General features: G+C 42.6%; 1 protein-coding gene across 3 annotated transcripts; it reads left to right on the top strand.

The window, feature by feature from the left end:
- The first annotated feature begins 39537 nt into the window (after positions 1 to 39537).
- Positions 39538 to 96865, top strand: LOC147432185 (potassium channel KOR1-like). Of its 3 annotated transcripts, XM_086492171.1 has the most exons (14): positions 39540 to 39715; positions 40049 to 40316; positions 40728 to 40952; positions 42507 to 42570; positions 42703 to 43042; positions 88755 to 89050; positions 89741 to 89821; positions 89895 to 89993; positions 90251 to 90472; positions 90879 to 91067; positions 91152 to 91227; positions 91332 to 91626; positions 95128 to 95264; positions 95511 to 96865. In XM_086492171.1, the coding sequence occupies exons 2-14, from the start codon at positions 40129 to 40131 to the stop codon at positions 95843 to 95845; spliced, it is 2547 nt and encodes an 848-aa protein (XP_086348297.1). In that variant the 5' UTR covers positions 39540 to 39715; positions 40049 to 40128; the 3' UTR covers positions 95846 to 96865. The 3 variants fall into 3 exon arrangements, with proteins under 3 accessions (XP_086348298.1, XP_086348297.1, XP_086348296.1); XM_086492170.1 differs by having other exon boundaries at positions 39540 to 40316; XM_086492172.1 differs by lacking the exons at positions 95128 to 95264; positions 95511 to 96865 and adding an exon at positions 94985 to 95114 and having other exon boundaries at positions 39538 to 40316.
- The last annotated feature ends 47314 nt before the right edge of the window (positions 96866 to 144179 follow it).

The following is a 144179-nucleotide window of genomic DNA, read 5'->3' as shown; positions in this document are numbered from 1 at the left end:
AAGCAAATGGTAAGAGTTTAGGCCAATCACCAATATGTCCCTGACATGACTTTGCTAGATCTTTAACAATAGGTGGATGCCCTCTTTCACCCTCTGGATTGTATGCTGTAGTGAGAGCCAATTTATTGCCCAAGCGAGGACAGAAATCTCGAGCTTCATCTGAATCCAGCTCTCCTCTATCACCAATAATTCTACCAATACATCTATACCTGGAAATAACATCCTCAAACAACAACTTGCATACAGAGCTGGTAGCTTTGGTACGCAAAGCTCTACCTTCTACCTGATTAGTAAGATCTTCTTTGGCAAGAATAATATACCGCATCTGCCAAACACATACTAGCATAGTAATCAGGTCCACCACCCACTTGTAGTGCATAGCCAGTGGATAGGTGGGGATGCAATCCATCTTGATGTCGCACATTAGATACTGTTGGCATATTAAGCATGTCTCCACAAACTGAGCCACATCTTTATACATACCTTTCCACCAATAACGATCCTTAATCTTGACAAAAGTTGCCTTGACTCCTCTATGTCCAACCTATAAACTTTCATGAAATTATTTGATAACTTAATGTTGGGTCTCTTTATCACAAACAACCCATTGTGGTACCCCTCTAGAGCGCTTTGGTTGCTTCCATGAATGTCCATCCTTCAGAAAATATCCATAAGCCTTCTTTCCGATCCTTTTATACTCTTGATCCGTCCACCCTTCATGCTTAGTAAGAGTGCTAAGGTAGCAACCGATCAAAAGCCACTCTCCATGATAGAAATCCTCAGAAAACACCTCAAAAATATGAGTAATATTACCACAATTTGCATGTAGATAAGAAGACGTGTAGAACTTCAAGCCAAACATCATCACTTGTGGTCAGCATCTCTTCTTCATCTTCACACCTAGCTCTTGATAATATATCTGCAACAGGATTATCTCTACCTGCAATATGACAAAATTCAGGGTTAAGAGACTTAATATAGGCTATCCATCGTAGCATAGCTATATCCAGAGTAGAGAAATTTGCAATCATCCCTATCAATGGCAAGCAATCTATGTCTACCATGATTGAAGCTCCAATCAAGTATTCTTTATTAGACCTTAGAGCAGTAGCACCACCCCAAAGTTCTCTCTTAACTTGTGGGTAGCCTCGTTAACAAGAAATGAGCACATTTGCTCCAAATTGAACCGCATTTCTGTGTCCTTCTTCATCATCATGACCTATAGCCCATCCAATACTTGTCGGGCTAGTGTCAACTGTTAAAATTACTGGCCTTTCGTATTTGTAGTCGACTTTCCTCAAGGTCGAAGCCTCAAGAAGCATCTTCTTCCTGATAGCATGTGTGTGAACTTCTTCCCAAACAAATCTTTTACCTTTTCTCAATAGTTGATAAAGCACTTATGCAACATGAGCAAAATGTGGCAGCCAAATAAGATACAATACACATGCACCCAGAAACCAATGAACTTCAATAACCAAAGAGCACATTTCCTTCATCTTTTGAATAGCTTCAACTTTAGTGGGACTTGGCCTTCTACCTTCTAGACTGCACATATGTCCCACAATTAGAACCTCTTTAGTACCAGAAGTTGATTTTTGCCCTGAAAGTGTTAAGTTAACTTCTTCAAGCCTGCAAAAAATAGCATCACAATCAACAATATGTTGAGTAACAAGCACCCCCTGTGATCTTTTACCTCATCTTTTGAGCCTTCCTCACATCATTTAATTGTTTGGTAGATCATCAATGAAAGGCATAGTAACATGAGGGATAAAGTCCCTTAATACCTTATTCATGTCGTTCAACATATGAGCTACATAATTAGCAGCACTCTGTGGCAGAGTGCACATCCTTACCAACCCGAGAGGTGTACGCATTGTAGTAAGATCCTTTCTCTCCAAAGCTAATTGAAATTGATCATATCCCGATTAAAGATCACCCAGAAAATAAATTGATCTACCTGCAAATGCCGAGGAGCAAATTCATCCATGATTGGGCCAGTACCCACATTGCAGATTGTTAGTTTATTAACCTGCTGCATATCCTGTATGAACCTTAAAGTATCATTTTTCTTTGGACTATGAACCATCGATTGGAGTATGGTGCACACGGTGGCTCCAAAATTCCCATTTGTATCTTCTCATTAAGCAAATTGATGAGCTTTGGTAAGTGATCTTTAGGAGCTAGAATGGGACGTAAGCTCCATGGCATATGAGGAACAGTGAATATAACCATAGGTGAAACAACACTTGGATCCACACACCCAATCTCACTTGACTCAAAAGAAAAAGATTTACCGTGTTTTTTGAGCATCCCTTGAAAGCACTTGATTTCCTCTTTGTTGAGAAAACCATCTTCTCCAACCTTCAGCTGCTGCAATGTCTCCATAGTGAATCTATGCCCAATGTTCTTAGGATTCCTGAGCATAGGCTATCAAGAAGCTTGTTTAACTACCCCATCACTTCCTTCTGGTAGAGGTGTAGCCACTGGTCTCAGTTTCTTTGCAGCAGCTGTCTTGTACTTTGTCTCTACCTATGCTTCAACTGCTTTACCCAAGTCATCCTCAATATGCATAAGTGCCTCGTATATGTCCAGATCTTCATACATGTCCATTGAGTACACTTTAACAACTTCAATTCCACTTTCTAACCTGTTTTGCATGATATCCTCAAGCTTTGACATAGTGTCAACATAAGAAATCTCTTCGAAGATTCTTGAAATCACATCATCTGGTTCTAGCTCACATCCTTGCAATTCACTTTGAATACTTGAAACATATTGTTTCTCCCACTTAGGTAAATCATTAAATTTTCTGTAAGATACTGAACCCTCAGATGTCAATCCCAAAAATCTTGAAGAGAAGGTTTCTCTTTGTGAGAACTTCTCCTCACTTGTACCACCATAGTCCCGTTTGCACCCCAAGAAAATCCTGAGCAAATCTTTGTTCTTTGAACTCTTTGCGTATCTTTGGCATTGGACAATCACGTAAATTGTCTTTGTTCCTGGCATGGTCAACACATACATTTAAAAATTGAGCCAATTTCTTACCATCTCGGCTCCAAACCCTCGCATAGGCCGAGCCACCATCTAGCACCTTAGTTTCCATCCGCATAGCCGTAATGTAGGGCTGTCCCATAATCAATGTGTAGGAAGAATGCTCCTGTATACACAAGTTTTGCTCATTACAGACATCCCCAATAGTTACCTTGATGTTTGCACATGCACCGTAAAGATCACCTGGAAGCATGTCGGTAGCTTGAATCCAACACCCGTGGTTCACATCAATAGGCCACTTCCCCTTCTAGTGCAAATTCTTCACCATCAGAGTGATTTTTGAACCATGGTCTATAAGGGCTAAGACCGGCTCCTCAATGTCAGCAAGATTTTCACAGTCTCAGTCGTTGCTCTTGCCCAATGAGTCCTTGAAAAGTGACCTTGGGTATAGTTTCTTCATCTTTCCCATCATTAAAATGCATGTTTCTTACCTCGGGTACAATCAGGTTTGAAACCACCATAGGCTTTGACTCTTCTTCTTCAAGATCTGCTAAATATTCTTCATAATCATCCAAAATTGCTTCGATGTGACGAACCACTTGGCTTTTAGTTGATTCTGGATCTTGCTCACTCGGTATCTGTCGCTTCCTTTTTATAATGTGATGATCTCCTCATGGAACTCGCGTTTGGCAATTCCAAGCATATCCCCCAATGTGAGCTCCACTTTACTATTCACGATACGCTCTTCAAAAACCTTCTTCAGATCTGTAGCTAATTCAATATCATATTTAAGTATAATTATACGAGGTTCCCTTAGGCTTACCTTGCTTTTTGTCTTTCGGAGCCTCCTCCATAACCACTTTAGGAGCAGTCCCTTGTTATTTCTTGCTCCTGGATCTCGTTGGCCTTTTCGATGTCTAGAAACCTCTTCATCCCTTTTTCGTTTCTCTTCCACCATAGCTTCATTCGCTTGAGCTTTAGCAGTATATGCATATACTAAAAGAGTATATATTGGATCGGTCCACCCAATAGTTTCCCTAATTGAATTTCCTGCCCGTCGGAACTTCCCATACATTACCTTACCTGCTTCTGTTGTCTTTAAAGCATACGACCACAACTGCCCTTTGCACATGTACCTTCATCATCTTCCTTACCACAAACCTGCAGCCCATATGTAGTTTCTTCCACAAGAGCAACATTATGTTGTATTTCTTCCACTAGCTTCTTCATGCCACCCCTTCCAAAGTTTAAGCAGAGCATCTCTGCTGTTGCCCTGAGATGAATGTTCATGTCTTTCCAAAAACCACATTCTTCTTGTACGCATCATCAAACTCATCACACTCTTTCACATACCTATGGTCTTCACTATCACACCACAAGCATTGATTATCCCAGTTTTTACGTGGTGGTTGCTGCTGGTTAGGTTTGAAAGTAGACGCTTTTGTAGCTAGCCCTTCAAATTTAATAATTTTGAAATTTCAATTTAGCTCTTGAATACCCTTTACTAGATCATCGAGAACAGGCCCCTCTACCTTGGGTACTGTCGAGGGTGATTTCTCTGTAATCTCTTCTTCAGCTTCATTTACCTCGACCACGATCTGGTTGTCAACTTGCTTCTGTCGTTTTACAATCATATTCACCTCTTCACAAACTATTTTCCAATCTGATTCAACCCTAGTTCTCCTGCCGAGTCCTCTAACAATTGCACCAAATTCTTTTGAAGTCGTGGATTAGCACCTTGAATAAACAATTTCACCTTCTGATCCTTCAAAGAACGTTGTTCTGCTGATGACAACTGATCAAACATCTTTTCAAATTCTCGTAACAGTTCTCGTGCAAATAAATTTTTTCTCTTCTTCTGTACCCACTTCATAAAACTCTGTCATCCTCTGAGAATCTTCCATAAAATATTCCTCTTGCAGTGCCTTCTTGAAGTCCTTCCAATTTGGTCCTTGAACCGCCTAAATTTCTTTAATTGGGGCCTAAGTTCCGGTACTATAATAAGATGAAATCCTTCCACCGAGTCCTGGTCTTCAATTCCATTATCTTCCATAGACTGCTCATAAAGATTGCAAAATTTTGAAATATCTCAGCTTTCAAACCGCTGCAACTTCTCTGTAACAGTTTTTCAAGCTTTACAAATCCGCTCTTGCAAATTATGTTGTTGTTGGGCAGCCTGTTATTGCTGTTGCATGTACGCTGCAAACTACTGCATCATTTGTGCATGGTTGCCTCTTGCGGTGTAGACATGGGCTTCAACTATTTTTGCACCCCGGCTCGGTTTTGCGTCGGGTTCACCAAGTTGTCGGGGGATATGCGTTCGAAACATGAGCTAGGTCAACGCCGGGCTAGTGGTTGTGGAAAAAGTTAGAGCCAAGAGTTGTCATGTTCCAGGAAACAATAGTTATTAGTTACTTGCAAATGCTATCGACGCACAAAAATTGCTTGGAAACTGGTAACACCGAAGAAATTGATGCACAATTATGAAGCAATGCCGTTAACAACACCGTTAATTAATTCAAGTGATGATCTAGGAGTTTAAGCTCCCTTTACAGTTTTCCTCGGATCGTTAACGGCTCCATGATTCATTAAAAAGATTAACTAAATCTAAGTTGTCACCGATGAGCAAAAATCCTTATGTGTTGGTTTTCTAGAATCGATTGTCTTTTGCTTTATGTCACCGGTTATCATCGTCGACTCCCTTCTTTTGTTGCTTACTGAGTTTGACTCCCTTCCTACCTGAGAGCTCCCTTGTATCTTTTATGCAACTTCTCCTCCTTGCTTACTCGAGAGCGAGTCTCCTTCAAGTTACTCAAGGGCCGCGAGAAAGAGTGCAAGAGAGAGTATGGCTTGACTCTTTGAGAGCATGCGAGAGAACGAGAGAGCCTTGAAAGCTTGAGAGCAAGAGAGTCACCTCCTTCTTCTTCCCTCCTCTCTCCCTTGCTTTGTAACACCACAAAACTCTCCTTGAATACCCCTTTATGCAACTTCTCCTCCTTGCTTACTCAAGAGCGAGTCTCCTTCAAGTTACCCAAGGGCCGCGAGAAAGAGAGCAAGAGAAGTATGGCTTGATTCTTTGAGAGCATGCAAGAGAATGAGAGAGCCTCGAGAGCTTGAGAGCAAGAGAGTCACCTCCTTCTTCTTCCCTCCTCTCTCCCTTGCTTCATAACACCACAAAACTCTCCTCGAATACCCCTCTTCCTTCGTTTTTATGCCCTAAATAACCCCCCCTCAATAGCACCGATGTCACTGATGTGGCATGAACCGGGTCTATGATGTGGCAGCCCGAATTATGGACAACACCTAACGAGGCGGGAGTAGTGCCAAAAAGAAACGCTAAGGTATGCTGGTCAATTATCTCTTCTTGCTCGACATCATCCAACTCTTCTCCTGCCCAGCATGAGTCAGTTCTCCTTTCCCCTGCGCTTGTCCTCCACTGCTAAACACCATGGCCATGCTTTTTTTTTCTTGTCTTCACACACAATGTGTGTCCTCTTTAAAATGGGTGGTGAAACTTCTTATTTATTTTGGGTGGCCATTAGTGGGCGGTCGGTTCCCCTCAAGGACACCCCATTTGGCATGCATAAAGGAACCTCATTTGGTACACATGTCAACCAAAGCATTGCCAAGCACAACAACTTTGTCCAGTAGCCATCAACTGACAATATCATTGTTAGCTTTGTTGCCCACGGCAATTCTTTTGATAATGTCACTTGCCTTCAAGATGCAAGCATAGGTGGTCGCCTCAACAAATAGCCTTCCTTTCGCATTCAACTAAATTTAAAATTATCCACAAAAACCTTTCCACAGCCGTAATGAGCATATCCTGTAGTCAACAGTGCTCCAAGAGACGACAATTTTGATCTGAAAACTCATCAGCTTACGTACACGCATTACATTTGACATACATAACTTCCAAAGCATACGTCTCGATTAGCCGTCTGGCATGCAACTCAACTCAAGCATTGCCAAATGCGGCATATTTTCCCAAAATTCTCTAGTTGAAGCCCAAAATTCCCAGATGGCACACCGACTGAGCCAGCAAGACTGGTACGAAACCAACCCCCGGTTAATGTTTAATGGTCAATATCTTGGCAATCGAAGCTCGGATCGCTGATCTGAAAAGACTGACGTGATCCATATAACAAGCACTTCAGGCCCAAGCATTCACTACATTTTTGTTACCTCAGCTACAATTGCCCAATCCGGTCCGGATCTACATCAAATCAAACTCCAAACTGCCATCACTTCTTTGCCGTAGCCTAAGAGCTTCTTTGTCGTACCATTCTTTGGAGAGAATGGTTAAACCCAAGTTTTTGTCTGCCGGTTTGATGATGATGGAGGTGTCCATCATGAGTGATTTAAGGGCTTGTTCAATGAATTTGGGAGTTTTGGAGTGGGAGGCATTATACAATTTTAGAGAGTTCTCAAGAATGTGACGATTTAGAAGGGTGAGAGATTGTAAGGATGGATTCAAGGAGGGGGGCATCCAAAGAGGGTTGGATGCTTTGTAAGGAGAGCGTGTGGCCCTATCTTGATCCTTGAAAAACAATTTAAGTTGGAGGCTTCTTGCCAAGGAGTCATGGCCTACTAAGAGGGTTTTGGGCGGGGATTGGGAGGTGGGGGAATGTATTTAAGACCCATTGCTAGACATTTATTTTTGTTAAATGAGAGGACTTGCGAAGTGAGATTGTGCACAGGTACATGCGATAAAGCATTATCAAAGGATTAGGCTGATTGCTTACCAAACATCAAAAGTTTGCATGCTTGAGGATTAGTGAGAGGGAGCCAAAATTTGTGTCTTCTTCTTTTTTTGTGATTCTTGTCAAAGTGGGTGGTAGTTGCATCCAATGTCCAAGTAGGGGAGGTAGAAATTGAAGAGGCCAAGGCATTAGACCAAACAAGTGGGAGGAGGGGGTTTTAAAAAAAAAATAGGTGCACCCAACAAGTGGGGTGTGTGTGCCCTAGTCCCTCCTCCCTTGGTCTTTTCCCAAATTTCTCTCATTAGGATCTTTGGGGTTGTTGTGTTCCAATTGAGAGTTGGCTTTAGTGTGCCTTGGTTTCTTGAATTTAGTGCTAATTATGTGAGGGATAGGTTAAGAGGTTGGAGTAAGAGGGTATTTGGGTGAGAAGAGGGTTGAGATGCGGTTCAGAGGATACTTCGGCATTATGGTTGGTTTTATGGAAGGGGTGGGAGACATTCTAGGTTTTTTAGAAGGGTGGGAGAAGGTTGGTGAAGAGGGTGGTTTGAGTAGAGGGAAGCTAGCATAGGTAGGGTTGGTAGGGGGATCAACGAAAGGGTGGCGAGAATTTGACGCATGATTTATTGAAGGACCCAGGTTGGGTTTATGTAGGACAAGGGAGGCTCTAGGAGGAAGGAAGGGAGCTTTTGAGGGTGGGGGAAGTAAGCCCCCTTTGGTAGGGTGTGGGTGTGAGCGTGAGTTGGGATGGGCTTTGGGGAGTTGGTTATTCTAGGCAAGGGGAGAGAGTTCAACTTCTTGTTAACTTCAAGCTCTACAAGTTCCTTAATTGTTCTCTCTTTAGGGAGATGGGTGAGTTCTTCCTTGAATAGGTGAATGGATCTCTTGCGGGCTTTCTTAGCTTCATCTATTTTAGTGGTAGGAATGACAAACTCCCATGGCATAACTGCTGCTTGGCCATATACCATCTTGAATGATGTACTATTAATAGAAGCAATACGATAAGCCCATAGAGTTGATGCCAAGTTCAAACCCCAATCTTTGCGATGAGACTCTACCTTCTTTGTCAAGATAGAAATTAAAGTCTTGTTAGTACTCTCAGCTTGGCCATTTTCTTGTGGATAATAAGGTGTCGAATTATGGTGGGATATCATTGTTATAGAATTGATATTTTATTATTTATTACAGCTGACACGTGGAAAATACTAGACCCATCTTGGCCTATGCGAATGGATATGTTTATCATGTACATTTTATTATTCAAGTGCTCTTTTATGAGCTTTGGCCATTTATGACCGGCCGGCCAATTTGTACTCATTTTTGGGCATTCAAGAAATCTATAAATAAATATGTGCAAGAGGGAAATGCTCACTCTTGCACGGGGGGAGATTGCACCCAGTGTCTGTGTATTCTTCTCTCCTCTCTTCTCTTCTGTTCTCTTCTCTCTCACCATGCCGGCGTAGCACTACGCTCTAGGAGGTGCACCTGCACGTGCTCGCTTACTCTGTCTCGCTCTCTGCCTCTCTCATGTGAGATTTGCTATGGCGTTTACGCGTACACAATGGTGCAGGTATGGAGATCTATTGATTTATGATCTGTAGCATGTTATTCTATGTATTTTGTAGGGAGCCACGACTTCCGACTGTAGCAGTGGTATCAAAGCCTACAAAATGCTCCTGGTGGTATGATCATCACGCCCACGAAGAGGATCATCACAATTATACCATAGAGCTAAGTTTATTTATTTCACAAGTTTCATTGAACAAGATGTCGTTGTTTAAATTGAATGTAATTTATTATTTATATGTTTATATATATATATTAGTTTAATTAAAATCCAATTATAGTTAATAAGAGCATCGTGTCTAATTTAAAAATATAATAAAATAGATTGGTTCATTAGATCGAGTATGTAGGAAGAAAATGTAGAGAAATTTTAATGCCCTCGAAACAAATCTTAAGCTTTGGGCAAGAACTCTAAACCTACTATCAAGAGGAAATTAAGATAATCAATGCCAACACAAGATTGATAGGGAACTTTGCCGTCCAAACTGTAGGTTACACATCCTACCCAACACCTGGAGGGGCTCGATGAGTCGCGGATCCGATTAGTGGTCACCCATTGGTGGTAATTGAATGACAAGGAACCATCGTCAAAATTACAAGAGTGAAAGAGCAGAGGATAGGGCTAACAATAGGGAGGAAGTAATGCGATTAATATCATAGAAAACAAGAGCACTGTAAGGCCGACATGCGGCTCTGACCAACAACAGTGGTGGCGGCCCGTCGACCAACTAGCTCCACACACGCAGGCTGTCTGTCGTGGGTACCACCTCATAGGAGGAGTAACTTTAATTGTCTGTGTTATTGCATGGCCATCATTTTCATCGTAGGAGCTCATCATCCCTGGGCTACTAAATATTAGCAAGCTACAGTGACTCCGTTCCCGTCCTCAGACTCCCACGAACTCCTCTCCATGCAGCGGCTGGAAACGACTACACTTGCTTGACCACAAATTTAAAATAAGTAAATAATCATTTTTCTCTATTTTTACCAGCATGCACAACATTTCTCGGTTGCGTCGTTTTTTTGTGTGTGGATGTATCATCCTCCATCTGCAGATTTAGAATCACTACCGACTTCAAATTTAGCGCTACATGTAGAGGAGCAATTGCTTCTCTCTCTCTCTCTCTCTCTCTCTCTCTCTCTCCCTCTCTCTCTCTCTCTCTCTCTCTCTCTCTCTCTCTCTCTCTCTCTCTCTCTCTCTCTCTCTCTCTCTCGGCATGCAAGGCGGCCCTCGTGCAGTACACATGCACATTACAGCCATTGACTTGCAATATGCAAGGCAGCCACCCACTACATCGAGTCGTCATCTGACTTCCTCTCACTCTCTCTCCTAGCCTCCCTCCATGCTTTCTCGCTTTTCCACCCCATCCACTGACCCACCTTTGCATGGTAGTGCACCCCAGTGCAGACATTCAACTACCCATCCCTCCATACAGATTTGGAATTGTGCCAACCTTGCGGCTCTCATACTTTTTTGGTGGCATGCATGCCTGCGCAATATCCACCACATACAGACTAACTCCATCTACCTTCTGCCCCTCCTTTTGGGCTAGTGCTACACTTAGCGCCCCCACCTACGGACCACCCTTGCCACCCTCAGTTTACTGGTCGATCTCTCTCTCTTTTGCGCATTTCTCTGCCCGTTTTTTTTTTGTTCCCCACGTGAGGTGCATGGAAATCAGTTCGACTTTCTCTCAAATCTTTCAGTGACTCTTGACCTCATTTATCTCTCTATCTCTCTCTCTCTCTCTCTCTCTCTCTCTCTCTCTCTCTCTCTCTCTCTCTCTCTCTCTCTCTCTCTCTCTCTCTCCCCCCCCCTCGTTTCTCATGGTATCCGGATTTCCTGGGACGTAGAAGCAAGCCATGGCCACGATTCCTCTTTCTACGTGCTATTTCGCTAGACCCAGCTTGTTCTTCACTTTCTGCTCTCTGGCCCTGGATCTCACCCTCGGTGGATACTTCTTTCTCGGCCTCTACATCAAGTTTGGCCAATGGTGCAACAGCTGCTATGGTCAAAGCTTCCGCTTCAGGATTACTATCGTAACCAGCTAGTTTCAGTGTTTTCTTGGACCGGTCCGCCATACTACCAAAGCTGAGCAAAGATAGAAATATTCATTAATGTTAACCACGACGTTGGACCTGAATCGAATCGTTAGAGATTGGTTAACAAGAATTAATGCTGCTGTTAAGGTTATGATTTTTAGGACTTATCTCCCAATTAGAGTGCCTTTCTTTTTTGACAAAAGCTGGGCAAATGCATATGCAGTATTTCCTAATGCCAAGCTGATGCTTATCCTTTCTGGCTTGGAAGATGAACTTGGCATGCCACTTCTCGGATCCAACCGACTTCTCAATACTTTGATCATATACGTATGTGAGTATGTACAACATTCGACACTGCAAAAGAAACGAGATGTTTCTGAATATCGCTCCTTATCAAATGCCCCAAAGCACATCAGTGTACCCTTGTCATCACCACTACACTTGGGAGATAGACGTAGCTGGACTTGGAGATTTTTTTTCTAGCCGTTGGTGGCTCTTTATGATTGTATAAATGTATGATTGGTTCTAGTCGTCGTATGCATCATCTACTTTTGTGATCTAGTCTCTTAAGTTTAGTATCTTGCATCTAGCACCACACAAGCGTAACTGCATAGGTGTTCCTCTTTAACGTGTATATTACAATCCTCTATTCCAACTGATGATGCAAACTTTTGATCACCCTCATGGCCATTTGCAGAGGTCCACCTTTGACATATTGATGCCGATTGACACGATGATGGGAAATAGTAGACATGATCGGCATTTACGCTCATCTAATAAAGAGAGAGGAATTTCCTCGTCTAATTCGTCTTACAATTTCCTATGAGCTCTTGATCTGTCTAATAAAGAGGATGGTGATTGTGAACATGTGGCATTATAGAACAATAATTTTGCTTCTCATGGGACCTGTTGTTTTTTAGTTTTATTTTGATACTTTCATGTCCTACATTGTCAACACCGTGAATAATCATAACGTGCTAGGGTCAAATTTTCATTCTCAAGATACATCCTGCGTTAATATTCTAGCAATGATACCCTAGGCGCACTCTAACTAGGTACACTTTTTAGCTACCAACACCCGGATTATTAAGCAATTATCAACCATAAACAAGAAAATCCCTCTCTCATCATTATTTGCAAGAGCCATTATCCCCATAATGTAAGTTTATACCCATTAGCAATGATGTTGTGTAATTAGATTTTCACTTTGATTGCTCTACAAATTGTTTTAAATGTTACATTTTATGGCAGTCAAATTGTTTTTGCATATTACTCAATATTATTCCATTTATTTGCTTTTGTATCACATCCCTGCCAATGTTTCTAATATTCCTTCGCAGAGGACTATGTTTATTGCCCTCTATCACAGAATTTGAATCCAACTACTTTAGGAGACCTGCTTTTGACCTATCCTAACATTCATACATTGAGCGTGGCCTCACTTTCTCTGCAAATCGATATCCACTGGTAACCCAGTCTTGCAAACCACCCTGTAAATTTAGATAACACCTCTCTTATCCGCTCATTTGTATTTCAAATTGTCTACTTTCATTCTCTTTTCTTGGCAAACAGACATTGCATCAAATTTTTCCTTCATGGTGTTTCAAAAGTTTATGCATTTGCTATGCAATTATTAAAGTCTTCTTAAATTTAACAAGCAATTGCTTTTAGTGCTTTGTTTTATTTTGAAAAGTTTTGCAGATAAATCTAAATACAATGTTCTCATATCAAACTCCAGGTATGACACTCCTTAGTGTATTCTGATAATACCCCTCTTGAAACATCATTTCAATTATCCCTGATAAGTAAGATCTATCTATGTATCTTTAGACCTAAAAGTAACATTAATAAATTCTAGATAGGATCAATATTATTTTATTTCATGGCCAAATTATTAACACAACATTCACACATTTTTTATTTGTTAACTATCCTTTGGTGAAAGTTTGATAGTCACAGTTTTCTCTTATTTGTACCTCTCTCTACATGCACACACTGGTGTATACATTTTTTAATACGGTCTATTATCCAGGTAGGTACCTCCAATACCTCCTTTCTCTTTTCAAGTTATCTTTTGAGCTATCAACCCAGTCATCTCTCATATAATGGCTTAAATTTTGCACTGAATGGAATTTTTATTAAGGTATTTGATATTATATAGCTCCTCACATGAGCTACGGTGTTTTCCATCATAAACAAGAGTTTGTAATTACTTTGCTATTTCCACTATACTCCAAAGTGGTGTCAAACAAATAGTAAATATTTTCCTATTTTATGCCCTCTCTAGTCCATTGGTAACATGCACACAGATCCGCCGATTTAGGCAGTGTGTAAATGCTCATCCTAGTGCAGATTCGTTGATTTAGGCAGCACATTGATAAATTGCAAATTCATGATTTTTTAAACTTACACCGAATGTAGATTTGCCATTTTAGGCAGCATTAGTGCAGATTCGCCGATTTAGGTAGCATGTCTTATTGGTGTAGATTCGCCGATTTAGGCAACATCGATCACAAAATCATGCTGCAGTGGTGGCTGGCCACCACTGCAACTGGTATGATTTTGTTACCCGGGTACATATTGAAAGTGATTTGGATTTGGACTTACATTGTGGAATTGGAATTGGAATTGGATTGGGATTTGGTATTTGGTGATTATTACGGCAGTATTTATGTGATGAGACTTGCCATTATGAGAATTGATTCTAATGAGTGTGACCAATGATATCTTGATTCATCAGGATATGACATATACTGCTTATTCTAGTGGTATGGGACACTAGAATAGGTAGTATGTGGATGACGGCGGCAGGCATAAGCAATGTTGACTAATTTTATGAATTTCTTACTATTTGATACAGATTTCAAATCATTGTTTTTGACAAGTATTGTTTGTAGATTTTTATCTTCGCAACTGAGAACAGTTGCTTTCCAACGGAGAGGTATGTTATAGAATTGATATTTTATTATTTATTGCAGCTGACAAGTGGAAAGGACTAGACCCAGCTTGGCCTATGCGAATGGATATGTTTATCATGTACATTTTATTATTCAAGTGCTCTTTTATGACCTTTGGCCATTTATGACCAGCCGGCCAATTTGTACTCATTTTTGGGCATTCAAGAAATCTATAAATAAATACGTGCAAGAGGGAAATGCTCACCCTTGCACGGGGGGGAGATTGCACCTTCTGTCTGTGTATTCTTCTCTCCTCTTTTCTCTTCTCTTCTCTTCTCTCTCATCGTGCCGGCGTAGCACTCCACTCTAGGAGGTGCGCCTACACGTGCTTGCTTACTCTGTCTCGCTCTCTGCCTCTCTCATGTGAGATTTGCTATGGATGTGAGATTTGCTATGGCGTTTATGCGTACACGATGGTGCAAGTATGGAGATCTATTGATTTATGGTTTGTAGCATGTTATTCTATGTATTTTGCAGGGAGCCACGACTTCCGACTGTAGCAATCATGAAGCTTCTTGTGAGTTCCTTTATCACTTTATTTATAAAGTGAGTACCATTGTCACTTACAATTTCAAAGGGACAACTAAATTGTGTAGTAATTTTCTCAAAGAGAAACTTAGTGGTTGACCTTGCATCAGCCTTGCGTGTCACCTTAGCTTCTTGAACCCACTTTTTTACATAGTCAGTTGCAACAATAAAATATCGAGATTGGGTGTTACGGGTTGCCGGAACAATTGGGCCTACAAAGTCTAAACCCCATTTTTCAAATGGTTGGGTCACTTTAATAGGATGTAAGGGCATCCTATCCTTTTGTTGTGTGTTCTTGTAATTTTGGCATTCATCACATACTTTTGCAAAAAATTGATGCATGCTTGAATAAAGTGGCCACCAATAGCCTGATTGCAACACCATCCTGTTAGTTCTCCTGAAAAATGTCCTCTGGTTATGCCAATGAGTGCTTCTTGCAGTATGTAGGAATACTCATCCTCATGAGCACATCATCTAAGAATATTGTCCTTCCTTGGCTTCTAGAGAGCCTTTGAAATTAGAGAATAAGGTTCACATTCCTTTAGTAGCTTTTGAGATATATCCTTACAAAGCTCCTTGGGTGGAAAACCATTAACCAAAAAACTTTACAATCTTCTCACTCCATTTACGCATGGTCTCCACTAGAAATGGAAAAGTATTGGGAAATTCATCATCAATTCTAGTAGGGGCTTCACCATTGGGTATGCGAGACAAATGGTCAGCCATGACATGCCTTTTTCTGGGTCTCACCACAATGGTAAAATCAAACTCAAGAAGAATTAATAACAATCGTGTAATTCTTTCCATGGAACATGGTTTGTTTACTAGATACAATAGAGCTTGATGATCCACCCAAAAACAAGCTTGTTGGCAAGAAGGTAATAGCAAAAATTTTGTACTACATAAATCATAGCTAAACCTTCCCGCTTTGTAGTGAGTGTATTTTCTCTCAGCATCATTCAGTTGGCAACTTGTAAAGCTAATGGGGAAGTCCAATTTATGTTCTCCAAGTTGAGCTAAAACACACACAATAGCAAAGTTTGATGCATTGATATGCACATGAAAAATTAGATTCCAATCGAGCACTCGTAGGATTGGGGCACTTGTTAAGGATCTGTTTAATAACTCATAAGCATGGTCATAGTATGTTGTCTAGTGAAACTCAATAAGAAGCTTGTACAATGGGCGGGTATCTCAGCAAAGTTTAAAATAAACCATCGATAATAACCAACATGGCCCATCAACTTTGAACTCCTTTATAGTTTGCAGGTGGTAGAAAATTGGAAATGGTTTTGATTTTGATCTCATCTGTGGAGATCCCATTCTTGGACACTATATGTCCTAAATGACTCCATGTTTAATCCAAAATTGGCATTTGAAAGGGTTTAATGAGATGCGATACAATCTGCACCTTTCAAAGACTTTTCGTAAACATGATAAATGTTCCTTCCATGAAGAATAAACACAAAGGTCATCTAAGAAAGCTTCACAAAACTCCCTTAAATATTTCCTAAAGGTAGTGTTTATTAATCTTTGGAATGTAGCAGGGACATTAGCTAGGTCAAAATCCATAACACAAAATGCAAACACTCCAATAAAAGTGGTTTTAGCTTGGTCCTCTAGTGCAACCATGGTTTGATTGTAACCAAAGTACCCATCTAAAAGGCTATAAACTTCCTTTCCTGCAACTCGTTCAAGCACCTGTTCTGAATATGGCAATGGATAGTGATCTCTCCTAGTGGATGTATGAACTTCTTAAGATCTACGCACACTCTGAGTTTCCCATTATTTTCTGGCACAATAACTGTTGGAGACACCCATTTTAAGTGCTCAATAGGGTATATGAACTCACATTTGATAAGTTTTTTTGAGTTCTTCCTAGATAATACTTGCATACTTAGGATTCATTGTGTAGGGTCTTTGTTGGATTGGTTTAGTAGTGCTAATCATTGGAATTATATGTTGCACTATGGAAGGTGGAACGCCCTTCATGTCATGATATGTCCAAGCAAATATATCCTTGAATTCCTTAGGAGCCCTTTAAGTACATATTCCTCAGTCTCTGTCAGGTCTTGGGCAATGAAAATAGGTTTGGACTCCTCACCTGGGTCCGCTAACTCTAATTCTTTAACTATCATGGGACCATCATAGACTCCATTACTTCTAGTAGTAGGTGTTCTTTGGGCCTTTGTATACACAAACTTACACTCCTTTGTGGTGTACGATTTGAAATGATCGGGTGCAGGGTGCAAGTCCGTGGGATTTTTTTGTGTTGTGGACTATGATTTTGCTTCCGCTTCCCTTAGTTGTCGAGCTAACTCTTGATTTTTGCATCTCCTTAGAGTACATCTCAACTTTGCTTCTCAAAGACCTCTAACTGTGCAATGTCAATGGGTTGTGGGTTGCACCACATGACGCTTTGAAGGTATTCACCCTGATTATCTACTAACTTTTGATGAGCATCACATGCCCCCATATAATTGAGCCATTCTGTGGTAGATTTCTTTTCATTTATCCTAGCATGTACATTTTCTCAATATTGTTGCCTCTTATATCGCTTCTTCTTATATAGAACTTTTTATGGCCGGTCTCTAGTGCACAGTTGCTAGATGAATTGCTACTTGTGTCTTCTCCTCTCCAGGATAGATCGTCATCTAGGTTATCACTGGACCTTGAATGGTTTGTCCCCACATTTTCATCAATATTCAACTCAGATTCTTCATCCTTAGAGTCAATTTCACTTGATTATTTTGACTCTAAATTGTGTGGGCTATAGTCTTCTGAGACGCTATTGGTTTCACTATTAGTCAAACATTCATATTGTAGGTCATCAAAAGCTATATGCATTGATCCTATTATATTTAAAGGTACGAGTTGTGGCATTTCCTCCCCCACAGGTGTTACCCAAGTCATCCCTCTATTTTCCCAAGTGTCTATGGTTGCTACTAGGTGGACCCATTCTACGTTGTCAGACTCAGTCATTCGAGGTACAACATTCATATAAGGGGAATCTTTCCCAATAGTAGTGTCCTTTTTACACGTGTGACAATACTGCAATGGGGCCTGAATTGTGGTGTCAGATCGATAATTATAATATTTTCCCTAGAGGATGTGCTTGACCAATCACAAGATCATTTGGAACTATAAGTAGACATGGTTTTTAGAGCAGTCATGCACCACCTTTGCTTCTCTCATGAAAGGACGTCCTAAGATCATCTCAAATGATATAGTGTGCTTGGAAAAATCAATAACAATGAAGGTGTGCCTTACCTTGTGTCCAAGAACCTTGATCTTGAGATCTTTTAGCATCCCAATAGGTTTAATGATGGTCCCATTGGCCATCTTTACCGCTATGTTTGTAGACCCAAGGTGGGGTCTTCCCATAGATTCCCAATAATTTTTAGTTACAATGCTAACCCCAATGCGACCATCAAGGATTCCCTTCATAGTTAATACTTTGGTAGTGATTGGTAGGGTTGCATTGGAATCATTTCCTTCAAAGTACTGCCCCAACTTGTTGACAGGTATTCCAACAATAGAGTTCTCATCCAAGTTGGGTTGTGGATCTAAGGGCTCCTCCTCTATTGTCACTTCATAAGACCTATCCATCGGTGCAAATTGTAATAACCTGACTTTTAGTTCTCCATTGAAGAAATCTTGAAGAGCTAGGAATAGCTCGGAGTCTCCCTATAGCTTAGACATGATGGTGGTTCTAACTTCTGAAGCCATGAGATCCATCAACTTGGCAATATTTAATGGAAATTTTTGAGTCGTAGTTCCTTGACATGGGGAAGATGGAATATCCATTTCCTCAATAGGGTAAACATCCCTCTCGAGTAAGAAGGGAGTACGCCCACAAGTCCTAATGACTTAAAGTCACTTTCTTCTTCGATGAAACTAGGTATTCCTAGTGGTCTATGGTCCTTGTGAGGTTGATTTTGTGTAGGAAACATTGTGTCTATAATTTGGATCTTCCTAGGTGTGGCTCTAGCTCCCTTTGGGTATTGTACCAAACCCCTTAATTGCTTGACTCGCTCGATCTCCTCTATAGGGTTTGGGTAAGTTCCAATCTTCTTCCTATGTTCCATGGGCTGTGTCCATTGTGGCTCATCATGTTCCTCCTTGTTTTTTTCTTTTGTAATGGTCCTTTTAGTCTCTATGGTCTCCTCCGAATCAGAATCATTTTCAACATCGTTCATATACATGGGGTCATCACCAATCCCTATGTTAGTCTTTGAACTGGGGTTTACCTTTTGTAATTTCTTCCTTTGTGTTTTCTTCTTCTTCTTGGATTGGGTGATTGATGCCACGTCTCTTTCTTCAAGAATATAATTTTGGTTTTGAAGAATCGATCATGCAAGTATATTTACTAGTACCAATGGTGTACTTTGTGGTGGCGCCTCAATAATCTTAATTAAGTTCAATGGCATGATCCTTGGAGCATTTGGATTATTAGAATATTGGGCAATCAAATGATCTATGCCACATCAATTACACATGAGTATCAGCATTGTAGATGTTATCCCTTGATTGGTATGCACTAGTGTGGCATCCTTTTATAGTCTAATAAGGCACTCAGCTACACGATGTGGACCCCAACACTCGTAGCATTGAAGAGGTGGTCTCTTTGCAGTGAAATTGATATTTTGGCCTCGTGTTGCAAGAGCAGCTACTTGATAGACAGGTTTGACTTGTCCCCAACAATCTTCTATGTAGTATATAGGACATTCTTCAAGATTACCCTCCCCATACGCAATACTAGTGTCTATTTCTTCCACACAGCCATCCAACCAAGCATTAGATAGCTCGCAATCCATATGATTCACCGAGGTGACTCTTGGATGCGAGGGTTGCAGTCCTAGCACTAGAGGTGGTAGCAGTGTAGCTTGAACAACCTTTTGGGCTCTAGGAACCATATCTTGTGACACAGGTGGGGTAGGCATCAATCCAGGGACTCAAGGTGAATCCATCCATGCCAAATGTGGTCTATTTTCCATCATACATTTGAACATTATGCAATCCTTGGCTTGGTGACCGTACCTACCACGTGCATTAAAATTCTCGTTGAATTTTACCCTAAATGTAGGACATTCACTAGTGCTATGTGGACCAAAGCAAACTGAGCACCATTGTTGTTCCCTTCTTGGATACATATGATTGTTTTGTGGAGCACGATTATCTCTAAGACTTTCTTGAGTGGCCTTGGTGAGATTTGCCAAAGTCATCTCAAATATATTTTTCTCTTTAACAATAGGTTTTATGATCATTGGCTCATGCCCCAATGCTTGTGAGCTACTAGAATTTTGGCTCAGAAGACACTCTTTCACATGCAATCATTAAATTGTCTTTTAATTGGACTGCATTGGTAGTGATTGCCTCCCAGGTCGTAATACCTCTAATGACTAGGCCATTATAGATATTTTCATGTCGCAATCCTCGGAGGAATGTATCGAGCAATTGGTTATTGTTGAAACGCTCATTTACAAGACAACAAGAGTTTAAGTGCTTTAGATGATTGATAAATCCTCTCACTAACTCGTCTTCCTCAGGTTCAGTCTTTGTAGCTGAGACGCTACTCCCCAAACCACACCTTCTTGTATATACTCCTTTAGGAACAATCTCCAAAGAGTAGGGTAAATCATTTTGTCCTCTATCCTTAAGGTTCTATACCAATCCCCAACCTTCCCACTCAAATTCAGGCTTAAATTATTACACTTATGTAGCTCATTGTGCTCTCCCAAGGAATCACATACTTGTTCAAATACTTCAATGTGCTATCGAGCATCTTCATCCCCATTGAATTTTAATGTAAGCTTTGCAATTTGTACCGCTTACTCCTAGGTTCTCTTTCAGGCATGTGAGGCATATTCTTCGCAATAGATTGACCGATCGTTTGAGCAAATGTTGCCAAGTCACCTATGTGACGAGGTATGGTCGGTGGAGGCACTCCTGCTAGAATCATAGGTGGGACAGGGGTGGTTAAAGGCTCTGGCATATATGTAGCCGACCTAGGATATGGAATATGCCTTGGCATAGGTCCACTCGGATAAGGTCCCTTAGAATGGCACTCGTGGAGCATATGTTGTCGGTTCAATCGGAGGTGTAGGAGCCATGTGTGCATAAGTGGCTACAAGTACATACAATCAAGGCCTAGTACGATAGGTACCATGCCACTAGGTAGCAGTATTGCACTAGCCCTATACGCCATACGTGCATTCTCTGTTAGGTTCATCACTGGAGTAGGCACCCCGTTTCCTTTGAGAGAAGGTTGAGCCAAACTAGGAAAACTAAAGTTGTTGTTTGTGGGCTGAGACTGCACTCCTGGCAAAACAACGTATGAGGGGTCCATGGGAATCTCCATAGGAGTCTCCATTTGTGATAGAGTAGGCTGTTTGGCCTTGCTCGTATCCAAAAATATCATGGGTCCAGTTGAGGGTACATTTATGCCTTGATTTTGACTTTCCGAGTGAATGATGCCATGGAAGACATCACAGATCATTCTTTGTTGCTCATCAATATTAATAGTGCTAGATGTGGATTGTACAGTCTCTGTCCAACCTACATGGTGTTAGTCAAGGGTCAAACTAAGGACTAGGGCAGTCATGGACTTCGGCCAGGGGCCGGATTACACCGTGTGGACAGGGGATCCGTCTAGGGAAAGGGGCTAGGAGCCCGCCTATATAATGGGGGGTTGGGAGGAGGATCCTGAGTCTAGTTCCCCTAGTTATTACACTAGTATCAGAGCTAAGTTTAGAAGAAAGGGCGTGGTCTTTTTTGCATGTTGTATGTGCATGAGGCGAGAAGGTGAGGCGTGAAGCCGCTCTACATAGGAAAATCTACTGCGACCACTACTTGGGCAACCCCGCTTGTGAGGAGGGAGGTGGCATCATCACCTGCACGAAACCGGCTGATGGCGGGCTTGAACTGAGTGCGAGACCGAGCTGCACCTAATTCGTCACTGGGTCGGGCAGTTTCGAGCAAAGCAGGTGATAGCGCTTCTTCTTCTCTCTCTCGGCGGCTTTGCAGCAACACACCATCGCCCACTTCAGTCTCCTTTTCACATGAAGTGCCCTAAGACCAACAGCCTTGGGCAAAGTATCTAAAGAAGGGTGCATGCCCACCCCGGCATACACCCCTATACAAGAGACATCTCGGCATACACGGTTACCTTCAGGCATACACGGTTTGGCATGTCTACAAATTTTAGCCATTTTTCAGATCTCCATAGATTCTAAAAACCAGATTTTGCAGTTTCGAAAACTCGCAAATTTCAACCAATTTGGCGATTGCATAAGATGCAAACCCAGTTGTCAGCCACTATGAATTGATCGGTGCTTTCAAGTGCATCCTCGGCTGCAAGCTAATTGCTGATTTCACGGTTTCTTGGAATTTACAATCCGGCTTCGAATTCGACATTCGGTTCCATTGAAGGCATAATTATTCAGTTAATTATCACAAACTGCTATGACCTCATTCCGAATCAGGGTTTAAAAACCAAAAATTTCGGATCACAAGTTGCAGACGAACTTTTGCAAGATCGTTCATCAAGTCTACATTCGACGACTTGCAACTTGCTGGACTGCACACAATGCGAGCAAGTTCTTTGGGACGCTCCAATTTTTCAACACCTTCAATTTCATCGGCAATTTGGAGTTCACCTTCTATACAAACGCAAGTATAATTAGCACAGCTAATCACTGACCTCTGCTACAAGCTTCTGCATTCGGTACAGCTACACACATTTCTGTACTCCAAGGTATTGCTTTCTCTTTTGTTCGCACACCATGTTTTCGCCATGAGTGCGGAAATTGATGATCAACACATGCTTGACTTCGAATACTTGGAGTCACCTCCACCTGTGGATGTCATGTGGCTGGATACTCTCACGGAGGGTACCACAGGGACAGATAATGCATACCCCGGCAGTCTATCTCCTCTTCCACAGAGTGTGTTTGATATTCTAGAGGATGACAGTAACTTGCCCGATGCCCGGGAGTTTGTCACTCGACAGGACTGGCAAACTTTTGATGCCCGATTTCGCAAGCTAGCTGTAAGGGTCCAAATATTGGCTACGCAAGTGGAAAATCTCATACAATTAATTTACAAAATGCTACCAGAATCAGCTTCCCACTTGCCACCAACCCAAGGGGTTGTCAATCCACCAGTTTTGACCAAAGAGGTCCAACATGTCCAAAATAATTTGGTTGTAGGAACAAATCTGGTCATGACCAACGTGGTCAGGAAGCAACTATCACAATCCGACTTTCAAAGTGCAAAAAGTCAAAAATTATGCTTTATTTGCTTAGGAACGCATCAAAAAAAGTAGTGTCCACATGTCCGACAACCTCAGCATGATGCATTAGTTGGCGATTCGACATAAACTCCAGTTTTGGTGCAAGGCACAATAGTTATAGACATAAACTCCAGTTTTGGTGCAGGGCACAGTAGTTATATGTCTTCATACGTGCATGTGGCTTGTCAGAGTATTGTCCATTTTTTGGCATTGGGTAGTGTTATGCACCAATTTCTTTTCTGCAATAATCATTTTTGGGACGACTAGTTTCATAATATCGGCGTATACAATCCGCCGACAACATTACAAGATGCATACAAGATATGTGCATTAGGGTATAAGTGTCACAATATGATTTGTTGTGAACCACCAAATGCTTAACCAATTTCACGTGAAACACAGCTTCTAAATCGTGTTACCATTGACTTGGAGTCAAGAGCGGTGGAAACCAAGTTTACCAGTCCAATCGGTGCAAGGCACTTCTGGTGTTAATGGTTACGTTTACAATTGTCACCACAGCCACGGGCTTCCACCTTTGTATGCAAGGCATGCTACCTAGGTGGTATCAAGTACGTTCTCACACAATCACTCTGTCAAGGACAATATTCATTATGAATGGTTTTTGATTGCTGTCCAAACACAACACCACTAAAAGAACCTAAAAACTCGGACATAATTCAAAGGCAACGTGCTATCATTAAGTCACACTGGTGTCGTCACAACCACATACAAGATAGGTGGGTCAGTCTGTGACTTTTTTCTAATTCCTCTCTCGTTAAGAGTCCTACCAAAAAACTGTTCCATGTTTATAGGATAAGCTACACGTTAGGCATAAGATGCATAGGGGCATGGCAATCAACTATACATGTCATAGTCGTATAAGGACAATTCCTCATCCCAGCATGCTCTTCTCTCTCTCAAAGAATAAGGAAATTTTTTTTACGAATATTTTGATACATGTTTTTCTTGTGAGTCAGCCTGAGCCACGGTGCTCTCACTCTTAGCTAGTAAGTGGTCAAGACGCCACTCCAATTCGTCTTCATCAATTTCTCCATTGAACACTAATTTGTTATTCACATAAGGGCTATGAGCCACACAGGCTAAGAGCCATTGTCAAGACCTGGGGTAAGACCCAAGGCTGGTATTTCTTGGGTCATTGTTCTCCAGCTTGAAAGATCTATCCCTTGCAGTTCCCATTGATATTACTAGCCAAGCAAGAGTCTTGCCATTACAGATCTTTTGGATATTTCGTATGCACTACATGTTTTGGTATGACGATGGAGTTGAGTTTTGAATGAACTCCACTCGTATAGGCAGATCTATAACACAGCATATAGATGCAGCAATCAGTTGAGACATCATCGTTGTCCGTATGAGCTAGGTATTTCACTTGTGTGGATCTCCTGCTCTCTCTATAGCACTACGAGTGTCGGCCCTTATGAGATTCTTGGATACGGGCAAGGCCAAACAACCGACACTATCACAAATGGAAACTCCTTCGGTGAGTCCAATGGACTCTTCATATATTGTGTCGCCTGGAGTTTCCGTACACTCTGAACTCACAAGTAGTAGTTTTACTTTTCCAAATCTAGCTCATCTATCTCTCGGAGACACTACGACTATGATACCTACTCCGCTGATGCGTACAAAAAGTACACCTTGGATCTCATTTGTTAGCACTACATCGCTACGTAGTAGTAGAGTGCCCCCAACAATACCTACAGGTGTGCATCAAGCCTATGTACCTGTCGCACCTCATGTCCACGTAGCTCCCACACCCCCAATTATGCCAAGGTCTTACACTCCACAATGGCATTATCCGAGCTCTTATTCAAGTGGGGCCATACCATTTAGCAATAACATGTCGTATCCGGCACCGGCTATGCCTAGGGCCACACTCATGAACTTTGAACCACCACGTGGTACACCAACATACGAGGTATGGGACCTGAGGGCCGCACGTATGCCAAGGCCAAGGCCAACTCCCATCCCACATGTAGTTCCAGGAGCGCCTGCACCTACGGCCATTATACCTGCTTATTTAGGAGATTTTGACAGCATTTGCTCAAACCATCAGTCGATCTATTGTTGAGAATTTGCGTAACATGCCTGATAGAGAGCCTAAAAGTAAGGCAGTACAAATGGCCAAGCTCATACAAAAATTTAGGGGAGACGGGGATGTGAGAAAGCATATCAAAGTGTTTGAACAAATATGCGATTCTCTAGGAGAACACAATGACCTGCATAAGAGTAATGCTTTAAGCCTAACCTTAAGTGGGAAGGCTAGGGATTGGTATAGAACCCCAAGGGTGGAAGACAAAACAATTTACCCTACTCTTAGGAGACTGTTCTTGAAAGAATAACGAGAGGGAGTGCTTTGGGGTGTAGCCTCTCAGCTCCAGAAAGCCCAACAAGAGGAAGGAGAGTTGGTGAGAGACTTTATTAGTCGCTTGAAGCATTTGAATTCTCGTTGTAATCCAAATGAGTGCTTCAATAATAACCAATTTCTTGATAGATTCATTAGGGGATTACAACATGAGGATACCTACAATGGCCTAGTCATTAGAGGTATCACCACTTGGGAAGAACTCACCACCAATGTGATCCAATTGGAGGATAATTTTATGATTCAAGGAGAAAGAGTGTCTGTTTGAGCCTAAATCTAATAGCTCGCAAGCATCGAGGCATCATCCGATGACCCTAAAGCCGATTGCTAAGGAGCCAAAGATATTTGAGATGACTTTAGCAGATCTCACCAAGGCCATTCAAGAGATTCTTAGAGACAATCGTGCTCCACAAAACAATCATATGTATCCAAGAAGGGAGCAACAATTGTGCTCAGTATGCTATGGTCCGCATAGTACCAGTGAATGCGCTACTTTTAGAGTAAAATTTTGAGTGTGCCATGGACAAACCACCACTCAAAGGTTTGAAGTTTGCAAAAGAAACCTCTCACAGGAACTAGAGTCTCACAATGGGACGAATGCTCAAGAGGATGCATTATTGTCAAGCATTGGCGGAGCCGAGAAACATCTCCTTTTCCCAAGTTTCTTCCCATGGGGCTCCACTCTTAAATTATTAGTTAATATATAATATCTAAAATAATAGTGTGGTTGATAGTGTAGCTGCCATCATAGAAGTTAACAAAGGAGGAGTGAGGGGGCTCCTCACCATCTCCCCTCTCACCCTCTCTCTCCCTCATGGAATTCTCTCTCTCTCTCACTCTCTTCTTTTTCTTCTCTCTCTCTCTCTCTCTCTCTCTCTCTCTCTCTCTCTCTCTCTCTCTCTCTCTCTCTCTCTCTCTCTCTCACACACACACACACACACACACACACACACACACACACACACACTCACACACACACACACACACTCCTTTGTCACTCTCATGCCCTCCCTCAAGCTCTCCATGGTAGTAAGTCTCTCTCTCTCTCTCTCTCTCTCTCTCTCTCTCTCTCTCTCTCTCTCTCTCTCTCTCTCTCTCTCTCTCTCTCTCTCTCTCTCTCTAAAATAAAAATCTCACTTCTTCTCTCACACACATTCACTTACACACACTCACTTGTGCACACACACATGCACGTGCACGCGTGCACACACACACATGCACACCTCTCTCTCTCTCTCTCTCTCTCTCTCTCTCTCTCTCTCTCTCTCTCTCTCTCTCTCTCTCTCTCTCTCTCTCTCTCTCTCTCTCTCTCTCTCTCTCTCTCCCGTTCTCTCATTTTCCCTCCATCTCGGATCAATCCACAAGTTGAAAATGACAATTTTTCAGTCATGCACACTTGCATACACATGCACACATTGCCTACACACACACACACACACACACACACACATTTCCACTCTCATATTTGCCTTTGAACACCTCCCAAAGCAGCCCATGAGCTGGACAAAATCAACTTTTAGCCACCATCACTCATATATTTGCACACGCTTGCATGAATACGCACTCCTCAGAAAGGGCCTCAACAAGAATGATGGCAACCCTGACAACGGTAGCCAAGGCACTCGACTATGATTGCAGAAAAAACAACTAGAGGGCATCTAGCCACCATCATCATCCCTAAATAATGTCAAAGAAATATCTTGCTGGCGGGGTCGGGCCATGTGCCAGGGCCTCTTTGTGTGGCAATTAAAAATTGTGAAAGATTCCTCCTCTCCACAAATATAAGGAGGGTTAGAGGTCACTCTCAAGGGGGGCATATCACCGCAAGCACAACCACACACTAGGATGCATGACCACTCACCACATGCACTCGCACAAAAACCATGCACTTAGGTGGTAAGGAAAGCACTTGAAGGAACCATGAGCACTCTAGGGCAACAAGCATCGTTTCCATTATACTCTTGGGCACTCTTAGCACTTGTCATCGCTCATGATGTTGCCGCCATCCCCATCGTCATGATTTTTTGTGTACTAATCTTGTTGCTAATCCACTAACCTACTAACTCTCAAGATTGCCATGCATTATATGGCAGTCCGCACTTCATCGTGCACGCCTCGCATCACAAGCTTTCTCACATTTGGAAGTTGGTGTTGTCTCATGGTCACAGCTTGTAAGTATCAATAAGAAATAAAGTTGAACTTCTCTTGTCTTCATGCCAATTTTCTCTCTCCTTAGCTCTCTCACTGAGGTATGTTTTGTGGATATCTTCATATATCACTCTGTTTGGGTTGTGTCAAGTGTCTCACGCCACAATGCCTCCACTACTCAGCTATTCCTAGCAACTATCTGTGACATAGACCACTCACATGTGTCACCCATATCACCGCTTTGAGTGTGCTCCTTCTACTTTATCATAAATTTTTTTCACATTGGCTTAGCTAGACGGTGTGTCATTTCTATTGTCTTGGTAGGTATCTGCATCCTAGCCGCGTCGTGAGCTAGGTGGTGCCCCTATTGTATATCTTTTGTGATGAGGCCATCATGCATAGTCTTGGTGTAGAGGCCATCAGGTATTATCTTGCACACCCGCCCTCATTGTGTATTATAGGTACTCTCATAGTACCCATCAAGGTACTCCAGAGTAGCTTATGTAGACAATAGAAAGTAATTTAAAGTACTTGTTTCTATACTTTAAGAACTTAGATTGTATCTCATGATAGTTCTTTGATTAATAAATATTTTCATTACATTATATCATTGTCTCTCTTATATTTGACTTTTGTTTATCTCCTCCCTCTCACATATACCTTGGCACAAGTATCCATGTCTTTTCACATGATATCAGAGGACATATTTTGGGCAAGCCTAGGGCGTCTAGTATTGGTTACTATTTCCAAAGTGATAGTGGGATAGAGAAAAGATGCCACTACACACTATGTGATGAGATTATTAAGGTTGTGAAGTGATGTCACTCACACTTTAGCATTGGTAGGGAGATTGTAGAGAGCACATAGAGAGAGGGATGAAAGACATTGTGAGGCATTAGATCATCTTGTATATTATGTTGTAAACTGGAAAAACACACTTATTATACTTGGGACTTTAAGATCTAGCTTGAGTTTGGGGATCAGCTATTAAGTCTCTTAGAAGTACCTATACTATGTATCATGGGTAGTTACTTAGTACTTGGAACTTTAAGCTCCAGCTTGGGTTTGGGGATCAACTATCAAGTCTTTTATAAGTAGCTATACTATGTATCATGGGTAGTTACACAATACTTGTCAAGGTACTTCAGAGTACCTTTTGCAGATAGTAAAAAGTGCTTTAAAGTACTTGTTTGTGTACTTCAGGTAAACAAATTGTACTTTAAACAAATTGTTTGTGTACTTGAGGTAAACAAATTGTACTTTAAAGTACTTGTTTGTGTACTTGAACTAAACAAATTGTACTTTAAAGTACTTGTTTGTGTACTTGAAGTAATCAAATTGTTTCTCATGATAGTTCTCTAATTAATAAACATCTCCATTACATTATATCATTGTTTCTTTTATATTTGAGTTTTGTCAATCTCCTCCCTCTCTCACATATATCTGACACAAAGATCCATCTCTTCCGTCAAGTTTTTTGGCATGGTATTAGAGCACGTATTTTTGACATGGTATCAAAGTGTATCTTTTGAAACATGGTATCAAAGCGCGTATTTATGTAAAGGCTAAGTAGTTCTATGTAGGAGAGTGTATCCATGCACATAGAGGTGCATGCATGTATGCTTGTCTTTAGGGATCAATCACATTAGAGAGTAAGCTAAAACTTTACCCCAACAACCATCCACATATGCTAAAGCTTACAGGTGAAGCATGGATTCTAATCATAAAGCCTAATATGGGCTACATTGGATAACTACATATGGCTCATAAAGATGAATTGAATGCAAGAGGGTAGATCTTACCACCAAACTTTGGGTTTGGGAAAATATTAAAACCCACTATAAAACATCTTCATAGTAGATGGTGTTGACATCCCCTTCTTCTTCTTCTTTTGATTTATGGTTTCATTTTCCAAAATTTGAGCAATCTTTACCTTTGACAACCGTTGCACTTTTTGAGACCTTGTGTAAGTGCCAAGTATTCTTTCTTCCTCTAGAAGTGAATTGATTACATCTTCAATTGTAGGGATTGGGGGGGGGGGGGGGGGGGGGGTGGTGCAATCTGTAGGTGTGGCTAGAGCTCAATCAGGGCAGTCGATGATGCATTGATGTTGATAGTGTGAGCACAAGTAGAGAAGCATTTAGATAGACAATGTTAGGGAAAACAAACAAAATAAAATTCTCCTTGGCTTGTTTTGTTTAGAATGTGGTTCCCACCATGTATGTGCGTGTGCGCACTCTCTCTCTCTCTCTCTCTCTCTCTCTCTCTCTCTCTCTTTCACACACACACACACATAGACAAGTACACAAGGAGCTCTATTGATATCAAAAAAATAATTGAGGACTCTATTAAGAAAAAAAATATTCTTGCACACAAATTATCTCAAATTACACAATTTATTTGAGTGGGAAAAGAAATCCCAAATGGAGTGCTTAAGAGATCATCTGAAGACTCTTGCAATGGGCTATGGTTGATGTAATGAAAGTGGCCTAAGACTTTGAGGATAGCAGAATTAAGAAAATTAGAGCGAGAATTTTCATGAGACTACTTTGAGAACATAGAGTGTGAATTTAATTAGCACTAACAACATAACCATATATTTAATTAGCTAAATGATCATTGGACCCCTTGAGAGGCCAACCAATAGGCTTTAGGCACACCATGAGGGCAACATGGAGAGGAATTCGACAAGTGTCCTTGTTGTTTCTTCAGACCAAGATTTCCTTGTGTGAGGGTGTGTGTGATCTCTCTCATGCCCCTACAATGAGAGGGCTCGCCCCCCCTTCCATAGGGATCTAGTTTGACTTTTAAAACTCCTCAAGCCCCTCAAGCAGCTTAGTCGTGGAGCACCTTAGCACCTTAGTCATTAAGAACATCAAGCACCTTAAGCACCTTAGTCAGCAAGCATGACAAGCACCTCAAGAACCTTAGTCAGCAAGCACGACAAGCACCCCATGTTTGGGCCGGGTTCCCACCTCAAGCACAACCCTAGCTTGCCTAAGGTCAAAGGACTTTTAACACTAACCTTTGGAGGTCTTTAATGAAGCTAACCCTAATGTCTTTAAGCTCCATTAGCTAGCTTTGCTCTTTGATAGACCATCTCTCGTTTGGACCCTTTAACCTTGGCCCCGTGTTGAGATAGATCCATAAGGACATATCTATATTCTAACCCTTGTTCTTGTTTATTCTCCCACATTAGATGATCAATTTAATATGAGAAAATAATTTAGACTCGTTAGATATTAGATTTTATGACATTACCTCTCTCTTGAAATCATAGTCTTCCTTGACTATGAGGTAGAAGAGAAAAAGGCTTAGTCTTTAGTCAATGTTTCTATTTACCCTACGACATCATTCCAAGATGGATGACTAATCCATTTGGCGCTTGCGAGACTTAGCTGTCACAAGCATGTTTGCTCTTTAGTCCATTTCATTCTTCCAAAGTAGAGTGACAAATTCTACTTGGTGTTTAAGAGACATCGTCATGACAAACATAATTCTAAGCATGCATACTATTTAAATTTGTGCACAATAAAAAGAGACTTAGTCTTATAAGACAAAAACATTGATCATTTAAAAGAAACATGTACTTTTGCTTATTTTAATGTAGCATTGTAAGCATTGACAAGGTTCATACGATCCTTAAGTTGTATTCCTTGCATCCATCTAGCATCTTAAAAAGGATACTTTTTGAACTTAATAAGATACTGTCAGATAATCTTACCATGTCGTAGTATCTTGTCCTCATGCCAAAGGATAGCTTCGGGTTGTAGCACCTCTTCTTGGTCTTCGATTTCTGGAGGGTCTTCAATAATTGGTTCTCTTGGTGGCTCTCCTTTGTAGGGCTTAAGTAGGCTCACATGAAAAGCATTGTGTATGAGCTAATGGTTGGGAAACTTGAGTTGATAAGCCATCTCATTGGTTAACTTCAAGAATTTAAAAGGGCCATACTAGTATCTTTTTGCTAGTTTAGCATAATACTTTTGATGGCCCGTAGGATTTTCGCCCGTTGTTTCCCTCAATGCAACCTTGGGAAACTTGAGTAAGACCCAATCTATTTCTTTGAATGTTAAGTCTCTTTTGTGCTTATCAGCAATATCCTTTTGCCTTTGTTGAGAGATGGATATAGCCTCCTTAATCTTTTGGAAAGATTCTTGTAGGTCATGGCTATACTCATCAACAACGAAGATCTTCCCATGTACTTTAAGTAGCAATGGACTTCTACGTCTTCCCTCTATGATCTCAAAAGGTGCCTTTCCCATAGTAGTATGGACATTATTATTGTACGCATACTCTACAAGGGGTAAAGTACTTTTCTCATTTTTGTGAGCGTTGATCTACTTTGGTAACATAAGTCTTCAGTAGGTTGAGTGTTGTAAGATTGGCTATCTCACTTTGGCCATCTGTTTATGGGTGATAGGCCGAAGAGAAATTCAATCTTATACCTTTATTTTCAAAGATACCTTTATAGAAATTACTGATCATTCTAGGATCGCTATCTGACACGATAGATGTTGGCAATCCGTGGTGTTTGAAAATATGAGATATGAAGAGGGTTTCCATTTGATGTACCTTAATAGTCTTTTTGACAGGAATAAAGTGTGCTTGGTTGCTAAATCTGTCAACTATTGTCCATATTTTCGTCTTCCCATGGATAGAATTGGATAATCCAAAGATAAAATCCATGGATATACTCTCCCCTCGTGAATTAGGGATTAGCAATGGCTGGAGTAATCGAGGTTGCTTCCCTCTATCATACTTGGTCTTTTGGCATACCACACATTTTGAAACATACTCTTGTATGTCTAATTTCATGGTAGGCCGTTGTCATTATCCAAATATATTATCATCCAATCATGATGCTAAAATTGAATCTTTGCTATTGAATCATCAACAAAATTATCTCAGGGGTTCCACTATTGAGAAACCCCATCTAACGTGCGTTCGTGGGGTATTTAAATGGCCCCCTTTTTAACATGTTTGAATAAATATAATGAGCTCTTATTTTAGGAATGTTTTCCAAAATGGAAAGTAAAACCCCTTTTTTTCTTCTCCTATGACAATATTTTCTACTCGTTTTCTTTAATCGAACATTTGGATGCTTTGGAGTGCTCATTTGAAGGTGAAATTTTGAATTTTTGTCCCTTTCTTTGTACATTCTGCAGTACAATTTTTTTTTTCAATCCATGTTCTTGCTATGCGAAAATAGTGTAGTCAGGCGCACTATTTTCGCTTAGCGAGGACACAAAAGCTTATCTGATTTCTTTTGTGTTTGTATCCTCTCTATGCAAAAACAACGTATTCGGACGTACATCCGCGTGCATCCGCAACCCTAAAGGAAGGACACAAAAGCTTATTTGAGATTTTTTTGTCATTTTTTAGTGGATGTGTATTCCTTAAGATAAAATAGTGTAGCCGGCGGATGCATATCCGACTACACTATTTTTGCGTAGGGATGACACAAAGGCTCTTGTAAAAAGAAAAATTGATGGTGTCCTCAAGCGAAAATAGATTAGCCAGTTACACTATTCGTGCACAGAGGACACAACATTGATTTTTTATGTAACTTTTTGAGAGTGTCTCCTTTTCAGGTGAATGAAGAGGAGGTTTAAGATAGTGTGTTAATTTCAAAAGAGAAACTAAAGTGACTCTATGGCTATATATATGTATTCTTTAGGTATCTTTAGATATGGCAAGGGCCAAACAAATTGCAAGAAGTGTTCCTAGAGAAGATGTCAAGGGAACACTAGAAGATTTCAAACCAAGAAACAAAGGTGAGAGCTCTAAAGGAGATAAAGGAGAGTGCTCAAAGGGAGACAAAGGTGAGAGCTCTAAAGGAGAGATAAAGGTGAGATCTCAAAGGGAGATAAAGGAGCTCCATCTTCCAAGCAACCAACCAAAAAGGGAGTTGGTATGAAACTCCCACCTAAAAGAAAAGGAGATTCTGTCACAGAAGATGAGATGCTTGAGGGAGATAAGGAGAGCACAAAAAGCTATGGCAGTGAAATTCCAAGGCTTTTGTCTCAAAGGCTCTGTAGGAAAAAAAGGAGAGATGAGGATAGCACAAAAAGCTCTGGCAGTTGCAATTTCAAGGCGTCCTTTTCAAAGGCTCTGTAGGCAGATAGCAAAGTAGTTTAAGATTTATATACGATGGACAAGTTCTATAGCACATTGGTTAGTATTCAAATTCCTAGTATTAGGTGTAAAACATGTTTCATATCACTGATAAAACATGTTTCATATTGAACCCTCTTGAGGGCCACCATGGAATGGTCAGGCTTTAAGTGTAATTGTCCAATACTTTAGCAAGTGCTCCCACTTTTAGTTATTTTGTAACAAGGCTGATAGAGGAAATTGAGAAATGTCCTCCTATCACAAAGCTCATGGATGACATGCAAATTTTAAATGTGAAGGTATAGTGCTGTTAGGTTGTAAATAAATACATTTTAAAATAGTGTATTTATTTTGCCCCTTCTGTTTGTGTAGCCACCCTTGCAGGAGAAGGAGTCTTTCTCATGTGGATGGAGAGTGATAACCAATGCCAAGCTAGTGGTTGACTACACCTATTTCAACCGAAAAAAGACTATTAGGGTAAGCATTTGACCATATAAATAGGGTAAACTATTATTATTCGGGCAAGCTAAGACACCAATTTTTCTTGCTAGATCAATAGGAATTTCTACACCGACAACCATGTTTGGTGGGTAAGGGCAAAGTTGATTAGGTATATGGTCAGTGTCCACATACCACTAGCCATTTCAGCACACAAGACCCCAAAGGGCCAAAGAAGCCAAAGGGAGAGGCCAAACACTACAAAGGAGGATCCACATAAAAGAGTAAAGGAAGATGAAGAGAAGCCCAAGGAGGTTCCAAAGAAGGAATTGAAGCTTGCTGCCCCTAGAAAGAGCCCCAAAAACCACCAAACACATGCCAAAGAGGAGCATAAAAAGAAAACATATAAAGAACCAAAGCCCAAGGAGGAAGAGAAACAAAAAGAGACAGTAAAAGAGATAGAGCCTAAGTAGTAAGGAGGGCAAGAACAAAGAAGAAGATCCAAAAACACCAAGGAAGAGCTCAAGAAGAACAAAGGAGGCTAGCAAACAAAAGAGTCCTAGGACTCCCGGAACCCCAAAAAGTATTTTGTGAACCAAAATTTTGTATAGCAAAGGAGTACATATTCTACTTGATTTACTCTCTACTTGAGAACATTATATACTATCTACTTGAGAACCTTACATACTGATCTCTACTTGAAAACATTTTATAAAGAGAAAACATTACATACTAACATTTTTTTGTAAAGAGAAAGCATTACAAATTCTCTCCTTGAGTGCATGATGTAAATTTTACAACTTGCCCGCTCTCGTGTAGGCTCCCAATATAGTATTTTAGTTTCTAATGCAATTGTGGAAGCCCTTGCATTTGTCTCTACATGTTTTTCTTTGTCCAACTGTGTTGACAACAACATATATCAAGGACCAATCCATAATCCATGACATCCTCCAAACCTACCCCAAATGGGCCCAAGAAATCTGCCAACCATGCCAGGGAAGCTCTTTCAAGTAAGTGGGGATAATGAAAACTAGCTCAGGGTCTACCTCTTCCTTCTCTTCCTCCTCTCCTTCTCCCGTTCATGGGATTTTCTCCCTTTTTTCTTCTTGCCAACAGGAGGTGAGAAAGAGGAGACAGATTCCTTACCCATATCCCTTGACCTATTGCTCATAGGAAGAGGAAGAGTGACAAACCTAAACTGGGTTTGCCTATTTATAGTGTTGTGAAGGAATACAATATTGATGACGTTGACATCAAACAAGATAAGACATTTGAGCAATAAAAAATAAATAAAATATCAAACAAGATAAGACATTTGAACTATAAAACAAATAAAAATGTATACAAGATGAGACATCTGAACCAAAACGTCATTTGTCATTGATATGGAAATATTGTACAAAATGTTTGTCTGCTACAAGAAGAGACAACCAGCATTTGTACAAAACACCACTTTGATACAATTTTCATAGGGAGCAGGCTTTTACTTGGAAGAAGATGTACTATCCTCTCTGGTACTTCTTGGTAGAAAAAATTATTTTCACTCCTCCTCGGGGCCTACAATCCATATTAAAAAATACAAAAGGTAAGAATATGTCACATAAATTTCTCCACTGAAAAAGAAACCATTATCTACATACCTTCTTTCCAGCTATTTGAAAAGTAAAAGTTGTAGGTAAATCTATCTTCTCATTGTGTAAGTCCTACCTCACTTGGTACAATGAGCACTTGGTTCTTATCTTCATGTTGCCAAGTGTTCATTGTTCATCCATACATCAATGTCTTGAATGGAATTCTCATTGAAATAATCCATGTTTTGATCTAAAGGGACCAAGTCCCCCCTCCACATGATGCCATCGACTACAAAAAAATGAAACAATGAATTTTTGGGTATGGATCATGTATTTACAGGTAATGGAGCCAGATTGCACTTTGTAAAGGACCCCATTCACAGTATTTTGAGTCCAATCTTCAGTTTTGACTCCAATTTCATCCACAAATTCTAACACATCTTCACTGTCCAAGCACTTAATCGATATCATTGTTCTAGAGACTTTCATATCAATCTTTGCAAAGAAATTCACAAAGACAATGATGGGCATAAAAATTGAAACTCTGATATGCTAGCTTGCAATGTTGGCCTTTAAATATTTTTGGATCTCATAAAGTTCTTGCATCTATAATTTTCACTTGTTACTGAGCTTGTCAACGACCACTCTCCACTTCTAAAACTAGGCAGTGCAACCTTGCTGACAATGCCCCAATCCTTCATAGATTTTGGTGTGACATAGAAATGATCATAAAAGAATATCCCTTTTCTTGCACAATAACCATGAGTTCTCCCTTTGTAAATCTCTTCACCAATGGATCCATGCCACACATCTAAAATATCTATAACACACTCTACTGGTTGTCATTCCTCTATGCTTGAGGAATACAGGTCTGCAATGAGCATAGTAGAAAACCACAAAAAAACCAAAGCAAAGTGAAAATAATCGACTGTGTACATCTAAACCACTTATAGTTTCCTATGTGGCATAGTACAACAAACAAGAGGTGAACCACAAACAAGAAGATAAGTGTGAACCACTTAAAGTTAGCTCTATGCAAAGGAAGATTTGAGCTTTCAAATTGTGGACGAAGCTCCTTGTGCATGTAAACATGCTACACTAAAGCCTCTTTCACTGTCTTCTTGGCTCCAACAAGTTGAAAGTATTTCACTCTTCCTTTTTAGCATGACAAGAATGGGTTTTTGGATGAGACTTTTTTACTATGCCTTATTGCATTCTAATCCAACTACCTTTGGTTATAGATATTGGGATCCATTGGTTGTGCTCATCTAATGTGGCATAAGTGGTGATGGATTCAATGGGTGTGCTAGGGCGTTTAGATCGGGTGGACTCCATTGCTGAAGGAGAATAGGATGCAGAGTAAATGAAGGTGAAGAGAGGACAACACGAAGAGGAGGGAAGATGAGACGAAGAGGGATGGGAAAAGGAGGGAAAAGAAGGTTGTGACAAGATTCAAAAAATCTTTTGGGCCGGTGAAATAGATCTTCTTGAGGTAAAAGGACCTTCAAAGTTACCTCAGATTGTGGCCCAAAGAAAATTCATTTTAGAAAATCAAAAGAAATTTCCAAGAAGAATATTTTGAAACGGATTCCCTCCCCTCGTTGGCTTGGAGCACGCTCTCTCGAAACGTTAAAAGGAAAAAAAGACCTCAAACTTTCCCTAATGGCTGGCGTGTAGGGAGCATATCGGGAGGGAAGGGTTACTGGAGAGATTTAGTGTGTGCACAATGCCTTTGGGTGTAGGGCATCCCTAGTGGCTTCCCTAGGGTGGGCGACGGGCAAAGAGCAGATCAACTTGCTAGCTTTTCTAGATCATCATATTGTTCTTCAGCCCTATCATTTTCCTCTCCCAATAGTAGGGTAGCACCACATTCAAGCGATGGGCAACGTGGATACCTTCCTTGTGTTTTCTCCTCAGAGCAGCCTATAGGTGGGCAATCACATGCAGAGGTAGGTCATTTTTTGATGAGGATTTACCAAGATTTCATTCAGCTATGTGCATCCCCCTTGACACCCCTCCCCCTGTGGGGAGAGGATGTGAAAAAATGTTTATTGAGTGCCCTTGTGCCTTGTAGCATGAAGGAGGGGGGCCACCCATGCGTGGGAATGAGAGGGAACCCTCCCCCACACCTCGTGGTGCAGTCAATGGAAGGCCTTGACTCAATGCTTTGCCCGCTATCGTCTAGCTTTGGCTCGGGGTGAGGCGAGCACAACTGCATTTCTAGGCACTACCCCATGCGATAGGACACAATTCACATTGTTGTGTTGGATGGATGTGTGTCAATGATCCTTCCATAGGTTCACCTATGGAAACCTTGTTATGACTCCACTATGACCCCCCTCCCTTTAAATGATAGGCTTGACGTAGGTGGACATAGTGCCTCTAAGACTCAGTTGGCCACGAAGAGGATCCTTCATGTAAATAGTTAGTTAGCAGGCTGAGGTATGAGTTAATGAGACAAAACACTTCACCAATAAAAAATGGTCGTGTATTCAATTGAGTCTTCCATAAGTTTGAGCCTAAAACTTTTAGTCTTCCATTTATCTAAGTTGTTATCTAAGCTAAGCAACATGTTGTAGCAGAGAGCTATTATCCTTATTTGTGAGTAGCGATTCCTCATGTTCAATTTATTGGGTTTTAATTATAATTGCCTATTAGTAGTCTCCTTTGCTTACTCTTCTAATTGATTGCTCATGTTGTGTGATTTATGCTGGTTGTTGTTGCCACCATCTAAAATCTTCTACTGGAGTGATTAATTTGAAGTAGTTTTCTTTAATTTTAATCGAGAAAGGGTTAGAGAGGTATTGCTAAGCTATTAAAGATCGTATGTGCTGATTTTGAGTATGTTGGAAACTGTGCATCACAAATTTTTGTGCACTTAGATTGACGTTCTATTAGGTCCATCAGGTGGTTAAGGCTAACTAGCAATTAGAACATTGGCATATTCTACTTGCATGCCCAACAAAGCTAGAAGATACTATTGTTTTCTTTCAGTAAAACAACCTCCTTGAAATATAGACACACACTCAGTTTTGCAAGGTTGAACATGGTACGCACACTTATGCATGCAAGGTTGAACATAGTACAACCTGTGGAGTGGGCATGGGGATACAAATGCATATTGTAATGCTTCCAAAGAAACAAATCTATAAATGCCTTGATAAACAACAAATTTGTGCACAGATTGACGCAGTTGTTGTTCACATATACAAGCAAGTTGAAGAGGATACAATGTCAAACTTTGTCGCTAGTTGGCACGGGGGCGGAAATTTTTGTGTCGTAAATTTGTGTGTGTGTATGTGTGAATGCTCCCCCAAACCCCCAATACCAAGATTAGTTGGGGTTGACTAGAATGTTGTCATGGGTCATGTGAGTGCAACTGTCACATGACCCTTGCTAAATAAGGAAGGAGTCAATGTGTGATGCTTGCGTTGAGGAGGCCCAAGAGGGGAGCCTGGAGGCTGGGAGAGGGGGGGGGGGGGGGGGGGGGGGGGGGGGGGGGAGAAGTCATCATAATGTGTGCAAACAATTGGCTGGGGCCTGGGGCTTCGGATGGGGCGGGAACAGGCTCGGCGCAAGGGCCGGTGGAGAGGGCATTTGACTAGGGACTAGTAGGGAGGTTGGCAAGACACGTGTGTGAAAACGCTTCCATTGCTCCAGAAATTTCGTTTAATATTTAGATTATATTATTATAAGAATTATAAGATAAGATAAGAAGAAAAGCCTCAAAACGGCAAAAATACAAAAAATTAATTAATCTAAACTTTGTATAAAAGGTGCAGCTCACTGGCTGCCACCCCGTGCGCAATTAGCAGCTTTTCCCCCCGAAAATTTCTTCCTTTTTCCTGCATTTCTTGATGAGCGGATTGCTATTTGAGCTGTTGTTTCCCCAAATCAAGAAAACGTACAAAATTTAAACAGCCAGGAAATCTGCGTAGTCCTTTTGACGAGATTACATGAGCTTTTTGGGCTTTTTTAAGGTTTATTTTCCCTTACAAATGTTAATTTTGGTTTTGAGCCATTTAATGGGATGCCATATGCCCGTATTAATTGAAGAATTCCAAGGGCCATTGATTAGAGTGGGTGATTACTTACTGGTGTTCCCACTAACTAAGGAGCTGAGACAGAAGTCAATGATTTTGGTGGATTTAATTAGGACTTGCGGGTTGATGATAACGAAATTGGATTAACGTTATCAATAGTAGTAGAGTGAATGTTTAATTAGTGGCTTAATCATTGGATTAGCCGCACTCTGGTATTGTTTAGGAGCAGTAGTAATTGATTATAACCTCAATTGGAGTAATGGGTTGCAGGAGCATTAGTGGCTAGCATCATTATTAGTCAATAGTTTAATTCTAATTATCGCCAGCCACCAATTACCGAAGTATATTAAATGGGGAGGGAGAAGGTCGATACTTCGGAGTATGAGCTGCAGGAGTACGAAGAAGACGACTCCAACCATGCAAGCATGCAAAACCGGCTCTCACACATTTTGCAGAACTTTCGAAGCCAAGAGACTGGTCTTACCTTCCCCTCTATCAGCTGTTGGAGTAAATCAATCATTATTCCTAAAGAAAGCAGGTAGTCCTTTAATCCATCTCCCAGCTAGATTTACACAAACAAGCTGTAGAGTGCCATTTATGCACTTTGCGTGCGCACACTCAGTATGTCTTATAAATAGAGCACAAGAAACAAATTTATAGTGTGCTGTATATATGCACTTGTGAGCCATGATATGTCCTTGTTTTGTGTGCATGTGCGTGTGAGTACATGCGCATCTACGCCTGCGTGCACTAGTGACATTTAATTTATAGATGTGTGCAAGTGTATGTGTATACATATATAAGCCCTGAATAATATGCTCTTGCTTGCTAGAGTGTTGATTGTGAGTTGGATGAGCTGATCATGCCTGTTTGCACACTCACACACGTGCGCGCACATGAGGCAGCTGAGTAGGTAAGGGCCTGACAAAGCTTTGTGTAATGATGGCAGGAAATACAGGTTATGGATGCATGTAATTCTTGTATGGGCAGTTTATTCATCCTTCTTCACACCTATTGAATTCGGATTCTTTAGAGGATTACCGACGCATTTGTGGTGGATTGATCAGATTGGTCAGATCATGTTCATGGTAGACATTGCAGTGAATTTCTTTGTTGCCTACAAGGACTTTCATACTTACAAGTGGGTTGTGAACCATCGAAGCATCTCGCTCAGGTTTGTGCCTAGACATCTCACAAAGTTCTGCCAATGTAAGTAGAACTTGTTCTAAAGAGTGAATGCGCATTTTTGGCCGTCCTTCCCTGCAGCGCTTTATGTGGTTTTTTGTCATCAGACTCCTTTAATGATTGCTGATTAATCCATTTTCTTGTTATTTTGGGCTATTGACGAATGCAATTCCCTTAAGTTTAAGTTCCCTTTAATTAATTCTTTAAATATTTTGTATTAAATACTTCTTTTAATGCTAGGCTTCATTATGGCCGAGTGTTTTGATGATTTTTTTGTCTAGCTTTTTATGCTTTTGGGGATTTTTCATGCACCCGTCTTTTCCCTGGAATTTCCTAGTCATTGCACTTGCTGTTCCAAGCATAGTTACCCTGAACGTGAAATTGGAACGGGGAACGAGCACGGCAACAAGCATGAAATGCCATTCCCTGTTACAGATACTCACGTCCGAAACATGGAACAGGGATTCGGAACGGGAACTTGGAATGGGAACGGGGAACAGAGACCTCAAAATGGCCATTCCCTGTTACTATGGTTCCAAGGTCTGATTTACAAGTTGCCGTTTACTACATTAAAGCTGCAAAGTGGTGTTCAATACATCCTTGTATGCACGAATCTCTTAAAATATGCACTGGGGGACTGTTTACCATATAGCATTTAATGAATGACTAGTCTAAGTTTCAATATGCAGTCTTTCCCTTCAAGGTGTGCTCTCTGAAGAGGCATGGGATGCTAATTGAGGTGGAGTGCACCATAGGAGTTTCCTACGCAACCTTGTGCGCATCCGTTAAGGCATCTGAGTCATTTTTGCATCCATTCACATAGCTGTTAGATGTGGATCGTGATAATTATCGGAGTGGCTACTGCTCACATGGAACTGGGAAATGCCCTTAAACTTTTGAGATTCTTCAAATCAAGGGCATTCGCTAGTGCCACGAGTCCATCTCGAAATAACCTTGTGGATTGTTTTGGCATCCATATATCTGTGAAATGCTTTGGCTGGGGCTGCTTTCACCTTGAGTGTACTGGTTCCTCCTCCTCGGGTCGTAAGCTTCAAAGAAGGTTTGTTTGGTTGTAAAAACCAATTTTTTGAATGAAGTTATATCCCATGAATCAGCCTATTGTGGGACTTTGTCTTATTGGATCTTTTGGCTCTTTGCATATTCAAATTTGTGGATTTTTTTAATCTAATGCTTCTGTTTAGTGGCACTGATGATTTTAGTTCTACACCCACCTCGGGCAACGATGATTTATGATTTAAATTAGCAAGGCGGTTGTTGTATTTAGTAAATAGTTTGCATGATGGGCTTTATGGTTATTTTGTCTTGTGGATGACCACTATGCATCTATAACATGGACTTTCTTTATAGGTGAATTTCCCCTGGATTCATCTAGGCAGATATGCATATGCTATAGCTGTTTGTCCAAGTTAAATAGGCCTCTTCTTAGTTGATGCTTCCACTGTCATGTCGAGATGTCCGTACGGTTATTGCCTTTAACTTCATTCAAACAACGGCCCTGATTTTGCCAAACTGCCTCTGGCAGGTATGCGAAATCAAGCCTCATTCCTGACATTCTTGGATGCCTTCCATGGGATGCTATTTATAAGGTGAGGTTTGAATCCGATTCCTAACTTTGTACTTGCATTCATATATGCGTGCAGAGTAGTTGCAATCTATAATATTTGAATGCGTGTTTTAATTCATTTATATACATTGACCATCTGCATTTGATATGTCAGAGAACAGGTGAAAAAGAGATAGTCAGATACCTTCTTTGGATAAGATTGTGCAGAGTACGAAAGGTTGATGCATTCTTTCACCGAATGGAACAGAATATACGAATAAATTACTTGATGACACGGATTGTAAAGTTATTAACTGTTGAGCTCTATTGCACACATACAGCAGCTTGTATATTCTATTATCTGGCAACCACTTTGTCCCCTTCAAAAGAAGAATTCACATGGATTGGGAGCTTAACAATTGGTGGCTATGATTTTCAAAACTTTCGAGATATTGACCTTGGCAGGAGATATATTGTGTCCCTCTATTTTGCAATCATCACAATGGCAACCGTCGGTATGTCATTAATTCTCATAGAATTTTGTTGTGCATGCGCAAGTGCATTTGTCTTTGAAGTTTTTGCTTCTGCAAATTGACAATATACTCATAGATTCTCTAATAAAGAATGGAGATGATCCAGGAGTTTCTCTTATTCTTCAAACCTTTATACCTGTTTTAACTTTTGTTGTCTAGCGGGAGAACTAGTAGAAAATTAGTGAGGGTATCTTACCAAATTTCTGGTTGAAGAGACCATTAATATCAGAGAGTATATCGCCAACTCTGTCAGCCTCATTTTTGGCCAACAACAAGTCACATTCTTTGAGCTCATAGGGGTGGTCCTTTATGTAGCTTGGGTACATACCCTTGTGTGCGTGTGGGGTCAGAGATCCACCATCCAAAGTAAACTTGATCTTCATCTTGCTCTTTCACAAGTGAGGGCAGCCCTCATCTTACAAACAGAAAACCTCTCACATCCCAGGGATATGGACATTCACCTATCTCATGGCATTGGATGTGTTATTGGTCAGCTACACACCTCATCTCACCAGTTGGAGAGTAGAGACTGGCCAATACAGAGGTATACCCCTAGAGGAGAGATTATGTTGGGTTTGGCAAAGGGAGCCAGAGATAGAGGAGCATTATACCTTCCAGTGCACAGCGAGAGCGTACTACGAGATCCGCGGGTGTTTTCATTTCTTATTCAAAGAGGTCTTTGACCCCTTATCCTGCATCATGGACTACTATGATCAGAGGTGCCTAGGTCTCTTCAGGAGCATAAGACGTACACATAGAGGACCCATACAGATGCATATCACTACTTTTAACAAAGGGACTACTTGGGATGGCCACCACAGCTACTAGTCACGCTCTCATTTGGGCATCCTTCTTCATCGAGCCATCCAGCTTGGCCGCTCAATATGAGGCCCGAGGATGCAAGGATCCTCATAGATGAGGTCTACATCACAGGCTATGGACCATTATCAAACGAGATCGAGCCCCCTGCCGCCCCCCCCCCCCCCCCCCCCCCCCCGCCAAAAGAGCTGACTATTGAGGACATTGAGGCAATGTTGCAAGTCTGCAAAGACCCATGAGAGAGCTCATGTGATGAGCACCATTGTATTCTATCTCCATATTACACCTCATTAGCATTGTACCCCTCCCCATATGTTTTGAGATGATGTATTATGTGATGTTGAGGATGTAGGGTAGGCTTACATACCTACCCACTCTAGGTACCCTCATTTATTTTCATTAGTTTTATGTTCCCAAGACTGTGTATTAGAGTCGCACATCGATATAACCTTTTGGTCTCATAGGTCATTTTGGCCTTTAGAAGACGTTAAAATAACGTTTCATTTCATCTCTCTCTCTCTCTCTCTCTCTCTCTCTCTCTCTCTCTCTCTCTCTCTCTCTCTCTCTCTCTCTCTCTCTCTATGAGGATCAGAGATGTCTTGGACTGTAACTACTTGAGTTACACAGGCACAAAGACACTTTACTGAGGAGAGTTGGAGAAAGACGGTCCCAGAGACAGATTACAGATTTCTTTATACTAGATATTGGAACCCCAGAGGAGCAGCCAGAAGAGCAGATGCAGAGCTCTGCCCGCACTCATACTACCGCTACTTGCATTCTCATAGACCGAGCATTGAAGCTAGGGAGATCTAGACGCCCACGATTGAGGAGAGGAGCTACACAACATCGACGAAGACTATAGCAGAGGATTCGAGCCATACTCTCTCGACGTCCAGAGTGCAGATGAGGATGGATCTCCACCATATCTTCCCCCCTTCTTTCATTGTACTACACATTGTATTTTGTTTCAGTTCTTTTTTATTTCGGACATGGTATCAGATTCACTATGTTGTAACGGCTTGGTCTCATAGGTCATTTTGGCCTTTTGAAGACGTTAATATATCATTTCATTTCATTTCTCTATGCTACGGGTGCCAAGGACACCAACAATGTGGATGAGGAAGTGAAAAGTCTCTATTCGCGTATGGGAATCATGGAGCCGAAACACACCGGAGTATGGAGAGTAGGCAAGAAAGGAGGAGGTGTTGCGGGAACCTCCAAGTAACGTGCTCTAATCATTCGTTTCGCTACCATTGAAGAGAGGAAGAAACTTCCTCAAAAAAGAGTCCGACACTAAAGAAAACAAGGATTTTCTTCGAGATAATCTTACGTTGTCTCAACTAGCACAAATGAAAGAATGCATGCCGAGATCCTTGCTGCCAAAGAGAAGGAAAAACTTGCCTTCTATAGAGGAGGAAAGTAGTAGTACTTGACAAACGCACCGCATGATGGTGGGCGACCTACATAGACATGGTGCTAGCACTGTGGATTATGTTTTGGCTCCCACATTAATTATACCATGCATTGAGGACTTATCAGTCTCGCCCAGACCTGTTTGGTCATGCTCATATATCTTTTGTGATAGATTTTGCTTACACTATTGGTGGCTTTCATTATGTAGCAAATCGCCATCCGAGATACCACTTGTGTAGAGAGACAGATGGAGTGCATATAGAACAATTGTATAATCTTCTAGCATGGGAGAATACACATAGACCCTTGTTAGAGCTCACCGAGATATTGACACAAACGATACACACAAAAGCAGTCATAGCTTTTTCCCATCATCAACCAAGTGGGAGATCACTGTCTGGGAGGAGCACGCCTCATAATAGTTGGGTATGATGACAAGTGTCAAGAGATGAGAGACCGACTACAAAGAGAGGTGGCTTTGGGAGAGTTCACACATGGGCAATCATGTATACTCTTTCGCCGCCTTATATGGCGAAAGAAGAGAGCTTTCTTAGCTCATCTTGAGAGAGATATTTATCAGATACTCTTGACCTAGGACTCAGGCAGGCTTGGCAACTCGTTAGAGAGTACTCACCCTCTCCAGTCATTACTTCTATAGAGACATGGACACAATATGCATCCTCTCTATAGACAGTAGCAGAGCAATCACCATTGCTAGACCCGCCGGAGCAGTGTCGTTCCAACTTCCTTTACAGTAGAGATGGTGAGGCCAATTGAAGTGTTAGCCATCGAAATCTATGGCTAATTGAAATGAACAACTCGTTTAGGCCCTGGTCACTTGATTCCAAAGATCGATCGTGCCAAAGATACGTGCGAAACAATAGCGGAACTAAAAAATTATCATATCTATTTAAACAGCTTTTGTTTTGTTTTTTAACCTATTAAATGTGAAAATAGATGAAATGGAGGGAGATGAAAACTACTTGATTCATTGATAGATTGCACATAGGGAGAGCACATAATCATGATGGTATAGTGGCAGAGCATTTTATACATGCTAGGGATCATAGTGATGGTTTGTTGGCATTCATGTTCAACAAGGCCATGTGTGAGGGGTTTTCTTAGACGTGGAGTACATCTACGATTGTACCACTACTCAAGTCAAGAGATCCAACCTTGCTTGGCAAAGCTATATGCATCTATACTTGAGCCTAGAAGTATCTCATTCAATAAGGAATATCCAGTGGGTTGTTGACTTCCTAGAAGTATCTCATCCAATAAGGAATATTCAGTGGGTGCACATCACAATGCAACACAAATGCTCACATATGCATGTTACAAGACATAGAAACATAGAGTCACCGATGAACACTCCCCCCTCAAATAACCATCGAGGTCTGGGCCATGAGCTGTTCAACGACTCCCTCATCACTCCTCCCTCAAATAACCTAAAAAGGTCCAGTCCATGATATATAGAGGCCTTTTACAACCAAACGCCCCCCAAATTGTAGCCTGCGTCGTTTGGAGGTGCTAAGAGTAACCACTGCTCAGACTTCTTAATACTTCCCCCGTAAATAACCATCTAGGTCTAGGCCATGAGAAAAAACAGAACTTTTCAATCATTCAATACTCCCCCCGCAAATAACCACAAGGGTCTGGGCCATGAGTAAAAACAACACTTTTCAATCATTCAATACTCCCCCTGCAAATAACCACAAGGGTCCACGCCATGAGTATGAACAAGCATTCTCAAACATCATTTCTCACTACACTTGGGAGTAAAAATTACCAATCATTGAAACCAATATTAAATCCAGAGTCAGACAATTCAAATTGGCACCAAGACAGGTTTAAAACAGATATCATTCATTTCAAACAATGCTTTCTCAAATAGAGTTCAAAAGCATCCAACTATAAAACAACTAGAGAGTTCATTCCAGGTTTTGTTCGGACAACTAAACTTTCGAGGACAACTGGCTTGCGCTTCTGCATCACGGTGACGGTTCGGTTCCGAACCTGGAGAGTGCCATCATTGTTGTCGTGCTAGGGCATGCCCAAGAGAACGTCGCAATTGCCCAACTTCATAATGTGGAAATTCTCTTTTCCGCGATAATCTTGGATAGTCACTGGAAGAGCACGAATGAGCGGTACCACATTCTGAGTTTTCCCCATGGCTAGCTTAGCTTCAATTTCTCCACCCTCTACATCATAATCAAAGTGCATTTGCTTCAAGAAATCTGGATGGATGAATTTTTTGGTAGCTCCTGGGTCAAAGAAAATTAGGGCATTCAAGCCGTTGACTTTGCCATATGCTCAACACAATTCACTTGTACTTTCAAGACGTATGCCATAGATGTCAGTTACTAATCCAATGGCCGGTTTAGCTTATTTGGTTAGGGATGGTCCTGGGTTTCAGTCGACCGTCGGCGTGGGCATCTGCTCTACTGGTTTGTCAGTGCGTTGGCGACAACCAAAATAGTTGTCTTGTTTGAAAGAATCCAAAACATCGGCCTTCGTGTAATAAGGTGTCTCATTGTTGAGGTGTCAAAGGAGGCCTTTGAGGTTAGGTTTAACGAGGCTCCCGAGAAATTGTTTGTTGTTGCCGAGAGTTGTGGTTAGTGGCCGGAGGTTCTTCTGTGGTAAACTCTAGCTTTCCCTTCATCAGTTTGTAGCCGACCACGGCATGGTCCATAAGCTCTTGCATGGTGGAGACTTGCTTGGAGAGACAATATTCTTGCAATGGTGATGGTAGTCCAATGGTGTATCGCTTCCATTGGGCCTCCAAGGGAACGAACCTAAAGAAGGATACTGGAAGGTATACGTCAAGAAACCTTTGGTTATAGTCGTCCATGGTCTCTGTGGCAAGCATTTTGTACGCTTTGCCGTACGTGTCGAAGGCTACAAAAGTTTGCCTCTGCACTATGTGCAAGCCTCAAAAGGTTGCAAACACACATCTAGAGAATCCTAACAAGCTCAAAGAACAATGGTGTGTCACTCACCTCTCAATGTTGCCGTCGTGAAGGATCATGTGTTGCCAAGAAGAAGAAGCTACCGCCGATGCCGCGCTCTACTGCCTCGCCGCTGTCGATCTCGCCGCAATGCTCGATCACTCACTCTCTCTCTCTCTCTCTCTCTCTCTCTCTCTCTCTCTCTCTCTCTCTCTAGCATACACACACATAGAGAAGGAGAAGGAGACAGAGATGGAGCAAGAGCACTTCTTAGCTTACACCTCAGAGAATGAGGATTTTTAGGTCAAATGGACCTTTTATAAGAGTTTGGCCCGTTCACACATGGGCGTCCACAGTGGCCGATCGTTGCACAACTGGTGTAAAAATAAGGTAAGTGGTGCGCCTCTTATCGGCGATCACCTACACCTCTATTCGACCAACAATCCCGGTCCGTGACTTTACCAAATAAATAATATGGCATACATTGTAGGTGATAGGGTGTCCGTGAGGGTTAAAATGTCCTCTTCCTGATGTAGATTCTGTCCTCGGAAGCTATTGAGTTGAAGCTCGTTCGTCGAGGTGGAAGAGCATTTGAGGTGAATGTCCTTAGCCTTCTTCGGTCACTGCAAACACAAACAAAATTGGGTCCATAACTGCATTCTCATATACAAATAAAAAGCATATGCAGTTGTAGGCACAGTAATTGCATTCTCGTATACAATTAAAAAGCATATACACTTGTAAACAGTTGTAAAGATCAAAAACTAAAGAAGTCTGGGGTCGCTAATTTAACGGTCGAAAGGCACTAGAGGTAAACTATTAATACCATGGGCAAGCTTCTCAATTTTCTCTGATTAATTTAGTTGTTTAATCGCGAGAGCCAAGTATTTCATGTCCGAGGGCTGACTAGAGGCTATGTTTAGAAGACCTTGTAGTTAAGCTACGATAAAAGGAATTGCTCATGAAATCATCGCCAGCCCATTTCCTTTTCTTTGACCCCCCAAAGTCTTTTCACAGTGATTCCATTTTGATGTGTGTGCTTACTTTGTATGCCTTGGGTTTTTTGCTTTTCAAGGAAAAGCGCCCACACTGGGAACCTCTAGGGCTCTACTACCACAGGCGATACATGTGAGTGAAGTACCAAATCAAGCTGAGATTTCTCTTCCAGCTTAAGATTTTACATTGTAGCACTTTGATTTTTTTATTTGCTCGTTTTCAGCATTTTAATTTTGTAACTTTCGGGGGTCATATAACACTGTTACTCCTCCCAGGCTCATCACACTAGTAAACTCTCTTTACAATACTTAAGCTAAAGGTCAATAGGGACTAAGCCCACTAGGAAGCCCTAGTACATTGCACACAATGCTGCCTAGATCGGATTAAGAACCTAAAGTAACCATTGATTATAGGAAGGCATTCCCCATGGTATTAAGAGAAAATCTCTAACTCCTAACTTGGTCAAACTAGCTTAGTCAGACTGCTTGATTCTGAAACCTAGACAAGGGATTATGACAAAAAATTATATAGAATCTAATGTTTAATCTAAGAAAATGTGTGGAATATTTTGCTACCAATCACAATTAAAGCAGACAAACATGGATTGCAAAAAAGACAAGGGGCAATGCTAATGGACAAGAAACACCTTTTTGTGTTGATGATCGCGCTTTGATTTGAAGAGTGAACGAGAGAAAGTGATTCAAAGTCCTAACATCCTGTACACACTAGAAAACACAAAGAATATCTCTAGGAGGCACATCAGTGGGAAGAGGCACCAACCCTTATTGAACACAATCAAACAACATAAGGAACCCTAACCTTATTATTTGCACTCCCCCGAGAGAGTCAAGAGAATAGGATATTGTAGAGATTGGGGGGGGAACCCTAAGGCTAAACCCCTATCCTTGTCATCATCAAGAAAAATGAAGTCATCATCTGTGAGACCATATGTGTCATCCGTGTAATCATGTAACTCTCCTCATCATTAGAGGCACAAATGTTCATTAAGAACATCACTAGACGCCTATAGTCATCTTGGTCAAGAGGGTAGTCTTGTGCAATTGGGTCGACCTCTTCTACTAAGTATGGATCGGTTGTGGTCAAGAGACATATCAACCATTCTAATTCCTCGAAATTCCTCACAGGCTAGTGTATCTACCAAATCCCATTCACATGCAAACACTAGGTAGACTCTATGAAACACTTGTGCAAAGTAAAGAGAGTACCTCTCACCCAAGATAGGAGTGGATGACTCTATCGTACTAGTTATATCTGTACAAACAGATAGATGATGGTTAGAGTGCAAATATTATAAGGGTCGTGTCAAAAGGTCGTGTCCTTCTGCATAATGTGTTTTTATGATTTTGTGTTATGTATAGAACTCGTAGGTTTCCAGATTTTTGTTTGGTGGCTCTTGCTCTTTTACTTTTATATTTTTATCTTGTGAGTATAAGGCTTTATATATACATTCCCTAAGATTGGAGATTGAGAGATCAGGGAGGAAGGTTAAGAGGAGAGTGAGTGAATGATGACTGTCAGCAAGCACTCCTCCCTTCCTTGGGTAGATCATACTTTTTAGAATGATGTCATCACCTTTTGAAACCAATTGTTCCAAATTGTTATGGGTGAAGGCTTTAACCAATAGTTGTCGACCACTCTATGCATATCATCTAGTTGCAAGGGTGGTAAGGTACTCTCCCATGATTTTATTTGCAACGTTGTTGTAGGTGGTGAACTTACAACGGGAGGTGCAAACTCTTCCTTGTTTGTATGGATACGTACAATGGTAGGTGGAGGTTGTATCGAAGCTTCTATTTCCATATAGGAACTACATAAAGAGCAAGAAGCCTGTTTCTGAGTTAGGTAGAACAAATCGTTCTTTCTTTGGTATCCAAACTAGCTTTGGAGCAAATGTGTAGCATTCTCTGATTTTTTTCTTTTCACAATCGTCAATTCATTTTGGAGCTATAGGATTGGGCTCACATGGATCAGATGCCAGGTAAGAGCTCAATTTACGTTTTTTCTCCCAAATTTGATCATTTCCTTCATAGTAGCCTTGGGTTTCCAATAGTTTCTTAGAAATCCAACGCAACGCTTCTTTACATTTCTTGGGGCAAGTGGGACGTCTCTTACCAGGTTCCTGTCTCTTAGCACTAGCTATGGTCGCTAAAGAAGCTTTAGGGATCCACTTGTATGTTTTCTTTGTTATATTAGGATAGGTCTTGTATGTCTCAAGCTTTATTTCAACCTACAGCAGTTGAAGCTCTAGAGAGTTGGGCTATAAGGACATATTGTTCGACCTCTTGGACATGCAATGTTTTGGGTTTTAGTTCCTTAAGAGGCAATATCTCAGGGACTATGGTTTGAGTGGTACATCTAAGAGTTGGTTTTTGCGTTGTGACACCCCCAGTCCCCCCATCTATAGTGCTATCATCCACGTGCGTCATAGGTTTATATTACCCTCCATAGTTCCAACAGGCATGACCAAAAAGTCTTGAGCTACAACCCCGTTGTCATAACTGACAGAAGTGTGTTAGATTCCAAAAACCGTGGTTTTTTTCTTGTTGACACCCTTAACGTGGATAATACTCTCAAATAGAGATGGCTTCCCTAACTGACACCACACTCCATATGATAGCAGATTATACTTAGCACCCGTGTCCAATAAAGCGTTATATAGCACTTTTCCATAGGCGCTATTTAGCTCAATAGGGTATCGTAGAGGTGTGTTAGAGTCCAACTAATTATCCTCTGTTTTAACGTGGAATGCATGTGTAACTCCTTGGTTGGCCTCTCATTGGCATCTTATACGTTGTTGTCACTCCTTAGCCTCAGCTTGAGTTTGTATCTTCTTCAACTCGGCTTGTGCCTTGGCTACCTTTTTTTGATTGATGGCACATAGCTCCTCTTGGCTTAAAGGATCATAGTATCTTTTAAATTTGCTCCCACTGAGGGATCCAATGGTTTCAACTCCGTTAAGAGTCTCCACGCAAATGGTACCTTGTGGGGTGATTTCACATACTCTATATGATCCTTTTCCCGCATATTTCAACTTTTTCTTCTCGTTACGCACTCCATACATAAGGACTTTATCACCAACATTGATATCTTTGTTCTTTAGATGACGGTCAAAGCATATCTTCCTTCTATCTTTCTCCACAAGTGCATTTTGCACAGCCAATTGTCTTTCTTCATCTAATCTCTCAAGGATATATAAACGCTCAACTAAAGGGTTACCATCCCAACCTTCTTGTGAAGCTACACGCACACTACAAATTACAAACTCCCATGACATAACTGCCTTTTGGCCATATACCATTTTGAATGGTATACAATTAATAGCCACTTTGTAAGAAGTACGATAAGCCCATAGGGATGAGTCAACTTCAAATCCCAATCTATGAGATGAGCTTCCACCGTTTTGGTCAAGATAGAGATTAAGGTCTTGTTGGTACTCTCAGCTTGGCCATTTGCTTGCGGATAATAAGGTGTGGACTTATGGTGAGCTATCATAAAGTTGGTAGTGAGTTCTTTTATCACTCCATTTATAAAATGAGTGTCATTGTCACTCACGATCTCAAAGGGACAACCAAATCTTGTAATAATGTTCTCAAAGAGAAACTTGGCAGTTGACCTTGCATCAGCCTTACTTGTTGCCCTGGCTTCCGCCCACTTTGCCACATAGTCAGTGGCAACTATAATATATCGAGATTGAGTGCTACGAGTTGTCGAAATAATTGGGCCTACAAATTCTAAACCCTATTTTTCAAATGGTTGAGTCACTTTAACAGGATGTAAGGGAATCTTATCTTTTTGTTGTGTGATCTTGTAACGTTGGCATTCATCACATCCTTTTGCAAAAAGTGATGCATCCTTGAATAAGGTATGCCACCAATAGCCTGATTGCAACACCTTTCTAGCAGTTAGTTCCCCTGAGAAATGTCCTCCGGCTATACCCATGTGGGCTTCTTGCAGTATGTATAAATACTCATCCTCACGTGCACAACGTCTAAGAATATTGTCCTTCCCTAGCCTGTATAGAGTTCCCGCAATGAGAGAATACGGTTCACATTCGACTTTTAACAGTTTTCGAGCTATGTTCTTACGAAGCTCTTTGGATGGAAAACCATTAACCAGAAAGTTCACAGTCTTCTCCCTCCATTCAGACATGGTCTCGACTAGAAATAAGGAAGTATTGAGCAATTCATCATCGACTCTAATAGGGGCTTCACCATTGGGTATGCGAGACAAATGATCCGCCATGACATGTCTTTTACTAGGTCTCACCACAACAGTAAAATCAAACTCAAGAAGAATTAACAACCATTGTGTAATTCTTCCCGTAGAATAAGGTTTATTTACTAGATACGACAAGGCTTGATGATCAACATAGAAAACAAACTTGTAAGCCAGAAGGTAGTAGCGAAATTTCTTTACTGCATAGATCATAGCTAAACCTTCCCTCTCTGTAGTGGTGTAGTTTCTCTCGACATCATTCAATTGACGACTTGCAAAGCTAATGGGGTAGTCGAATTTATGTTCTCCTAATTGAGCTTAGAACACACCCAATAGCAAAGTTTAATGCATCAATATGCACATGAAAATTATGTTCCAATTAGGCACTCATAGAATGGGAGCGCTTGTCAAGGTCTTTTTCAATGACTCATAAGCATGGTCACACTCCCCGGTCTAGTGGAACTCAATAAGAAGCTTATACAAGAGGACGAGCTATCTCGGCAAAGTTTAAAATAAACCGTCGGTAATAACCAACATGGCCCATGAACCTTTGAACTCCTTTATAATTCGTAGGCGGTGGCAATTCAGCAATGGCTTTAATTTTGCTCTCATCTGTGAAAATCCCATTTTTGGACACTATATGCCCTAAAATGACTCCATGTTTAACCCAAAATTGACATTTGAAAGGGTTTAAGGAGATGCGATATAATCTGCACTTCTCAAACACTTTTCGTAAACACAAAAATCATCCAAGAAAGCTTCGCAAAACTTCCTTAAATATTCTCTAAAAGCAGTGTTTATTAATCTTTGCAGGGGCATTGGTTAAGCCAAAAACCATAACACGAAATGCGAACACTCCAAATTCGGTTATAAAGGCTGTTTTAACTTGGTCCTCTAGCGCAATTGTGATTTGATTGTAGCCAGAGTAACCATTTAAAAAGCTATAAGCTTCCTTCCCTGGCAACTCTTTCAAGCACATGTTCTGAATATGGCAAGGGGTAATGATCCCTCCTAGTGGCGGCATTGACCTTCTTGAGATCCACGTACACTCTGAGTTTCCCATTCTTTTTAGGCACAATCACTATTGGAGACACCCATTCTAAGTGCTCAATATGGTATATGAATCCGCATTTCACAAGCTTTTCAATCTCTTCTTGAACAATCTTTGCCTACCTAGGATTCATTGGGTAGGGTCGTTGTTGAACTGGTTTAGCCATGCTATTCATGGAGATTGTGTATTGCACCACGGAAGGTGAAACACCTTTCATATCATGATATGTCCAAGCAAATATATCCTTGGATTCCTTGAGAAGTTCTTTAAGTACGTATTCCTCAGTCTCTCTCAAATCTTGGGCAATGAAGACAGGTTTGGACTCCTCACCTGGGTCTGCTAACTCTATTTCCTTAACTATTGTTGGACCATCATAGACTCCATTAATTCCATCGATAGGTATTCTTTGAGCCTTTGTATACACAACCTTACGCTCCTCCGTGGTGTAGGATTTCAAATGAAGGGTGTAAATCTGTGGGATCTTATTGTTCTGTGGATTGTGATTTCACTTCCGCTTCCTTTTGTTGTAGAGCTAACTCTCGATTTTGTCGTCTCCTCACGGTATGGCTCAAATTTGGATTCTCTGTAGCCTCTAGTCGTGCGATCTCAATGGGTTGTGGACTACACCACATAACGATTTGAAAGTATTCACCCCAGTTATCTACCAACTTCCGATGAGCATCACATGTCCCTATATAATTAAGCCATTCTGCGGTAGATTTCTTTTCATTTATTCTAGCACACACATTTGCTCGATATCGTCACCTCTTATATCTCTTACTCTTCTTGGCTAATTTTCGATTACGACCGATCTCTAATGAAATGTCACTAGATGAATCGCTACTTGTGTCTTCTGCTCCCTTGGATAGATTGTCATCTAGGGTACCACTGGGCCCTGAATGGTTTGTTCCCACATTTGCACTAAGATTTAACTCAGATTCTTCATCCTCAGAGTCAATTTCAATTGATAATTCTGACTTTGAATCGTGTGGGCTGTAGCTGTAGTCCTGTGAGACGCTACTGGTTCCAATGCCAGCCAAACCTTCATCTTGTAGGTCAATAGAAGCTATATGCATTGCATCTAGCATATTTAAGGGTATGAGTGGTGGCATATCGTCCCCCTCAGGTGTTACCCAGGTCGTCCCCCTGTTTCTCCAAGTGTCTATAATTGTTTCTCAGTGGACCCAATCCACATTGTCCGACTCAGTCATCCTAGGTAGTACATCCTTATAAGGAGAATCTTCCCCAACATCAGTGTTCACTTTACATGTGTAACAATACTGCAATGAGGCCGAGTGAACTGTGGTGTCTGATCTATGATCAATTATAAACCTGTTTCCTAGAGGATGTGCTCAACCAGTTACAAGATCCACTCGGATGACAAAATCTTGGAACTGCAAGTAGACATGGTTTTTAGAATAGTCATGAATCATTTTTGCTTCCCTCATGAAAAGACGTCCTAAGATCATCTCAGATGTCATACTGTGCTTGGAGGAATCCATAACAATGAAGGTATTTCTTATTTTGTGTCCAAAGACCTTGATCTTGAGATCTTATAGCATCCCAATAGGTTTAACAATAGACCCATTGCCATCTTTACTACTATGGTTGTGATCCCAGAGTGAGGTCTTCCCATAGTTTCCCATCAATTTTTAGTCACAATGCTAACCCCAGCGCCACCATTAAGGATCCCCTTCACAGTTAATCCCTTGGTAGTGATTGGTATGGTCGCATTGGATTCATCGCCCTCAAAGTATTGTCCTAACTTGTTAATAGGTATTTCTACAACAGAGTTCTTATCTAGGTTGGGATGTGGATCTGAGTGTTTTTCCTCTATTGGCATCTCCCTAGCTCCATCCATCTGTGCAAATTGTGGTAGCCCGACTTTCAGTTCTCCATTAAGGAAAGCTAAAAGAGCTAAGAATAGCTCAGGGTCTTCAATAGTTTGGACATGATGGTGGTTTTAACTTCTGAAGCCATGAAATCCATCAATTTGGCAATACCTAATGACACCTTTTGGGTTTTAGTCCCTTGACGTGGGGAAGACGGGATCTCGATTTCTTCAATAGGGTAAGGTAGTCCCTCTGTAAACATTCTTTCCAATAAGAAGTGAGTACGCCTACTTTCCTATGACTTTAAGTCACCTTCTTCTTAGATGACACTAGGTATGGTTAGGGATCTATGGACTTTGTGAGGTTGTTGTTGCGTAGGGAACACTGTGTTTGTAATCTAGATCTGCCTAGGTGTTGGCTCTAGATCCCTTTGTGTATCTTCTACCAAACTCCTTAATTGCTTGACTCGCTCGATCTTCTCTGTAGGGTTTGGGTAAGTTTCTATCTTCTTCTTGGGTCCTGGCCATTGTGACTCATGATGATCTTCCTTGTTGGTTTCTTTCCTAGTGGTCGTTTTGATCTCCATAGTTTCACCTGAATCAGAATCCTCTTCAGCGTCGTTCATGTATACGGGGTCATCACCAGTCCCTATACTGGTCTTTGAACTCGGATCTAACTTCGCTGCTTTCTGCGATCTCTTCCTTCGTGTTTTCTTCTTCTTCTGAGATTGGGCAATTGATGCCGTGCCTCTTTCTTCAAAAATATAATATTGTTTTTGGAGCATCATTCGTGTGAGTACATTTACTACTACCACAGGTGTACCTTGTGATGGCTCCTCGGTAACCTCAATCAAGTTTAATGGCGTGATCTTCGGCGCATTTGGATTATTCGGACATTGGGCAATCAAATGATCTATGCCACATCGATTACACATGAGTATCGGCATTGTAGACGTGCTCACTTGATTGGTTTGCATTAGTGTGGCGTTCTTTTGTAGCCTAATAGAACACTCGGCCACACGATGTGGACCTCCACACTTATAGCATTGAAGAGGTGGTCTCTTGGAAGTGTAATTGATATTTTGGCCTCTTGCAGCAAGAGCAGCTACTTGATAGATAGGTTTGACTTGTCTTCAATAGTCTTCCATGTAGTATTGTGGACTTTCTTCAAGCGCATCAATCCCATAGGAAATATTAGGGTCTATATCTTCCTAACAGCCTTCCAAACAAGCAATAGATAACTCACAACCCACTTGATTCACAGAAGTGATTCTCGGATGTGGTAGTTGCGGTCCTAGCACTAGAGGTGGTAAGGGTGTTGTTTGGACAACATTTTGGGCCCTAGGGACCATGTGTTGTGAAGTTTGTTCAAGAGGTGGGGCCGGCATCTATGCAGCACTTGAGGTGTGTCCGTCCATGCTAAGGTTGGTCTATTGGCCATCGCGCACTTAAATACTATGCAATCCTTAGCTTGATGACCATATCTCCCACAGGCATTGCAATTCCCATTGAATTTTACTCTAAAAGTAGGGTATTCACTGGTACTATGCGGACCATAGCATACTGAGCCCCATTGTTGCTCCCTTCTTGGATACATATGATTGTTTTGCGGAGCACGATTATCCCTAAGACTCTCTTGAATGGCTTTGGTGGGCTCCTTAGCAATTGGCTTTAGGGTCATTGGCTAATGCCCCGATGCTTGCAAGCTAGTAGATTTAGGCTCAACAGACACTCTTTCTCCTTGAATCATTAAATTATCCTCCAATTGAATCGCATTGATGGTGACTGCTTCCCAAGTGGTGATACCTCTAATGACTAGGCCATTGTAGATATCCTCATGTCGTAATCCCCTAATGAATCTATCAAGCAATTGGTTATTATTGAAGCACTTATTTGGATTACAACGAGAATTTAAATGCTTTAAGCGACTAATGAAGTCTCTCACGGACTCTTCTTCCTTTCCTTGGGCTTTCTGGAGCTGAGACATCCCAAAGCACTCCCTCTCGTATATATTCTTTCAAGAACAGTCTCCTAAGAGTAGGGTAAATCGTTTTTTCTTCCACCCTTAGAGTTCTATACCAATCCTCAGCCTTCCCACTTAAGGTTAGTCATAAAGCATTACGCATATGCAGGTCATTGTGTTCTCCTAGAGAATCGCATATTTGTTCAAACACTTCGATATGATTTCTCACATCTCCGTCTTTACTAAATTTTTGTGTGAGCTTGGCTATTTGTATTGCCTTACTTCTAGGCTCTCTATCAGGTGTGTTATGCATTCTCAGCAATAGATCAACCGATAGCTTGAGCAAATGTTGCCAAGTCACCTAAGTGAGTAGGCACCGTGGGTGAAGGCGCTCCAGAGACTACATGTGGAGTAGGTATTGGCATTGGGCTTGGCGCATAGGAAGCCCTTGGGTTCCAAGTTTGGTACGGTGTTGTGCCATGTGGTGGTCCAAAGTTCATATGTGTGGCCCTAGGCATAGCAGACGTCGGATGTGACATGCTAATGCTAGCCGGTATGGTCCCATTAAAATAAGAGTTTGGGTGTTGTGGTTGTGGAGCATAGGTTGTTGAAACAATGGGGGGTAGGAACTACATGAGTACGAGGACCCGTAGGTGTATACGATTGGTACAAACTTGTAGGTACTGTTGCAGGCATTGAGCTACCATGTAGCGGTGCTTTACTAACAAATGAGGTCCATGATGTGTTTCTTGGCATGCCCATCATTGGGGTAGGCATTGTAGCTGTGGTGTCCTCAAGGGAAAGATGAGCTAGACTTGGAAAGGTAAGGCTATCACTTGTGGGCTCAGATTGCACTGAGACCCCTGGCAATAAGGTTGGCCGTTTAGCCTTCCCTGTATCTAAGAATATCATGAGACCCACTGAAGGCATGTGGATCCCCTTCTTCTGTCTCTCTAGCTCAATAACCCTATGGATGACCTCTCAAACTCTTTGTTGTTGATCCCCTACACTAGTAGCACCAGTTGTGGATTGTTGGACATCTAACCAACCCACGTGATAGGTGTGACCTGTGTATAGGTCTGTTAGAGTTTCCGTATGTAGTTCGTACTTCCAGTTCTCATTTAGGAACGCTCTATCTAGGATTGAGGTGCTAGAGGTGTCCTTTGCACTAAATGCAATGTGGCTCTCTATGGGTTGACCCTTAGTGGTCGCTAATTCAGGAGCACTCGATTGCTCTCCTAGCAAGGATATTGACACAGGGGCTTTTGCTATTAACTCTCTTTGTTGCTTTGCCTTGCGTAATCTCTCGATTTCCTTTTCCCTAGACACAATGATATACTGCTCAACCTCTTGCACTTCGGCAAGGCTTCTACCATCAGGTAATATAACCTCGGAGGGGAATAGCTTTGAAGAGTCAGGAGGTACAGTGAATGGAGTATTTACGTGCACTCTCTCCAAGAGCATGGGGTCTACGTTGGTCATGAATGGCAAATTTACTTCCCCACCCCCTCATTTACATCGTTAGCTCCATGTTCGGACCGAGTGGCTCTACTAAAGGTATCCTTGAAGCGGCTAAGCACGCTTAGCCCGGACCGTGGACCCATGGCATGCATGTCTTGGCTTGAGTTATGGGGATTAGGCATTGGGTAACCCTCCATGACGTCGTAGTCAGAGGAAGAGTCACTAGATGCAATATGCGGGTCCTGAGTGGTACTGCTTAGGGTTCTCAATGAGGGCCTAGAGCCTATGGTAGAGGAATAATGAGTGCCCGCTTAAACAGAGACACTCTCGATGTGCTCGTCCTCTAGCATACGACCAGAGCATAGGTGCATGTGACCTCAATACTCTAGAAGTGTTGGTGAGTGTCCGTGAAGGCCGCTCACCTAGTTTTTTACGTGTTTACAACCCATTTTTTTGGTATTTTTGGTCCTTTTTTTAAACCGAGCCACAGAATTTGGCGTATGATAGCTCAAAACGAGCATCTTGGCTAGGAGGACGTGCCGTGCTTTAGAGCTCCCGATTCGGTTACGTACAGCCTTCGGAATCCTAAAACTAGTCTTTTCCTAGGTAGGGAGAGGGATAGAATTAGTAAGTCCAAAGGGTGAGTGTGAAGGGGATGGTGGAGGACTCGAGGAACTTGTCCCACATGCCCTCCCTTCACTTGAGATCTTAGTCTTTATAAATAAGGTAGTGTGAGTAGTATATCATAAGACTGAGGACTGAGGCTTGGGCTTGGGCTTGTGGGCTTGGGCTTGGGCTTGGGGAAAGATCCCGATCTCTTCCTTTTAAAATAATATTCTAAAAGGAAAGATCTCGATCTCTTCCTTTTAGAATAATAAAAAATAATTTAAGTTTTGAATTTCTTTTTAGTCCCAAATATTCTGTTTTTTTATATATAAAAAATTCAAAAAAAAACTTTTTGTGAGGATAATGTGACCGCGTGGACGCCGAGCTTCCACGCGCACAAAGCAGCTCCTAGGAGCTTTGTCTAACCTCCTTGCAACTAATTAACAACTAATTAATAGTTAATTAATTGTCTAACACAAAATTACACACTCACACACAGTCAACTCTTATTTACTGTCTACTCTACTTCTCACTGTCTACGCTCACTAACAGCTCTACTAACACCTACACAATACAGATCTTGCAAAACTAACAAAAACCAATACAATGCAGCACTAACAGAGCTTATATTTACTAACAGAATCTGTCAAAAACCTGCTAATCTTCTCTTTATAGTCACTAAACAGTTCTCACAGAACTCAGCAAAAAACAGAAAACAGATGGAAGAAAAGCTTCCAGAGGTAGCACTGAGTGCTCCTTAGGCTTAATGCAAGGTTGTCTCCGGCAGCGGCGCCAAAAATGTACGCTTTGTTGTACGTGTCGAAGGCTCGAAACTTGCCTGTAACTTGCCTGTGCACTGTGTGCGAGCCTCGAAAGGCTGCAAACACATAGCTAGAGAATCCTTGCAAGCTCAAAGAACAATGGTGTGTCACTCACCTCTCAATGCTGCCGTCGTGAAGGATCCTGTGTTGTGAAGAAGAAGGAGCTGTCGCCGATGCCGCACTCTACCGCCTCGTCGCCGCCGATGTCGCCGCAATGCTCGATGACTCTCTCTCTCTCTCTCTCTCTCTCTCTCTCTCTCTCTCTCTCTCTCTCTCTCTCTCTCTCTCTCTCTCTCTAGCATACACACACACAAAGAAGCAGAAGGAGACAGAGATGGAGCAAGAGCACTTCTTAGCTTACACCTCAGAGAATGAGTATTTTTAGGTCAAATGGACCTTTTATAAGAGTTTGACCCGTTCACACATGGGCGCCCACAGTGGCCGATCGTTGCACAACTGCTATAAAAATAAGGTAAGTGGTGCACCTCTCATCGGCGATCACCTACACACCTATTGGTCCGACCAGCCCAGTCCCTAACTCTACCAAATAAATAATATGGCGTCTGTCGTAGGTGATAGGGTGTCCGTGAGGGTTAACACACGGACACACCTACACACCTATTGGTCCGACAAGCCCGGTCCCTAACTCTACCAAATAAATAATATGGCGTCTGTCGTAGGTGATAGGTGATAGGGTGTCCATGAGGGTTAACACATATTGAAATTGCTTGTAGCAGGGCTACAGTGTCGCACGCACTACGCCAATTAGTTGCAGTTGAGCTGAGTCCACACTGGACGGACTTTTGCCTGGGCAGTGACACGTGGCAGGCATACGGCTGGTGGTCTAGTGGTCGCGGGGCCAGACCACCACGACCACAATTTTGAGTCTCTTAGCTAGATTAGATATTGGTGAGCCGTTGGTGGCTCTTTATGGTTGTATATACCTGTAGCTGTTTGGTTTTTATCGATCATCTACTTTTGTGTGGTCGGCAAGAGTCTATCATCTTGAGTCGTGCACAACACACTTGCACCATCCATGCATAGTTGATCCTCGACACCCATACTATACCTATCAGATCTGGGCTGGAGCTGAGGGTGTTGCCATGCTAGAGTCAGTATTGGTTTCTTTGAGTTTGTTGATATTCATGATGTTCAGGTTCAGGTTCTACTGAGTCGTACTGTTGTTGCTTTGTTGTTCATTATCATTTGTGTTTGCATTCTGTGGAGTGAGATCTCACGCACATTCTACTGAGGAGCACCCACTATAGAGGGCACGACACATTATCTCCGCTACAGGTGCTCTCAATTTTTGCGCACTCAGTGGGACCTCAAGAGAAGTCTCACTCCGTCGAAAGTCAAGTTGAGGAGCTACCTGGTTTCAACTCTTTGTATCATTTGGTTTGTTTGCACAGGTTTGAGCCTGCCTCAGCTCTGGTTTCAACTCTTTGTATCACTCGGTTTGTTTGCACGGGTCTAGCCCTGCTTTAGCTTCATCCCGTCTAGACTTCCCTCAACTGCTTACTGTCAACCTGCTCGTCTAGGCTTGCTTATCTAGTCCTCTCTTGTCCTAGTCTAGTAGTCTCTAGGCTAGGTCAAGTCCTCTCTTGTCCAAGTATAGTAGTCTCTAGGATGGGTCTAGCCCTCTCTCGTCCAGGTCTAGCCAAGAGGTCTAGTCCCTCGTCCTGGTCTAGTGGAGCCTGGACCAGTGTGCAGTAAGTAAAGGTCTTCGTGCTCAAAGCTCGGGTGGGCTTTTGGTTACTACATGACACATACAAGGCAGTCAAAAGAGCGACAAAGCCCACTACTAAGTCCTTTGAAGTACTACCACAAGAAGCATCAGCCCTTCATGCCAAGCAGAAGTCCACCAGCCCCATTACCCCTACCTTCCCCCTCAACCAGTTCGACACCTCCCCAGTCACCCCCATCAATAAACTTCTCATCCACTATATTATAGCAAGCTCCAATGCAACAAGATCCTACACAGACAGCTATGGAGGAGCTCACAAGCGTTCTAGCTAAGGTGAATATTAAATTTCTGATTTTCAAGGGTCTCTCCACAGAGGATGCTGACGACCATACCTGGAGGTTTGTTTCTGTCTGCAGAGGTCGTGGCCTCAACCGGGAAGATGCCTACTTAGTACTCTTCCCATCTACCTTGGATGGCTTAGCAAACAACAGAGAACCAATTTACTACTTGGGCCACATTAAGACAACAGTTTTGTGAAGCTTTCAGACCAGGTGACTTCCAAGAAAGGGTTCTAGATGAGTTGGCCAACCTGATGCTTCAGCCCAAAGAGACTTTTGCAGAGCTCATGACCCGCACGAAGTCTCTGGTCGCCAAGCTTCTTCAGCAGCCAGGTGAGTTTATGGTCAAGAAATGGGTAGAGAAGGCTCTTCCAAAGACTTTTTAGCAAAAACTCGGAGAGAATCTCCGACCTGACGCCAACGGACTTTGTTGCAGTTGCTACTAGGATAGAAGGGACAATGAAGCTGTTTACTGACACTTCTCAGGTAGAGACTGCCTCTATACTCTTGGAAAGTCCATCTGACCCTTTGAATTCTTTACGTAGGGAACTTGAAGCCCTAAAACTACAACGTGCTCTTCAAGAGGAGAAATCAATCTCTCCTGGACAGGAGAAGTCTCCACATAACGAGGTTTTAGATCAAATCAAGGGAGAGCTTGAAGAGCTTAGATTTCAGCAGGAGACTAAGGCTATGGTATGGTGTAGCTCATGCCGCTCTCTAGGACACCCTCCACAGGACTGCCCCCTTCGTGCTTATTGCCACTTCTGCGAAAAGTCTGGACATGAAGACAAGGATTGCTACTATATCAAGGGATTGTGGAAAATACAACAAAGTCTCGTTCCTTCTCTCTAACAAGGGCTGGCACCAACATTGAATATGGTATCCCCCTATGGCCATCCAAATTACATGCCACCTTTGCTCAATACCCCTACTGTTCTGTCTCAAAATTTTTATCATACCCATGCTCCCTCAGCCCCTCAGACCTTCTACAGCTCAGCTTCCAACTCCATGCAACAAGAGCAGATAACACCTCGTCCCCCGTTTCGTCCATCAATTGATTCATCTTATGCTACATATATGGAGAATATGGGCATTACCAAAGCAAATGTCTTTTACCAAAAGGGTCTCCTCCTTGTCGTCATTGCCCAGAGTCTTAAGGAACACCACAGTAAGGATTGTCCCAAGCAAAGGGCATCCTCATCTTCAGGCTCAACTCAGAATCAACAAGAATTCACATTCCTAAATATCAATCTGATCGCAGTGAACACCATCTCTCAGCCATCACCTGCTACTCATGCGGTTAGGCCACAACAAGTGGGAGAGCCCGCTGGCGTCCTCACTTGGACACAAAGAGAAGCTCTTGGTCTCAGCTTGCCAAAAGGTCCATCTCATCAATCTCCACTTCCACAACCCGACTCAACTGACAAGCCCTTCATTGGTGCTAAGAGCAGGCCAATCTCTATGCTATCTGACATTGATAGAGCCTTCTTGGAAGCAGTGGCCGACTTGCAATAGGTCAAAGTTCCAGAGGAAGCCCCGATAGAAGGAGCTAAGCCCAAAGAGGAAGCAATCTTGAAGAACACCTTTAAGCAAGTGTCACTTTACGAGATTCTTCGGCTCGATGCAAACCTCAAAAGTGACACCCTCTCAGTCATTCAGTTTCTGTACCCAGGTACAGGGCCTAGTGGCAGGCACCTCCCCGTACAACCATCAGAGTTTTACATGATTTCCTATCCAGCTGCTCCCCTCACCAATTACAAAAGTCCTCATCTCACTGTATCTATACTTGGGCATAAATTCTCCGGCGTCATAGTCGATGGTGGATCTCGGATCCATCTAATGTCAGAGTTCACTTTGTTGGCCTTAGGTTTGCAGCCTACCTGCCCTACTCCATTCACTGTTACATTGGCCATTCATAAAACAGTCTATCCAGTGGGCATAGTAGACAAGGTGCCTCTGAAGGTACAAGACTTCACCTTTAGCTTGGATTTTGTGGTGGTCAGTCTTCCCAGGTGGAGGGAGGATTTTCTTTGCTTATTGGTAGACCATGGTTGAGGCACACTAAGACACTTCATGATTGGGGAAACGACGCCATGTGGATACATACTCCTGGTTCCCCCATGCAACCAATTCAACTCGAAGGAGGCATGGATCCAGTAGTTCATCACAGCTCTTTGTCAGTCCAGTCCAACCCCGACCTCGAGTAGCCTACCCCACCTGACTGGTCTGACGAAGACCTACTACAGTGGTTGGAAGCTACCACATCGATGCCATGTTATATGGTCTCTATTCAAGCCTTGCCTGTGGATACACCCTCTTTCTCGGATTCTCTGGCTAAAACCAGTGACCCAAGTTACCCAGAAGAAAGTGTGTCAGACCCAAAAGCAAGAGTGTCAGTCACTGATGATCATGCTTCAAGTGTCTCCCTGATGGAAGTCATCGGCCTTGGTGAACCTATAACACATCATAGAAGGGGAAAGAAATCTCCTCTGCAGGAGTTTGCCAACGTTCCACCTCTTCCCTTAACATCCTCTGGGTCTGACGCCCCACCCACTCAAAAGCACTCTACTGTGTCTGAAGGCTTACCCTTCGAGGAGCTTCCGCCAGGATGGTTATAAGAAGAGTATGCAGAGTTTCCAAACGATCAGACACCAGCCCATGATGTCTCGAAGCTCCAAGGGGCACCTTCCCCAGCTACACCTCTTGACCCGAATCAAAGAAGTCAACCTGGGCGACCCTGATAACCCTTAGCACATCCTCCTAGCCGCTTGGTTATGGGAGCATCCCGTACTACTCGATCAGGTAGTCTCTTTCATGCACTCTTTTAAAGATGTTTTTGCTTGGCCCTACAAAGATTTGGAAGGGATCCCATCAGAATTGGGTGTCCATATTATCCCTCTGGTCGAAGGGGCTAAGCCGGTCAGAGGCCGCGCTTACAAGCTCAACCTGAAGTATGCAGAAGCTTTCAAGACAGAGCTAGAAAAAATGCAAGAAGCAGGGATCATTGTACCTGTGGAGCACTACGAGTAGTTATCACCCATGGTAATAGCGCCTAAGAAGCAATCCAATAAAATCCGTGTGTGTGTCGATTACCCCACTCTGAACAAGGTAACTATCCTAGACGGTTTTCCCACACCCTTCACTGAGCGTGTGCTCGAAGATGTAGCTGGGCATGTATTGTACAGTTTCATGGATGGGTTCAGTGGATATAATCAGTTGGGCATCCATCCAGGTGATCAGATTAAAATGGCTTTTGTGACTCCCTGGGTTATTTTCATCTACACTAGAATTTGGGTTGAAAAATGCTCCAGCTTCCTTCAATCACACAATATATCTCATATTTTGTCTTTTTCTTATGGATCATCTTCGCATCTTCATGGAAAATTTTTCAACCTTCTCGGGTGTTGTGTGTTCAACCCCAGTGAGGAATCTAGAGGAGCACCTCACTCAACACTCTGCTGTCTTCCTCAGGTATATAGAGGCACGCGTGAAGCTCAATCCGAAAAAATGTCATTTTGTGGTCACTGAAGGTACACTGCTAGGCCATGTGGTATCTGCTAAAGGTTTAGCGCCCGACCAAGAGAATAGTAGCCATCTTGAAGTTACCTCCTCCAATCAACCCAAATCAGAGCTTTGTAGGCCACACAGGCTATCATTGCAGGTTTATATGCATGTATGCACAGGTGGCTCAACCATTGACTCGACTCACCATTGCTACTATACCCTTTCAATGGTCAAAACCAGAGACTGAAGCATTTGCATACCTCAAAAGAGGCCTCATAGAAGAACCTATTTTAGTTTCCCTTGATTGGTCTCTCCCTTTTCATGTGCATATGGACGCCAGTCAACTGGCTGTGGGTGCGGTGCTGACTCAACCTAGTAAGGGGTTCAACCTGGATCGCCCTGTTCACTATGCAAGTTGACTGCTCATCAAAGCAAAGCACAACTATAGCACCACAGAAAGGGAAGGTTTTGCCATTGTGTATGCTCTACAAAAATGTCACCATTATTTATTAGGGGTCCTTTTCACAATTATTACTGGTCGCCATGCCGTGCACTATCTGCTTAATAAGCCGCAAGTTGCAGGTCGAGTACGGCGGTGGCTACTTTTGTTTCAAGAGTTTGATTTCGAAGTGATACTACGACCCGGCAAACATCATGTCATGGTTGACCACCTATCTCGCATTCAAACAAGTGAAGCAACTATAGAGGTTGAGGATGACTTTCCTGATAGCAGTCTCTTTAAGGTGGATACCACTCCGGAATGGTTCGGCGATGTCTTGCATTTGCTATCTACTGGTCTATACCCAGAGAATGTGTCTCCACTGCAGAAGAGAAGATTACTATTGAAGTCTAGGCCATTCACTCTGATTGGAGGCCAGCTCTACAAGTCAGGACCAGATGGTGTTCTAAGGCAGTGTGTCTCCCCTCATGAAGTTGAGCATATTCTGGAAGATGCCCACAGTGGTCCCACTGGTGGCCATTATCCTGGTCACATCACCGCCCAAAAGATTCTACAGAGTGGTCTATGGTGGTCCTATGTTTTTTTGGATGCAATCGCCTATGTGAAAGTTTGTGATGTGTGTCAATGCTGTGGACCTAAACCAAGCAAGCAGTCCAACCTTCCTCTGTAGGTCTCTATGGCATGGCTGTCCTTTGAGAGATGGGGCATGGATTTTGTGGGTCCAATTGCTCCCCCGGCCCAACCAAGTAACTGGAAGTATCTGCTGATGGCTACAGATTATGCAACCAAGTGGGCAGAGGTATTGGCGACAACTGATTGCACTGGCAATACTGTAGCCCGATTTTTGTATGAAAATATTTTGTGCAGGTTTGGATGTCCCCTGGAGATCACCAGTGATAGGGGCAGTCACTTTGTTAATGGAATGATGTCAACTTTGCTCGCCAACTACAAGATTTTTCATCGTAAGTCTTGTTCCTATTACCCTAGAGCAAATGGGCAGGCCGAGAGCACCAACAAGGTTCTGATAGCCCTTCTGCGGAAAGCATTCATCTCCATCCGGTGTCTTGGGCTCAAGCTATCCACGGCACCCTTTGGGATTACTGCACTTCTTTCAAAGCCACGACCGATCACACACCATTTCAGTTAGCCTTCGGTTTGGAAGCAATAGCACCCTTCGAATTCAACTTAGGATCTTCGTGAGTAGGCAGTCTGTGTGCCAATGGGGGTTTGGGGTCTGCCTCTGTCTCTCGTCTCGCCCTATTGGAAAAAAGGCGCCGTTTGACTTCTCAGGCTCTTGAAGTAGAGCAGCTTCGTCACAAGGCATGGCATGATCGCCATCTCCGAAAGCCAAAAATGATGCAAGGCTCACTGGCACTAATGTATGAAGTTAGATATCAGAAAAAATCAAAGAAGTTGGTCCCAGCTTGGCAAGGACCATTCATAGTACAGGAGATTCTACCACAGGGGGTAGTATAGTTATGTTGGGGTATAAAGCCCAATGTGGTCGCCCAGGTAAGTGGGCGGGCCGCCAGGTATGTACACATATTCTTTTGTAAAAACCTAATAAGAACTCACTATGCTCTACACATTACAGTAGAGCGAGTTCACCATATCGTCGTGCTCTTCTTCTCGCACTCTCTCTCGCGTCGCACTTCCGCTCGTACTCCTTCAACTGGTATCAGAGCTCAGATCGAGGCTCGGGGCAGCACTGCAGGAGGCTAGAGTCACCAGCTCAGATTGGAGTGAAATTCGACAGGCAAAGACACGGTCCCAAATCCTGTGGGAAAGGCCGAAGGGCTTGGTGTTCTTAGAATTTCATTCTGAAGTCATCTCGGCCACCGTTCGGCTTCGACAAAGTTCTGCGCAGGCCATTTTCGACTACGTGGTCTCGACGGGTGCAGATCCAACTCTGCAAATTTGGGGTTTTTGGCCTACGACTGCAGGTGCTGAGGATATCAACACTCCCAGAGTGTTGATTTGTGGCTGTCTACACATCGAAGGACGGCTCACAGTTCTTGGAGGCGTGTCACATACGACACGGGCGCATCTACACACAGACTGTAGGCGACATCCACTAGTTCATCAGGTAGCTTGTGTTTGCTGCTTGATATTCCAGATTTCATCCTGACATTGCAGGTACTTCTACATGGGATGTATTGTCAGAGATGATGTATGTCTGTTGAGGGTTTGTTGGCTGTGAGTCACGCAGCAAACAACCGCCGCAGCGGTTACAGCATACAGTGGGAAATTTGTGGATGTATGACTTTGTGGAAGTCTATGTACTGTCAGATTTACTGCAACCTTTGTTGAGGGTCGAGTGAGGTTTTATTGAGCTGGGGGATTCTCGAATGTTGAGATCCTTTCGGTGATATAGGTCTTGGAGCTATCCCTCGAGCACCCTTAGATAGACAGCTAGGATGTATTGAATGTGAGTTAGACAGTTGGGATTGCATCTTTGCTTTACTGCCATTGAGGCATTGTCACAGTCTTGCTTACAGGACAGTGACAGGACAATGAGAGACACTACAGTTGCAAGACAAGTTTACACACAGCTTACAGTGTTAAGAGACAGTGGTTTTTTGAGCTGTTTTTTGGTCTGTTTTTAGTACACCAGAGCCATTTTACAAAGGAGACTCTGCCAAAATTTCTGCAGAATCTGAAGCTTTCTTGGTTCATTTGACAGGTTGATATTAATTCAGAGGTCAGTTTACAGGGGAAACTCTGCCGAATTTTTCCCAGGAAAGTAAGCTACTGTGAAGCGTAGCTATGGCTGGATCACAGGACACTGCTCTTTACAATATCAAGAAGCTGGATGGAACCAATTTCCCATTGTGGAAGAAGCAGATTTGGCACGTGTTGGTACAAAAGAAGCAGATAAAACCTATAAAGCTCAAGGGGATAAAACCAGAAGATATGGACGAAGATGAATGGAGCGAAATGGATGAATTGGCACTTTCTATCATTATGCTGACTTTGGCAGAAAGCGTTTACTTCAATGTAGCAGACGAGATGTCGGCTTATCAAGCATGGTTAAAGCTGAGTGATCTTTATGAGAAGCAGAGTGCATCTTCACAGGTATACTGGCTTAAGAAGCTTGTTGACTTGAAGATGAAAGAAGGGACACCTATGTCCAATCATCTGAATGAATTCAACACAATCTACAGTCAGTTGTCAGCTCAAGGTGTCAAGTTTGATGAACCTGTTAGAGCTATGTTCCTGTTGATCACATTGCCGAAAATTTGGGACACTTTTCGCACAGCTTTGAGTAATTCTGCACCTCCAGATGGTTTGAACATAGCAGGTGTAGAAGGAAGTCTGCTTACTAAAGAAACCAATAGAAAGACAATGGACAAAGGCAAAGGAACAGCCTTAGTTGTCAGGGGAAGGACCAAAGAAAAGTACAAAGGTGGAAAGAGGAATCAGTCTCGTAGCAAGTCCCGCAATGCTAAAGGCAAGAGTGACATAGAATGCTATCATTGTGGCAAGAAGGGTCACATGAAAAGAGACTGCAAAGAATGGAAAGCAGAAAAAGGCAAGGAGAAAGCTGAAGACCATGGTGAGAAGAACAAGTCCTCAGTGAAGATTCAAGAAATAAATGTGACAAACACTGTTGCAGTGGATGACAGTCTAGTGTCAGGAGACATCTACTTCTTGAAGAATACAATGGACTCAGCTATTCTTACAGTATCTGATGGAAATGCACTGAGTGACTGGATTATAGACTCAGGGGCATCACTTCATGTGTCTCCAAACAAGGAGTGGTTTACCTCTTATGTGCCCACTAAAGATCATGTTCGGCTAGGCAATGGACAGACATGTGAGATCTTAGGTGTTGGAGATGTTCAATTGAAGTTTCAGAATGGCTCTTCTTTCACGCTGAAGAATGTGAGACATGTTCTCGCAATTACAAAGAGCTTGATCAGCACAGGTTTACTTGATGATGCTGGCTACGTCACCACTTTTGGACAAAACATGTGGAAGATATCCAAGGGTTCTATGACAGTAGCACATGGAGTAAAGTCTGGAGGACTTTACATGATTTATGTATCAAATGTCTCTAAAAATGTAATGAATGTAACCGAGCAGCCGAACGTTTCTTTGTGGCATAGCCGGTTAGGACATATGTCCAAGAAGGGAATGGAAATCTTGTCTCGTTCTGGTTATTTGCCTGGCTTTTCATCTAATGATTTTGAATTCTGTGAACATTGTCTGTATGGTAAGCAAACACAGCAGCCACATAAGCATAGAAGCAGTAGAAGAGATACACAGTTGGCACTTGTTCATAGTGATTTGTGTGGACCTATGCCTAACCTATCTCTAGGGGGAGCTTCTTACTTTATGACATTTATAGATGATTACTCGAGGAAAGTATGGGTTTACTTTCTCAAGCACAAGGATGAAGCGTTTAGTGTTTTCAAAACGTTTGTGACACTTGTGGAGAATCAGAGTGGCAAGAAACTTAAATGCTTACGCACTGACAATGGTGGAGAGTATGTTTCAAAGGCCTTTCAGGACTTTTGTGAGTCAAAAGGTATAAAACATGAACTTACTGCTCCTTACAATCCTCCTCAAAATGGTGTTGCTGAGAGGATGAATAGGACCATACAAGAGAAGGTCAGAAGTATGTTGTCTAATGCACAGCTGCCAAATGGGTTTTGGGCTGAAGCTGTATCAACATCTGTTCATCTTGTAAATAGATCTCCTAGCAAGGTTTTGCAGAAGGATTCAGTGCCAGAGATGGTATGGTCAGGCAAAATGCCCTCATACAAGCATCTCAGAGTCTTTGGCTGTGAGGCATATACTCACGTTCCAAAGGAATTTAGGAACAAACTTGAGCCAAAGAGTAGAAAGTGCATCTTTCTAGGCTATGGTAATTCTGGTGAGATGGGGTACAGACTTTGGGATCCCGAATCCAGAAAGGTTCTCCACAGCAATGATGTTCACTATAATGAATCCAAATATCATTCTTAACCAGAGAGGGTTGAGGAGATTAGAAGAGTTGTCTTCCAAGAAGATGGACCTGCACATGCAAGACAAAATGTCAGGGCTCAAGAGGAGCAAGGACAGGATAGAGTGGAACCACAGGTTGTGGCTGAGCCTGAGCCACCTATTGTGCGTAGATCTGGACGTGTCACGCGACCTCCTGATAGGTTTGTTCCATCTATGAATTATGTCATGTTGACTGATTGCAATGAGCCTTCATGTTACAAGGAAGCAGTGCAAATGAAGGACTCCGGGAATTGGCAATTGGCCATGCAGTCAGAGATGACAGCTCTGCATAAAAACCAGACATGGAAGCTAGTTAAATTACCACGGGGCAAAAAGGCTCTACCTTGTAAATGGGTTTACAGGTATAAGATCACCGCTCATGATAGTCAGCCAAAGTACAAAGCAAGGCTTGTTGCCAAGGGCTTTAAGCAAGAACAAGGCATTGACTTTGATGAAGTCTTCTCTCCGGTGGTCAAGATGACTACATTGAGATGCTTTCTTGCATTGGTTGCCATATTAGATTTGGTGTTGCACCAAATGGATGTCAAGACAACGTTCTTGCATGGTGATTTAGATGTGGAAATTTACATGCAGCAGCCAGAAGGGTTTGTTGAGAAAGGCAAGGAAGATTGGGTATGCCAGTTGTTAAAGAGTCTTTATGGCTTAAAACAATCACCGAGAGCATGGTACCATAAATTCCACAAGTTTATGCTTTCTCAAGGCTACAAATGTAGTGAGTTCGATCACTGTCTATATACAAAGAAGGCTAAGGATGGTAGTTGGCTGATCCTTATTTTGTATGTGGATGACATGTTGATTGCTGGCAAGAACTCGGAAGAAATTTCAGCTTTGAAGTCAAAGATAGCAAAATCGTTTGACATGAAAGACGTGGGTGAAGCAAGTCATATACTTGGTATGCGCATTGAGAGAGACAGATCAAAGAAGTTGATTTGGTTATCTCAAACAGAGTATATTGACAAGGTTTTGCAACGTTTCAATATGGAGAAGGGAAAGGCATTGAGTGTTCCATTGCCACCATATGTGAAACTTAGCAAACAAGATTGTCCCGTGTTTGAGGAAGAACAGGCTGAAATGGATAAGATTCCATATGCGTCTGCAGTGGGTAGTTTGATGTATGCAATGATTGCTACTCGCCCAGACATTGCATTTGCAGTGGGAGTAGTAAGTCGATACATGTCAAACCCAGGCAAGAAACATTGGGAGGCAGTGAAAGGAATATTGAGATACTTGAAAGCTACAAAGAGTATGCGTATATGCTATGGGAGTCAGGAGCTAAGTGTAAAGGGTTTTGCAGACTCAGATTATGCAGGTGACTTAGACAACGGAAGGTCTACGTCAGGGTATGTCTTTACATTGGCTGGTGGAGCAGTATCATGGCGTTCTAGATTACAAGATTGTGTTACTCAGTCTACTACAGAGGCTGAATATGTTGCAGCTTCAGAGGCATGCAAAGAATCAATTTGGCTTAATCGACTAGTAACAGATTTGGGAATCAAAGAAGAGATGCCTATGTTATATTGTGATAGTCAAAGTGCTATACAATTGGCTCGCAATCCAGTTTATCACTCAAAGACAAAGCATGTGGATGTGAAGTATCATTTCATCAGGGAAATGCTCGAGGATAAGAACCTTCAGCTTGTCAAAGTTCACACCACAGAAAATCTTGTTGATCTACTTACAAAAGGACTTCCCTCAAAGAGCTTTGCGCATTTTCGCAAGCAGTTAGGTGTAGGGTAGTACATCACTTCTCTACATTTCTTGTATCTTAGCTTGTATAGTAGCTTCTCTCACACTTAAAGTACCACATTGGACTTTAAGTGGGAGGTTGTTGGGGTATAAAGCCCAATGTGGTCGCCCAGGTAAGTGGGCGGGCCGCTAGGTATGTACACATATTCTTTTGTAAAAACCTAATAAGAACTCACTATGCTCTACACATTACAGTAGAGCGAGTTCACCATATCGTCGTGCTCTTCTTCTCGCACTCTCTCTCACGTCGCACTTCCGCTCGTACTCCTTCAAGTTAGTGACTCTGGAAGGTGTTCCCCTGCTGTGTGTAAATGGCTCCAGGATTAAATGCTACTACCCTTCACCATAATCCATAGGTTGTACCTGGCATTGCACTCTCTACCATCCTGCCAGCTCACTTCTATCATTTGCCGTATCACGGTCTTTCTTTACCTTCATCTTTGTCCCACTCTTAAACACTGTTCTTCTGGTCTATGTCTGTGTTCTGTACCCCAAGTTTTCAATGGATTCCTGCTCTGTCAAATGAACGCAGTGTATTCTTTCATTAAACATTTTCCTATGGGGTTAATTGTATCAATCTATTTATGGAGTTACTCTCAGGTCTCGATCTGTCCAATTGGATATTTAATTGGGTATTTCTCTCTTCTCATGGACCTTCTCAAAGCTTTCTCATCTTAAGTTCATTGCCATCTTCCCCTCCTTAGTGTCCTTTTCTAGAGTCTGCCTAATTGCTGTATTACTCTTCTTTTCATAGTTGCGATATTCATCTCACATGTGGAATTCAAGATGTGTTGGTTAGCCATGGTGAACATAGCAATCTCTAGCCTCGCCTGCAATACGTTCCCATGCTCTAGTCAGAAACCTGTGCATCGTCACTGTCAATAACAATCTTGCGTCACCCACAACACATCGGTAGTGACCAGCTTCGTCTACATGGAGAAATTGAGACAAATTGACCTGCATGTTGCAGAAGAGAATCTCGTTCAGCTATGTATGCTATTGTGGAAGATTTTGCTCTGCGGAAATACTTCCGAGGATACAATGCACATGTTGATGTATGCTCTATCAAATTTGTCAACTTTCATCTACTTTGAGTGTACGTGTCCCAGGACCCCAAAAAGGGTACTAGCATACTCCCCCAAAAAACCAGAGCATGCAAGAAGCTTTAGCTTCTTGCAGCTTTGTATCTTTTTTTTTCATGCTATCTTTTTTAGATTGCAGCTTTGTATGTTTTTTCCCGGCAATATAAATATAATTATTCTCTCTTAGTAGCAAAAGATAAATCTGTTACCAATGCCGCCGAGCCAGTACTCGAGAGGAAAAAGAAGAAGAGGGCCAAAGTGGTGAAGGACACAGTAGAGTCACTACTGGCATTGCTAGTATCAGAGAGCCAGAGGACAGGGTGACTCACCCAACACGTGCATGCCACTCCTCGTCTACTTCTGCTCCTTGTTCTACTAAGCAAGTGCTCTTCTCGAGTCTTTTTGATCACATTCTTCATGTCCCAGATGCAGCTTCTCCATCTTATGCTCCTCTCCCTACTTCTCCCATCTTCACTCCTACCACAGTGACTACCTCCCATACCCCGCCTGCAGCTCGCTCTTCCTCTCTACCTATCTCAACTACATCTACTCGACCTGTCTGGGCTACACCTTCTATGCATGCTACGAGTTGACAAGCTCTGCCACGTACTAGCCTTGCCCCGCCAGACACTGCTGCGGGATCTTCAGCAAAGGAGGACTCTACCCGCTCTTTCGGCTCTCTGAGGAGATACTGCACGAGTCTAGACATGCTATTGCTACCATTGATCTTGGAGCAGATAGGTTGGATGCTACTCACCAGTTCCACTCAACCACATATGCAGCTATGGAAGGGTATCTGCGTGTTGCAGAGAGTGCGATCACAGATAGAGATAAATACTATTTTAGTTTTGTGCCACGCATTGAGAAGTAGTCTAAAATCTGACGACTTGAGCTGAGATGCAAGGGTTTCGGGAGATGCTACTCCACAGAAGTATGGAGGTTCAGGCCCCAGTGAGTATGGGGTATGGATGGATGGGTCCAGGGACACAGGTACAGTGGGTATGCACAGCCAAGTACTTCTACACATTTTCATGAGACCCTGTACACAGACTCCTGTAGGATATGCTCAGCCTCAGCAGTTCCCATACCATCCTTAGGGGTTTCAGCAGTCGGTCCCCATGCCACAGATGCAGCCGACACAGAGAGTTCCTTGCAATGTCTTTGGTGGTGCACACCACCATTCCCAAGGACCCAGTTTGTTCAGAGCAGAGTCCAGCAACAAACTCCAACCATCAATTTGATGGCTCTCCCTCTAAAGGCCGATACTTCTGGTACAATAGTGGCGACCACTCTCTCCCTTGATAGCACCCGGTTGCTTTGCTGAGCTTTCTCTTGTACTTATGCAGTGCCTTGTGGTTTTTTTTTGTAGTTTCAGTGTTCCTCTCATTGAGACAGTGAGTGGTCTTATGGCAGGCAACCTGTAGTAGCAGGGCTACAATGTCATAGGCACGTGACAGACAGTTAGTTACAGTTGAGCTGGAGTTCACAGTGGAAGGAATTTCGCCTTGACAGTGACACATGGCAGGGTACGAGTGGTAGTCTAGTCGGCAGACCACCACCACCACCACAGTATGGAGATATACTTAGCTGGATTAGATATTTTGTGAGCCGTTGGTGGCTCTCTATGCTTGTATTACCCGTAGCTATGTGGAGTCATTATCATCATTATCTATATTGTATGGTCAAGCGTCTTGAGTTCATGCACAGCACGTCTGCACCATCCCTGCACATTTAAGCCTCGACACCCCCATTGTACCCATGAGTTCTGGGCGTGGAGCTGTGTGTGTTGCCATGCCAAAGTCTGTATTGGTTCATTTGAGTTAGCCGAGTCTCATGCTTTTCAGGTTTTAATGTTAAGTCACTGTGTTTGCTCTGTTATTCATCGTTTTCAGTGTTTTGATTCTATTGGAGTGAGATTTCACGCAGATTGCATTGAGGAGCACCCACTGTAGAGAGCACGACACATTATCTTCGCTACAAGACCCATGAGAGAGCTCATGGGATGATCACCTTTGTCACATAGAGGATCCATACAAAGCCAAATCACTACCTTTTACAAAGGGCTACTCGGGATGGCCCACCATAGGGTAGGTACCCAGTCACACCCTCATTGAGGCATTCTTCTTGATTCAGCCATCCAACTTGGCCGCTTAGGACGCCCGAGGTGTGAGGATCTTCACACCGTAGACGAGGTTTACATCGGACGCTATGGAGAAAAAGAGTTCTTGAAAAAGAGGCCAACTTAAAGTAAGACAGGTGTCTTCTTAGGAGATAATCTTACCTTGGCTCAACTAGCACACGTGATGGAGGCTATGCCAAAGATCAAGGCGGAAAAAGAGAAGGGGAAGGTGGATTTCTACAGAGACGACCACATTGTGATTATGGAGAGGCCTATGGGACCAAAATCAACATTGCTGCTTGGAACTGCAATGGGTCTTTGAGACTGAATATAGGAGCCTTTGAGGACAACTTCACTAGCAAGCGCATCGTATTTTGCATCAGGCACGTGGACAAAGTTTACCACGTGTTAGTGGTTATAGATGGAAGTCTAATGTATAGGAGATAAGATCGGGACAAGGGCTCTCGGAAGAGTGGCCCTAGGGCATTGATAAACAGTACAAGAGATGTGCAAAGCAGAGCCCCAAAAGAATTTTAACTAAAAGCACTTAAGTCCGAAAGCTCCTTCACCAAAATCTAGCGCTCAAAAGTTTCCAAACATGCCAACAGAAATGCGTACAGCTGCCATATGGCTTGTTAGCGCAAAATGCGGAAAAGTTCGTATGGTCTACCACATCAGCATGTCAGTGCTATTGCGGGCTGTCACAGTCTGCCACGTGTCATCCCTGTGTGTGTGTGTCCTATTTTATGAAGCTAGGCCCCCTCGACGGTACGGTTTTTTTCTGTTTCTTCTTCTTCTGCTAGATTTTAGGCCTTGCGTCTGGTTCCTGCAAAACTCAATCAAGTTAGTTTAAGACCCGAAGGCCCCTCAAATACCCTAACACCACGCACATAGCATTCAGATGTAGCTACCGCTTAGAGAAAAATTGACCATGGCACAGAGAATTCAGGCTTTGACCAAGAGATTGGCATGGACTACTGTCCTAGGGAGAGCGAGTCTGAGGCGGGCCGAACGAATACATTGGACCGATGCATCTAGGACCTCGACACAAAAACCCTAATCCTAAAACTCGTTACAGCTTCACGGTCGCAAGCACCCATGCCTACTCGATATACATGCACCTCTTTGTGGAGGATCCAAGGTGCCTTCTTCATGCGCTCACACAGGTTCTTGCAAAGACACTACATAATGCAACAAACACAGGCCTTTCCCCTTATCCCACAGGTATGGGATAAGGGGAAGGTGGCTTTCTATGGAGATGACCACGTTGTGACTATGGAGAGGTGTACGCCTATGGGACCAAACTCAACATTGTTGTTTGGACATGTAATGGGTCTTTGAGACTGGATGTAGGAGCCTTTGAGGACAACTTCACTGGGAGGGACATTGTATTTTACTCAGAGACGCATTAGGCACTTGGACAGATTTTACCACATGTTAGGGGATATCGATGGAAGTCGGCAAGTAGAAAGGAGACAAGATCAAAGCTTAGGGGACTAGGGTCTGCTGACGGAGTGGCTATATTTCACAAAGAGGAGTTACAACTGATGATACACATTACTCGCAGAGATAATCATGCCAGCAATATGTGAGTGAAACTGAGGGCAAAGACTGACAGATACCTATATATTGGTATCTACTATTTTGACCTAGTACGTCAGCTGATGCGGTGCTCAAAGAGCAATCAACAATTAATATTTTGGATGAGGATATATGGGAGTTTTCGAGAGATGGTTTGGGAGATTTCAACGCCAAGACATCGTAGTGCCAATCAGTCTTCTATGACACCTTTGCGGAGATTTTTGTTTGAGAGAGCTTGATACCACTCACATGGGTCATGCCAAAGTCTCACATGATAGAGAGCGGACCGAGTATTGCAGATTTTTTACCTTGATGGGTAATGCACATGGTTTAGCTGTCCTAAATGGTATCGGGAGATTTCGTGAATCAAGCGGTCTCACTTGTTTCCTCATGGAGCTAGTACAGTAGATTACTTCATGAATGCACCCAGTTTCATTCCATGTATTGATGATTTTGTGGTGATCCGTAGGCTGATTGCAGTGATAGTGGTGGATCATGCTGTCTTGACTTGTTCTATTATAGTATAGGTGCATCGTGGGAGGCACCTAGGCCCACTCACTATACATTTACGAGGGAGAGAGACTCTGTCTATATTGATGAGATATACATGCACCTCTATGTAGAGGATCCATGGTGCCCTCTTCATGAGCTCACACAGATTCTCACAGAGACACTACATGATGCATCAACGGAAGCCTTCCCACATAGCCACCCTTCAGAGAGACCTCGTTCTTGGAAGTTGCCCCAGAGCAATTTTTATGATGAAGAGTGTAGAGAGACAAGAGTTAGACTATAGAGGGAGGTGCTCACAGGCATCATCAATCTTAGACAGTCACGGATTACCTTCCGGCGCCTTATGCGATGAAAGAAGAGAGCTAACCTAACTCAGCTGAAGAGGGATTTATATTAACTATTCTTGAGCCAGGACTCAAGTCAAGCTTTAGAAATTGTTTCGTGAACACTCTCCAACACCAGCTATTACATCTACAGACATATGAAGTAACTATGCTACCTCTCAACATGCTCGCTACTGCCCTCGCTCATCCCCTGCGCACTATCTGCACCCCCCTCTCTCGCCATCGCCCCCCCCCCCCCCCCCCCCCCCAGCCTCCCTCGCGCTGCCCTGCCCGCCCACTGCCTGCAATCAGCTTGAGCACGCAGCCAACCCTCAGGTGTCCACCCCGCCACGTCTCAGCCCCCCTCCCGTGCCTCAGCCTGCCGCCTGTCCGCTCCAGCGTCGCACTGACGCTCTTTCCGCATCGCAACCCCCACCCTCTCGGGACTCTCACGAAGCCGCCTGGCCCCCCCTCGCCCGACCCCGCAGAGCCCACCATCCAACTTGCTCTTTCGTCGACAGAGCAAGCGAGCCTTGCAGTAGAGGTGGAACGCTTGCAGGCGACTTCCATCATCTGCAAGATTCTCGGCACCAGACCCAGCAGAGGAGAGATGCGCGATCTTCTCCAGGCCTGCTTTCTTGTCGAGGTGGGCAAGATCTTGGATGTCCAGTTCCTCGAACGTGGCTACTATCAGATAGAGTTCGAGACCTCCAAGATGGCGTCCAAGGTCACCGCGATGAGTCCCTTGGCCATCAGAGCAGTTCGAGCCCACTTTCAACAGTGGAGGCATGGTTTCGATCCAGCTATAGATGTTCTGGTAGAGTAGGCAGACCTTCCCATCTCCATCTGCTTTCCCCGTTTGAGGAGGGAGTACCTACCACTCTTGTCCAGGACAGGCTCACAGATTTGGACTGTCCTGGAGACACCTCGCACGGCAGCCTTTGTGGGTGCCAAGGCGGCCGACATCCCCACAGTACGTATTCTGGTTCGGGACACCCCAACTTTCCTGAAGGTCATCCTACTACCTAGGGTGAGTGGGGATTGGTTCTGTCAGAGCGTGGAGTATTCGGGCCTCCAGACATCCCCACAGTACGTATTATGGTTCGGAACACCCCAACTTTCCCGAAGGTCCTCCTACTACCTAGGGTGAGTGGGGGTTGGTTCCGTCAGAGCGTGGAGTATCCGGGCCTCCCTAATCATTGTTTCATTTGCAGACAGATGGGCTATTTGGCAAAGGCCTGTCCTCGCAGGAGACCTCGACCCATAGCGCAGGCGCAGCCTCCCAAGGCTGAGCATGCCCAGCAACTAGACACACAAGACGCACAGGCTGGTACCTCGACTGAGACCAGCGATCAGACAGCTGACGATTGGCAGCAGGTGCTTGGCCACAGCCGAGAGGGGAGGGCTCGCCCCACTGCTCCCCCAGTGGCCGACCTTCTGCAGCTCAACAGCACTGGGTTTCGACTGGGAACCGTTTTGACTCCCTTCAGCAAGACTCGCCTGAGGAGGCCCCGTCCACTTCAGTTCCTCCTCCTCCACCTGCTTCTCCCTCAGACGCTGCCGCTTCGCCTCCTCCCCCTCCCCCACCTCCACCTCTGCCTGCCGTCCCCCCTTTATCCTCGGTGGGGCCCACAGTCTCATCTCCCAACCCCTCCTCCACTCCCCCTCAGACGCATGGGATTGGACACACGTCTGCCATGAGGAAATCTCTTGGTAGTGATTTTTCCATGAGCCGTGTGGCTCGAGAAGGACTTCCCCACCTAAGGCCGTCTTTTTTGGTGCAGACTTCTCCTTTTGCAGTCGTCCCTAGACGTTTGACTTGCTTCGACATTCACAGATGCTGGGACTTCTTCGACTACAACTTCACACGGTTCCTCGGTGACTTCTCCCGACTTGGAGGAGGCTTGCTTTCGAGTCCACATCATCTTTCTAACAGCTAAAAGCATTGAAACTTTGGACACAGCGGTGGGTTTCTCCTTTCCGCTGTGCAGCAGGGATTCTACAGAGTGGGCCCAACACACTGTTCTTGACTGGCTCCAGATTCAGGCTACTGAGTTCTCACACCACACATGGGACTTAGGAGTGACAGATTTGGTGCAGACACTTTGGCCTCTTGCCAAGTTCAGCGTGACGCCTCTGGATGCAGCGGGTTGCAGACACATTGTGGTGCATTTGTTTGCTGACACTTAGAGCCCTCCTTGTTATGTATTTGTATATGAGAATTCTTGGACAGGGGATGTAGCCCTTCGGGCTGCACTCTCGGCTTGGGCATGGGCGGGACAGTCACTCCTTTCGCGCTTGTTCTATTTTCTCTCACTGACTCCATGAGGATCATCTCATGGAATGTACAGGGATTAGGAGGACCCCAGTTTCAGCGTCAGAGGGGTCAGTTACATTAGGAGCTTCAGAGATGCCTTGTGGGTGGTGAGTTTGACATTCTTATGCTACAGGAGCATCATCTTTGTGAGAGTTACATTAGACGGTGTGGTCAGATTTTGTGTGGTCGCTATGAGACGTTTTGGTCAGCTGCATTTGGACCTGGAGGCATTCAGGGAGGGATATGTATGACTATTGCGGATTCTTTGCAGCAGGCCATTGTGGGAAAAGGGATTATTGTGCCAGGCACGGCTCAGTGGATCACTATGCAGGTTCAAGGTTGCCTTGTGGGCTTCCTGAACATCTATGTGCCCAATGTGGCGAGTGCACGTGCAGACTTTTTGTCTCATATTGTTCAGTCTCTGCCTCAGGCAGAGCAACGGTGCATTGGGGGTGACTTAAACATGTTGGAGGACCCCTCAGACAGGATTGGAGGTAGTCATACTACTGTGCATGGGGTTGAGTTGGCAGCTTGGGAGAGGTTTTGTATGACTGTGGGTTTTAGATATGTGTCAGCATTGTAGCTTTGTGAGGCCCCTAGACAGCCTGGCCTTCTCTCGTTTGGACCGCAAAGTGGGAGGAGTGAATCTATCTCGGATAGATCGCTTCTACACTAATGATCACTTTTGTGACTTGGGTGGGACAGTTTGCATTCTGGCTAGGACTTCCTTTTCGGACCATGCACTAGTGATCCTCACAGTGACAGATAGACAGAGGAGGGGGAGCACGATGTTACGTATCCCTGGGAGGGTCTTGGTAGACTCTGCACTCAGAGAGGGAGTGATGGCTCTTTAGACAGAGAGCTTAGACATGCAGGACTCTCCTGCTGACAGAGTGGCCTCAGGACTTGCTCAGCTTAATTGACTCTTTCTTCAGGATTCTTCGGCCCGCATCTGGCTGCAGTGAGAGAGGATGGGCAGCGTCACTCGCGGGGCATTGCTTCCTTGCAAAGGATGCAGGAGCAGCATCCAGACAATCCTTGGTTGGAGGATCAGTTGCAGCAGGCTCGCCAGGAGCTTGCCACCACAGAGGAGAGGCGCCATGAGTTTGCTTTCGATCGACAAGAATCTCAGTGAACCCAGGTGGGTGACAGAGTGACTGAGGCTTTCTTTGAGGCAGTTGGACCCCGGCATACGCATACCAAGGTCAGCCAGTTGAGGAGGCCCGACGGGTCAATTGCTTTAGAGCCTGAGGATGCGAGCATTTGCTACTTACTTTTACATGACCTGCTATCAGCAGAGCCTCAGTCAAAGAGCCAAGATGCATGCAGAGAGCAGGTTTGGGCACAAATGCCTTGTGACCGAGGAGATGCGCCAGAGGCTTGAGCTGCCTCTACAGCTAAAGGAGCTTCACGTAGCCCTCAAAGCACTTCCCTGTGTTAGCTGTCCAGAAGAGGATGGTTTGACTACCAGTTTTTTCTTAGAGTACTGGGACTTGCTTGGCTCAGATCTCTGCACTGCTTTTCAGTACATCCTGCACACAGGAGAGATGCTTCACAGCATGAGTGAGGGTCTGATCTACCTCATTCCCAAGGAGAGTGGCTCCTTGGATGAGATTCGACAGTGGCGATCGATCACCATCCTCAACTCAGCCTACAAAATTCTTGCCAAGGCTTTGAGTTTGAGGATTCAGCCACTTCTTGAGAGCATTATACATGGGACACAAACTGGTTTTGTCAAGGACTGTAGTATCCTTGACAACATCTTTACGTTCTAGGAGGCTTCTGTCCTCGCTCGCCTCCGTGGTGAGAATCTGGTGATACTTCTTCGCGAGTTTGAGAAGGCCTATGATAGAGTTGACTCAGACTTTTTGGAGGGCACTCTACGTAGGATGGGCAAGATGGCATTTGGGCAGTCTTCGACAGATTCAGTAAACAGGCCCACTTTATTTCCAAGACAGTGAAGCCCGATCATTTGGCGAAACTGTTTGTCTGACAGATATTTTGAATATATGGCATGCCTGATTCCATTGCTTTGGACACAGATCCCCGGTCTACTAGTTGTTTTGAAGAGCAATCTGGGAGAAAATTGGCACGCGGTTGCAATTCTGTCCTTGTTCCACCCGCAGACAGATGGGCAATTTGAGATAGCCAATTCAATGGTTTTCAATTCCAGAGAAAGGGGATCAGATGATAGCGCATCTTAGGGTTCCTATGATTGTTGCGACTGACGTGCCACCGGATAGGGGAAGCTAGTGAAGCTAGCCACAGGTCCCAAGGCACTAGGAAATAAAGGAAAAAGAGAATCAGCTGGTGGATCAAAGATTTCCCAAGACTCGGGATAAGATTTTTAAAGAAGATCAGTACGATCTAGATCTGGATACTGCTTTTGCCAAGGTGCACAAGGCACTTGAGAAGTCTCAAGCATAGCATAAGAAGGCAGCCAACAAGATTTGACACGACTTGCAGCTGAAGGAGGATGATTTGGATGCTCTTACGGCTTGAGAAGGCACCTCTTAGGAAATGAAAGGGAAAGGAAGAGCTTTTTCCAAAGCTAAGAATGCGATACTATGGCCCTTTCCAGTTTCAAGAGAAGATAAATGATGTATCCTTTAGACTGAAGCTGCCAGAAACTTGGAAGATTCACATTGCTTTTCATGTGAGTCTCTTGAAAAAAGAAAAAATTCAAGGGTGAGGTGCCAGTCGAGAGGGAGCCTGAGGCACAACTTGAATTGGAAGAGAGCGAGGAGATTCTCGTTTTGGAACAGATATTGACTCACTAGAAAAGAAAAGAGAAAGGTAAAGTGAACGGCGATTCTTAGTTCAGAACCATCTGGCATTGAATGCGAAGTGGATGGAGGAGGAGGACCTAGCAGATACTCCTTAGATTTGGAACTTTACCTTGAGATTTTTGGTCTAGCTTCGACTTTTCCGAGAGATCCCGTGGATCAGCAAGGTTGAATCTGGTACAGACGGGACTCCACAAGAGGGGAGTCACTCCCCTCCTTTGTCACAGGTTACCATGATGGAATAAAGTCACTGATTTTCTTTTGGATTTCAGGGATATTGATGGGCTGATAGTATTCTGCTAGATGACTTTATGAAAGAAGTACTTCAACATGGGAATTCCCGAAACTGATTGTGATTGATGAACACTCTAACATGTGACTATGTTTGAATGCTTGACTGAAAGACGAAATGACTGCAGCATTTCGGTTTTGAGAATCTCTATAGACATGATCGCAATAAGAATTAGTTAATCCAACATCAGTGAGGTCCGAGATGGATCGAGATGCGATTGCTAAATACGTTGCTGGCAGTCATGGCCTAAGATTTGGAATGAATTTTTATGTGATTGATTTGATTTGAATGTGATGTGAACGTTCGGTGACTATCGTCTTTGTGCAAGTGCTGGATTTGTGTCGTCTAGTGCGTCAGTACTTAAATTAGTGTCTATGGAATTGGTTTATGGCTTATGTCTGTTTTTGCAGGCGTAATCGAGGGCGATTACAATTCTTTCAAGAGGGGTATATCACAAACTGATGACGTGTCATGACCACCCGCGGCAGAGACTGTACGAACATGCCGCAATTCGCGCTGATAGGCTGTACAGACGGCCGAAATTTGCATTGACATGTTGATGTGGCAGTAGTATAGATTTCCACGTTTTGCGCTGACGAGGCAGGTTGTACGGATTTTCGGAAATTACGCTAGCGGATTTTAGGCCAGTAGCTTTTGAGTTTATTGCTTTTTGGGACTCTGCTTTTGGGCATCCCTTGTAAGAATAAAAGAGCCGTTGGGGCCTCACTCTTCAGAGCATCAAGACGCAGAGTCTAAGAGCAGAGGTCCCTCGGGAGTTGAATTTTGCAATGATTAATGATAAAGAAATACCGAAAGGGACGCCAGACTTTGGGGCCAATACTTTTGGGCACGGAACTTGATGTAGAGTCTAAGAGCAAAGGTCCCTCGGGAGTTGAATTTTGCAATGATTAATGATAAAGAAATACCGAAAGGGACGCCAGACTTTGGGGCCAATACTTTTGGGCATGGAACTACGCAGGCCGTGTCAACTCTCTCTCTCTCTCTCTCTCTCTCTCTCTCTCTCTCTCTCTCTCTCTCTACCTGAGTCCTGGAGATTATCTACTATTGTACCTCTCTTCAAGGCAGGGAACCCACGGTGCCAGGGAACTACTGTACTATTATGATAGGGCACACATTGGCACGGTTGTATGCATCCATTCTTGAACAGCAACTGACTAAATGGACAGAAAATGAGGGCATACGAGCAGCAGGACAGGCTGGATTCAGGAGGGGTTTCTCCACTTTGGACCATATTCTTGCACTCAGAGTCATTATTGAAGAGGGCCGGGCACATGGGAGACGGATGTATTTGTTGCTTTGTGGACTTCCGCAAAGCATTTGACACAGTGTCGAGGGCCAGATTGATGCACAGGCTACTGAAGTTGGGAGTACCCACAGAGATCATATGGGGGATCATGGCTTTATACGGCTCAGTGATACTGGCCAGGTACGCACTCTTGAGGGGATTTCTGACATTGTTCATTCCACTATTGGAGTGAAACAGGGGTGTCCTTTGTCCCCTACACTTTTTGGTATGTATGTAGATGAGGTCTCTAACTACATTGACAGAGAGGGTGACAGAGGCGCTCAGCTAGCAGGGACATGGATCCCTTTATTATTATATGCTGATAATATTGTGTTGATATCAGAGTCGCCAGAGGGCATGCAGAGACAGTTGGATGCATTGCACAACTTTGCAGAGGATAGTGGACTGTCTGTGAACCTTGGTAAAACCAAGGTTATGGTGTTTAACACCACACCACAGTGGGTCAAGAGATCGGCACCTACACTTGTATATGGTCAGGACACTGTGGAGTACACAGATGAATATACATATCTGGGGGTGGTATTCACAGGACCGAGGTTTACTCTGAGGAGAGCAGCAGAGACTAGATTGTCCAGAGCCTATGCGGCATTGGGAGGGCTAGAGAGGATGTGTTCGCAGGTTCAGTTTCAAGAACCACGAGAAAAGTTATGGCTCTTTGATACTTTGGTTGCTTCAGCTATGCTTTATGGGGTCCAGGTTTGGGGACCATCTGTGAATCATGACAGTTGGAGGAACATGGAGAGACCCTTGGTATTTATGATATCCCGGATGATTAGAGCCAAGGCCTCGGTATCACATGCGATTATTCGAGCGGAGGTAGCCGCCCCTCCTATAGAGATTGAGGCTCTTACCAGATCAGTGTCCTTTATGCACAATCTATGGGATACACATAGAGGCAGATATACTAGATTGGCTCTTGAGTCCTCTAGACAGTTAGCGATGCAGGGAGAGGCAGCATGTTGGTTGTAGTTTTCTTTGTTTGTACCCAGACTTGGTACTAGACTCATCATTGTAATCAGTTGGTCTCATAGGTCATTTTGGCCTTTTGTAGACGTTAATATATCATTTCATTTCTCTCTCTCTCTCTCTCTCCCACCTGAGAGTAGAATTTGCAAGTTATCCGGAATGGAGCCTGAGACAGAATTACACTATATAGGCCACTGCATAGTATACTATGAGATACGTGGGCATTTTCATTGCCTCTTTAAAGAAGGCTTTGGACCTCTAGATAGAATCATGCAATACCAAGATCAAAGATGCTTAGGCTTGTACCTACTGGAACTACATCGGCACAGGGATAATCTAATGAGAAGACAAAGAGCACTACAGCCTCAGAGACTGATCACAGATTTCTTCGGATCGAGAGAAGCAGGAGTGGAAGGGGAAGCAAGAGGCCAGCAGCCAGCACAAATGAGTACCCACATTCATACCAAAGGCACCCTAATTGACAGAGCGATTGAGCTTAGGAAATCGAAACGACCACGACCAAGATGCAGAAGCACACTTCACCGGAGGAGAGTACAACAAAGGATTAAAAGCATTCTAGCCAGACACCCAGAATGCTCCTAAGAAGTTTATTTAATACTTTGTATTTAGTTTTTCACATTTACTTTCACACTTAGTACTTTAGTACTAAGGTACCCAGACATTGTAACGGATTCACCACTTTTGTATCAGTTTGGTCTCATAGGTCATTCTGGCCTTTTGAAGACGTTAATATAACATTTCATTTCATTTCATCTCTCTCTCTCTCTCTCTCTCTCTCTCTCTCTCTCTCAAAGTTCAGTGATTATGAAGCTTCTGTTTATGGTGAGCATACAAATCAACTCTAGAAGGGGTACATAAGGGTCTGCAATTGCTAATGCTCTTTAGATCCCAGATGCATATATTCCCTGTCTCTCTCTCTCTAGAGAAATGATATCTAGGGTGGCCCTGTCTTTGTATGGCCCTCTGTTGTGTAGTGTACTAACAATCTAGTGAAAAAGATATGTATGCATATTTTGCTGCAACTCCAATAGGCCTTGGCGATATTGCTGAATATTGTATCCCTGGAATCAGAGAGAGTGGAGCAAGTACATAATCTACTATATTGTGCTCATTTAAAATCACATGGATTTGTAATACTTCTCTCCAAAATTTCTTGCTGCAAGAATCTCACGTGGTCTCTTCTATTGTAGAAAATATGTTTCTCCTTGCATTTCTTGTTGCTCATGGGATGAGGTATTAGACCATTATAATGTTAGGCTTTAACAGCGTTCTTGGATCCTTATATGGTAGTTGCAACAATCTCTTTCATCATGTGGATAACCAAGGGTCATCAATGCTCACTTGTGACATTTTCGCATCTATTCTAGGACCAAGTGATGTAATGAGAAGATTGGTTTCATGCTAAATTTGTGTGTGCATGAGGGAGGGAGGAAAGCAGTCTAAAAGAAGAGACACAGCAGACTTGATGAAATTCCAGGATATGGGGATATTCATGTGGTGAACTCAAGGGAGATGGTTTTTGTTATGATTTTTGTGTCATTTGACATGATCTTGGGAGCCTACCTTATTGGTAACATGACAGCAGTAATTGTCAAAGGATCAAACACAGAGAAGTTTCGTGATAAAATGACAGCATTGATAAAGTACATGAACAGAAATAGGCTGGACAGGGACATACGCTCACAGCTAAAGAACCATTTGCGGCTTCAATATGAGGCTCAGTTTACTGAAGATGGTGTTGTGCAAGATCTACCGCTATCGATTCGATCTAAGGTTTGAGTGAGTCACTTTCCTTTTCGTTTTGTCACATGTCTTCCTCAGTATTTTGTTTCGGAATGTCCAAACTTTGTTGGTCATCCGTCTGAGTTTTTCCATGATACTCAAATGTGAAGAACAGAGGTAGCATGAAACCCTGTAAAATGGCGTGTTTCTTGTTGTGAAGTAAACTTTGATGCTACCAAACTTACAGGGTCTGTGAGTTTGGGAGATGATTCTTTCCCTTTGTCCACCTTGCTCTCTGTAACATAGCGCCAATATAAGTGACAAAAGGTTAGCTTCATGTGATGCTTCTCTTGTGCCATTGAAACAATAGGTCACGCTTCATTTTTCATGGTTTTGCTGTTGCAATAGAAAGTCTTTTTATGCCTTTACCCGGGACTACACCTCGTTTCGTATTGCTATTGGGGTGATATATAACAGACTCGTTTCTTGCTTTGCCATGATGATGAAACAATGTGTTTGAATTTCTTACAAACAATACCATGCATGTGTGCTAGTAAATTTAATGGGTTCTCTTCTCATGACAACAGTACTATGGGGCACCACATATTGGGGATGTTTCTGTAGATGGGCTGTATGATTGTTTGTCCTTTTCCTTCATTCATAATTTTTAATTTTTTGCTTTGAGGATGTCATTAAAATGCTGTTTCTGTGCTGAGATTACGTGTATAAATTTGACACCAGGTTGCTCAGTCGCTGTACATGGCCACTGTTGAGAGAGTTAGTCTTTTCAATAATTGTTCAACAGAATTTATGAATCAGATGGTAAGGATCCAAACAAATTCTATTTGGGTGATTGTCAATGATTTTGTTTTGTAAGCCTTCTCTGAATTTGCAGGGCATGCGGGTGCATGAAGAGTACTTCTTACCAGGAGAAGTCATAATGGAGCAAGGAAATGCAGTTGATCAGATCTACATAGTGGCTTATGGAGCACTGGTTAGATTTTTTTTTAAATTGTTGTTTTTATTTTCCTTCGCTTTTTCAACTACGAAGTTCTTACTAGTCATCCCTCCAATTGTAGGTTAAATCTTGATTGAAAGTATACATGATGTATCCTTGGGTCCTAGTTTCATTTATAACATCTCCTAATTCAAAGGATGCACATGCCCTTCTCTCTGTGCTGAAAGTATCACAAGAGGTCTGATAGACCTAGGAATGCTTTGCTAATTGGATGAAGGATGTCGTTTTGACAGGTTGAAGTAGTCATCAATCTCGATGGGACCGAAGAAATAATTTCAAACTTGGAAGCAGAGAGCGTGTTTGGTGCAGTGGCGGTCTTATGCAGCATTCCCCAGCCTTATACAATACGTGTGGTTGACCTCTGCAAAGTTCTACGACTTGATAAGCAGGTTCTTTTCAATATAATGCGTATATATTTTGCAGATGGGCGCCAGGTTTTGACAAATATCTTGAAGGTATGATTTGCTGCAAACCTGCAGCTTAGATTTTTCAAAATATTCAATATTTTGTGAGTAAATTTTCTTAGATCAAAACCGCTTTCTTAGTTACATGTTAGGAGTAAAGGGTGCTTGTTAGATACCTTCCTTGATGCTGTAGTGCATGTACCTAGGGGATCTTTAAAAGGCTCTTGTATGCACAACATTTGGAAGACTTGATAAGATCGATCGCCCTCGGGGCTGCATCTAGCTCTTTTATGTAAATGGCCTGTTTGGGAATATAAGATGGTGCACATGGAACTCATTGTTTATAGCAGGTAGTCTTACATGCAATGCTCTCCATTGGAAGGCCACGTGAACATGTCATTTGTTGTACTCAGCTGAAGCTGGTAAGGCTATTTATTAATTGGTTCTTTTGGTGTAGTTTGGAAAGGATGATACAAGGCTGAGTCCGCTGGAGACCGACATCAGTTTTTTGATTGCAGAGCAAGAAGTGGAACTTTCCTTAAAGGTGAACAATGCTGCCTATCATGGGAAAACCTCCCATTTGAAGTCACTCATCAAATCAGGTGCTGATGTAAACAGAGCCGATTACGACGGAAGGACTCCTTTGGTATTACCCAATGCTTTGAGGTTGTCAGATTATGAGATGATTAATGTCCTCTTTTTCAACTTCCTGTTTCTCTGCTGTGATCAGCATTTGGCGTCAGTCAAAGGGCATGAGGAAATAGTGCGTTTCTTGGTGCAAGAAGGTGCAGAAGTAGATGTCGAAGGTGATTGCTCTCGTTTTTTATTGATCATGGGATTCCTTTTGTCTTTTGGCATTACCTGTGATTTTTCAATCTTTAATAAAATATAAGAACATGTCATCCTACAGATAAATTTGGCAACACGCCGTTGATTGAAGCAGTGAAGGGATGCCATAGTCAAGTTATAAAAATTCTGCGCTCAGCAGGAGCAAGTTTAGTGGAGAGAAATGGAGGAGTCCACTTGCGCAATGCAGTCCTCACTGGTAACTTGGAACTAGTAAGGAGCCTGTTGGAGAACGGCCTCAATTCTAACAGCCGTGACCACAATGGCCGAACCGCCCTTCATATTGCCACTTCAGAGGGTTTGGTAATGATGGTTCGGGTGTTGCTGGAGCATGGAGCAGATCTCTATGCTAAAGACAGGTTTGTTATTTCACTTTTTGAAAGAGTAGGAGTGGCTATCAGAGTTGTGATGGGACGCTCTGGTTTAGTATTAGATGGACCCAATCCAACTGTTCTATTTTAAGTTTTTAGTCATTGTTCAGAAGTTTCTCTACAATGTTATCAAAGCGTTCAACCCACATTTCATTTTGGTGATGGTAGTAGCACTTAGCAGGGTGACCTGAAATTGTCTTCACTTTTTGTTGATTGAATGGTTTGAGATGCATCTGTAGTCAGGTGCATAGAAAGAGTACGCAATGATGGAATTTACCTGAGTTGACTCCATTGATAGAGAACTATGATTCACCACTGGATCCATTCCCCCTTCAAGGCGGATAGGTTTCATTGGATAGCTTGGGCTACGTATCCACATCGAATCAGTTCCCCAATCATGTAATGCATTTGTGTGTCGGAGCCATGGTCTTCCAATGAGTAATGGAAATTCGCCCTCTATCTGAGGGAGGCGAATGACAACAAAATCTAAGTTGAATGTGAAGTCATGTACCTGTAGAGGAACTTTGTCTACTATTCCCACAGGAGACAGTTCTCTGGTCTGCCAAAGTCACTGTAAAGGGAGCGGGCCGGGTAGGTTGGAGACCCAATGCCAACATAGTGAATTCGGGCATCAAGTTGATACCCGATATACCATCCACTATGACACAAGAGAAGTCGCACCCTAGAATAGACTCAGTGAGACGAGGACTCTTGTAATCAATGAGCGGAGCAACGGGAAATGAAATCATGTAGGACTCTAAGGGCATCACTGGTAGGTGCCCGCCACTAGACCCTGCACCAGGATACAGAGACTGAATGACCGAAAGGGTGTCACTCCGAAAATTTGCATCAAGTCAAAGCTTGTCGTACAATGACACCTGCTGAAAGGTGTTTTTCAAGATAGTCTCTGTTGTAGGCTTCTCTCTTTTGGTCAGTGCTTGCTCTGGTATCTTGAGCTTGTGCAAGTCCTCTACTGCTTCCATGAAGGCACCATCAATATATGAGAGAAGAGAGGTAGGTTGGCTCTTGGCACTACCTGTTGGTTTGTCTAGGGGAGGTTGACTCATTTGTGTGATTGAGATGAAAAAGTTAGACCGTCAGGGAGGCTGAGACCAAGAGCAGCTCTTTGTGCCCGTTTGAGCACACTAGCAGGCTCTTCCACCTGTTTCAACCCATTTTGAGAGGCAACTACAAGAGTGGAAGGCGGTGCCTGTGGAATGGTGCTTACTATGATTAGGTTGATCTTTGGGAATGTAAACTTCAGCTGGATCTGGCTTGTGCTTATTACAGACGTGGATGCGCATTGTTTTGGGCAGTCTTTACTAAAGTGATCCTTAGCTTCAGGGCAGTGTTGGCGAGGGGACCCGTCTGGCAACGGACATTTGCTCTGATAATGTCCATACTCCCTGCACCTGTAGCACAAAATTGGCCTATTGGAGGGGCGAGGTGGTCCGTCCCTTGCTGCATGGGGACGGATGTTGATGTGTAGAAGCTTTGGGGAGTTGAGGGAGCATTAGCATGATAAAAGCTGGGAGATGCAAATTTGTTGTGCATACCTTGCATAGGAGGTGTTGTCAGCAGAGGTGGCATAGGGTTTTGATGGCCATAGGGTGAAACCATGTTGGATGTAGGTTTCAACCCTTGTTGAAGGTTGGGGGCGAGGCTCTGTTGTACTTTCCGCATTCCCTTCAAATAATAGCACTCTTTGTCATCATGGCCAGGTTTCTCGCAGAAATGGCAGTAAGCTCGAAGTGGGCAGTCCTGAGGAGGATGCCCCGGAGAGCGACAGGAGGAACACCACACCATTGGCGGCTCCTTGCATGGTCGTCAGCATCTTCTGAGGAGAATCCCTTGAAAGTAGGAAACTTGATATATATACCTTGGCCAAAACACTGGTCAACTCCTCCATGGCCTCTTGCTCAGGAGCTTGTTGCTCAGTAGCTTGGGAAGGTGACCTAGCAGATGTAGAACCGGATGGAGGAATGGATGATGCCGTATGTGGAGGTATGGGTGATGGGGTTGGTGGACTTCTACTAGGTACCAGGGGTTGATACCTTTTGTGGTAGTACTCTAGAGGACTCAGTAGTGCGCTTTGACGCTCTAATGACCGCCTTGTATGTGTCATGCAGTAACCACAAACCCTACCAAGCTTTGGGCAAGAAGACCTTTAACTGGCTGAACACCGGTCTAGACTCTACTAGACCAGGGCGAGTGAATAGACCACCTGGCTGGTGGACCAAGGATGAGGAAGGACTAGACTAGGACGAGAGCTTGGTTGGACCAGGGCGAGAGAGGACCATACCAGCAGGGCGAGAGACTAGGTCAACTAGACTAAGCTGTCTAGGGTGAAACTGGACCAGACCAGCAAGCTGCATAGGGCAAGGCGAAGTAGGCGAGGCTAGGTAAACCAGCTAGCTCCTCGATTTGTACCTCAACAAAGAGTGAGACTTCAGTTGAGGTCCCACCGGGCGTGCCAAAAATGAGAGCACCTGTAGCGCGGATAGTGTGTCGTGCTCTCTATAGTGGGTGCTCTTCAGTGGAATGTGCGTGACATCTCACTTAAAAAAGAATGAAAACACAGGAAACAATAGATAATAGCAAATCAACACAGAGACACAACAGCAGACCAAAACATATGGACTCGACTATCTCAGCTTCAACCCAGAACTCACGCGTACAATGGGGGTATTGAGGCTCAGATGTGCAGGGATGGTGCAGACGTGCTGTGTGTATAGACTCTCCACTCTAGACGACAACGCTGGACCATATATGAAGAAGATGATAATCATAACCCAACAGCTACTACTCATATGTACAACCATAAAGAGCCACCAAAGACTCATAAATGTCAGCCATCTAAGTCTACCTCCAAACTGAGTGGTGGTGGTGATCTGGCCACAATGTCCACTAGACCACCGTCCGTATCCCTGCCAATTGTCATTGCCCAGCCCAGAGAGAGTCCGTTTAGTGTGAACCACAAACCAGACCAACTGTACTAACTGTGTGTCCTATGAAAGTGACACTGTAGCCTGCTACACTAGAGTCCTGAGTCTTTTGTTCTGTCCAACAACGTACATCTGCACTCTCCCTAGAGAGTCGGAGCCTCGACACCCCCTTTGTATCTGTGTGTCATGGGCTTGGAGCTGAGTGTGCTGCCAGCCAGAGTCTGTACTGGCTCCATGAGTTAGTCAAGTTCCATTGAGTTTGGAGTCTGCTGTTGTGTCATTTGAGTTTCCTCTTTTCCATTGCTCTGTAGTGTTTACATTCTGTTGGAGTGAGGTTTCTTGCACATTGCACCGAGGAGCACCCACAATAGAGAACACAACACACTTTTTTTGCTATACAGGTAACTTCAAGCTTTTTTTGAAATCGAAAATTCATATAACTCCTTTATTCCTTGTCCCTTCAAGCTAGCAAGGCTAGTTTGTTTAGAGTTTACACAGAGGTATATGAACTCACATATCATGTTTGATGGCTGCCCCCGAGCAGGTGGGGCAAAACACCTCTACAAGAAAGTAAGCAGTTCGGGGGAAGCGTTTTCATGAATGTTCTCAAGGATGCAGTGATGTCAAAGGAAGCATCGACTGCTCAGAGCACAGTGACACCATCGTTGGACAGATTAACAGGTATCAGTTTTGAATTATACATTGAAAGGATCCATGAGTAAGCAATCTTATCTTTTGGGGAATTTTGTGATAAAAAAGAGGGAATTTTGAGGGCATAAGGTTTCATTTCAACATTGTCATTTGGTTCAAGTGGGCAGTCTAGCTATGTGGCTTGTAAACTGATGCCCATGTTGTCATATGGTATTGACAGATTTTTTCCATTGAAATTTGACACAATTACTTATGTAGCTTTTTCATCTTATCCAGGTGATGACTCTGTGCGCAATTTTGGTTTCGATTCTTGTAATGATGACGCTTTTGCTGATCAAGGCAACGAAGACGAGAGCCATAGCGTAAAATGTGGAACTCATGAAGGTTCTAAGAAGAGGTGCACCATATTTTCTTGCCCTCCTTGGACAGCCCCAGAAGATCGAAATCGAGGGCTGGTTGTTTGGGTTCCTGATACCCTGGATGAATTGCTGCTCATTGCCTCCCAGCACTTTGGTCGTACATGTAGACATGCTCTCAACCAGGATGGGGGAGACTTTTCAAGTACAGAGTTGATACGAGATTCAGAGTTCGTGTATGTAATTGATGAATGACATTAGCCCATTCTTTAAGCAATTAATCAATGTGTCATTAGTTTGGAACAGCTCAAGACAGGAGAGAATTTGCAAGAGAGACACAATGCCAAAAGTGTGTGTGTGTGTGTGTGGGTGTTCCATATTAACCTTAGAAGATCCTTGCATGTAGGCCTACAGCCACCCATGGTTCCAGAGTAAACTTAGAAGATACTTGGATGTAGGCCCACGATTGTCATACTAGGCGCACGGTATATCAAGAGGTTCTAGACAAAGATGCATCCCATGGAATCATCATTCTGATCTGAAGGACATGATTGTGTTCTTGCGATCACCGTTGTGTTATTGACAAGAAATGGGTCCTAGGGAGCACGGTCAGGCTGTGAGAGTTTGAGACATGGGCGGGTTCATGCCACCCTTGTCTAGTGCATTGCATTTGGAGGCCTTTCAATTTCTTCCTTCAGCCACCCTGGTTATGGTGACCTCCACACTCTTTCACCCCTCATCTCAGTTTTGTTTTGCTCATTGTGTGCACCTACGGTTAAATGGCAATGTAGCATCGATGGTTGGTTGCCAGCGATTCTGTTTGAGGGACAAACAAGGAGTCCTCCTACACGACATGTAGACTGATATACTACGAGGTATGGGCAAGTGCGCACAAGCATAGGAGGAGCATGCATATATCACTGACTCAATGGCTCTCAATGGATGGACTTTGAACACACACTCCCGGATCTCACAATGCCTAAATATAAGTGGAACTCTATAAGAATTTATCATTCTTGCCTTCTCTCTCAAAAGAGCTTGGGCTTCTACCCACCCAACCCTCTATATATATATAAAGTTGTAGTTAACAAGGTTTGCAAAGAGAATGCCAATGGTTACACTCAATTGAAGGTCTTGGTATGTGCTTCCTTTGGACCTGAATAAAGGCGAACCCTAATTAGGTGTTGAGATGTGGGGTTTATTTGTACCGCAAGAACTCTCCCTATCCATGTAGATTGTCATGTAGCATGCCATGTGTGTAGAATCATGTGACAACCCATGTGTTGGCATGTGATGCCTCAAGAGTCATGTGAAGAGCAAAATAGAATGGTCAAGGGTTTATATCTTACCCTTTCAAGAAGAGTCAAAAAATCTTTGGAGAGGTGTAAGCATTACATGCTATGCTTATATAAAAGCCTTGTGATCACTTTTGTCTGTTGAAAAATCAAGCTGTGTTTGTCTACACTCTAGTCCATCGTGCATTCAGTTTATCCCCTCTCTCTCTCTCTCTCTCTCTCTCTCTCTCTCTCTCTCTCTCACACACACACACACACACACACACCCCATTATGATTACGTAATGAATGCTACATTACTCTATCCACCATAACTTTACACGTGGTATCAGAGCCCATGGTTGTATATCTTTAGGCATTTCAATTTCCCTATATTAAATTCTTTGGCACGTCCATGGGCACTACCCTCATTCAATGACTATGGCTAATTAAGTGCTAGAATAATTTTTTCACTAACTCGTTTGTGTGTTCATTTTCTTGCGTAGTAAACAACTTCATTGGCTTCTCTTATTGGCACAATTGGCCTTCCTAATTTGTGTGTGTGTGTGTAGCTACCGTCGCGAACTTCCACTTGAGCATCCACACAATCCTTGAGGAGCTAAGCAGTGCCAAATAATTCTTTGATTAAAATCAACCCCTTGAGCTCGATTTTTTATCTCCCTGCAGTAGCTCAAAAATCTCTTTACTGTGTGTACTTGGAGGCATTTAACACCCCAAGGCATTGTAGCGAGGAAAAGGTGTTGTGCTCTCTAAAGTGGGTGCTCCTCAGTGCAGTGTGCATGAAACCTCACTCCAACAGAAGAAACATCACAAACATGACTCAAACACAGAGTGGATTATGACTCAAGACACGACACGACTCAAAACGCAACTACAGACTCAATGCAATGGAACTCGATGAGCTCAAAGAACCATGCAACTCTGGCTGAAAGGCGGTGGTGATCTGCTGACCATGGTGTCCACTAGACCACAATCTGTATCCCTTGCCACGTGTCACTGCTTGGGCAAAAGTTCATCTGGTGTGAACCCCATCCCAACTGTCTGTCCACCAGTGCCTGTGACACTATAGCCCTGCTATAGGCAATTTTTGTGGAGAGGGCAAGCTACAAAGCTCTCCAAAGTCCTCTTCAAAATCCCTAAAGTTTACCTCAAAACGTAGAAAGGCTTCTTAAATAGGGCCCTTTTGACTTTCTTTTTCTTTTTTGTGGACACAAGGGCCCCACACACACTCAAATCGGGTTTCCTGGACTTCCCTTGCTTGCTCAAAAAACGTGCCCAGTGCCCAGATCCAACCCACCTACTCACTAGTTGCCCAACTACTTGTTGTCGATCGTTGCCAATCGGATCTCACCCAGCATCTTTGTTCAATGGTATCATGTCTCTCTTGATCAATGCCGACCGCTCTAGCACTTGATTGCACTAGAAAAGTCTTTCGGGTCCACCCTTACAAGGGCTCCCCTTTGCATGGGCTTCCTCCGGATTGCCGCTTCTCCAAGAGCCCCTTGGTACTCCTTTGTATATGAAAATGTGAGAAAAAAGAAAATAAATAACCCCTTTTGTTGTACTCACGTGATAGTCACATAATTATTGACCCCTTGAGACAATTTCAACGGTTAGGGCTTTCACAATTGGTAAGCAAAGACCAAGAGGTATTTGATGAGAAATATTTATGGATTATTGTCAAGTCATTGAGTGAGAGTTAGAGGATAGAGACACGTCAAAGCCTTTCACAATTTCATGCCCAAGATGAGCAAGCACTTGGCATACTCTTCACATCACTTGGGGACAATTTTGTTCACTACTTAGATGAATGCAACACAACATACATGTCATGGACTACCCTAGAATTGCATTTAGAGTTGTTGCAAAGCACTCCAAAATATCCCTAAAGATGAAACTCTATGAGTTAGTTTTGAAGCTAGGGAACGTTATTGCCTTACTTGTAAACCAGCTCAAGAGCATTTGTACCCAGCCTAAGTATATTAAAAATCATGTAGAGAATGAAGATCTAGTAGTTGTCTTGCTCAAAGTTGTACATGATGAAGACTATGGACAAATAGTCACTGTACTAAAGGAGAAAGAGTCAATATCCAACCTTGAAAATGTGATCAACTCTCTAAAATAACAGGAGAAAAATATCAAGGAAGACACAAGTAAATTCAGTGAAGTCTATGCAGTGACATCAAGCAGCTTCAAAAATAGGAGAAATCTTAAGTGCACTCATTATGCTAGAACTAATCACCTTTTCAAAGATTGTTACTAAATAAATCCTTGTAAAACCTGTGGTAAAAGAAATCATTTTATCAAATATTACAGGCTCATTGATAGAAAAGTTAAGGTTCCTAGCAACAACAACAAAAGCAACTATAAAAAAAAGTTACAAAACCCAAAGAAAATGCCAAAGTCAACCTTACTGCTGAAGATTCCAGTGATAAAGATGTTGACAATCAAGTTGGCATAGTCTATGACGATGTGTTGCACTATCATTTGTGTTGTAGAGGGGATTTGTGTATTTCACCTTGTGCATTAGGAAAAATATGAACCCTCTAGGGGCCCTTTGGGATTAAGGTTAATTAGAGGCCAACCAATAGGAAGAGGGTGGTGGACACACTCTATACCCTCAAAAAAGTAGGGGGACAAGGTAGCCTTACACCTCTTAATGGCCTCTGACCTAGTGAGAAGGTAAGGGAGGTGGCTAGGGGAAAGGGAGGGGGGGGGGGGGACCACTTTGACCTTTTTTCGCCCACTTTTTGGCCCGGATTTAAAAATACAGTAAAAATTTCAAATTTTCAAAAAAAATCAAATTTCAAGTTTTCCCTCCTTAAAAGGTCCCCCTAACCTATTTCATGGTCAAAAAAGTATTTTTGACCTCCAAAAGTAAAAAACGTGCACTAAAAAATTTCAAAATATTAAATTTTTCTAAAAAATTTCAAAACATCATTTTCCACCCTCCAAAGTCTTTCCAAACCTATTCTATAGCTAAAAAGTGATTTTCTCTCTCTACAAACCCTTTTCCAAGCTCTCCATGGCTGCAACAACCACATACACCTCCTACAGTCCGGCATTATCTCTCTACTAGCTTTCTCCCATCTCCATTGTAGCACCAAGTAAGCTTCTCCCCCATCTCTTCCCCTTGCCCACCACATAGTTCCACACCAAGCTAGCTCCTCTCCCTTCTCTCACCTCCATTACAGCATGAAGCAAGATTCTACTCCTTCTACTTTCATTCACTCGCACTACATGGAAACCTCTACTTCCGAAGGTGGAAAAAGCATCAATTCACATGACTTGCATACCACAAGAACAGGAGGTGTGAATAGTGCATGGGCATTGCAAGGATTCATCTCCAACATAAAGATAGAATGGTGAGAAAACTACCCTTTTAGCTTACATTCAGAGCTTAAGATCATCTCCATCTTTAAGTTTATCATGCTGGAGGGATTTAACCTCTTTATGGCTTTCAATGTTTAGGCTTCACACCCCATAACATTGGGTGGTGCTATTTTGTTGATGGCTTTGATGCGCCATCTATAGTTTTGTAGCATGTGATTGAGTCTCACAATGTAAATAAGTTGTGTTATCTATGGAGAGTCATCAAAGATTTTTCTTATAATTTATTCTTTGTATAGTTATCATTAGATTATGAGAATGATATCATTTTGTACTTTATAACTTTGTACTCACATAATCTGTTGTTTACTTACAAAGTCAACTTGTTTTGAGAGGACATGAGCAAGCAACCATGTACAGAGATGGAAATCACCCTATTTCTGTTCCGTGAGGAACCTTTCACTACCATGTTAAAAGATTTTGATAAGAATAGTAGGATTTTTGTAGAATCTTGAACCAATAGGTACTATCTAGGAGCTCTTAGAAAATCCATCCCTATAGTACTACTATCTTCCCTAGTGTCATAGACACACAAATACTCGTGTATATGAATCTCTAGATGAGAAAGACAAATACTTATAAGAAAAGCCTAACAGCAACAACATTGTCTCCGTTTGTAATTATTTTTATGAGGCTGGATTCCTCTATAAATGCAATATAAATATTTCTTTTTGTTAAATGGTGTCGCACTGAGTGAGAGTATTTAATTTAGATTACTGGAGTTTCATACAGATTTGAGAAGTATTGTTGATTTTTATGGATATTCCGATTTGCCTGTAAGATGTTTGAAGTTTCAAGTCTTAATTATTCCACCATGAAGAAATTCATGCAATATTTTGATTTCAATTTAATCACTATTGGTTATTCTTATTAAGTGGATCATAACCTTTGTCAAGATGTCCTCATTTGGGGATGTTGAATATATATCAATAGCAACATTTCAAAAGTTGAGAAAGCTAAATTCTTGCTTTCCAAAATGTTATTGTTTCCATACTATGCCTATGCCAAGCTCGACTCAAAGAAATGATGGAGGTGTAGATATATAGGGGTGACTTATTATTGATTCTTGTTTCATCATATATATTATAAAGACTTTGAGTTTCCACCTTTTTGAGTAGTGTTGACAAGTTTTTGGTATCAAACCTTCTTAAATATCCCTATTCATTCGCTATTGGTAGCTATTTATTTGGTATTGCTAAAGATCATACCAATAGCTATCACCTTGTGAACTTAATTGTTGAATTGCGGATTTGATTTTTACTATGTAGCTCATTTGGATAGAGAAAGTGTAAACATAAATTATAGATACATGCATTGTTAACATAGAAGATATGTATCACTCGAACCTATATAACTGCTAATCAAGAAACCTTTGGTTGGATACTATAACAATAGGGGTCACATGTGGTTTCAAATACCAAAGAAATGGCTTAACCAAAACATTCCCAAGAACACGAGGTGAACACAAGGAAGTAAAAATTGGCTCCTTGTTTGGTCGATGTCTAGTGCTAAATGTTCTGAGTGCACAAAATTTGTGAGGCCTTTGACCTTGGGAGTTCACTAAAGTATATGTAACATAGCACATGTGTTCAACAGAAAGGAATTTATATTCTTGTAAAGTTACAGAAACATGTGTAGGTAAGGCCTATAAGGGCTACTTTCAATCCATTGTGGTGAACGTACATGATATAGGAAAATTTTACATAGTGAATACTCCGGACATCAAACACTACAACTCTATCTCATGGCCATACATGAAAACAAAGCCCCTATTTGTCATTTTGAAGCCCCAGGGCCCTCAACAAGAGGGACCACAATGGCGCGTAGAATGGCCATCCAAGGACAAATAGGGACCAAGATATTTCCAAGAACAGGGGATGGACACAAGGAAGTAAAAAATGGTTGATAAGCATGATACAAGGTTTAGGTATTTGCCATTTGGGGGGGGGGGGTTTGCTATGAACACATTAAACTGCCCAGTTCTATCTCATGGCCATGCATTAACAAAAAGCTTGTACTTGTCATTTTAGGGCCCCAGGGACCCTCAACAAGAGGGGCCACAAGGGTGCGCAAACTGGCCATCCAAAAATTTCTATCTCATGGCCATGCATTAACAAAAATCTTGTACTTGTCATTTTAGGGCCCCAGGGACCCTCAACAAGAGGGGCCACAAGGGCGTGCAAACTGGCCATCCAAAAAGTTCTATCTCATGGCCATGCATTAACAAAAATCTTGTACTTGTCATTTTAGGGCCCAGGGACCCTCAACAAGAGGGGCCACAAGGGCGCGCAAACTGGCCATCCAAAATTTTTGGATGGCATGGCATGATACAAGGTTTAGCTATTTGCCATTGGGGGGGGGGGGAGTTTGCTATGAATACATTAAATTGCCCAATTCTATCTCATGGCTATGCATTAAAAAAAAATAATTTTTGGATGGCCAATTTGCGCGCCCTTGTGGCCCCTCATGTTGAGGGTCCCTGGGGCCCTAAAATGACAAGTACAAGATTTTTTTTGATGCATGGCTATAATTAAAGTGGTCAGATTTTTTTTTTTTTGGCCATAATTCAAGTGCATGGTAGGAATCTAATCGAGGTTTATTCCGTCAAGATCTCTTATACTTTATTATGTCTTCTCATGTACAATCTTACCAAACAAAAACAAACTTACACTTTAAATGACTATAAATCTTATTTAACTTATCAAACAATCTAAAATATGGTACACCTAGAGTGCTCTTACACATTAACAAACAAAAAAGCCCAAATTTCTTCTCATTAACTTTGATAAACATACATCTGTGAACAACTTCCAAGGAGTAGTGCGGTCATAGTTCTTACATCCATTCCATGACATGGTATGCTCATGGGGTGACCTATCACATAAAAATATCTTTGGTAGGAGTGCCCTCATGTTAGGAAAGGGTGTGTTGCTGCTGATGAAAAGTTTTTGCATTGTCCTACTAAGGATCTCTCCATGTTAGCATAATGATTTTTGGTGTAGTGGGAGCCACATTGACGCTGAGGAGAGCTTTGTGCCACCGTAAAAGCTTCATGTTATGCCAGTTCCTTGAGCCATTCTTGCAAACAACACCACTCAACTAGCATAGCAAGAGGTCACCTTGTAACAAAAGCATGTATGAATTCAACATTTGCAAGCTATATAATAAAGACACTTGTTAAGTATATGTTGTACAAATTTGCAAGTATTTCTATCTAACTAGGAATAAACAATCCTAAAATATACATTAGGATGAGATTAGCACCCCTAATAAGCATGGATTCGAAGCACCTACCTGCAAGATGTAACAAAGAAGACTGTTTTAGAGGAAAAGTGGTAACACTTGGCCTCTCTAACCTGCAACCTTTCACTATTTGTGCATAAAAGAAACCTTGGTGCCAAGCACTACAAAACAAGTAGAGGCAACACCTTAGACTTCAAAGTTTATGATAAGAAGAACACAATCAAAAGTAAGAAGTATATTGTTACCTTGCATAAAAGGGTGTTTTATTCAAATATGTGATGGTATTGGCAAGATATTGAAGAACCATCGACATTCATCTCACCGATGGTACAACATTCTTGGGATGACCTCTGCTCACCCTCACGTGCGGCCTTTGGTGCAAATGTTGCGAACAAGCAAATATATATGCATACGATTTGTGATGTCCTTGAGCACCATGGTAGCTGTTGCATGAGGAAGCAAAGGATGAAAAGAGAGAGGGGGGAGGGAGAGAGAGGAACATGGGAGGAGACAAGGGGGTAGTGGGAGGGGGGAGAGAGAGAGAGAGAGAGAGAGAGAGAGAGAGAAAGTGGAGAAGGAGGAGAGAAGGGGGCAAGGAGGGAGAGGGAGGAACATGGGAGGAGAGAAGGGGACACTGGGGGAGAGGGAGAGAGAGGGGAGGAGGAGGAGAGAAGGGGGCAGGGAGGGAGAGGAGAGGGAGAAAGGAGGGAGGAGGAAGAGAGAAGAAAGGTTTTTTTTTTGGGGAGTTTTTTTTTTGAAAAATTGGACTTTTATTGCTTGTAAGTTTAAAAAAAGGTCAAAAAATACTTTTTTGATATGGATATATGTTAGGGGGGAGTTTTAAGTCAAAAATAAGTAAAAATAACTTTTTTTTTTAAAAGTCAAATTTTGGCTCTTACTGATCCACGTTTTTTATGATGTGGCCACACCTCTTTACTCCCTTCACTTTCAAAAAGCTAGAGAGAGAAGGTGACCTCTTACGTCCACATCCTACACGTGTCTAAAAAAAAGGCTAGAAAAGCCTACTCAAAACTAGCTTCTTGAATGTCCTTGTCCCCTTAACCCTACACACCATTAGCCTTAATCCCTAAAAATTAGGATTCCTTACAAGGCCCATGCAAGGTTCATATTTCTTCTAATGGTTTGGAAAACTTCGTGTTATATACCACTTAATGTTCATGGAGAGATTTGTGTGTCCACGCCTTATGTGTCAAGGGGAGGCAAAATTGTGTACCTAACTCCTTGTGTGTTTTGAAGAGAGGAGTGTGTGTGATCAATGCAACAAAACCCACACAAGGAGGATTATTGAGGTGGAGGGTTTGTTGCACCACAAGAACTCTCCCTATCCATGTAAAATGTCATAGTATGCCATGTGTGTAGAATCATGTGACATCCATGTGTTGGCATGTGATGCCTCAAGACATGTGAAGAACCAAATAGAAGGTTCAAAGACCAAGTAGTATCTTGCCCTTTCAAGAAGTGTCAATTGACCTTCGGAGAGGTGTAATCATTTCATGCTCTGCCTATATAACAAGCCTTGTGATCGCTTTTGTGTGTTGAATAATCAAGTTGTGTTTGTCTACACTCCAGTCTATCGTGCATTGAGTTAGTCTCTTAGTTAATCTCTCTCTCTAATCAACTTGTGTTTGTCTACACTAGAGTCCTAATCATTATTCTTACATAATGAATGCTACATTACTCTATCCACCATAACTTTGCATTAGGTATCCTCCACACGAAAGGAAGGAAATCATTATAAGACATGGATGTGACCCTTCACACACCCACACAAAAAGGGGCTAACAAGGTAGATTATCAATGAGCTCAAAGCAGTTACCCTCTTCTCGTGCGGGGTCTCCTTAGTCTACATAATAATATGGGAGATCACTCATCAATATATGTCACGGGTCCCTCAACAAGTCTGATCTAGGGCCCAAATTAGAGGCGATGCAGATTGTGCATCCGTCGCACGTGTCAAAGAAAGGGACTTTTTTGTACACAGTGTGCGAGCCACAAATGGCTTCAAGCACACAACCAGATTAATCTAGCAAGCTCAAGAGAGCAAGGGTGTGTCACTCACCGCATTACGCTTGCCTTCGTGGAGGGTTCCTCGCCCCGAAGAAGAGGGAGATACCACCATCCCGCCCTCAACCGCCTCGCCGTCATTCTGCCGTCTCTCTCTCTCTCTCTCTCTCTCTCTCTCTCTCTCTCTCTCTCTCTCTCTCTCTCTCTCTCTCTCTCTCTCTCTCTCACGCATACACACACACACAAGGAGATGAAGAAGAAGATGGAGATGGAGCAAGAGCACTCTTCAATTGCACAAATGACAGAATAAGTGATTTATAGGTTTAGGTGACTTTTATATGAGCTCGCCCATTCACACTTGGGCGCCCATGCTTAGCCAACTAACCCTTGAATGTTCCAGTTAGAGTGCACCTCTCATTGGAAATCACTCTTACCCTTTTCCTATTGGACCGACAAGCCCGACCCATGACTACTTTTATATGAGCTCGTCCATTCACACTTGGGTGCCCATGCTTAGCCAACTAACCCTTGAATGTTCTAGTTATAGTGTGCCTCTCATCGGCAAGCAATCGTACCCTTTTCCTATTGGACTGACAAGCCCGGCCCATGACTACTAGAAATGGATGTCGGTGGTTAACATGCCCCCCTTCCTGATGTAGATTCTGTCCTTGGAAGCTATTGAGTTGAAGCTCGTTCGTCGAGGTGGAACAGCATTTGAGATGAATGTCCTTAGCCTTCTTCAGTCTCACTGGAAAATCAAACAAAATTGGCACAGTAATTGCATTCTTACATACAATTAAAAAGCATATGCAGTTGTAGGCAGACAAATTGATTGGTAACAGAATATTAAACAATTTGTCAGTAATAAACATTAAATTGTAATATAATCAAACGCATAAACAATTGTAAAGGTAAAAAACTAAACAAGTCTGGGGTCGCTAATTTAACGGTCAGAGATCAACTATTAGTACCATGGACAAGCTTCTCAATTTTCTCTGGTCAATTAAGTTGTTTAATCACGATAGCCAAGTATTTTATGTCTGAGGGCTGACTAGAGGCTATACCTACAAGACCTTGTAGTTAAGCTACGATAAAAGGAATTGCTCATGAAATCATTGCCTCACTTATTTCCTTTTCTTTGACCCCTCAAAGTCTTTTCACATTGATTCAATTTTGATGTGTGTGCTTATTTTGTATGCCTTGGGTTTTTTGCTTTTTAAGGAAAAGCACCCATATTGGGAACCTCTAGGGCTTTAGTGTCATAGGCGATACATGTGAGTGAAGTACCAAATCAAGCACTTTGATTTTTATTTTTTTGTTCTTTTAATTTTGTAACTTTGAGGGGTCATATAACACTGTTACCCTCCCAAGGCTCATCACATTAGTAAACTCCCTTTAAAATACTTAAGCTAAAGGTCAATAGGGACTAAGCCCACTAGAAATCCCTAGTACATTGCACACAATGCTACCTAAATCGGATTAAGAACCTAAGTAACCATTGATTATTAGGAAGGCATTCCCCATGGTATTAAGAGAAGATTTCTAACACCTAGCTTGGTCAAATTTGCTTAGTCGAACTGCTTGATTTTTAAACCCAGACAAGTGATTATGACAAAAAATTACATTGAATTTAATGTTTGATACTAAGCAAATGTGATGAATATTATGCTAGTAATCACAATTAAAGCAGACAAATATGGATGCAAAAAAGATAAGGGGCAATGCTAATGGACAAGAAACACCTGTTTGTGTTTATGATCGCGCTTGATTTGAAGAGTAAACGAGAGAAAGATTCCATGAAGGATTAAATCCTAACAACAGCAACATGTTTCTGTACACATTAGAAAACACAAAGAATACCTCTAGGAGGCACATCAGTGGAAAGAGGTACGAACCCTTATTGAACACAATTAAACAACATAAGGAACCCTAACCTAATTATTTGCACTCCCCCTAGAGAGTCAAGGGAATAGGATATTGTAGAGATTGGGGGGGAACCCTAAGGTTAAACCCCTTAGGCTATCCTCCTCGTCGAGAAAAACAAAATCATCCGTGAGACCATATATACCATCCGCGTAATCATGTAAATCGTCTTCATCATTGGAGGCACCAATGTTTACTAAGACGATCACTAGACACCTATCGTCATCTTGGTTAAGAGGGTAGTCTTGTGCAATCGGGGTGACGTCCTCTACTAAGTATGGATCAATTGTGGTCAAGAGACGTATCAACCATTCTAATTCCTAAAAATTCATCTCACATGCTCGCGTACCTACCAAATTCCATTCACATGCAAGCACCAGGTAGACTATGTGAAACACTTGTGCAAAGTAAAGAGGGTACCTCTCACCCAAGGCAGGAATGGATGACTTTAGCGTACTAGCCATATCTGGACACACAAATATATGATGGTTAGAGAGCAAATATTACAAGGGTCATGTCAAAAGGTCATGTCCTTGTGCATAATGTGTTTTTATGATTTTGTGTTATGTATAGAACTCGTAGGTTTCCAGATTTTTTGTTTGGTGGCTCTTGCTCTTTTACTTTCTTATTTTTGTTTTTTGTGAGTATAAGGTTTTATATATACATTCCCTAAGATTGGGAGATTGAGAGGTCAAGGAGGAAGGTTGAGAGGGAAGCAAGTGAATGATGGATGTCAGCAAACACTCCCCTCTTCTTTTGGTAGATCATACCTTTTGGAATGATGTCATCACCTTTTGAAACCAATTGTTCTAAGTTGTTATGGGTGAAGGCTTTAACCGATAGTTTTCGACCGCCCTATGTGTTTCATCTAGTTGCAAGGGTGGTAAGGTACTTTCTTATGATTTTATTTGCAACGTTGTTGTAGGTGGTGAACTTACAACGGGAGGTGCAAACTCTTCCTTGTTTGTATGGATGTGTACAATGGTAGGCGGAGGTTGTGTCAAAGCTTCTATTTCTGTATAGGAACTACATGAAGAGAAAGAAGCTTCATTTGACTTCCCTGTTCCTGAGCTAGGTGGAACAAATCATTTATTCTTCGGTACCCATCTGTGATTGTTTTCTTTCCGCGATTGTCAATTTGTTTTGGAGCTACATGATTGGGCTCACATGGGCCAGGTGACAGGTAAGAGCACAATTTACGTTTTGGCACCCATATTTGATCATTTCCTTCATAGTAGCCTTGAGCTTCCAATAGTTTTTTAGGAATCCAATGCAACGTTTCTTTACATTTCTTGGACAAGTGGGACGTTTCTTACCAGGCTCCTGTCTTTTAGCACTAGCTATGGTCGCTAAAGAAGCTTTAGGGACCCACTTGTATGTTTTCTTTGTTATATTAGGATGGGTCTTGTGTGTCTCAATCTTTATTTCAACTACAACAGTTGAAGCTCTAAAGAGTTGGGCTATGGGGACATATGGTTCAACCTCTTGGACATGCAATGTTTTGGGTTTTATTTTCTTAAGATAAAATATCTCAGGGACTATGGCTTGAGTGGCAGGGCTAAGAGTTGGTTTCTACATTGTTACACCCCCAGTCCCCCAATCATTAGTTCTATCATCCAAGTACGTCCTAGGTTTATATTACCCTCCATAGTTCCAACATGCATGACCAAAAAGTCTTGAGCTACAACCCCGTTGTCATAACTGACAGAAGTGTGTAGGATTCCAAAAACAGTGGTCTTCTTCTTATTGACACCCTTGACTTGGATGGTGCTTGTGGATAGGGGTGGTTTTCCTAGCTGACACCAAACTCCATAGTATAACAAAGTATGTTGAGCTCTTGTATCCAATAATGCGTTATATAGTACTCTCCCATAGAGGTTATTTAGTTCAATTGGATATCGTAGAGGTGGCTCAGATTTCAATGAATCGTCATCAATGTATTCAAAAAATGCTTACATTCCTAAATTAGCCTCTCGTTGCCGTCTAAGACGTTCTTGTCTTTCTCGAGCCTCAACTCTTGCTTGGATCTTTTTAAGCTCTGCCTGTTCTTTGGATGCTTTCTTTTGATGGATGGCTTGTAATTCTTCCTGGCTTAGAGGATCATAGTACCTTTTGAATTTACTCCCATTGAGGAATTTAATGGTTTCAAGTCCATCTAGAGTCTCCACACCAATGGTACTTGCGGGATAATTTCACACACTCGATATGGTCCTTTTCCCGCATATTTTAACTTTTTCTTTTTGTTATGCACTCCATACATAAGGACTTAATCACATGCCCCTATATAATTAAGCCATTCTGTGGTAGATTTATTTTCATTTATTCTAACACGCACATTTGCTCGATATCGTCGCCTCTTATATCTCTTACTCTTCTGGTCTAATTCTCGATTAGGTCGATCTCTAGTGAAGAGTCACTAGGTGAATCGCTACTTGTGTCTTCTGCTCCCTTGGATAGATTGTCATCTAGGGTACCACTGGGCCTTGAATGTTTTTTTCCCACATTTGCACTAAGATTTAACTCAACTTCTTCGTCCTCGGAGTCAATTTCAATTGATAATTCTGACCCCAAATCATGTGGGGTATAGTCTTGTAAGATGCTACTACTGGTTCCAATGCCAGTCAAACCTTCATCTTGTAGGTCATCAGAAGTTATATGCATTGCTTCTAGCATATTTAAGGGTACGAGTGGTGGCATTTCATCCCCCTCAGGTGTTACCCAGGTCGTCCCCCTGTTTCTCCAAGTGTCTATGGTTGTTGCTAACAAGTGGACCCAATCCACATTGTCTGACTCAGTCATCCCAGGTAGTGCATCCATATAAGGAGAATCTTCCCCAACATGAGTGTCCACGTCCACTTTCAATGTATGACAATACTGCAATGGGGCCAAGTGAAATATGGTGTCAGATCTATGATCAATTATAAACCTGTTTCCTAGAGGATGTCCTCGACCAGTTACAAGATCCACTCAAATGACAGAATCTTGGAACTGCAAGTAGACATAGTTTTTAAACCAGTCATGAACCATTTTTGCTTCCCTCATGAAAGGACGTCTTAAGATCATCTTAGATGTCATAGTGTGCTTGGAGAAATCCATAACAATGAAGGTATTTCTTATTTTATGTCCAAAGACCTTGATCTTGAGATCTTCTAGCATCCCAATAGGTTTAACAATAGACCCATTGGACATCTTTACTACTATGGTTGTCGTCCCAAGGTGAGGTCTTCCCATAGTTTCCCAGTAATTTTTAGTCACAATGCTAACCCCAACGCCACCATCAAGGATTCCCTTCATAGTTAATCCCTTCGTAGTGATTGGTATGATTGCATTGGACTCATCGCCCTCAAAGTGTTGTCCCAACTTGTTAACAGGTATTTCTACAACAGGGTTCTCATCTAAGTTGGGTTGTGGATCTAAGTGTTCCTCCTCTATTGGCATCTCCCTAGCTCCATCCATTTGCGCAATTTGTGGTAGCCCGACCTTTAGTTCTCCATTGAGGAAAGCTCGAAGAGCTAAGAATAGCTCAGGGTCTCTATATAGTTTGGACATGATGGTGGTTCTAACTTCTGAAGCCATGAACTCCATCAATTTGGTAATATTTAACGACACCTTTTGGGCTTTAGTCCCTTGACATGGGGAAGATGGAATCTCCATTTCTTCGATAGGGTCAGGTACTCCATCTATAAAAATTCTTTCCAACAAGAAGTGAGTACACCCACTTTTCCATGACTTTAAGTCATTTTCTTCTTGGATGACACTAGGTATGGCTAGGGGTTAATGGACTTTGTGAGGTTGTTGTTGCGTAGGGGACAATGTGCCTGTAATCTGGATCTGCCTAGGTGTTGGTTTTAGATCCCTTTGGGTATCTTCTACCAAACTCCTTATTGCTTGACTCGCTCAATCTCCTCTTCTTGGATAAGTTCCTATCTTCTTCTTGGATCCTGGCCATTGTGGCTCATGAACGATCTTCCTTGTTGATTTCTTTCTTAGTGGTCATTTTGATCTCCAATCAGAATCCTCTTCAGCATTGTTCATATATATAGGGTCTTCACCAGTCCCTATGTTGGTCTTTGAACTGGCTTCACTGCTTTTTGCGATATCTTCGTTTGTGTTTTCTTCTTCTTCTAAGATTGGACAATTGATGCCGTCTCTCTTTCTTCAAGAAGATAATTTTGTTTTTGGAGCATCGATCGTGTGAGTATGTTTACTGGTACCACAGGTGTACTTTGTGATGGCTCCTCGGTAACCTCAATCAAGTTTAATGGCATGATCTTCGACGCATTTGGATTATTCGGACATTGGGTAATCAAATGATCTATGCCACATCGATTACACATGAGTAGCGGCATTGTATACGTGCTCGCTTGATTGATTTGCATTAGTGTGGTGTTCTTTTGTAGCCTAATAGGACACTCGGCTACACGATATGGAGCTCCACACTCATAGCATTGAAGAGGTGGTCTCTTGGCAGTGTAATTGATATTTTGGCCTCTTGCAGCAAGAGAAACTACTTGATAGACAGGTTTGTCTTGTCCCCAATAGTCCTCCATGTAGTATTGTGGACTTTCTTCAAGCGCATCAATCCCATAGGAAATATTAGGGTATATACCTTCCTCACAGCTTTCCAAACAAGAAATAGATGACTCACAACCCACTTGATTCACAGACATGATTCTTGGATGTGGTGGTTGTGGTCCTAGCACTGGAGGTGGTAAGGGTGTTTTTTGAACAAAATTTTGGGCCCTAGGGACCATGTGTTGTGATGTTTGTTCAAGAGGTGGGACCGGTATCAATGCAGGCACTTGAGGTGTGTCTGTCCATGTTAAATTTGGTCTATTGGCCATTGCGCGCTTAAATACTATGCAATCCTTAGCTTGATGACCATACCTGCCACACGCATTGCAATTCCCATTGAACCTTGCCATCAAATGCATCCTAGGAGAGAGGTGGGCCAAAATTCAAAAAGCGGCTCTCATTAGCCCTCTCCCTTAGCCTAGAGGCATTTATGCCCCTAGTTCCATACTTGAGTCTTCTTCAATCAGGATGAAGGAGTCCACCTCCTCAAGAATATCCATAATTGGTGCTTAATCAAACCTAAAAAATTATTGCTTTATGGAATGAGCTCGTTCTATTCAAATAGCTATTCCAGGTTGGTAAGAGTTATTGATATCATACTCAAAAGGATCAAATCAATCATTAGACTTTAGAATACAGAAAGATAGAACTAGAAATGAAATGATGAGAGACACAGAGACTGGAACTGGAATTGCATTCAGAAGAATAATCAGATTACAACTGGTAGTAACACTGGGAAAGTACATGGTATGCCAGTAAATGGCTCTAGCCTTACAGTAACAAGACTTTGGGATTACAAGAGATCCAAAGATCAAAATGCTTAAGAAGAGAGAGACAGAGCAGGATTATAGGTATGACAATGTCCCCCGAAAATGAATAGTGGGTCCTATGTATTGATTCTCGGACTGGTGTTTGGTTGACTGTGCACTGGCAGTTACCTTGGTAACTCTCTGATTATTGCTTCTAGAAGCTTCTGATATTCGTCAAGGGCATGTTAGAGGTTGTTTCTACCTTCTACATTCCTCCTCCCCTTTCTTGAATTTTGGTCTAGTACCAAAATTTTCAAAAAATGATGGTGTCAAAGGTAGCTCCACTCTTCCTTTATCTCTTGTATTTGGGTAGCCAGCTCAAGATTGCCTGCATAGGACTCTAAAGGTGCCTTCTGAAACCATTGGATCTACTTCATCTTGCAAAAGGCCAGTGACAAAGCACCACTAGATGAACCAATGTCGTCCAGTTGTAGCAGAGATAATGTGTTGTGCCCTCTATAGTGGGTGCTCCTCAATGCAATGTGCAAGAGATCTCACTCCACAGAATGCAAACAAAGAAGACAATGAACAACAGAGAAACAATAAGTACGACTCAGCACCGAATATGAACAACATGAACATCGACTAACTCAAAGAAACCAATACAGACTCTAGCATGGCAGCACACTCAGCTCCAGTCCAGATCTCACAGGTACAGCGGGAGTGTCAAGGCTCAACTGTGCAGGGATGGTGCAGACGTGCTGTGTACAACTCAAGATGACAGACCCTAGACGACTGACCACACAAAAGTAGATGATGACATAGAACCCAAACAGCTACGGATATATACAACCATAAAGAGCCACCAATGGCTCACCAATATCTAATCCAGCTAATACTATCTCAAAAGTATGGTCGTGGTAGTCTGGACCTACGCCCACTAGACCACCACTCGTATGCTAGCCACGTGTCACAGCCAGGCAAAAGTCTGTCCAGTGTGTACTCAGCCCAACTGCGACTAACTATTTGTCTAGTACCTGCGACATTGTAGCCCTGCTACACCAGCAAACCCTCTTTTTCTCAGGTGCATTCTTTTGTTTAGAAGGTGCTTGGGATGTCGTTGAAGTGGTTTCTCCAACATTTTCCTTTTTAATCAGTCAAAATAGTGCCCCTTGCTCTAGCTGGTCCTTCTTGACAATCTTCATCTCAACTTCATGAGGTGTGGGTGGATTCCATGCCTTGGTGTCAGCATCATAAAGAGTGCTCTTGCTGTCAGTCTGGCCAAGGCCAGCTTATGTCAATAAGATGCAGTGTGCAACCATCCTTGAGGTAGTGGGGTTGGTTAGATTTGACACGTGCTTCAAACAAAATCTCCGCCATTTCTTTGAACTCGCGTTGAGATCTTGCCTTGTTAGCCAGTTCTTTCTGTGGAATCTTGGATGATCCAATTGTCAACTGCAGTAGCTAGTTTGTAATCTTTATGAGCCTTCTGATTTGGATTTTCCATTGGCCCATTAAGAGATGGAACTTGTGTAAATCACCCAATAACTCACTGACCATTGTCTTTAGGACTGTCTCTTGTAACACTTGATTCCATGACAGCCATTTCATGGTTGGTCTTTCATACCAGACTTTGAGCCCATATGTTATCTTAATATATTGGTGTTGATCAATAGGCTTAGTGTGACGCCGCTAGAGAGCTGGAAAGACGAAAGGTAACTTATCTTCTCTGGCTGGTATGGCAAATAAGGCACCTGGAGAATTGAGTATAAATTCCAAGAATTCCAAAATCATTTGACTCTCCTAATGCATCCTTTGTCTAGAAATGCAAACCAAGTGATAGGCTTTTAGATTGCCACTCTTGTTCAATAAGAATTGTCCTGGTTTTAGGCCCCTGATTGCTTGTAGCATTATTCTCTAACAACATTTTGATCCTCTTATCCAAAATTTGCCTGGCTATTTGCATTCGAATGAGCATTTCTTTTATCTGTTTGTGGATATCCTTCATGCACTTGTAGGTTGGCCTACTACCTAGCATCATTTCTACCTGAATTCCCAATGATTTAAGATCTGTTGTTGTTAGGCCTTTTGTCGTTGGGTTGACAACTCTGTCATCAGCCGTGAGTTCCCATTCTAGAGTTCTTTCCAGCACTTGGACACAACTAGATGTGGGGGTAACCGGAAGACTGTTTGGTAGTGACAACTGGCCATCTTCCATGTTGCGACCATGTGTCTCGATCCAACATAAAGCATCTAAAATCTCTTCAGATCTGAATATGCTCACTCATCATCTAAGAATTTTTGGATCTGAAGACGTTTCCCTTTTTGCATGCTTTTATTTAATGCCAACAGTTCATTGGAGTGAGTGTGGTCAAACTCAAAGTCAATTTCCAACACAATAGATTTTCTCTTATTTTGATTATGGTTTACCTGTCCACCGGCTTGCTGAGTAGGTGGATGTTGTGTTTCCCCAGCAAGTGGTGTTTAATTTGCAACTCACCTATCAATAGCATCACTTGGAGGTTGACTCCCATTGGTGGTTGAGCCCCCGTTGAGCCACTTGCAGCTGACCCTATGTTGTGTCTATCATGTCCATCATCATCATCGTCATCATCATCCTTCTGATTCCTTTGGTCCGAAGTTTGATCATCGTGATCTTCTTCCTCATCTTCCTGGTCTTCATCTGGGTTCATTTGGATTTCTAGATACTCCATGAGTGCTTGATTGGCCAAAGCTATAGTGTACTAAGTTTCCCTACCTTGGAGATCAGACTAAGCCATTTCAATAAAATTCTCCAAATCTCTGACATTGAGAGTCTAATCCCCATTCTTATCCACAGTTTGTACTGGTTCATGATAAATGTCCTTTTGCATAATTGCCTCCTTTTTGTTGGTAGATACACTGCTCGCAGTTGCTAGCAAAGTGAGAACCAGGCCAACAAACAAGATGTCAACCAGGGACGGAGCTTGACCCGTAGGCGCATGGAAACAAATAGATGGATGTAAATCACCTACTCAAACTTCTAGAGACAGTCACTACCAAGGAAAATAAACTCAAATCACACTACGTGTACGCAACCGCTACCTTACCTATGACACTTATGCTCATTGAAACGTGACCAAACGCTGTCGAATCGTCACGAAACTCAAGAAGTAACCTCTACACACCTAAAGGACATTACCCTAAAGTCTCTAACCCAATCTACTACTAGCAAACACTTAATGCAAAAAACGTGTATGAAGACAGACATAAAATTTTAGGGTATTGATTCTCAACATACTTAGGCCTAAAGTGTAGTTAAACTCGTCGTGAATGCAATGGCATAAAGCAATCACAAAAAGGATACACGATTAGAGTGAAAACTCACTTCAAAGCTTGTAGGAGATCTCTTTGTGAAGAGACTAGAATCAGGCAAGCTTAGTGTTGGAGCGTAGCTCTTACCGTTGCTAATGCGATGCTATAGTCACCTCCACAATGTAGCTTTTGTAGTACGCGTAGAGAGGAGAAGAAGACCTCACTCCCTCTCCAACACAAAGCACACAATCACGATACACTTAGTAGAGCTCCAAAAGATGATTAATTAAAAGTCTCCTTTAGGGTTACAAAAGTTGGCTTATATACCTCAGCTTTGGAGGTATTAACTCATCAAAATTAACTCCTAATTTCTACCATGGATTTTGCTTATCCGCATATTTAATAAGTTACAATTTGGAAACTCGATTGAGTCCAAGAAAATAATCACAATTGAGTCCATCAAATTAAATAATAGAAGAATGGGCTTTCCAATTGTGGAGTGTCTTCCGTTCAACACTCCCCTCCAAGTTCATGTTTCCTCGACATGATCTTGTTACCATATACATGTGGTAGTGATGTGTGTGAACACACTAGGACCGCCGGGGCATTTTTTCCCTCTTTAGGAGGTTTTTTCCCCCGTGCATTGTATATACGCCCATCACTCTAGGTCTATCTATCTTTCCATTGCACACTAAGTAACACACTCTCTATTGTGTGCCAAGGAAATCCAGAAGTTGTCAAGTTTGATGCATTATGCACATTGCTTTTGCAAGAGTCACTTTCCAGAAAAAACAGGACTAGGCAGCGTGCAGTTGAACAGGCTTTCATTGCTTCTCAAAGAAAGGGTGGTAATAGCAATGCAGCCACTTCTTATGGTTCTGCTACGAGTGGCAATAATTCTGTTCCTAATGCTTCTGCTGGTAGCACTTCGTCTCGCAATTCTGGTGATAACGGCCAACCCAGGATGAGTGGTTGAGACTTAAAGAGGATACAAAAGATGAACCACCAATGGCACCACCTGTCGCGACAAGGCTCAAGAGAAAGCTAGAGACAATACATGAAGAACAGTTTGAAGAGCCACCAAAGAAAAAATAAAAAACGGTGATGACAAAAGAGCAGAAACCAAAAGAAACCACCAATCAAAAGGAGGCTCGAATCGAGAGACTGATTGAGCAGTTCGGGAAATCTGTATGCTCATGTCTCGATCTTCAAACAAGTGTTGAGGGCGAAACATGTAACTGATTTCCATACGGAATATGAAGGCTTTGGGTTGACTCTAGAAGGAACCTCTTTGACCTGGTTTCAACCTTTAAACAACCTAGAGTTCCTAAGCATCGAGCAAGTTCTCCGAGAATTTGCTGAGGAATTCTCAAAGAGAGGAATTAAGCATAATATTGTTTCCCAGACTATGCATTTAGACAAAAGGATAAGGAAAAGGTGAAGGAAGCCTTGCTTCGATTTAAGCAATACATGCCAGATCCGACAAAGATGGGGGGAAGCTCCTCGAGGCCATTGGAGGATCGGTTTGATCACTACATCCGAGCATATGAAGAATCTGAAAGAGTGATCGAACAACGAAATCTAGAGCCCTTCATGGTTGAATATGTACAGGATATCAAGAGGAAGTTGAAAGAGATTCCTGAAGCACAAGGGAAAGAGGAAATAGAACACCTCCAGTACCTTCCTCGAGGTCTACCTCTCAACCGCCAAGCCCAAAGCTCTTTACATCGCAACAAATAGATTCGCCAAAGAAGGCATTGGATGCTGGACCAACACAAAGAAACAAGGAAAAGGATGACATGTGTATTATGAAGACATCCTTAATGCTGGATATATGTTAGAAGAGGCTTCTATAGTCGTTTATGGCACTCCAATCCTGCCATGGATTGCAAATAAAAAGGGAAAAAGGGAGGAGAAGCCACGAGAGCCGGTCATAGATGACAAATAAAAAAAACGACCACAAGATCAAGACACACAAAGAAGGACACCAGAATTTCAGTTTCCTCAACCTGAAGTACCGCGGTTGGTATAAATTCCACAAGTGCCACAATGGAAACCTTTGGTGAGACCTTGGAGGCCTCCTCCAACGGGTGTTATTACTAAGTATGCAACACTAGATTCCATTGTCAAGCCCACTCCCCAGATCATCGGCAAAGGAACATGGTAGCTGCTAATGAAGAAGATGTGAGAGACGCTCATCAAATACCAGACATAATCAAAATGTGATCCCTCACACTACCTGAGGAAAACAACATGATCCAAACAAGGGAGGGGAAGAATAATATGACAACGTCTCAAGAACTCTTCAAGGAACAAGTCAAAGAGCCGAGGTGGCGGATCAAGAAATTGAGTCTCTCATTAGAACATTAAGAGATGTTGAGAATGAACGAGACACCCTTATATTGCAAGTGTACAAGGTCTCCAATGAGGTAAAGAGTCTACATGACGAAAAAGAAAAGATTGAAGATGAGTTGGAAGTGGACAAGGATGAGGTGGTTGAGCTAAAAGAAAAATTAGAGCTCCAGGATCTGACCATAAAAGGCTCAAAGCAACCCCAAGGGCTACACGAGCAAGTGCGGGAGCAGAAAACTAGGTTGTACAAGCCTTTGAAGCCCAATCACGGCACTGTAGAAAGAATTAAGACTAAAACAAAGACAAAGAGTGCATATGGCAGAAGGGTCCTTAACAACGGAAGAATGATTGATGGCACAACAACAAGAGCTTCAAAAAGAGAATGACCAGCTAAAGGTCCAATTAGAAAAGCTGCAAGAGTTGTTAGTCAATCAAGCAGAGGAAGCCAGGAAAAGAGAGGAGCTTATACAGTAGCAGCTAATAGCTCTCAAGGAAGACGTTGAGAAAGATAGGTCACAATAAACAGAGCCCATAGAAATTCTTGAAGGTGTGGAAGATCCACAACACCTGGAGGAGCCATCACAAACCCAAGACGAGAAGGAAAAATCCCTGATGGCGGAAGAGGAGGCACGCCTATAAGCATTAATTGAACAGACCACAATGGAAGACCACAAGGCAGCCTTGGAATGAGAAAAGCGAATGATACACTCAATGGGAGTCCAGGGGCTGGCCACAAATGTGCTGATGGAAGAGTGGATGCAAACATCACTCCCCTACCCTCTTTTGAATTATGAAGTCTTTCCAATGAAGAAGAGAATTGAAGGTGAAGGAACGGTGCCTGTGTATGAAGGTGATATCCAAGATCCAGAAGCTACAAGAAGGATAGTGGATTCTTGCCAAAATGGACAAAAGGGTGGCTCCTCAAGTATCGAGTATTTTTGAAATGCTTGGTGGATGCCCCTAAAAACATAAGGGACGGCATTTTATTTTGTCTGGTACCTCATGTATGCTCATGGGCAAACCACGACATGCTCTTGAAAAGGCATCCAACCTGGTTGAATTACCCATCAATGCTACCACCTAAGGAGGGAGAGAGAATAAGTGTCTCTCATATGGTGAAAAACCTAAAGGGCACCATTAAGATTTTCACTGGCTCTCCTGACTTGACGTGTGTGATGATCAAGAAGATATGCAAGACTCTTCTGGCTTGCCTCAAGGTGTTCGCACTGCTCAAAGCAACGGACTCAACATTATTATCAATGGGTGACACTATCACCAAAATGACTATAATAAGTCACAACAGCCATCCTTGGAGGTGCTACACTTGTTTTATCAAAGGTAAATGTTCTTCCCAATCTACCACATGCAGGCGCCAGACAATAGAAGACTGCTACAAACTCAGAAGACAAGGGCCAGAAGCAGTTTAAAGACAAGGCCTCGACACATGGAAAGATCTGTTGGAATTAGGGTTGCAGAGAAGCACACAGCTTGGAGAATATGAAGGAAGCTCAAGGCACACAATAGAGAGTGTGTTACTTAGTGTGCAATGGAAAGATAGATAGCCCTAGAGTGATGGGCGTATATACAATGCACGGGGGAAAAAACCTCCTAAAGAGGGAAAAAATGCCCCGGTGGTCCTAGTGTGTTCACACACATCACTACCACATGTATATGGTAACAAATCCCCCTTGGAGTGATGCGATGAACGAGAGCTGGCACATGAGTAAAGGGAAGTGCCATGCCCTAAGGACATGATCAGTCCACAAAGGGTAGTAAGCCCAAAGCTTTGCGGAAAGCTTCAAGCTTCTCACGAGACAATGCCTTTGTGAAAAGATCTGCAAGGTTGTCCTGTGTTGGCACATAAGCCAAGCTGATCTCTCCTGTTGAGAGACTCTCCCTGACATAGTGGTAATGCACCTCAATGTGCTTTGTGCGAGCATGAAAAACTGGGTTTCTCGCAGCAACTGACATTGCGCTCTGACTATCAGTGTAGATAGTGTTGGCAGTGTCTTGTCCAACACCCAAATCATCCATAAGGCGTCTGAGCCATACACACTCAACTGTAGCTGTGAAGACTGCCTAGTACTCAGCCTCACAACTCGAAGTGGCCACAGTAGGTTGCTTCTTGCTCAACCATGATATACATGAACTGCCAAGCATGAAACAAAAACCACTTGTGGACACTCTCATGTCAAAACAACCAGCCCAATCTGAGTCCGAAAAAGCATGTAAGTCTGGTGGCAATGATCCCCCCTTTGGATAAAACAAGCCAATATGTAAAGTGCCACTAAGGTAGCGGAAAATCCTCTTGACAGCCTGCCAATGCTTAGACCCTGGGCTATGCATAAATCTGCTGACCTGTGAGACTGCAAACTGAATATCCGGCCTCGTGTTGCATACATAAATGAGGCAGCCAACAGCAGTTTGATAAAGAGTGACATCAACAGTATTGCCAGCATCAAGTAGACTCAACTTCAAACCTATTTCCATGGGAGTGGCAATAGGCTTGCAATCCTCAAGTCCAAACTTACATAGCAATGTCTCTATGTAACTCTTCTGACACAAGGCAATACCACCATCACACTACTTAAACTGTATACCCAAGTAATGATGCAAGAGCCCCAAATCTTTCATCTTGAAAGTAGCATTCAAATCAGCCTTAAATTCAGCAATATGTCTCTCATTTGGTCCAGTGATTAGCAAATCATCAACATAAAGAACCACAATGAGAAGTACATCACCCTCACGCTTTACATACAATGTGCTTTCTGTTGGACTGTTACAAAAGCCTTGTTTGACCAAATGAGTGTCAGCTTTCTCATACCAAACACGAGGAGATTGCTTCAACCCATACAAAGCCTTCTTACATTTGCACACTTTGTCCTCTTGTCCTTTTATGACAAAACCGCGAGGTTGCGTTACATAAACTTCCTCAAATATGTCACCATTCAAGAAAGCAGTAACAATGTCTGATTGATGTACATCCCAACCAAAATGAGCTGCCAATGCACATAGAAAACGCATAGTAGTCCTACGACAAGTGGGAGAAAAAGTCTCTTCATAATCTATGCCTTTTTGCTGTGCATAACCCTTTGCAACAAGTCGAGCCTTATGGCGATCGATCTCACCATCCGGCTTGCGTTTCAACTTGTAAACCCACTTCGTACCAATGGCCTTTTTGCATGGAGGCAAATCACACAAAGTCCACGTGTCATTTTCTATAAATGCATCATATTCTGATTGCATGGCAGCCATCCAATTTTCTGAATTCTATGCTTCATTTAAAGACAGAGGCTCCTCAACATCATGTAAGCTAGACACAGCCAAAGCATAACAATCTGATGCATAAGATGCATGGCGAGAGCTTGAACAAGTATGACAAGACAAAGGTGCATCCAATTTACTGTCACGCAAAGTGTGCACCAGCCATTTTGGCATACCTCTAGCCTGCTCATTTTCAGCCCTTTCCTCATCAAGTACATCATGTACATCTGCATGAGTAATAGGCTGATCTAAAACATTTTCAGAAAACCCCATAGGCTATACATTTGCCTCATTGGAACTTACATTCGTATTTCCACCACCGAAAAGAGGCAACAAAGTGTCATAAATGTCCTATGAGCTAACATTACTGTCTCTAGTACATGACAGCAAGGGCTGAACAGAATCTTCCACAAACACTACATCCCGTGAAACTAGAATACGTTTTGTTTGCGGATGATACAACTTGTAACCTTTGCTTTCAACACTATAACCAACAAAAATACATTTGACAGCCTTATCATCCAATTTTCTGTGCTGCACTTGTGGCACCAAAGCATATGCCAAACAGCCGAAAACACGCATGTGCTCAATAGAACGCTTTCTATCATGCCATGCTTCATATGGAGTAACAGACTGCAAAGCTTTCGTAGGACACCTGTTAAGTACATAAGTGGCACACATGATGGCCTCAAGCCAAAAAGAATGCGGCAAAGCTTGACTTTTGACCATACATCGTGCCATTTCCGCAAGTGACCTGTCTTTCCTCTCAGCAACACCATTTTGCTGAGGTGTATAAGGCACTGTACATTGGTGTTTTATCCCACGACTAGCCAGAAATGCATTAAATTCAGACATATACTCCCCCCGTCGATCGGAACGGAGGGTGCCCATAGTACATTTTGAGACATTTTCAGCCATAGTTAGAAATTGTTTGAAGCACATAAAAACTTTGGACTTCGCTTTAAGCGGAAATACCCATGCATGCCTGGAGTAATCATCAATGAAAGTCACGAAGTAGAGGTAATTGCCCAAGGACGGAGTTTGCATGGGCCCACAAACATCACTATGCACAAGCTTCAATCTGCATGTGGCCAGAACTGAACCATCCTTTGGAAACTTAGAACGCTGTATCTTACCCAAATACAGCCTTCACAAACATGTTTAACAGGTGCTTCAAGAGGCGGCAAAGAAGCAACCATATCAGATTTCTGCAAATGCAGCAAACTGGCAAAATTCAGATGACCAAAACGTGCATGCCAAAGTTTTGCATCTGAAATAGCCCTTGAATCTGGAACAACATTTGTAAAATTTTGTCCACACTTGTCATACAAAGTGAGCTTATACAGCCCACGACACAAAAGCCCATATGAAAAAATTTCATCACCAAAACTGAGATCATGAATTGTACATCTGTCATCCACAAATTTGACTACAAGTCCAAGTCTAGCAAGTGCAGATACAGACAAGAGATTCTTCTTGATCTAGGTACATAAAGTGCATCAACAAGTGTGAAGGAACTGCCATTAGCAGTAAGCACAATCTTTCCAACTCCGTGAACCGGATAAGAGGCATTGTTGGCACAAGTGACAGGAATCCCATGAGGGACAGACTCGAGAGAGGTAAACAATTCACGATGTGAGGTAATGTGCTTTGTAGCACCACTGTCAAAATACCACACATGTGAATCTGCAGCAACAACTGACAAGCATGCATCATGGACAACAGGATTGTAAGTGCACTCTGTGCTAAAAGCCCATTCTGCATCAACATCAGCATCACAGTCTCCTTTCACAGAAGACTCAACAATGGCTGCATTTGTAGTGGAACCAGCATTTGCAGTGGAACCACCCTCTTTCTTCTTAGCCTCTTTGGCCTTCAACTTAGGACACGACTTGATCAAGTGATCATTAGCTTTACAATAATGGCAACGCATCTTCTTTTTGTGGGTTTGGCCACTGTAATCTTGCTCCAATAGCTTCATATGCAATATTTCTTAAGACTTCTCCACCTCCAATGTACTTTGGCTTGTCCATTCCCATTACGATTACTTGCTCATGCAGGTATTGGGCATAATTCACTCTCTTGGACACGCTGCTTCTCAGTGCCCATGTGATGGTGGTAGCTATTTCATGTGGCGGTGTTGTATACTTTTGCGGCCGCCCGCTTGCTACATACATGGAAGTACTCATTATATAACTTTCACATCTTTGTTGCTCTTGGATGCACTAGGTCTTCGACATTGGGGTTGGTTTCTTGTGAGAGTACACCTCTACTATATCTCTTCTTTCTCTGACTGAGTTGTCAGCATTGTGTAGCCCCAAAGCATCCACAATGATTTGAGGGGTGATTACCACCTCGATCTTCTAGACATCTAAAGCAGTAACCACTACCTTGCCATCCTTTTGAATAGAGTTATCTAGCTCATAAACTCTTTGAGTATCCACACCTGCTGGTTGAGCTATGAAGAATTTGTGCAAATCATCTCTCTCCAGGGGATTGAGGTTCTCCTCCTTATTGGCATAGTCCATGACATCTCGTGGATTCATGGGGATATCCATGGTGTTTCCCTATGGGTCTCTGAGTAAATTGTCAGTCCCTCATTCTCTAGTGTTCCTTCATCCACCCAGGCCTTTGCTGGCTTAAGTGTCTCATTGGGGATTGTGTAGGGTTCTGCTGTTGAAATTATGTCTTTCAAGGAGAGTCTCTTCTTCTTTGCTGGCAATTTGCGACATCCATTGATCATGCGCGCACTTCAAGCACAAAAGTTAGCATTGTTTACAAAATGTGGCATTTTCTTAGTTTCTAGCTATCCAAATGACTTCAAAATTGAAACATAAGATAATTAGAACCTAAGGGTGCGATGCATTGCTGCTCTTGGATCCACTAGGTCTTCGAAATTAGGGTTGGTTTCTTGTGAGAGTACACCTCACTGATTGAGTTGTCAGCATTATGTAGACCCAAAGCATCCACAATGATTTGAGGTGTGATTACCACCTCGGTCTTCTAGCCATCCAAGGCAGTAATCATTGCCTTGCCATTCTTTTGAATAGAGTTATCTAGCTCATAAACTCTTTGAGTATCCACACCTACTAGTTGAGCTATGAAGAAGTTCTACAAATCAGATCTCTCCAACTGGTTGAGGTTCTCCTCCTTATTGGCATAGTCCATGATTTCTCGTGGATTCATGGGGATATCCACGGTGTTTCCATGTGGGTCTCTGAAAGTGCCTTGGTAAACTGTCAATCCTTCATTCTCTAGTGTTCCTTCATCCACCCAGGCCTTTGCTTGCTTCAGTGTCTCATTGGGGATTGTGTAGGGCTCTGCTGTTGAAATTATGTCTTTCAAGGAGAGTCTCTTCTTCTTTGCTAGCGATTTGTGACATCCGTTGATCATGTACGCACTTCAAGTACAGAAGTTAGCATTGTTTACAAAATGTGGCATTTTCTTAGTTTCTAGCTATCCAAATGACTTCAGAATTGAAACATAAGCTAATTAGAACCTAAGGGTGCGATGCATGTTGTCAAAAGTGCATTTTGGGTGCAGATTTATGATGTGAAACATCGTACGCTTATGATGTCTAAGTGCTTAGAATGAGGTGAGCTTTGATATGTGAATAGATCATAACATGTACATCATAATCTATGCTTGGATTTCGATTTGGATGTCATTTAGGCTGTGACCATTATAACTCCTTTTAGGATTTAAATTTCTATTTTGGCTAAGTTTTAAGCAAGTGAGGTTCAAATGGGATGAAACTTGGTAGATGCTCTCATAATCATGTAATAAAGGCTTAGAATAGTTTAAGTTAGCTCCCAGGTTCATATTTAGGCTATGGAGACATCATACGCGCATGATGTCTACTTTGTCCAAAGAGGCTCAAACTTGTACCAGAGTTGGGTTTTAGCTTGGCATAGACTCATGAGGTACCTGACTTTGACTTGAAAAGGTTTTCATGTGTTTGAAACCAAAAATTAAGTATAGAGTATCTGAGTTTCAAAACTTGGGTTTGGATGGTATAAAGAGTTGAAACTTGATGGAACTTGAGCTATGAGCTAAGAATGATGGGATTAAGGCATTGGAAGTGAAAAATTTCTTCCAAGTTGGTCATTTTGGCCTCTAGAGACATCATACGCATATGATGTCCACTTTGAGATTTTTGGCCCAAACTTGACCTGTAAAATCCCCAGGTGATGGGTAACTCTTTGATCATCTGAGATTATGATTTAGAGGTGGATTCATGTGGTTGAGGCCTTTGGGTCCAAGTGGTCACAAGCTTGCTCAAACTTGTCCAAATTGAACATATGGTTTTATACTATGTGGTGAACATGTTTATGATGAAAAATGTTGAATTTGGCATCTGTATGAGTGAAAAGACATCATACCCATATGATGTCTCATGTGAAGAATTTCAAATGTGATTATATGAGCATGATGTGTATGCAAAGTACAATGCATGTGTCAAGTTTCACTTGGTTTGGAGCACTTTTGGTAGGTCTAAGGCCAATTTGTTGAGTTAGGCCTGAACTTTGCGATTTTCGGGCATTGGACACCCTAACTAGCTCCAAACCCTATGAAACTTTATGTGCTTCATGTTTAGAGTATGCAGTTTTGAAAACTTGGTTGTGAGGCATCATACGCGTATGATGTCTATTTTATAAAAAATTGAATTTGATGCTTTAGAGTGTTTTTTTCTTGTACCATATGTCACAAGACGGGCACCACGTGCCAATAGAAAATAACAGACTGAACAAACTTTTAGAACTTCAATAACATATGAACTAAAAGAGAGAGAGAGACGACACATGACTCTCTCTCCTTCTCAAGCTTTAATGGAAAGCTTATCACCTACTCCAAGCTTGTGAGAAGGGAGGCCTACACCAACAACTCTTGGCTTTGTGATGAAAATCCAACCAAGAGCCAAGCTTCAATGCATGCTCATCTCCTCCACCATGCTAATTACTAAGCTAAGCTATGCTAATATGAGTGAATATGTGAGTAGATGTACATCTTTCTCGTAAGAATACTCCTTCTTCCTCTCAATCTACTCTCATACCCTGCTAGCTCTCACCATCTTTGAAGGTGTGTGAGGTCTTGGGTCTGAGACCGGGGAGAATTGATGTTGTGTTTGGTAAGTGTTTTGCTTAGTGCATGAAGCTTTCATCTTCATTGCACTAGCTAGTCTTGAAGGAACACAAAGAATTGTATTGTACAATGTCTCTCTTGATGGGAGCAACCATAATACAAAGCCTTTTGGAGGGGGGACCGGCTCCATGCAAATCCGGTCCTCAACTGTTGTCAATAGCTTAATTTCTCTCTCTTTTGAAAGTATTGTTCATGCTATCTAACTAGGTGTTATGCTTTTTGTTGCTCTCTCCACCCAAGCACTCTTGTAATTATCATTAGGAATCTATTCTAATGAAATGCCCACTATGTTCATGCTAATTTCCGCTACACACAAGTTTTTAGGCCATTAAATGTTACAGTTTCTATGGCAAGCATTTCAGGATACCCCACTATGCCAGAAGTTGCACTCCGAAGGAAGCTGTCAGAAACCATATAACTTCAGGCAAATTTTTTTTTTTCTTGAAAGCTTGCTAAGTATGCTGCTTGGTAGTTTTAGACATCAACATCTGCATGGCACTGCTTCTGAGAAAACCAGTGACTTGAAACAAATTTGGATCCTTCTCTTGCAAGTGATCTTAATTGGCTTATGCCTTGTAAGACATGAGCGGTGAAGACGGGAGCGCGCCCAATGCGCGGTGAAGTAAGGGTGGGAGTGGCTAATAAGTCCAGGTTGGAGGGGGAAGATACCTCAAATAAAATTCCAAAAGCTCTATCTGCTCTTTTGTAGGACCGGTATGCTTTCAGAAAATCACACGCATGATGCTCTGATACCATTGTCACAAGACGGGCACCACATGCCAATAGAAAAGAACAAACTGAGCAGACTTTAACACTTCAATAACAACTGAACTGAAAGAGAGAGATGACAAGCGACACGGAGTGGTGGAATTCCACCCCACAGAGTATTGGCCCCAAACCTTGGCGCAAATTTTGGTATTTCTTTATATTGCATCAACTCAGTACAAGTCGGTACTCCAGACTCAGCACCTTCTCCAGGAAGCATGCCAGAGAATGAGCCCTAACCTCATATTTAAAGGCCCTTGGCCTGAAAACCGGTTTACATGAAAAGCCTTCAAACTCAAAAGTTTCTGGTCCAAAAGCAAATCCAAAAAGCTGCCAGCGTAAATCATGGAAATCTGTATAGCCTGCCACGTCATCATGTCAGCGCAGTTTTTGGAAATCTACCACGTCATCAGCTTTTGTGTGTATGCGGGTCCTGCTTTATTTTAATCCTTTATGTCACTTGGGGCCCCATCGGACGGGGTCCCCATAAGTTGGTAGGACTTCTTCTGTTACTTGTTCTTCTTAGGGTTTAGACCCCTCAACTAGCATTTACAAGTTGGCTCCATTCATTAGGCTTTGACACGTCAGCAATTTGTTACATTCCTCCCCTAAGGGTGCTCCTAATCCATAATTCCTGATTGGTCAAGCAAGTGGCCGTTCCTCTGCTTGGCTCTTTTCTTCTCGTTCTCGTTCTCGATGTGGTGCTTCAATCCTAGTCGGATTTGACATTCTCGTTCTACTCTCATCCTAGTACGACTGATGGAGTGGTAGTTTTTGTGGTGATCCTAGCCCTGACATGGCCTGATATCCACCCCTTTTTGTGTTCAGGTCTAGTGTTGCAAACTGCTAGATCCATGCTTGAAATGATAGTGGCGATGTTTGTAACTTATGAGGGTTAGGCAATGGTTGTTTATTTCATTGTGTTGTGGTGTCGTAATCATCTGAGAAGGGATTTGTAGACTTGATGGGGTTTCTATGGGCCTTTGCTTCTCTTCCGAAGCATTTTCCATCAGTACTGGCGTAATCACTTTCCCTACATCTTTTGGGTGAATTGGCTCGCATTCTCATCTGTACTTATTAAAAAAAAAAAAGGTTTCTAGTTGTCGAATCATATGAAAACAAGTACATGACTTTGTGTATTCTTAATCCATTCACATGGGGTTCCATGCACCGGTAGTAAGAGGTGACTCTTCCCTCCTCGTCTTTGTAAATCCCAATATTTTCCTGAATTGTAGTCATTCCCTCTACTCTCTCGTCATGAATGTAGAAGGCTCAGAAAAGAGTGAGTTTAGGAGATATTTCTCAGGTCTCCATAACCATCTTCCCTTTTGCTACGTTGGAGCCTATCACCATCGTTGGTTACCATGATTAATGTCAATCCTCTCATTGGCGGTGCTTCAATATTGACATCCTCAAATATCAGCATACATCAAGGCTCCAAGGGCATTTGTTCCCTTTAGAAAGATTGTCGTGTATTTTGGCATGTTTAAGAGTTTTTGGGAGATGTTACCCCCCCATCGTCCCTTGTTGTTGGAAACCTCTAAGTTGTTGGTTAGCCATCCAATGATATGATCCTTCAGAAGAGATGTCAGTATCAGTGCCCTCTTCTATGATTGGTGCTAGCGGATCTATCTTTGCTTAGTTTACACTCTTGTCAACACTAAGCTATCCTGATCTTCTACCACATTTCGATCTCTTTAAAGACACCTACAAGATCTCAAATTTATCAAATCTTTCACACACACAGCTATCAACCCAAACCTCTTACCTTAGCTGTTCTTTGCTCTTATTTGCTTTTAAACTGCTTCCTGAACTTGTAAAGTACTTTGCACTTCCAACTGATCACCAACTTGCAGGATCCTTGGTTCTGGCTATCTGTACAAAAAATTGACTCTGCAATTCTTTGTTAAACTAGTGATTCTCACTTAAGTGCTCTACAATGTTAGAGGGTTAATCTCAACCCAACAAATGTATATAAGGACTTTGCTCCCTCTATGCATTGGTCTAAAAGGACAAATGGTATCCTAGGGTTCCAAGGAAGACTTTTGGACCACCAAGTTCACAGTCTGAGTCCTAAAGTGGCCTTTAGACATCATGCGCCTATGTTGTCTAAATGCTCAGAATCAGCATGAATTAAAAGAAAAACCAAAAAAAATTGAACATGCCGACCATGCACCAATCATTCCATGGCCACAAGCCAACAGACAGAAACATAGAAGCAAACTCGACATCTTTGTCATGTGTAGCCTTATACGCTACCTCTACTCCCACATGAGTCACAGTGATAACATTTGTCCTATGCTATCTATTGTGTTGTCTCATCCACCAAAAAAAACACATGCTTACATGCCTTATATGACCACAATGCCAACATACAATGTCTTTGTGTATACGAGATTGTCCTTTGACCGTATGCATCTCTCTAGACTCATCTATGTCAAAAGCCACTGCACAATCTCTAACATAAATCTCTAGTTGTACATGCATCCCAACCAATGTGATAGACTCATTAAGGTGCAACATGATCGTTGAAAGTGAAAACTTGTTCATGTCCTCCCACTCATCATCAATCATAGACTTTGGCCAGCATTCAAGTTTTCCTAAATGATTTGTTATCTAGTACAATCGATCGTACTCCATATGAGGTAGCTTTTGGTTGACCATTTTAATCTTTGTTGACTAGGTCTATTTCTAAATTTAATGATGCTAATTCTATTAATCAGACCTATGTGGAGGTACTCGAGTGTTAACCTTCGGCCTAGCAAGACTTAAGAGTCCTAGTTTTGGCATATACTAATAAGCATCGACAAGATGTCTCAATCAAGGAAGGTCACTCAGTGTTTTTAAGAATCATGAAGCAACGTCTCAAGAAATTGGTAAGAGGTGTCATAAACTCTCACTTCGTATGTATGGTCTATTTTCTATTGTCAAAAAAGGTTAATTATGTTTCCATGCAATTATGTTCACCACCTTCTTGGACAATGCATCATGTTTTTCAACCAAAAATTTAGCAGAAGTCAAGTTTATTAATGAGTCATTTTGATGATCTATTTTTACAACTTTGTCTTCAACTTTTGCCCTACCTAAGCCTTTAAAGTCCTTAACTAGTAACCTACCCTATGGAGGGAGCAAAGGAGCTAGCATTTTGCAACAGATGTCCAGCGTGAGTAGAGAGTTGTCCCAATGTTTTGGACCTAGCCAAAGGTTTTGCTCCTAGGTAGCAGATCAATCTAGTGCTACCATTTGGCGACAGATCAGTCCAATGTTCACAAATTTCAGCCCTTTCCCTTGTCGAAACCAACCCGCATCTACTAACGCTAGCCTCTCTGTTGCAGCCCGGTACTTTCACAACCCATTGAGCCTCTTCTTGACCATTCCCTAACCGCATCCAGTGCTCCCATTGATGTACATCATCGGTATCATCGTCATCTTCATTTTTAGCTCTGCTTTGCGCGAGAGATCTGCCACGTTTTGTCTGTCAAATCTGCATTTTTGCAAGAAGCTTTCAACCCTTGATTCCTCTCACATCGGGAGCAAATTCAGCCCAAGATTTATCCCTTGGTGTCCATCAACAACCCCTCATCGAGATGGATCGAAAGGTGCATTAAATCAACCTTGGAAGAGTTACTGCGGTGACATTCCCCATTCAAGCCAACAGAGTCTGCACTTGAGGTATTGCATGTGTCTACATTCTATTTATGCAATTGTTAACCCTCACGGCTCATGGACACCATATCACCTACGACGGACGTTGTATTATTTACTTGGTAGAGTCAGGTACCGAGCTTGTCGGTCCAATAGGAAAAGGGTAAGAGTGATCGCCGATGAGAGGCGCACTCTAACTGGAACATTCAAGGGATTAGTTGGCTAAGCATGGGCGCCTAAGTGTGAATGGGCGAGCTCATATAAAAGTCAACTAAACCTAAAATTCATTTATTCTCTCATTTGTGCAATTGAAGAGTGCTCTTGCTCCATCTCCATCTTCTTCTTCTTCATCTCCTTGTGTGTGTATGTATGTGTGTGAGAGAGAGAGAGAGAGAGTGTGCGATCGAGCATTGCGGCGGCACGCCGGCAGTGAGGCGGTTGAGCGCGGCGTAGCGGCGTCTCCTTCTTCTTCGCGGCAAGGAATCCTCCATGACAGCAAGCGTAGAGCGGTGAGTGACACACCGTCGCCATCTTTGAACTTACTAGTTTAGTCTTGTTGTGTGCTTGGAGCCATTTGTGGCTCGCACACGGTGTATCGGCAAGTTCCTTGCATTGACACGTGTGACAAACGTGCACATTTTTGGCGCCGTTGCCGGGGAATGCCATACACTAAGCTTGAATGGCACTCTGTGCTTCTTTTGTGGTGCAATTTCAATTGTAGGAAAGGTAAGGAAGGAGGGTGTGTGTGTGTTGAGAAGAAGGATTTTGTGTTACTGCTGTGTATTTTTTTGTTAATGGAGTTTTCGAAGGTACTGTGTTTTTTCTCTGTCATAAGGAATTAGTATTAAGGTTGTTAGTTTTGTGTAATATAAAGTACAATAAGAAGGAAGTAGATCTGTGAGAGCTAATAGAGTGTGTTAGTGTGTAACAGTAGATGAAGTAGGTAGACAGAGTGTGTGTATGCTCTCGCGCAGGCCGCGGAGACCTTATCCTTAAAATTAAAACAAATAAATAAAAATTTTTAAAAAAATAAAAATTGTAAAGGTAAGACCGGGATCGGAAATATCTCCCAGACCCAAGTCCAGACCCAAGCCCAAGCTCACGCTCAAGCTTAGGCATCCATTGCCCTTTAAAATTACGAATTTTAGCTTCACACGTAGCTAAAAATCGACTTTTTTGAGGACCAACGGAGCTTCAGGTGACCGAACTTTGTGCTGTAAAGCACACCGCGACCCTCTCAGTGATACGCTCATTTTGAGCTATCACACACTTTAATCAAAAAAATCGATCATTAAAAAAAATTAAAAATATATTAAAAATATAAAAAACACGAGTGAAAACGGACGCTTAAAAAAGTAAGCGGTTAACCTTCGAGGTTATTCACCGACGCTTGTAGGGTGCCAAAGGCACATGCATCTGCGCTCTGGTCGTGTGCTAGAGACGGAGCAACTAGAGAGAATTTTGACTTACGCGAGTTCTCAATATCCACCTACTTTAGGTTTCGGGCCCTCGGCGGGGACCCAAGGTAGTACAAACCAAGACCTGAACATAGCGGCTAGTGACTCTTCCTCTGACTACGACGTCATGGAGGGTTTCCCAATGCCTAATCTCGATAGCTCAAGCCAAGACATGCATGCCATGGGCCCGCGGTCCGGGCCGAGCGTGCTTAGCCGCCTAAAGGAAACCTTTAGTAGAGCCACTCGCTCCGAACATGAAGCTAATGATGTAGATGAGAGGGGTGGGGAAGTAAATTCTCCATTCATTACCAACGTAGAGCCTATGCCCTTAGAGAATGTGCACGTGAATACATCATTCACTGCACCTCTTGACTCTTCAGAGTTATTTCCCTCCGAGGTCATATTACCCGATGGTAAAAGCCTTGCCGAAGTGCAAGAGGTTGAGCGATATATCATTGAGGCTAAGGAAAAGGAAGTCGAGAGCTTACGCAAGGCGGAGCAACAAAGAGAGTTAAAAGCGAAATCGAGTGCTCCTGACTTAGCAACGGCTAAGGGCAAACCCGTAGAAAGCAACATTGCATCTAGCTCAAAGGACACCCCTAGCACCTCAATCCTAAATGGAGCGTTCTTAAATGAGAACTAGGAGTACGAACTACAAACAGAAACTTTGCCCGACCTATACACAGGTCACACCTATCACGTGGGTTGGTTAGATGTCCTACAATCCACAATGGGTGCTACTAGTGTGGAGGATCAACAACAAAGAGTTTGTGAGGTCATCCATAGGGTCATTGAGTTAGAGAGACAGAACAAGGGGATCAACATGCCTTCAACGCATCTCATGAGATTCTTAGATACAGGAAAGGCTAAACAACCGACCTTATTGCAAATGGAGACTCCCTCGGTAAGTCTGATGGATCCTCCATATGTTGTTTCTCCAGGGGTCTCAGTGCAATCTGAGCCCACAAGTGATAGCTTTACCTTTTCAAGTCTAGCTCATCTTTCCCTTGATGACACCACGGCTACCATGCCTACCCCAATGATGGGCATGCCGAGAAACACGCCATGGACCTCATTTGTTAGTAAAGCACCACTACATGGTAGCTCAATGCCTGCAACAGTACCTACAAGTGTGTACCAATCGTATGCACCTATGGGTCATCGCACTCATGTAGTCCCTACCCCTCCCATTGTTTACACAACCTATGCTCCATAACCACAACACCCAAGTTCTTATTTCCATGGGACCATACCGGCTAGCATTAGCATGTCACATCCGACGTCTGCTATGCCTAGGGCCACACATATGAACTATGGACCACCACATGGCACAACATCGTACCCAATGTGGAACCCAAGGGCTTCCTATGCGCCAAGCTCAATGCCAATACCTACTCCACATGTAGTCTTTGGAGCACCTCCACCCACGATGCCTGCTCACTTAGGTGACTTGGCAACATTTGCTCAAGCTATCGGTTGATCTATTGCTGAGAATATGCGTAACACGCCTGATACAGAGCCTAGAAGTAAGGCAGTACAAATAGCCAAGCTCACACAAAAATTTAGTGGAGATGGGGATGTGAGAAAGCATATCGAAGTGTTTGAACAAATATGTGATTCTCTAGGAGAACACAATGCTTTAAGCCTAACCTTAAGTGGGAAGGCAGGGGATTGGTATAGAACCCTAAGGGTGGAAGAAAAAATGATTTACCCTACTCTTAGGAGACTGTTCGTGAAAGAATACATACAAGAAGGAGTACTTTGGGATGTAGCCTCTCAGCTCCAGAAAGCCCAACGAGATAAAGGAGAGTCAGTGAGAGACTTTATAAGTCACTTGAAGCATTTGAATTCTCGTTGTAATCCAAATGAGCGCTTCAACAATAATCAAATGCTTGATAGATTCATTAGGGGGTTAAGACATGAGGATATCTACAATGGCCTAGTCATTAGAGGTATCACCACTTGGGAAGCAGTCACCACCAATGCGATCCAATTGGAGGATAATTTAATGATTCAAGGAGAAAGAGTGTCTGTTGAGCCTAAATCTATTAGCTCGCAAGCAACAGGGCATCAACCAATGATCCTAAAGCCTATTGCTAAGGAGCCAAAGATATCTGAGATGACTTTAACAGATCTCACCAAGGCTATTCAAGAGAGTCTTAGAGACAATCCTGCTCCGCAAAACAATCATATGTATCCAAGAAGGGAGCAACAATGGTGCTCAGTATGCTATGGACCGCATAGTACCAGTGAATGCCCTAATTTTAGAGTAAAATTCAATGGGAATTGCAATGTCTGTGGGAGGTATGGTCATCAAGCTAAGGATTGTATAGTATTTAAGCGCGCAATGGCCAATAGACCAACCTTAGCAAAATTCAATGGGAATTGCAATGTCTGTGGGAGGTATGGTCATCAAGCTAAGGATTGTATACTATTTAAGCGCGCATGGACAGACACACCTCGAGTGCCTGCATTGATGTCGGCCCCACCTCTTGAACAAACAGCACAACACATGGTCCCTAGGGCCCAAAATATTGTTCAAACAACACCCTTACCACCTCCAGTGCTAGGACCGCAACCACCACATCCGAGAATCACTTCTGTGAATCAAGTGGGTTGTGAGTCATCTATTTCTTGTTTGGAAGGCTATGAGGAAGATATAGATCCTAATATTGCCTATGGGATGGATGTGCTTGAAGAAAGTCCACAATACTATATGGAGGACTATTGGGGACAAGTCAAACCTGTATATCAAGTAGCTACTCTTGCGGCAAGAGGCAAAAATATCAATTACACTGCTAAGAGACCACCTCTTCAATGCTATGAGTGTGGAGGTCCACATCGTGTAGCCGAGTGTCCTATTAGGCTACAAAAGAACGTCACACTAATGCAAACCAATCAAGCAAGCACGTCTACAATGCCAATACTCATGTGTAATCGATGTGGCATCGATCATTTGATTGCCCAATGTCCAAATAATCCAAATGCACCGAAGATCATGCCATTAAACTTGATTGAAGTTACCGAGGAGCCATCATAAAGTACACCTGTGGTATCAGCAAACGTACTCACACGATTGATGCTCCAAAAACAAAATTATATTCTTGAGGAAAGAGACGTGGCATCCATTGCCCAATCTCAGAAAAAGAAGAAAACACGAAGGAAGAGATCGCAAAAAGCAGCGAAGTCAAACCACAGCTCAAAGACCAACATAGGGACTGGTGACGACCCCGTATATATGAACGACGCTAAAGAAGATTCTAATTCATGTGAAACCATGGAGACCAAAATGACCACTAAGATGGAAACCAGCAAGGAAGATCTTCATGAGCCACAATGGCCAGGATCCTAGGAGAAGATAGGAACTTATCCAAACCCTACAGAGGAGATTGAGCGAGTCAAGCAATTAAGGAGTTTGGTAGAAGATACCCAAAGGGATCTAGAACCAACACCTAGGCAGATCCAGATTACAGACACTGTGTTTCCTACGCAACAACAATCTCACCAAGTCCATAGACCCTTAGCCATACCTAATGTCATCCAAGAAGAAAATGACTTAAAATCATGGGAAAGTGGACGTACTCACTTCTTGATGGAAAGAATGTTTACAGAGGGACTACTTGATCCTATCGAAGAAATGGAGATCCAATCTTCCCCACGTCAAGGGACTAAGGTCCAAAAGGTGCCGTTAAACATTGCCAAATTGATGGATTTCATGTCTTCAGAAGTTAGAACCACCATTATGTCCAAACTATATAAAGACCCTGAGCTAGTCTCAACTCTTCAAGCCTTCCTCAATGGAGAACTAAAGGGTGGGCTACCACAATTTGTACAGATGGATGGAGCGGGGGAGATGCCAATAGAGGAGAAACACTTAGATCCACAACCCAACCTAGATGAGAACCTTGCTATAGAAATACCAGTTAACAAGTTGGGACAACACTTTGAGGGTGATGAATCCAATGCGACCATACCAAGCACTACCAAGGGATTAAATGTGAAGGGAATCCTTGATGGTGGCATTGGGGTTAGCATTGTGACTAAAAATTGTTGGGAAACTATGGAAGACCTCACCTTGCGACCACAACTATAGTAGTGAAGAGGGCCAATGGGTCTATTATTAAACCTATTGGGATGCTAGAAGATCTCAAGATCAAGGTCTTTGGACATAAAATAAAGATTACCTTTATTGTTATGGATTTCTCCAAACACACTATGGCATCGGAGATGATCTTAGGACGTTCTTTCATGAGGGAAGCAAAAATGGTGCGTGACTGGGCTAAAAACCATGTCTACTTGCAGCTCCAAGATTCTGTCATTCGAGTGGATCTTGTTACTGGTCGAGCACATCCTTTAGGAAACAGGTTTATAATTGATCATAGATTTGACACCACAGTTCACTCGGTCCCATTGCAGTATTGTTACACGTGTAAAGCGGACACGGATGTTGGGGAAGATTCTCCTTATATGGATGTACTACCTGGGATGACTGAGTCGGACAATGTGGATTGGGTCCACCTAGCGGCAACCATAGACACTTGGGGAAATAGGGGGACGACCTGGGTAACACCTGAGGGGGATGAAATGCCCGTACCCTTAAATATGCTACAAGCAATGCATATAGCTTCTGACAAGACTCATCCTAATATAACAAAGAAAACATACAAGTGGGTCCCTAAATCTTTTTTAGCGACCATGGTTGATGCTAAAAAACAGAAGCCTTGTAAGAAACGTCCCACTCATCCCAAGAAATGTAAGGAAACGTAGCAGTGGATTCTTAAAGAACTATTGGAAGCCCAAGGCTACTGTAAAGGAAATGATCAAATGTGGGTGTCAAAACGTAAATTGTGTTCTTACTTGTCACCTGACCCATGTGCGCACAATCCCGTAGCTCCAAAACGAATCGGCGATTGCGGAAAGAAAAAAATCACAGAATGCTACACACCCACTCCATAGCCAGTTTGGATACCAAAGAAAGAACGATTTGTTCCACCTAGCTCAGGAAGGGGGGAATCCGATGAAGCTTCTAGCTCCTCGTGTAATGCATTCATAGAGGTAAAAGCTTCTCCACATCCTCCACCTACAATAGTGGACCTCCATAAAGTTACAAAGGAGTCCAAACCTCCCAGTGTTCAAGAATCACCTGATGAACCACTTCAAGTTTGATCCTGGGAGAGTACCTTACTACCCTTGGAACTCGATGAGACACCTAAGGTAATAGAAAACTAATGGCAAAAACCCCACCTATCACCAACTGGAACAATTAGTTTCAAAGGGTGACGAGCACATTTCAAACGGTATGATCTACCCAAGGAAGAAGGGAGTGTTTGCTAACATCCATCATTCACTTGCTTCCCTCTCAACCTTCCTCCCTGACCTCTCAATCACCAATCTTAGGGAATGTATATATTGTTGGAATTAGGGTTGCAGAGAAACACACACAGCTTGGAGAAGACGAAGGAAGCTCAAGGCACACAATAGAGAGTGTGTTACTTAGTGTGCAATGGAAAGATAGATAGCCCTAGAGTGATGGGCGTATATACAATGCACGGGGGAAAAAACCTCCTAAAGAGGGAAAAAATGCCCCGGCGGTCCTAGTGTGTTCACACACATCACTACCACATGTATATGGTAACAAATCCCCCCTGGAGTGATGCGGTGAACGAGAGCTGGCACATGAGTAAAGGGAAGTGCCATGCCCTGAGGACAGGATCAGTCCACAAAGGGGAGTAAGCCCAAAGCTTTGCGGAAAGCTTCAAGCTTCTCACGAGACAATGCCTTTGTGAAAAGATCTGCAAGGTTGTCCTGTGTTGGCACATAAGCCAAGCTGATCTCTCCTGTTGAGAGACTCTCCCTGACATAGTGGTAATGCACCTCAATGTGCTTTGTGCGAGCATGAAAAACTGGGTTTCTCGCAGCAACTGACATTGCGCTCTGACTATCAGTGTAGATAGTGTTGGCAGTGTCTTGTCCAACACCCAAATCATCCATAAGGCGTCTGAGCCATACACACTCAACTGTAGCTGTGAAGACTGCCTAGTACTCAGCCTCACAACTCGAAGTGGCCACAGTAGGTTGCTTCTTGCTCAACCATGATATACATGAACTGCCAAGCATGAAACAAAAACCACTTGTGGACACTCTCATGTCAAAACAACCAGCCCAATCTGAGTCCGAAAAAGCATGTAAGTCTGGTGGCAATGATCCCCCCTTTGGATAAAACAAGCCAATATGTAAAGTGCCACTAAGGTAGCGGAAAATCCTCTTGACAGCCTGCCAATGCTTAGACCCTGGGCTATGCATAAATCTGCTGACCTGTGAGACTGCAAACTGAATATCCGGCCTCGTGTTGCATACATAAATGAGGCAGCCAACAGCAGTTTGATAAAGAGTGACATCAACAGTATTGCCAGCATCAAGTAGACTCAACTTCAAACCTATTTCCATGGGAGTGGCAATAGGCTTGCAATCCTCAAGTCCAAACTTACATAGCAATGTCTCTATGTAACTCTTCTGACACAAGGCAATACCACCATCACACTACTTAAACTGTATACCCAAGTAATGATGCAAGAGCCCCAAATCTTTCATCTTGAAAGTAGCATTCAAATCAGCCTTAAATTCAGCAATATGTCTCTCATTTGGTCCAGTGATCAGCAAATCATAAACATAAAGAACCACAATGAGAAATACATCATCCTCACGCTTTACATACAATGTGCTTTCTGTTGGACTGTTACGAAAGCCTCGTTTAACCAAATGAGTGTCAGCTTTCTCATACCAAGCACGAGGAGATTGCTTCAACCCATACAAAGCCTTCTTACATTTGCACACTTTGTCCTCTTGTCCTTTTATGACAAAACCGCGAGGCTGCGTTACATAAACTTCCTCAAATATGTCACCATTCAAGAAAGCAGTAACAAAGTCTGATTGATGTACATCCCAACCAAAGTGAGCTGCCAATGCACATAGAAAACGCACAGTAGTCATACGACAAGTGGGAGCAAAAGTCTCTTCATAATCTATGCCTTTTTGTTGTGCATAACCCTTTGCAACAAGTCGAGCCTTATGGCGATCGATCTCACCATCCGGCTTGCGTTTCAACTTGTAAACCCACTTCGTACCAATGGCCTTTTTGCCAGGAGGCAAATCACATAAAGTCCATGTGTCATTCTCTATAAGTGCATCATATTCTGATTTCATGGCAGCAATCCAATTTTCTGAATTCTGTGCTTCATCAAAAGACAGAGGCTCCTCAACATCATGTAAACTAGACACAGCCAAAGCATAACAATCTGATGCATAAGATGCATGGCGAGAGCCTGAACGAGTACGACTAGATAAAGGTGCATCCAATTTACTGTCACGCAAAGTGTGCACCAGCCATTTTGGCATACCTCTAGCCTGCTCATTTTCAGCCCTTTCCTCATCAAGTACATCATGTACATCTGCATCAGTAATAGGCTGTTCTAAAACATTTTCAGAAACCCCCATAGGCTGTACATTTGCCTCATTGGAACTTACATTCGTATTTCCACCACTGAAAAGAGGCAACAAAGTGTCATAAATGTCCTGTGAGCTTACATTACTGTCTCTAGTACATGACAGCAAGGGTTGAACAGAATCTTCCACAAACACTACATCCCGTGAAACCAAAATACATTTTGTTTGCGGATGATACAACCTGTAACCTTTGCTTTCAGCACTATAACCAACAAAAATACATTTGACAGCCTTATCATCCAATTTTCTGCGCTGCACTTGTGGCACCAAAGCATATGCCAAACAGCCAAAAACACGCATGTGCTCAATAGAAGGTTTTCTATCATGCCATGCTTCATATGGAGTAATAGACTGCAAAGCTTTCGTAGGACACCTGTTAAGTACATAAGTGGCACACATGATGGCCTCAAGCCAAAAAGAATGCGGCAAAGCTTGACTTTTGACCATACATCGTGCCATTTCCGTTAGTGACCTGTTTTTCCTCTCAGCAACACCATTTTGCTGAGGTGTATAAGGCACTGTACATTGGTGTTTTATCCCACGACTAGCCAGAAATGCATTAAATTCATGAGACATATACTCCCCCCCTCGATCGGAACGGAGGGTGCCCATAGTACATTTTGAGACATTTTCAGCCATAGCCAAAAATTGTTTGAAGCACATAAAAACTTCGGACTTTGCTTTAAGCGGAAATACCCATGCATGCCTGGAGTAATCATCAATGAAAGTCACGAAGTAGAGGTAATTGCCCAAGGACGGAGTTTGCATGGGCCCACAAACATCACTATGCACAAGCTGCAACTTGCATGTGGCCCTAACTGAACAATCCTTTGGAAACTTAGAACGCTGCATTTTACCCAGAATACAGCCTTCAGAAACATGTTTGATAGGTGCTTCAAGAGGCGGCAAAGAAGCAACCATATCAGATTTCTGCAAACGCAGCAAACTGGCAAAATTCAGATGACCAAAACGTGCATGCCAAAGTTTTGCATCTGAAATAGCCCTTGAATCTGCAACAGCATTTGCAAAATTTTGTCCACACTTGTCATACAAAGTGAGCTTATACAGCCCACGGCACAAAAGCCCAAATGCAACAATTTCATCACCAAAACTGAGATCATGAATTGTACATCTGTCATCCACAAATTTGACTACAAGTCCAAGTCTAGCAAGTGCGGATACAGACAATAGATTCTTCTTGATCCCAGGTACATAAAGTGCATCAACAAGTGTGAAGGAACTGCCATTAGCAGCAGTGAGCACAATCTTTCCAACTCCCTGAACTGGATAAGAGGCGTTGTTGGCACAAGTGACTGAATTCCCATGAGGGACAGACTCGAGAGAGGTAAACAATTCACGATGTGAGGTAATGTGCTTTGTAGCACCACTGTCGAAATACCACACATGTGAATCTGCAGCAACTGACAAGCATGCATCATGGACAGCAGGATTGTAAGTGCACTCTGCGCTAAAAGCCCATTCTGCATCAACATCAGCATCACAATCTCCTTTCACAGAAGACTCAACAATGGCTGCATTTGTAGTGGAACCAGCATTTGCAGTGGAACCACCCTCTTTCTTCTTAGCCTCTTTGGCCTTCAACTTAGGACACGACTTGATCAAGTGATCATTGGCTTTACAATAATGGCAACGCATCTTCTTTTTGCCCTTATCACCAGAATTGCCAGACAAAGTGCTGCCAGCAGAAGCATTAGGAACAGAATTTTTGCCACTCGCAGCAGAACCATAAGAAGTGGCTGCATTACTGTTACCACCCTTTCTTTGAGAAGCAATAAAAGCCTGTTCAACTGCACGCTGCCTAGTCCTGTTTTTTCTAGAAAGTGACTCTTGCAACAGCAATGTGCATAATGCATCAAACTTGACAACTTCAGGATTTCCTTGGGTCATCAGTCTCTAAGTACTAGCAAAAGTCTGGTAGGAATCTGGTAAGGCATCAAGAACAGTCTGCACAAGGGAACTGTCAGAAATGACTTCACCTGCAGAAATGAGTTGCTCATTGATATCCTTGACACTAGCAAGGAAAGTGTCCATATCATCTTCCTCATGCATAATCTTCGACTCTAGCTCTTTACGCAGCAAAGCAATTTTAGCCTCATTGCGGCTTGCATAAAGACCTGCTAGAATATCCCAAGCCTGTTTTGCAGATTTTGCTGAACGGATGTGAGGAATAATGGTGCGCTTCACAGACAACGCAATCAATGCATGAGCCTGCGCATCCTTAACATCCCAACGAGCTTGTTCTGCTGTAGGCAAAACAACTCTAACAGCTGCAATCCTTGCAGCAAGACCTGCAACATCCTCAATATCGCCTACATCTTCAGAACCAGGACGTACATCAATGCCCTGCACAATGTTCCAGACACCTTTTGACACAAGAACGTGTTGCATCATATAAGCCCACATAGGGTAGTTGTCCCCATCCAACCTGTCCTCAGCAGCAAACATCTTGAACACATCTGTGTTGTTGTTGTCAGCCATGGTAAATGTTGCACCTGATGTGAAAACTGCCCGAAAATAGGAGAAATGGAGCGGGAACAACTTGTGCTATATAGCACAAACCGTAGAAGACTATAAGGCACCTGTTATGCAGAAAACGGCACTGACAGAAAATCTGCACAAAATGACAAAATAACCTGTGCAGTACTGCCCGTAGTGGAAACGGAGGCCGAAATGAGCCCAAATCAAAATTCTGAGCAGACCCAGCTCTTTGAGCTGTCCCAAAATATTTTTCGACCTGTGAACGCTTGCCAAAGCTCACTGAAATCGGAGAAAGTGAGCAGGCGTGTGCTGGAGCAGCTGGCGACTAAGCCCGGGAGGACGTGACCTGCTCTGATACCAATTGTTGGAATTAGGGTTGCAGAGAAACACACACAGCTTGGAGAAGACGAAGGAAGCTCAAGGCACACAATAGAGAGTGTGTTACTTAGTGTGCAATGGAAAGATAGATAGCCCTAGAGTGATGGGCGTATATACAATGCACGGGGGAAAAAACCTCCTAAAGAGGGAAAAAATGCCCCGGCGGTCCTAGTGTGTTCACACACATCACTACCACATGTATATGGTAACATATATAAAGCCTTATACTCATAAAAAACAAAAATAATAAAGAGCAAGAGCAATCAGCAAACAAGTATGCACAACAAAAGCCAACATTGACCCAGACCTACACATTCACATCCGGTACACTGAAACAGAAACATATGTCATAAAACACCTTTGATCCTCATTACTTGAGTGATGGAGGGTAGGTAGAATTAGTACGATATGAGTGTTTCTGTTTTAGAGTTTAGTGATTAGCAAAGTTCTTTCTTTCCACTGATGTGCCTCCTAGAGGTATTCTTTGTGTTTCCAAGTGTGTACAGGAACGTGTTGCTGTTGTTAGGATTTGGATCCTCATGAAATCTTTCTCTCATCCACTTTTCAAATCAAGCGCGATCATCAATACAAAAAGGTGTTTCTTATCCATTAGCATTGCCCCTTATCTTTTTGCATCCATGTTTGTTTGCTTTAATTGTAATTGGTAGCATAATATTCAGCGCATTTGCTTAGTACCAAACATTAAATTCAATTTAATTTTTTGTCATAATCACTTGTCTAGATTTAAAAATCAAGGAGTCCGACTAAGCTAGTTTGACCAAGTTAGGTGTTACAGATCTTCTCTTAATACCATGGGGAATGCCTTCCTAATCATCAATGGTTATTTAGGTTCTTAATCCGATTTAGGAAGCATTGTGTGAAATGTACTAGGGCTTTCTAGTGGGCTTAGTCCCTATTAACCTTTAGCTTAAGTATTATAAAGGGACTTTACTAGTGTGATGAGCCTGAGGAGGGTAACCGTGTTATATGACCCCCCAAAGTTACAAAATTAAAATACTGAAAACGAACCAAAAAATAAATAAATCAAAGTGCCACAATGTAAAATCTTAAGCTGGAAGAGAAATCTCAGC

The sequence above is a fragment of the Adiantum capillus-veneris genome, chromosome 20 (genome assembly GCF_014529385.1).
Source record: "Adiantum capillus-veneris isolate H3 chromosome 20, ASM1452938v2, whole genome shotgun sequence".
In the NCBI taxonomy this organism is placed as follows: Eukaryota; Viridiplantae; Streptophyta; class Polypodiopsida; order Polypodiales; family Pteridaceae; genus Adiantum; species Adiantum capillus-veneris.
This window is presented reverse-complemented; position numbering and strand designations above follow the sequence as displayed.

Coding starts and splice junctions, on each gene's coding strand:
- LOC147432185 (XM_086492171.1), top strand. CDS start 40,129: ATGGGGAGGGAGAAGGTCGATACTTCGGAGTATGAGCTGCAGGAGTAC. Junction 40,317..40,727: donor ATTATTCCTAAAGAAAGCAG/GTAGTCCTTTAA, acceptor TAATGATGGCAG/GAAATACAGGTTATGGATGC. Junction 91,068..91,151: donor ACGACGGAAGGACTCCTTTG/GTATTACCCAAT, acceptor TGCTGTGATCAG/CATTTGGCGTCAGTCAAAGG.